General features: G+C 46.7%; 1 protein-coding gene across 4 annotated transcripts; it reads left to right on the top strand.

Annotated features, from left to right (window-relative positions):
* The first annotated feature begins 37,812 nt into the window (after positions 1 to 37,812).
* Positions 37,813 to 91,018, top strand: MFAP3L (microfibril associated protein 3 like). Of its 4 annotated transcripts, none has more exons than XR_010659523.1 (5): positions 37,813 to 37,993; positions 60,935 to 61,355; positions 83,760 to 84,782; positions 90,808 to 90,855; positions 90,946 to 91,018. XR_010659523.1 is itself a non-coding variant. In XM_065908214.1 (3 exons), the coding sequence occupies exons 2-3, from the start codon at positions 61,064 to 61,066 to the stop codon at positions 84,671 to 84,673; spliced, it is 1,206 nt and encodes a 401-aa protein (XP_065764286.1). In that variant the 5' UTR covers positions 37,813 to 37,993; positions 60,935 to 61,063; the 3' UTR covers positions 84,674 to 89,811. The 4 variants fall into 4 exon arrangements, 2 of the variants coding, with proteins under 2 accessions (XP_065764286.1, XP_065764288.1); XR_010659522.1 differs by having other exon boundaries at positions 83,760 to 87,168; positions 90,946 to 90,980; XM_065908214.1 differs by lacking the exons at positions 90,808 to 90,855; positions 90,946 to 91,018 and having other exon boundaries at positions 83,760 to 89,811.
* Positions 91,019 to 118,376: the final 27,358 nt, after the last annotated feature.

The following is a 118,376-nucleotide window of genomic DNA, read 5'->3' as shown; positions in this document are numbered from 1 at the left end:
CTGTAATAGGAATAACAGTAAATACAAAGTGTCTATTTCCTATTTCTATCAAATCTTGCTCCCTATGAAGTCTTAGTAAAAATAGAATTAGTACCTTTTTGATAAGAGTACTATTCTACCACTCAATATAATGAAGTTGAAAAAAGTTTTTAATCAACAGCAGGCTTTTTTTTCTTAAAGGGTAATAATTAAAATCAAAGTAATTATTCTTCCTTCTTGGTTTCTCTATCCTTACATTCAATGAAACATAAAGCCTATAAGTGCACCCAGAATTCCTTAATTTTAAGTATTCCTTTCATAAATGATTGTGCATGTTTCAGTCCTGTCTGACTCTGTGTGACCCTATAAACTGTAGTCTGCCAGGCTCCTCTGTCCATGGGATTCTCCAGGCAAGAATACTGGAGTGGGTGTCTGCACCCTTCCCCAGGGGACCTTCCTGACTCAGGGATTGAACCCACTTCTCCTTTGTCTCCTACATTGGCAGGTAGGTTCTTTACCGCTAGCGCCACTTTGGAAGCCCCAAAATTAATTACATTCTGATAAAAATTCAATTAATTAGACTTTTGAACAACTATATAAATGATAGGATTTATTGAAACACTAGAAGACTCTAGAAAGAGTTGAAGAATCCTCTCCTAAAATTGAAAGAGCCACCTGTGTCTGAGGGACAGTTCTAAGGATTGGAGGTGGGCATGATACAGGAGTTCCTGCACGGCCCTGAGGACCCACTAAAAGCCTAAATATACACAAGTCCCCCCTCTCTCTTTCAAACTGTCCCCTCACTTTTTTAAATAAAATGGATAACACCCATTTTCAGGACTCATAAAATTATGCTTTAAAACTGCTACCCCTGAAGGGACTTTTTTGGAAATGCTAATTATAGTTACTGTAATTTGTCAATAAAGCAATATAGTTGACATCATCAACAATAGCCCCAGGAAATAGTTCTTCTTTCCTTTGTAGGTTTGGCAGAATGGCATGTTCCTACTGCTGGAATATTTCTGTGGGTTAAAATTAAGGGCATTCATGATGTAAGAAAACTGATTGAAGAAAACACTTTTAAGAAAGAGGTAAGACAGGAACAGAAGCTATACTTTTTCTTTAATATCTTAATAAAACTGGTGAGAAGTGTTTATCATTGCCCACCAACACAAGGCATAATGTTTCTTATCAGATACGTTATCTCATTATTAAGATCACAATAGATTTTGGGTTACAGAATTAGTCTTCTGGTCTAAAGTAGATGAAATACAGTCCATTCAGTTCAGTTACTGATTAGCAGCTTAGTGGCTAAGAGCACAGCCTCTGGAGCCAGTCCTTGGGAGTGAGCCCCAGCTCCAGCCCTGCCCTGATATGTGGTGTTGGGTGAGGGGTTCTTGCCAAGTCTCATCTGGAAAATGCAGATAATAGGAATCTCTCCCTCTTAGGGTTACTATGATGATGAAAAGAGTCAATATGGATAAAGCACCTAGATTAATCGCTGGCACATAGTGAATGCTTGATAAGAATTAACCATTAGTTTTTATCATTTTTTAAAATTTTAATTGTAGTATCATTGATTTACACTGTTACATCAGTTTCTGCTATACAGCAAAGTGAATCATATATATATATGTGTGTGTAAAATTGCCAGTCGCTCAGTCGTGTCCGACTCTGTGACCCCATGGACTGAGGAACCCACCAGGCTCCTCAGTCCATGGGATTTTCCAGGCAAGAATACTGCAGTGAAGTCTAGGGGTCCCCAAGGAGAGAGGTCTGGAATACTCAAGAAGGAAAAAAGGACAAACTTTTTACTTTTTTTCCCTCTACATTCCTTAGGATTGTATAACAATAATGTATCCTGCCTGAGGACAGTCTGTGGATTAAACCCTCTGGCTAATTCTGTTATCTTAAAACATAAATTACGGGAGTGGGTCTGGTGAGGCCTTTACAACCCCCAGACATTCTTTGGATTCATTGGAGAATCTATAACTCCATCACTAATACTAGCAAGCGAGTACTCTTTCTACCCCCTTCTGATGTCTATGTCAGAAGCTTTCTCTATCTCCTTTACACTTTAATAAAACTTTATTACACACACACACAAAAAAAAGAATATTGGAGTGGGTTGCTATTCCCTCCTCCAGAGGATCTTCCCAGACCCAGGGATCAAACCTGGATCTCCCACACTGCAGGCAGACTCTTTACTGTTTGAGACACCATTACCTGCATATATTTATACATATGCACTCTTTTAGACCCTTTTCCCATACAGGCCATTACAGAGTATTGAGTAGAGTTCCCTGTGAATACAGTAGGTCCTTATTAGTTATCTATTTTATACAGTGTATATTTGTCAATCCAAACCTCCCAATTTATCCCTACCCACCTTACCCCCTGGTAAGCATAAGCTGTTAGTATTTAAAAGAGAAGGATTTTTTTTTCCTGAATAGAAACTAAAACATACTATTTAAGTCTACAGATGGTGACTATAGCCATGAAATTAAAAGACCTTACTCCTTGGAAGGAAAGTGATGACCAACCTACATAGCATATTAAAAAGCAAAGACATTACTTTGCCAACAAAGGTCCGTCTAATCAAGGCTATGGTTTTTCCAGTGGTCATGTATGGATGTTAGAGTTGGACTGTGAAGAAAGCTGAGCGCCGAAAAATTGATGCTTTTGGACTATAGTATCGGAGAAAACTCTTGAGAGTCCCTTGGACTGCAAGGAGATCCAACCAGTCCATCCTAAAGGCGATCAATCCTGGGTGTTCATTGGAAGGACTGATGCTGAAGCTGAAACTCCAATACTTGGGCCACCTCACACAAAGAGCTGACTCATTGGAAAAGACCCTGATGCTGGGACGGATTGGGGGCAGGAGGAGAAGGGGACGACAGAGGATGAGATGGTTGAATGGCATCACCGACTCGATGGACATGGGTTTGAGTAAACTCCAAGAGTTGGTGATGGACAAGGAGGCCTGGCGTGCGGCGATTCATGGGGTTGCAAAGAGTCGGACACAACTGAGCAACTAACACTTTCACTTTCAAATATGCTTTTCATAATTTATAAATGAGTAGAATTTGGGCCGGAGAAGGCAATGGCACCCCACTCCAGTACTCTTGGCTGGAAAATCCCATGGATGGAGGAGCCTGGTAGGCTGCAGTCCATGGGGTCACTAAGAATCGGACACAACTGAGCGACTTCCCTTTCACTTTTCACTTTCATGAATTGGAGAAGGAAATAGCAACCCACTCCAGTGTTCTTGCCTGGAGAATCCCAGGGACGGGCGAGCCTGGTGGGCTTCCGTCTAGGGGGTCACACAGAGTCAGACACAACTGAAGCGACTTAGCAGCAGCAGCAGAGTTTGGGCAGTTAAAACTATATATAAGGTGAGAGAGTATATGAAAAAAATAATTTGTGTTATGAGGGAAAATGATGATTTTGAGTGATTAATAATTTTTTTAAATTCCTGGGAGTCTGATATGCTTCCATCTACATATATTTGTGGACATAATGGTATCAGACCCAGATGAGGTTAATCCTGACATTTCATTGTCTGATCTGAACCTAAGATGAACTCTTTCTGTTAAAATTTTAAGTTATGACAAACTTTTCCTAAATGGCATCCTAATTTTATTAATTCTTCTCTCTGTTCTATTTTAGGCCTTCCAGGGATTTGCTCAAATTATAAAAGAATCTTTATGAAGAAATCAAACTCTGCATAGCATTCATGATTTTCAGATAAATTATTTCTGTGTTTTAACAGGAAGAAGAAGTGATCATTGATGTTAGACTTACAGATTGGGTTTCACCAAACATGTCATACCTGTAGTAATTTAGACAACTTTTAAAGCGCACTTGAACTCATCCAATTGCCAAAATACACTTTTGATCTACCTGTAACTTTTGATAAATTTTCAACCCACAAAAAAATTTATTTTTATCCTTGATTTTATTGTAAAGGACTCAGTAGTTGCTTTATAATTTTCCATAAATTTTCTTTGAAACTATAGTTTACTACAGTAAACTATAATTTACAGTAAATTATTTGAAAACAAACAGTCATAGCCAAAATGGTATATAATATGAACTTTTTCTATTTTTTTTTAACTTTTTCTATTTTTAAGAAAATGTAATAAAATCTCATTGCAAAATTCGTCAGAATTTGACCATTATACATAACCTTTAGTAAGACTATCACAGATACTGTATTATGCCATAGAAACTCATTTAAAATAAAAGTCTGAATCAAAACATACCTAAACATCTGTCTATTAATTCCAAGTAAGGAGGAGAGATTAAGGATTGAGAAAAATATACTAAATTGCATTTTTATGAAACTACACAACCTCCAAAAATGCATTCTTATCAGTTACATAATTTTAATCTACTACACTACTTTGTGGCACTTAGGATATACTTTTTAATGATTTTCTTTCTTATCTTTTATAATCTTTATCTTCCCCAGCTGATTATTAAATAAATGTTGATTTAAATTTTTTCAAACAACCCAGGAAGCACAAGGAATTAAGTAAAAGCCACTGGCTATCTCACCTGCAGCATTTATCATCCATTCTTTTAGATTTTTTTCCATGTATATACATGTGATATGTACAAGAATGGGATGTCATTAGGACAGTATCACAAATTCCCTGTATCCATTTTCTATTGTTGTGGAACAGTTTACCAGTGCTCTAAGACCCAGTCCTTGTCAGGTTATCAAGTCCTTTGAGGAATTACGAAATTTACATCTTTCTCATTCCCACCATCCTTTGTTTGTATAAACATCTCCACCACAGTTATTATTTTCCTGGCATCCAAATGATGCCATCTAATACCTCTGGCAGCTAAAGTTCTTAAACAAAAATCTTACCTTAAAGCTCAAATCAAATCAGCTGGCTCCATGCTCAGATCCCATTTCTAGAGCAGGTGGTAGTGATTATTTAGAAGACATACAGGGTTGCAGGTACCAGAGGACAGCTGAGATGGAAAGTTGACAAGTCTGTGAAGTGGGACGAGAGAGGAAAATGCAAATGAAAATTAATTCATAAAAGTAAAACTGGCTTCCAGGTACTTTATTCACTTTGAAAGTGAAAGTGTTAGTCACTCAGTCATGTCTAACTCTTTGTGACCCATGGACTGTAGCCCATCCAGCTCCTCTGTCCACAGGATTTTCCAGGCAAGAATACTGGAGTGGACTGTCATTACCTTCTTCAGGGAATCTTCCCAACCCGGGAATCAAACCCAGGTCTCCACAGTAAAGAGAGATTCTTTACTGTCTGAGTCACCAGAGAAGCCCATTTAATCACTAGTTTCCAACAACAGCCAAACTGCTCAGCCTGGGCTATATATTCAATACATGAGGGCCTAATTTTTCTTTTCATGTCCCCCATTTCATTTCAGTTCGGTTCAATTCAGTTCACTCAGTCGTGACCAACTCTTTGCAACCCCATGGACTGCAGCACGCCAGGCTTCCTTATCCATCACCAACTCTCAGAACTTGATCAAATTCAAGTCCGTTGAGTCAGTGACGCCATCCAACCATCTCATCCTCTTTGTCCCCTTTTCCTCCTGCCTTCAATGTTTCCCAGCATCAGGGTCTTTTCTAATGAGTCACTTCTTCACATCAGGTGACCAAATTAATAGAGCTTCAGCTTCAGCATAGGTCCTTCCAAAGAATATTCAGGACTGATTTCCTTTAGGATTGACTAGTTGGATCTCCTTGCAGTCCAAGGGACTCTCAAGAGTTTTCTCCAACACCACAGTTCAAAAGCATCCATTCTTCACTGCTCAGCTTTCTTCATAGTCCAACTCTCACGTCCATACATGACTACTGGAAAAATCATAGCTTTGACTAGACGGTGTTGGCAAAGTAATGTCTCTGCTTTTTAACATGCCGTCTAGGTTTGTCACAGCTTTTCTTCCAAGGAGTAAGCGTCTTTTAATTTTGCGGCTGCAGTCATGATCTGCAGTGATTTTGGAGCCCAAGAAAATAAAGTCTCTCAGTGTTTCCATTGTTTCCCCATCTATCTGCCATGAAGTGATGCGACCAGATGCCATGATCTTCGTTTTTTGAATGTTGAGTTTTAAGCCAGCTTTTTCACTCTCCTCTTTCACTTTCAGTGAAAGTAAAATTTGCTCAGTCACATCCAACTCTTTGTGACCCCATGGGCCAGAATACTAGAGTGGGTAGCCTTTCCCTTCTCCAGGGGATCTTCCCAACCCAGGGATCGAACCCAGGTCTTCCACATTACAGGTGGATTCTTTACCAGCTGAGCCACAAGGGAAGCCCTCACTTTGATTAGAAAGTTCTTAGTTCCTCTTCAGTCTCCGCCATAAGGGTGGTGTCATCTGCATATCTGAGATAATTGATATTTCTCCTGGCAATCTTGATTCCAGCTTGTGCTTCAACCAGTCTGGCATTTCGCATGATGTACTCTGCACAGAGGTTAAAAAGCAGGGTGACAATATACAGCCTTCACGTACTCCTTTCCCAATTTGGAACCAGTTCGTTGTTCCATGTCCAGTTCTAACTGTTGCTTCCTGACAAGCATACAGGTTTCACAGGAGGCATGTAAGGCAGTCTGGTATCCCCATATCTTTAAGAATTTTCCACAGTTTGTTGTGATCCACACAGTCCAAGGCTTTGGCATAGTCAATAAAGCAGAAGATGCTTTTCTGGAACTCTTCTGTGTTTTCTATGATCCAACAGACATTGGCAATTTGGTCTCTGGTTCCTCTGCCTTTTCTAAATCCAGCTTGATCAACTGAAAGTTTTCAGTTCACCTACTGTTCAAGCCTAGCTTGAGGGATTTTGAGCATTACTTTGCTAGCGTATGAGATCAGTGCAATTGTGCAGTAGTTTGAACATTCTTTGGCATTGCCTTTCTTAGGGATTGGAATGAAAACTGACCTTTTCCAGTCCTGTGGCCACTACTGAATTTTCCATATTTGTTGGCATACTGAGTGCAGAACTTTCACAGCATCATCTTTTAGGATTTGAAATAGCTCACCTGGAATTTCATCACTTTCACTAGCTCTATTCATAGCGACGCTTCCTAAGGCCCACTTGACTTCACACTCCAGGATGTCTCACTCTGGGTGAGTGATCATACCATCATGGTTATCTGGGTCATGAAGATCTTTTTTGGATAGCTCTTCTGTGTATTCTTGCCACCTCTTCTTAATATCTTCTGCTTCTGTTAGGTCCATACCATTTCTGTCCTTTATTGTGCCCATCTTTGCATGAAATGTTCCCTTGGTATCTCTAATTTTCTTGAAGAGATCTCCAGTCTTTCCCATTCTATTGTTTTTCTCTATTTCTTTGCATTGATTTCTGAGGAAGGCTTTCTTATCTCTCCGTGCTAGTCTTTGAAACTCTGCATTCAGATGTGTATATCTTTTCTTTTCTCCTTTGACTTTAGCTTCTCTTCTTTTCTCAGCTATTTGTATGGCCTCTTCAGACCACCATTTTGCCTTTTTGCATTTGTTTTTTTGGGGGGAGATGGTCTTGATCACTGCCTCCTGTACAATGTCACAAACCTCTGTCCATAGTTCTTTAGGAACTCTGTCTATTGGATCTAATCCCTTGAAACTATTTGTCACTTCCACTATATAATTGTAAAGGATCTGATTTAGGTCATACCTGAATGGTCTAGTGGTTTCCTGGAGTTAGAGGAATTGATTTACATTAATAGCCCCCTTGTCAAGCTGGGATATATGCAGTCTAACCACAGTCTATGGGAATCTGCTTCTTCAAAGAAAAACAGAAAGGCAGAGAGAGGACACACAGGAGATGGGCAGACTGCCCCTTATCATTCAGGGTTCACTTTCATTTCCAGAGATTTCTTTCCCCTCAGTCAAAGCATCTGTTTTAGGAGCCTTGTTCAATTCTTCACCCTTGTGAGTCTTTCTGAGCTTATGGGAAAGTTGTCTGGCAGGATCAAGAAACATTAGATGTTTGTAGTCTTTGAGCAGTGCTCAAAGATGCTACGGCTTTGCTCCCTGGGCTCAGTGAACTCCTTCCTGTGTACTCAAGCCCTGGAAGATAACATGCCACATTTCCAGATGACCCTGCAGCCACAGTCCCAGGTGTGCGTTCTGCCCCTCAGATGCCTGGGTGCCAGGGTCCAGCCCCAGCAGGATCCAGGGGAACCCTCAGGATGAAGAGCGTCGGCAAATGAGAAAGAGAGAAGGAGAGAGAGAACCAGACCAGGATATGTGGCAGAGTCTGGCAGTTGCTTTATTTTTCACCATAGCCTTTATACCCTAAGTTGGTACATTTCTAAGGGGCAGATAAGCATACAGACTTAGTTTAACATTATATCAGCTTGTCCTTCAGGAAACCAGGTGTGCTCTGTATATTTTTTGTTTATGAGAGTCTTTTCCCATAGATTTTTTGTACATTATCTTCTGGTCTTGAGGTTAGCAGAAAACAGAAAATTGGCAGTCTCATGGTACAGCAAGTTGTAACATAATAGAAATACAATCTTGTTAACATAAAAGTCAGTCTTTTTGCAGAAGTTCTCAGCTAAATTTATCTAAAAAGTTTAATATACAAAGACTGTGAGGCAGCCCCTGTTTAGCACTCCTGGTTAAAATTAACAATTATCTTATTGTTTTTACACTAGGGCTAAACTCTTATTTTACTATATCTTTAACTATATTAACAATAGTGTCCACTGCACAACCTCAGCACATTAACATCAATCAAACGTTGATCTAATAACCACTTTTAAAACAATATTTTTTGTATTTTCTAATAGGGCTTCCTCACCCCCCAAAGGGCTCTGTGCCAATTAGGGCCTTTTTAATGGTTAATCTCTATGTATAATATCTTTTGGCTTTCAGGCCTGTTGACAATTTATGGTTTGCACCTGGTGCAACTTTAAGCAACTTCAGTAGCCGACCCTGTCTTTTTTGTGGTTAATCTATTTTCTTTCTATTAGGTGTCATCTCCAAGGGAACTAGATAGGATTACATTTTTACAGAACAGAAATGCAAAGGATTGCAAAAACAGCAGATATGGCACAAAACAGGCTCTTAGTCTAAAAGTTAACTACCTGCAAGAAGTCGCCAGCTAATTCTCTATCTAAACTATTTTCTATTAGGCACATATGTGGCTAAAATATTTGTGGAGCTTTTCTCACCCCACGAAGGGGCCTATGCTTAATAGTTTCTTACGGCCAGAAAGATAAAGAACATTACAGCATACTAACACATATATATGGAATTTAGAAAGAGGGTAACGATAACCCTATATGCAAAACAGAAAAAGAGACACAGAAGTACAGAACAGACTTTTGAACTCTGTGGGAGAAGGTGAGGGTGGGATGTTTCGAAAGAACAGCATGTATATTATCTATGGTGAAACAGATCACCAGCCCAGGTGGGATGTATGAGACAAGAGCTCGGGCCTGGTGCACTGGGAAGACCCAGAGGAATCGGGTGAAGAGGGAGGTGGGAGGGGGTATCGGGATGGGAAATACGTGTAATTCTATGGCTGATTCATATCAATGTATGACAAAACCCACTGAAATGTTGTGAAGTAATTAGCCTCCAACTAATTAAAAAATAAATAAATAAATAAATAAAAATTAAAAAAAATAGTTTCTTATGTTAGCATACTGTGCTTAGGATGTTTAGAACAATCATGAGCATTTTTTGCAATGGGAGCACACATTTATCAAACGAGCCAGAATGCCAGCAAAAGAGTTTGAATTGAAGCATTTCCTTCATCCCTGGCCCCTTCATAGGGTACCAGCATCCAGGAGATTTATTAATTAACTTTTAAGTTGGTCTTTATTCAGTGAAAGAGGAGCAGGAGAGCTCTCGGCAGGAAACACAAGAATCTGCAGCAGGGCAAACAAGAACAACAGCAGAAAAGGGGGGTAGGATACAGGGTAGGGTAAAGGCCGAGGCCAACCTGGAGGGTCCCTTATCCTAGACGGCCTTGCCTGTCAGGTTCTTTCCTCGTGACCTCGTCATGGATGGGGTCCCGGACGCCCTTGCCTGCCCGGTATTTTCTTCATGACCTCGTCACGGGCGGGAACCCCCATAACGGCTCCCGGCACCTGGGTTCAGAACTGAGTTGGAGGAAGCAGGCAGGATGTAGGGCCCCCGACTTCCAGCACAGCTAAGGAAGCAGGACCTTGGAGTAAGCTGCTGCTGGGTTGGGTGGATCCGCTTCTGGCAGAAATGGGGAAATGCAGGGCTAGAAATTGTTCCCAGCCCTGTGGAAATAATTCCATCCACATTTTCAGTTATTCCAACCATTTGAAAACCACAGAATATATGATAATAAAAATCTTTTGCTTATATCAGCCAGAGTGTTTCCATTATCAGCAACTGAATGCTCAACAGGCCAGGTACAGCTTATTTCAGCAAAGGATAGAGCAAAATCTCAAAGAGAAAGTCACATTGACAAAGTCTAGAGGAAACCAGGAACAAGCATCCTAGATCCCTGCCCAGCAGTTCCATGAGACTTGTTTAATTCCTTCACCAGTGATGGGTGACAATGTGGTTGTAAGACTGCCCCATCTGCCACAGAGGGGGAGCAGGTGTACAGCATAAATACACTGTCAACATGAACCACTTGGAGAAACCATGAGAGGAGGCCTCAGCCCCCAGACATGCTGGACATTCTTCCGATCCATATGTCCTGAGAGCTCGGTTCCCAAGAGCCAGCCAAGAGCAGGCAAGGAAGTAGCCCATTTCTAGGAATGTGCACAGTCCTGGGGGCCCAGAGCTGCTGCCTTCACCCTCTCTTGCCCACCAGCAACCCCACTTCTAGACAGGTAAAGACTTACCCAAAATATGCAAGACATTAAAAACTACAAAGACAGTAACTATAATTTAAAACAGCATAAAGCTAATAAATAAATAAATAAAACAAAAAATGCTGAGGGTGAGTATAGCAGTTTGATGACTAAAGGTCTCACAATAGGAAAATGTTCTGTCAATTACGGTTCACTCACTTAGCTAAGTTTTAGATACCATTATGGTAAAATATCACATGGGATGAAGTCAGGGTATATGAGTACAATACCAAAATGTCAGAGTTTGGAGCAGAGAAAGATTTATTACAGAGTCTTGTAACGTGATGGGTGGCTCATGCCTTAAAACCGCAATCTCCTCAGAAACTTTCAGCAAAGCTCTTTTCTAGGAAAGGTGAGGGAGGCATGCAGTAAGTTGTTGAAAACATCTTTTGGAGTCAGATTCTTTCTTGTTCAAGTCAGGTCACGGACAGGTCATGATCTCCACCAAGACAAATGTTATCTTCTGTTCTGATAAGAAAGGGCACAGGGCTTCCCTGGTGGCTCAATGGTAAAGAATTTGCCTGCCAATACAGGGGACACTGGCTCGATCCTGATCCAGGAAGATTCCACATGCCATGGGGCAACTAAGCCCCTGCAACACCACTACTGCGGCTGTGCTCTAGAGTCAGTGCTCTGCAACAAGAGAAGCCACCACAGTGAGAAGTCCAGGCGCACCGCACCTACAGTAGCCCCTCCTGCCACTAGATAACAGCTCACACAGCAACGAAGACCCAGCCCAGTCAAAAATAAATAAATAAACCTTTAAAAGGAAAGAAAGAAAGGGCACTGTCCCAAGGCTCGACTCTCGCCCTCCAAGTCCAGGTCCTGGCTAAGACAAGGTCACCCGGCCCGGGAGCATTTGCCCAGCACCCATCCTGGGTCCTCCCACCAGGCCTGGCCGAGGAGGTAGAGTTCTCTCAGGGCCAGACCCCCAGACCCAGCTGTCCTTGTGGAGGGAACCGGGTGCCCAGGACCCACCTGGCCCTCAGGCTTTTCATTAAAACTGGACAGAATCATTTGCACAGGATCCATAGGAATCCACGCTGCAGCAAGTACCGTCAGATTTGTTCCCAGCTAAGACAACGGCCCTTCTTTGAGGACAGCCTCAACCACCGAGGTGGACCCCAAGTAAAGATGTGGATGTCCTTGCAACTCAACCCTGACCTCCGGCTCCTCCTAGAACAGACGGTGGTCTAAGCTGGGCCAAGTTCCAAACCTGACTGGGAGAGACTGAAGCTATTACCTGACGGGCAGTCTCCTATCGTCCAGGTGCTGAGGCCTCTGTGGACGTGACCCATGGAGACGCCGCTGCCATCAGGCCACTGAAACGGGCATGGGGGAAAGCTTCCCTGTGCCTCAAAGCCTGGGCCCAGGGTGTGGGCAGCTGTGGGGAGAGCTCTGGACTCGGCGGGCGGGACGCAGCCCTCAGCCTGTCCCCCAGGCGCCAGCCTGAGGCCCGGGCGCCTGGAGCGCTCTGGGGAGAAGGACGCCATCTGCCCGTCCCTCGGCTTTCAGTCAGGGCGCGCTGCTTTCTGCCCCGCCTACCGAGGGCGGGGCGAGGCGAGGTGCGGCCTCGAACCTCTGCGCTAACAGCCGCCGCCAATCTTCACCTCAGGATCGCTAATGGCCGCCGCCAACCGTCACCTCCGGGTTCCGCGCTGCTGTGAGGGCTCTGTCACCAACGGTGTCCTCGCAGCAACGGTGGTGCAGGATCCGCTACCTAAGGGCCGTGCAGGATTTATCACTGAGGGTCTCGTGGTAACTGCCACGCGGGATCTGTCACTCAGGGTCTTGGGGTAACAGCCACAAGGAATCCGTTACCTAAGGGTCTCCCCACCCCGATTAGAAAACTTGAATTACAACTGTGTAAAAGCTAAGACATTTACCAAAAAAAGGAGGGGAGGCGGGGGCGCGGAGGGTAACAGTGGGGTCACTTTTTTTCTTCATTCACAAAATCTTCTCTAACATGGTTCTTTACTTTAATAGCTGAAAAAATGAATTTACTTTTATTCCGTAAGCAAGCCAATCACACGTCTGTCACTCAAACAGACGTTCTGAAAGGCAGTGGTACAAAGTACCTATGGAGCCAGCACATGGGGGCAACCACTACCGCAGGGAAAACCAAACATATGGTGGCACCTGTGGTCTGTGTGGATTTCCTGCTGTTGGTCCCCAGAGCTTCCATGGCAGCCCTGGGACCACCACCCTGGTCCACGACCAGCTAAAGAGCCAGAGATGTTTGGTCCTGGTGGGAATTAACAGGACTGATTCAAATTAGCCTAAAGTCAACAGTTGTCATTCTGCATGGTTTTCTTCTCATTTAAATATAAGCACTGAGGCTTCGCTGGTGGCTCAGATGGTAAAACACACCCATTGATTGGTGTGCCTTTCGAGTTACCTTACTTCGACGCTTCCCAATTTAACATTCCACTTACTCATTTTATTCATTCAGGCAGTAAATATTTATTGGGTGCCTACTGATAGGGTCTACACAGGGGCCCATGGTTGAAATGACTCATTATATTGACCTCAAAAACAAAGAATAAAGCCACAGTGACCCTTGAGACTGACCAAATTGCCCGAAGAACATTCTGTTTTCCCACTGGCACTTACCTTTTGAAGGCTATGAGACCACCGGATTCCAGACCTCTGGCTACATGACTGCAGGACTCAGCTACAGGCTAAAAATTCACCATCCCTTCAGAGAATTTTTCACTGGCGGGGTATGAAAAAGACCCCGTCAGAAAGGGAGGACGCGGGTTCTTCTCAAGGGGCAGTCATCCTCTCGTTTTCCCTCAAATAAATTCCCTTTTCTTGCCTGACTGCCCGGTTTACTCTCTTTCTCAGCACTCACCTCACACCAACTACTCTAGGCACTCAACCTAAAGCAGTGAACCAAACAAGAGAGATCCTTACATTTGGGGCAAGAAAAAGTTGGCAGAGGAAGATGGAGAGTAAAGAAATGTATTAGTGTTTCATGCAGTGCTAAGCACAACAAAGAAAACAATTCAAGATAAAGAGTGATATACATCTGGGGTGCTCCTGTAATGGGGGCTGCAGAAGGCAGGTGAGACTGGCAGAGAGCGGCCTGCAGACACCGTGTACGGTGGCCGTGGAGCCCAGGGGCCTGAGAATTAACTGTGAAGAGCCCAGAGAGGCTGCAGGGTCGGCAGAGGTGACTGGCTTCAGCCCCGCAGATGGCTGGCTTCAGCAACAGAAATGTATTTGCCCAGTCTGGAGACCGGAAGTCTGAGATCCAGGGCTGGCAGGGCCATTTCTTCTGAGGTCTCCCTCTTTGGTTTATGGCTGGAGAGCTGCCTCTCCCTTTGTGCTCAAGTGGTCATCCCTCTGAACATGACTGTGTCCTCACCTCTCCCTATAATGACCATGGTCACAGGTGTCCTAAGGGACCAGGACCCACCCTAATGACCTTAGTTTAAATTAATTACCTCCTTAGAGGCTTTCTGACCAAATACAGTCACATCCTAAGGTCCTGGGGGTTAGAACATCAATATATGAATGCCCTACCCCAACTCAGCCCATAAGAAAAGTGATGAGACAGAGAGCAGGTGAAGGGGTGCTCAACCAGGTAAGGCCTTACAGGCCATGCAAGATCTTGAATTAGCCCAAGAATGTGGGAGCTGAAGCTGAAGCTGAAGGTCCAATACTTTGGCCACCTGATGCGAAGAGCTGACTCATTGGAAAAGACCCTGATGCTGGGAAAGACTGAAGGCAGGAGAAGCAGACAACAGAGGATGAGATGGTTGGATGGCATCACTGACTCAATGGACATGAGATTGAGCAAGCTCCAGGAGACCGTGAAGGACAGAGAAGCCTGGTGTGTGGTCACAAAGAGTCGGACACAACTGAGTAACTGAACAACAATTAATTGAGGGTAAAACAAGTATTGCATGGTTCCCACTCTCATCTGCTTTGAATATGTAACTCATTTTCTCACTTACTAGCTTGGTTTGGCTCATTTGCTTTTCTTTTGTATTCCTGCTTTCACGGTTGTTGTTTCTCTTTTTTTTAATTTCCTTATTTCATACTTCTCATAAATGTTTCATGTCCTTTTTAAAACTTGAAATTTATAACTGACAATGAAAATTTAAGTACTAACTTGAAATACAGTCATAATTCCAGTAACACTGAGTATTTACAAGCTGGATTGCCCAGACACCACAGTCATATGTTTATTAGAGTCATTGAAAAAGCACTTAAGATGAGAACCTCACAGGGCTCTTCATGATTTTACATTCAAGGAAGAAACCAGGAGAAAATAAAAACAGGTCTGGCTATAATTCAGGAACACTGGAGCCTGACTGAGAGTCCAGGTCATATGCTGCCCCCAGGACAGCCTCCACCTGCAAAGACCTGCCTTGGGGCCCCTCCCCAGATGCCTTGAACCCCCTTTGAACAGTCCCAGGAAGGTGGCAATGAAGCCACAGGGACAACGAGGATTCCTTAGACACCCTTCCAGCAATTCTTCTTAAAATTTTCAGAAAGCAGAAAAAGAACAAAGGCAGGAAGGGCAGACCTGCATATGTCTTGTCGGAGCACCTGGAGCTCCGAGTTCATGGACGGAGACCACTGAAGGCCCCTCATCACAGCACCTTATCAGTGAGAGAAGGAAGCGGCCCAGGCGGCCGACCACAACAACTTCCTTCCAGGGCTCCCGTCCCACCACCCATCCTCACTCAGGTCCTGGGGCCCCATGCTCATGGAGGAGAGGCCCAGATCGCCATCACCCTGCACTGGCCAGCCAGGGCCTCCATCAGGCAGCACACTTTTCCCCTGTAGCTCTTCCCACAGTCAGTAATTCTCCGTGCTTCTGTTCAGTGTTCTCCTCCCAGGCCCCGAGGACAGGAGCCGAGCCACGCTCCTTTCTCATGGCTGCATCCTCAGCGCTCATCCTCAGCGCCTGGCCGGGGGGCAGGTCTTCAGTAAGTGCCTGCTGCCATTGGATTCTGCACTTTATTTGGATCATACACTTTAACCACTGGACCGCCAGGGAAGTCCCTTGGATCGTACACTTTAAATGGGGAAGTTTGTGTTGTGTGAATTACATCTCAACAAAGCTATTTTTAAATCGTTACCATTAAAACAAATTAATTAATTAAACAGTAAACTAATGGTGGCTCAGATGGTAAAGAATCTGCCTGCAATGCAGGAGTCCTGGGTACAGTCCCTGGGTATGGAAGATCCCCTGGAGGAGGGAATGGCTACCCACACCAGTTTTCTTGCCTGGAGAACCCCATGGACAGAGGAGTCTGGCGGGCTACAGTCCATGGGGTCACAAAAAGTCAGACATGACTGAGTGACTAACACAAAGTGAATTACCATACAGAGGCATTCAATGTAGTTAGAAAAAAATGAGGTGCATGTCTATTGACATGGGAAAATATTCAAGAAATACTATACAAAAGAGTTTTGATAAAGCAGTTTGTTTATACAATATAACCCTATATTTTGCTGTTGTTTTTGGTTGTTTTGTTTTGTTTGCTTAACAAAGGGATATATCCACATATTTAACTAGTATTTCTGAATGCCTATATTTGTGGGCACAGTTCTAAGTGTTTGTGACCCATCAGTAAATGAAGATCCTTGTTATCATGGAGCTTACTTTCTCACATGGGAGGCTAACCATAAGTAATAAGTGAAATACACAAGTGTATCATAGAACATCTTAGACGGGACAAAGGGCCACGTGGGTACTGCCTGGCAGAGAGAGCTGAGATGCAGGCAAGGAGCATGGTGCAGGGTGAACTTAGGACACTAGAACTGGGCCCAAGTGGGTATCTAGTGGAGCAGTAGGACCTCAGGTTTGAGCCTTTTCATTCAGGGGACAGCCAAAGGACCATGGTGACTGCAACAGAGAAAACAAGAGGGACCCACTGGGAGAGGAGGGTGGGGTGGCCAGACCATCTTGTTGCCCCGGTGAGGACTCTGGCTTTTACCCTGCAAGTGGGGGAACCATGGTGGGATTTTGACCACAAGAGAGAGGAGGCCTCCAGGCTGAGTGGGCAGCTCTGGCTGTTGAATTGAGGGGAACAGGAGAGGTAGGGAGGCCTGTTGAAGGGCTACTGCACTAACTCAGACTTGGGAGGACAGTGACCCAGATCCAGGAGAGGGCAGCCAAGTGGTTAGGAAAGGCTGGTGTCCAGATTTTTCAAAACAGAGCCAAAAGGGTCTCCTGTTAATGGAACGGGGGTTTCCCAGGTGGCTCTGAGGGGTGCAGCCCCACTGGGTCCTCCATGAAGGGACATGGTGACTCCACCTCTACGTGTGTGTGTGTGTGTGTGTGTGTGTGTGTGTGTGTGTGTGTGTGTGTATGTATGTGTGTAGTGGTCAGGAAAAAGAGGCAGAGGACTGCAATGCTGCAGGATGATTGGGAGCACTTACAGTTAGGTTCTTGGTACATAACTGCTCAAGAGAAAGAAGCATGAATTGTACTTGAACTCTGTATCAAAGACTCAGAAATATAGCCCTAGATTTATCATCAACGGTCATCAAGAAGGAAAAAATAAACATGAAAGGCTTATGGGAATGAAAATTGTTTGGATGTTCAAGCTTCAGTAATTCATTGCAGCTTTGTAGATCTCAAAAGTCCACATGTAGGATTGCTTCAAGTTGTATTATATTCTTTTGTTGTAATGAAAAATGCCCAGATTATTTGAAATGTAGACTGAAGTAACAAGTCTTGAGCAGCAGGTGGCAGGCTTGCCTCATGATTTCTTCAAAAGCTTGCAGCCAGATTAGTGAATTTTTGATTCTGTGTCAAAAATCCAAATGTATCTCATATTTAGCAGGAATTATGAATGCAACATTATTTAATCATAGTATGGCCTGGAGTTTCATGAATAATGTTTTTAAATTTGTTCATTCAATTAACTGCAAGAATATAAGATAATACATGTAGGTATTAAGAGAATTAATCAAGACACTTACGTGCATTTCACATGAAGCATTAACATCTAAGTCATTCTAAGTCATAGTAGGGGAAGTAATATATTTAAACATTGATTTTCCCATTAAGATATCTAATCTATTTTGTCTTCCTGTGTAAGGCCTGTCAGTAATTGTATGCTGCATACTCCTGTGTCTCATTTAATTTTTTAAAAGATGTGCATTTTCATTCACTGTAGATAAATAACAAAATTTACTTTTAATATTTCAGAAAGATTAATGTGGCTGTAATTTTTACAATATTTAAAAGTATATTTCACATTGTATTCAAAAATTCAAATGGCAAACCCCATAAGATATAATCATGGTAAATACATTTACCCTCAAAATATTGGTTGGGGAGGAGCCTGGTGGGCTGCAGTCCATGGGGTCGCTGAAAGTCAGACACGACTGAGCGACTTCACTTTCACTTTTCACTTTTGTGCACTGGAGAAGGAAATGGCAACCCACTCCAGTGTTCTTGCCTGGAGAATCCCAGGGACAAGGGAGCCTGGTGAGCTGCCGTCTATGGGGTCGCACAGAGTTGGACACGACTAAAGCCACTTAGCAGCAGCAGCAATCCAGTGAGACAACACATTTTCCTCCATTGACCTTCTTTACATTAAGATGACCTCTGGCTTCCCTAGCTACAGTGACAGGTCCCCAGGCACAGCCCTGACCCAGCAGGAAGTCATCACCAAGCAGGAAAAAGAGCACTTATGCCTTTGGGAAGCACACAGCCTTGTTACAGAGATAAGACCAACAGAGTCTGTGCCCCTGGGGACTCCCTAAGTTCCTAAATACGTGATTGCACATACAGTCCCAACGAAAGACCCGCCATTGTCAAAGTGCAAATGAGCAGCACATTTCATGTATTGGTGAGGAACGGCAAGCCAGACACTCACTACCATCCACTTCACACCCCAGCCACACACATCCACTCTTCAAAATCCAGGTGACTAACACTTGTTAGTCTGAAATAGCCCCTGAAATACACAGGGGACTTCCCTGGCTGTCCAGTGGTTGGACTGGGGCTTCCAATGCAGGGGCCTTGGGTTTGATCCCTGGTCCGGGAACTAAGATCCCACATGCTGCTCAATGCAGCTAAAAAAAAAAAAAAAAAAAAAAAACTTTCAGAAAAATTTCACATGCCTAAGTATCAGAGTTCCTTTTAATAACAGAACTAGAATCTTTTCCATGGACAAATGCAGAGCCTAAAAATGCACAACACGATTAAAACACAAGGTGGTATGTACAGTGAAAATTTCAGTGAATAAAAATCAGGAGACAGAATGGACCTAGTTACTACAGGCTGGTGGTGCAGGGTTGGGTGGGGAGAATAGCTGGGGAGTGTTTCCTGGGGGCAGTGGAGGTGGGCTGGAACCAGGAGGATGGTCAGTCAGAGAAAGAGAATGCCCACTGGGGCTGGAGAAGAGACATGGGCAAACAGCATGGAGCTTTCATTATTTTGGGGCATTTGAAGGACGGTTTACCTGATTGAGGAGTTCCCTGGTGGCTGAGAAGGTAAAGAACCCACCTGCCAATGCAGAAGATATAAGAGATGTGGATTCTATCCCTGGGTCGGGAAGATCCCTTAGAGGAGTACATGGCAACCCACTCCAGAATTCTTGCCTGGGAAATCTCATGGACAGAAGAGCCTGGCGGCCTGTAGTCCATGGGGTCACAAAGAGCCAGGCATGACTGAATGACTAAGCAATGACAAATTCCCTGATTTAATTTTTAATATAATAAGGTCTTTACTGCCGACTGAGCTCATGTGCAAAATATTAAGGTTGCATCCAATAATCTCCCAGGACCCCACTGGTTCTAAGCCTCCATAAGCAGACTGTCTTCATGCCAATCATAGTTATGTGTGGAATTGTGTCCCCCTAAATTCATACACTGAAGTCCTGATGGACCCCTCCCCGGAGGGACAATGGTCCTGCTGACTGACGCCTTGATCTTGGGTTTCTAGCCTCCAGAACTAACAGACAAGTTTCCCTTTAAGCCACTCAGTTTGTGAAACTTTGTTACCACAACCCTAGCAAACTGTTAACACTCATCACCTAAATATCACTACCTTTATATCAATATATTTGGTTATGTATAAATACACACAGTGAGACCCAGCAGAAGTAAGCAGATGGAGTCAGCCATTAGAACTGCAGATGGTGGGCGGGGGAGGGGGGTGACTGTTTCCGCAGTGGATAAATCAATTCAAAGACTCTGGGTGAAGCCTCTCCCGCTGTCTCAAAACCTAGCCTGGCTGCCGGCAGAGACCAGTCAAACAGTCGAGGGGTTGGATGAGTTCACAGGTGGGAATAACCTGGAAATTTTTTCTTTTTTAATTTTAACAAATTTTAAGGTTTTTTAAATTTAATAGTTTTAACAAATAATTTTGCAAGAAAATTTTAAAAGAAAAACTCAGAATCAAAAAGTTTCAGTGTGAACAAATAAATCATACACCTCTTCTGTAAGAGAGCTTTTGGATTATCCCAAAGGCTTCCCTGGTAGTTCAGAAGGTAAAGAACCCAATTGCCAATGCAGCAGACCTGGGTCCGATCCCTGGGTCGGGAAGATCTCCTGGAGAAGGGAGAGGCTACCCACTCCAGTATCCTTGCCTGAAGAATCCCATGGACAGAGCAGACTGGCAGGCTACAGCCAATGGGATGACAAACAGTTGGGCACGACTGAGTGATTAACAAAGTGTCTCAAAATGAGCAAAATCCAGAACCAGTTCTTCAAAAGCTGGATCTAAGGCCCCTGCACTGGAGTCACAGCCCATAAACGCCAAGTACAAACAACCCCACAGCAGTATCTGCGCTAAGGGGGACACGAACGCTGGCCCCCCCATAGCTGGCCTCCCAGCGGTCCTACTGTGAGCTGACGGAAAGACCATGTTCTAGACAAACGTCCCCTGGAAACACGCCATCCTACAGCCAAAGCTGCTGTCACAGTTCCCCGGGCTGGGGGCTTAAACAGCAGACATTGCTGTCACAGTCGGGAGGCTGGGAGGCCGCGACCAGGGTGAGCTTCTGGCAGGGCTGGGGGCCGTGTTCCCGGCCTGCACAGCCGCCTCTGCTGTGTCCCCATGTGAGGAGGGCCCTCTCTGCCTCTGCACACAGGAGCACCAGTCCAGCAGGAGAGCTCGCCCCCAGCACCCAGGTACTTGCCACCCTTCCTAAGACCAGCCCATTGGGAATGAGGCTCCCCCCTGAGAAACTCTGGGGGGGACAGGACTCCATCCATGGCACAGAGAAGCATGGACCCCGCCTGCGCGGACCAGCCCATGGACATCACCCCTAGGCGCACAGTGGGCTTGGGTCTGCCCCCCACCCCGGGTGTGGGGATGCGGGGACACAGGGCCATGCAGGCCCACCCTTGGACGCAATGTCACAGCACGTCAGGGAAGGCCCAGCTGCCCTGGTAAATGCAGGCAGCTCAGATGGCAGGACTGCGTGTGTTGGAGAGAGACACCCCATCTGCAGGCTGACCCTGGTCACGGCCTCCCAGCCTCCAGACTGGGACAGGCTGGACAGGCAGGACATGGAGCATCTGATGTCTAGGGAACTTACTACATGGACCCAAGCTGCTTGGCCTCCAAGGTACACCAGACTGCCGGGAAGTGTTCATTACTGGAAATATTAAGCACTGCTGTTGCGGTTTAGTCACTGAGTCAGGTCCTACTCTTTTGCAACCCCACAGACCGTAGCCTGCCAAGCTCCTCTGTCTATGGGATCCTCCAGACAAGAATACTGGAGGGGGTTGTCATTTCCTTCTCCAGGGGATCTTTCCAATCCAAGGATTGAACATGTATCTCCTGCTTAGCAGGCAGATTCTTTAGCCATCTGGGAAGGCTACAATTAGATGCGATTATTATTAAGTCAAATGTAATTACTAATAAAAATGAAATTTAATTGATAAAAACTAAATGTACTTATTCAAGATTAAATGTACTTTAATGAGAAGACACGCAAGTCACAGAGCTCCTGAGATGCACACCTCCGTGTGCAGTCCTTACTCGGCACGAGGGTGCCTTCAGCGCGGGGGCCCCAGGGAAGCTTCCTGCACGTGGTACCCTCACAGCACTGTCAGCAGGCATCTCACTGTCAGACAGGCCACCATGGCCCCTGGCCCTTGAGCACAACCTTAGGCGGCATCCCTGGCACTTAAACCACCAGTGTGTTTCAGGACGAATCTCACACTGGCTGTGTGATCTCCCAGGTTCCTTAGCAGATTACAAATAGGACTCTGATGGCAGTGAGATTAGCAAGGTCCTCCTTAAAGGAAAGGTCAAGAGACAAAGGGCAGATGCAGAAACACACTCACAGAGATAGAACAGAAACACTGTACCTTTGGTCCAAAGACAATATTGATGGTGAACTTCAGACCACCCATCAGATCTTACAGGTCATCTCTGCCTCAAGCAACCTCCTGTGATCCTCTTAAAACCAGAACAAAGTGAGACTAAATTCCAAACATAAACAATACCCTGGTTTTACTGTCACGTGTCCTCTGATAGGAGAGCAGTGGCCAGTCAAGCAGGCCTCCGTTGAAAAGTTCAAGCTAGATCAAAATCTCTGCACATGGCCAGGCTGCTGAATGGCTGCCCCTCAAATAACACACCTCAATCAAAGATCTGCTGTGATCTCCAGTCTCCTTCACATCACAGAAACCCTCCTTAGAGGACAAAAGGCAGTGTGGCCTCTGACTCCTGCATCTGACCCTTTTCTGCATAAGATGCAGAAAATGTGACTTCTTAAGTGTAATCCTCATAGTGAAATGCACTGAAGAATAAAGGTTTCTTTTTGCTTTTTTTGGCCGCTCCACATGGCATGTGGGATCCTAGTTCCCTGATCGAGGATTGATCCCGTGCCTCCTGCATTTGAAGCCTGGACTCCCAACCACTGGACCACCAGTGCAAGTTCCTGAAGGTTTAATACTAAGGCAGAACAGATTAGACCCTGTGGGGGAGCAGGGACCCTGGGGTGTCTCGCCAGCCACCTAGGAATTTGAGAGATTTCTTCAATACAGTGCTGTGGATCTTACTGTCCAGACATGAGAGGGTAACAGGCAGGAAGGCAGGGGGTCTCCAAACAGAGGAAATAGGCTGCAAGTGTCGTGTCAGACATCTTTTATCTCTCTCTTAAGCTGCAGAAGGAAACAAACTATAAGTGCTGGATTTTTCCTTTCTCTACACAAATTTAAAAAGAGGTTTCTTTTAAAGTTCTGTGTTGCCATGACAACACCTGGCTCCACCTGAACTTAACTCTTCTCAAACCTTGAGCTGATCAACCTGTTTCTCTTATGGAAATGTCTGTCTTAAGCTATGTTAATGAACTATATATTTACCAAAGACTCTCTTCAAGTCCATTCCTACCCAAGACTCTGAACCAACTTGACAAACCAGTACTTTATACTCATGCAAATATTCAGTCTCTCAGTAGAGTCCAACTCTTTGTGACCCCATGAACCGTAGCACGCCAGGGTACCTGGTCCACCACCAACTCCCAGAGCCTACTCAAACTCGTGTCCACTGAGTGGGTGATGCCACCCAACCATCTCATCCTCTGTCGTCCCCTTCTCCTCCTGCCCTCACTCTTTCCCAGCATCAGGGTCTTTTCAAATGAGTCAGTTCTTCATATCAGGTGGCCAAAGTACTGGAGTTTAAGCTTCAACATCAGTTCTTCCAATGAATCTTCAGGATTGATTTCCTTTAGGATGAACTGGTTGGATCTCCTTGCTGTCCACAGGACTCTCAAGAGTCTTTTCCAACATCAGAGTTCAAAAGCATCAATTCTTTGGTGCTCAGTTTTCTTTCCAACTCTCATATCCATACATGGCTACTGGGAAAACCAAAACCTTGACTAGATGGAACTTTGTTGGCAAAACAATGTCTCTGCTTTTCAATATGCTGTCTAGGTTGGTCATAACTTTTATTCCAAGGAGTAAGCATCTTTCAATTTCATGGCTGCAGTCACCATCTGCAGTGATTTTGGAGCCCAAAAAAATAAAGTCTGACACTGTTTCCACTGTTTCCCCATCTACTTGCCATGAAGTGATGGGACTGGATGCCATGATCTTAGTTTTCTGAAAGTTGAGCTTTAAGCCAACTTTTTCACTCTCCTTTTTCACTTTCATCAAGAGGCTCTTTAGTTCCTCTTTGCTTTCTGCCATAAGGGTGATGTCATCTGCATATCTGAGGTTATTGATATTTCTCCCAGCAATCTTGATTCCAGCTTGTGCTTCATCATCCAGCCCAGCATTTCTCATGATGTACACTGCATATAAGTTAAATAAGCAGGGTGACAATATACAGCCTTGACGTACGCCTTTCCTGATTTGGAACCAGTCTGTTTGTTCCATGTCCAGTTCTAACTGTTGCTTCTTGACCTGCATACAGGTTTCTCAGGAGGCAGGTGGGTGGTCTGGTATTTCCATCTCTTTCTGAATTTTCCACAGTTTGTGGTGATCCACACAGTCAAAGGCTTTGGCATAGTCAATAAAGCATAAATAGATGTTTTTCTGGAACTCTCTTGCTTTTTCAATGATCCAACAGATGTTGGCAATTGGATCTTTGGTTCCTCTGCCTTTTCTGAATCCAGCCTGAACATCTGGAAGTTCATGATTCATGTATTGTTGAGGCCTGGCTTGGACAATTTTGAGCATTACTTTGCCAGCGTGTGAAAGAAAGAAAGTGAAGTTGCTCAGTCATGTCCTACTCTTTGTGACCCCATGGACTGTAGCCTACCAGGCTCCTCCATCCATGGGATTCTCCAGGTAAGAATACTGGAGTGGGTTGCCATTTCCTTGCTAGTGTGTGAGATGAGTGCAATTGTGTGGTAGTTTGAGCATTCTTTGGCATTGCCTTTCTTGGGATTGGAATGAAAACTGACCTTTTCCAGTCCTGTGGCCACTACTGAGTTTTCCATATTTGCTGGCATACTGAGTGCAGCACTTTCACAGCATCATCTTTTAGGATTTGAAATAGCTCACCTGGAATTTCATCACCTCCACTAGTTTTGTTCATAGTGATGCTTCCTAAGACCCACTTCACTTTGCACTCCAGGATGTCTGGCTCTAGGTGAGTGATCACACCTAAATTGTGGTTATCTGGGTCATGAAGATCTTTTTTGTATACTTCTTCTGTGTATTCTTGCCACCTCTTCTTAATAGCTTCTGCTTCTGTTAGGTCCATATCATTGATGTCCTTTATTGTGCCCATCTTTGCATGAAATGTTCCTGTGGTATCTCTAATTTTCTTGAAGAGATCTCCAGGCTTTCCCATTCTATTGTTTTCCTCTATTTCTTTGCACTGATCACTAAGGAAGGCTTTCTTATCTCTTCTTGCTATTCTTTGGAACTCTCCTTTCAGATGGATATATCTTTCTTTTTCTCCTTTGCTTTTCACAGCTATTTGTAAGGCCTGCTGAGACAGCCAATTTGTTTTTTTGCATTTATTTCTCGTGGGGATGGTCTTGATCCCTGTCTCCTGTACAATGTCATGAACCTCAGTCCATAGTTCATCAGGCACTCTGTGTATCAGATCTAGTCTTTTAAATCTATTTCTCACTTCCACTGTATAATCATAAGGGATTTAATTTAGGTCATAGCTGAATGGACTAGTGGTTTTCCCTACTTTCTTCAATTTAAGTCTGAATTTGGCAATAAGAAGGTCATGATCTGAGCCACAATCAGCTCCCAGTCTTGTTTTTGCTGACTGTATAGAGCTTCTCCACCTTTGGTTACAAAGAATATAATCAATCTGATTTCAGTGTTGACCATCTAGTGATGTCCATGTGTAGCGTCTTCTCTTGTGTTGTTGGAAGAGGGTGTTTGCTATGACCAGTGAGTTCTCTTCGCAAAACTCTTATTAGCTTTTGCCCTGCTTCATTCTGTACTCCAAGGCCAAATTTGCCTGCTACTCCAGGTGTTTCTTGACTCCCTACTTTTGCATTCCAGTCCCCTATAATGAAAAGGACATCTTTTGGGGGGTGTTAGTTCTAAAAGGTTTTGTACCTTCATAGAACCTTTCAACTTCAGCTTCTTCAGCTTTACTGGTCAGGGCATAGATTGGATTACTGTGATATCGAATGGTTTGCCTTGGATATGAACAGAGATCACTCTGTTGTTTTTGAGATTGCATCCAAGTACTGCATTTTGGACTCTTTTGTTGACTATGATGGCTACACCATTTCTTCTAAGGGATTCTTGCCCACAGTAGTAGATATAGGTCATCTGAGTTAAATTCACCGATTCCAGTCCATTTTAGTTCACTGATTCCAAAAATGTCAACATTCACTCTTGCCATCTCCTGTTTGACCACTTCCAATTTGCCTTGCTTCATGGACCTAACATTCCAGGTTCCTATGCAATATTGCTCTTTACAACATCGGACCTTGCTTCCATCACCAGTCCCATCCAAAACTGGGTGTTGTTTTTGATTTGGCTCCATCCCTTCATTCCTTCTGGAGTTATTTCTCCACTGAGCTCCAGTAGTATATTGGGCACCTACCAACCTAGGAGTTCATCTTTCAATGTCCTATCTTTTTGCCTTTTCATACTGTTCATGGGGTTCTCAAGGCAAGAATACTGAAGTGGTTTGCCATGCCCTTCTCCAATGGACCACGTTTTGTCAGAACTCTCCACCATGACCCATCCATCATGGGTGGCCCTACCCGGCCTGGTTCATAGTTTCTTTGAGTTAGACAAGGCTGTGGTCCATGTGATTAGATAGGTTAGTTTTCTGTCATTGTGCTTTTCAGCCTGTCTTCCCTCTGATGGAGAAGGAGGCTTATGGAATCTTCCTGATGGGAGAGACTGAGTGAGGGGAAAACTGGGTCTTGTTCTGAAAGGCGGGGTCATGCTCACTAAATCTTTAATCCAATTTTCTGTTGATGGCTGGGGCCGTGTTCCCTCCCTGCTATTTACCTGGGGCCAAACTATGGTGGAGGTAATGAAGATAATGGCAGCCTCCTTCAAAAGATCCCATGCAGGCACTGCTACACTCAGTGCCCACAACCCTGCAGCAGGCCACCACCGCCCCATGCCTCTGCCAGAGACTCCTGGACACTTCCGGGCAAGTCTGGGTCAATCTCCTGTGTGGTCACTGCTCCTCTCTCCTGGGTCCTGGGGCACACAAGGTTTTGTTTGTGCCTCCAAGAGTCTATTTCTCAGTCCTGTGTAAGCTCTGGCAACTCTATGGTGGGGTTAATGTTCCCTTAAGCTCTGTTAAGAAGACTGTATTTGCTTGGAAACCTGCCTTTCTTCAAGATTCATGTCAATCATTTTATGGCCCAGGACACTCACTTTGTGCCAGTGTTATATCAAGCTGCATGTTGTGGGTGACGGGCGTGGTGCCAGTCTCTGAGTTTTGAGACATTTCCTTTCTCCAATTAACGGTCTGCTAGTAACTATATGGGATCCCTTGGTGGCTCAGATGGTAAAGTGTCTGCCCACAATGCGGGAGACCTGGGTTCAATCCCTGGGTCGGGAAGATCCCCTGGAGAAGGAAATGGCAACCCACTCCAGTACTCTTGCCTAGAAAATTTCATGGATGGAGGAGCCTGGTGGGCTACAGTCCATGGGGTTGTAAAGAGGTGGACATGACTAAGTGACTTCACTTCACTTTAGTAGCTATATCACATCCGGCTAAAGACTAGCAGGAGGGTACTCTTTCTGCCCCCCTTCTGATATCTATGTCAGAAGCTTTCTCTATCTCTTTTATACTTTAATAAAACTTTATTACACAAAAGCTCTGAGCAATCAAGCCTTGTCACTGGCCCCAGATTGAATTCCCCTCCTCTGGAGGTCAAGAAACCCAGCATCTTTCAAGGTTCAGCAACAACCTTTCAGACATTTGTACAAAGATGTTCCTTCCATGCTTCCATTGGAGAGAGACTATATAGTCAAATGGGTATGTTAAATTTTATGGTCAAGAGAAGGAGTTTTCTAGAGTAATTTTTACCTGCCTACCAGTCTTAGAGATTAATCATAAATGAAAAGCCACCTCCCCAAATACCAATCTTTGTTTCTATTGTTGTTTAGTCTCTAAGGCATTTCCAACTCTTTTCTCACTCCAAGCACTGTAACCCGCCAGGTTCCTCTGTCCATGGGATTTCCCAGGCAAGAATATTAGAGTGGGTTGCCATTTCTTACCCCAGCATATCTTCCCCACCCAGGGATCGAACCCTTGTCTCCTGCATCTCCTGCACTGGCAGGCAAGTTCTTCACCACTGAGCCACCAAGGAAGCCCGAATCCCAACCAGCTTTTAACCAAATCATTATTCAGGGTTTTTTGGTAAACAACTAGTCATAAGGTTGCCTTTCCTTCATGTACCTTTCCTCATAAGGATTAGCTTATTTAAATTTAAAACTACTGTACATAATAATAGACAACTAATAAGATAATAATAGACAACTAATAAGAATTATACAGTATAGGGAACTCTACTCAATACTCTAATGACCTATATGGGAATAGAATCTTAAAAAAGAGTGAATATATGTGTGTGTGTGTGTATATAGGGTTTCCCCCATGGCTCAGCAGGAAAGAAATATGCCTGCAATGCAAGAGACATGGGAGACGCAGTTTCAATCCCTAGGTTGGGAAGATCCCCTGGAGAAGTGCATGGCAACCAACTCCAGTATTCTTGCCTGGAGAATGCTATGAACAGAGGAGCCTGGACGGCTACAGTCCATGGGGTCACAGAGTCAGACACGACTGAGTACACATGAGCACATGTGTGTATTTACATATATATATATACACACATGATTCACTTTGCTAATATACATATATTAGCAGCAGACACTAATACACCGTTGTAAATCAACTATAGTTCAAAATTTTAAAAACCTGCCATTCAGGTTTGACCCAGCAGACACTGGTGAGCCAGTACCAATCATGCACAGAAGTAACACCCCGGACGCACAGGCTGCGTAAACCAGAGACAGGCCTCCGTCCCCAAGGAGTTTCAACTAGTTTGGGAGGATGGGCAATGTGTGTTCAATGCAGTATGCATGATAAAACAATTTTAATGTTGTGCCAGATAAACACAACATTACTGAATTTGCTGTGTAGTAAAATTCCTTAGCCTGATTAAAAATGTAAAATTTGTTGCCATTTATTGTGATATTTATTCCTGCTGTAATCCTGCCATTGCAAGTGCATTCATTACGTTCAATGTTTTTATTAATCTTCCACCATAAATAACTCATGGGATAAGAGTCACTCTCCGCTTTGTTTTATGACTTAAAAAAAGATACCCTAGTTCTTTCATAAATGAACTGTCACTATAAACTATGCAATGTCCCTAAACTGTTAGACAAATTTGGCATATTTACTTGGTAATAAATTAAAACGCATGCATTAGACTAGATTTACTTTCACTGTCCCAAAATATCACATCTAATGCTAAAAGTCACGAGCGCTGTGACTAATTTCTTGTACTGACATTAAGAGCAAACTGTTGTGATGCTCACAGAGCATTGCCCTCTTTGTGACCTCAGGACTGTAGCCTGCCAGGCTTCTCTGTCCACGGGATTCTCCAAGCAAGAAAACTGGAGTGGTTTGCCATTTCCTTCTCCAGGGGATCTTCCCAACTGAGGGATCGAACCTGCATCTTTCATGTCTCCTGCACTGCAGGTGGGTTATTTACCACTGAGCCACCAGGGAAGCCCAGGTGTTTAGGAGGATGCAGCTTGACTCCTGGTGCAACAAATGAAAAATATTCTCCCTCTAAAAGTATAAGCATGTGTTTATAAATATTAAACACACAGGCTCCATAGAACATCATACGCCACTGACAAGAGTTATGAGGTGCAGACACACATCCCCTCTTAAACTCCTGTCTCCTGTCTCTCCACCTCTAAACCCTCAAGAAGCCCGTGGTTCTTGCCATGACTCTAGGTCCAGCTGCAGCTCAGACAGGCTGTTGGCTCTGAGGGGCTAGAGGAAACCCCAGGGGGACTCAGAGGAGGCCGGAATCCTCCACAGGGCTGGGTCGGGGTTCCAAAGTCCAGTCCCAGAAAGCAGCAGGGGAGCAGCTGTGCTGGGGGAGGGGCGGGCAGAGGTGATGGGAGGGTATCGGGAAGGTCATCCAGCGCCAATGCTGGCCTCAAGCGGGTGCCACTGTAGGGGGTGGAACAGTGGGGGTGCTGAAGGCAAAGGACCACCCCTTTCCTCCATCACCCCCTACCCTGAGGAAGCAGGAACCAAGTAGCTGTGAGCCCCAGAAAGTGCCCATCACCCTGCACTTTCGGCCTTCAGCCTCCTGGACCCCCAGCCCTGCCGGCAGAAGCCCACGTAAACACAGGCTCCTCCAAGAGGAGGTGAGGCCCCGGCAGACCCAGCAATGGGAGGGCTTTCGGTGAAGCTGGGGCTGCAGTCCCGCAGTCCTAACCGATTCCTGACAATCCAACACAGCAGATCTCACATCCCCGCAGAGGTGTATTTCCAGGGGGTCTGAAAGTTGGCAGGGCTTGAATTGTGAATTACAATGCTCCTGACTGGCCTGTCAGGTCACATTCTGAATCCTCCAAGTTAGATAACAACTACTATTCAAGGGAAACCTGAGCCAGAATCTTGTTAGAAATAAACCAATTCAGCATGGCCCGCGTGTGGTCTTGCGAGCCGTCCTGGACAAGAGGCCAGGGAGACCACCATCAGGGGCTGCAGCCTGGCCTCCCCCCATCCCTGGGGTCTCAGCACCGATGCGGCTCCTCCTTTTCTGGAGGGTCCAGCAGCAGGTGAATTACACATCGGTAAGAGGCTAGCAGATGACGGGGCATCACCTCCTCTGTCCCTTATGGGGAATAAGCGACAGTGGACTTTTAACGTAATTAAATGTTATATTCATGTACCAGCCAGAGGTTCCTGAAGACCGCTGCTTAGCTCAGTCCATTTGCAGTCATTAGCACTACAGGCCAAGCACACACACATGGAATTATAAATCACTGAAGTCAGCCACGTGCACCCAGCCTTGCAGAGCACTCTCCTAACTCCACTCTGATGGCTCCCGACCTCACCAGCCAGTGTCACCGGGCATGTCAGCAATTTCTGACTGTCTTTCTCCCTGATCCTACAGCCCGTCATTTCCATTCAACATAAGCAAACTGGCGCATTCAGTTCATATGTACAATCACAACATTCCCCAAGGAAGGGCTGATTTCAAGACATTTTAGAATTCCTATTAAACCAAAAGGAAAGGCTCATTGAAATTAATAGCAGAAACACCAATCTATCACAACAGAGAGCCCTTGAACCATGGTGCTGAAGAAACCAGCCACTTAGTAGCCTTCTTCTGCAAAAATTTATATGAATTCAGTCCCACACTCATCCAGGATTTATTTGCAGCTCTGCCTTTTTGCCAGCTGCCCCAAATGAGGTAGAAACATGCTGGTAAGGGATCTAAAACACTTCACCAGAGAGAAAAGCCAAGTCAATGTGACACAGACGGAGTCCAGGGCCTGGACGGCATTTCCCACTAACCAACTGAATGGCAGAGTTTGTATTTACACACGCCTGCCTCCAAGACACTCCAACACGCAGCTCTAACACCAACTCCAACACGTTATTCAGCAAAATTTGTTGGCCTAGCTTACATGCCAGAACCTATATGTGATGAGATTGAAACGCCTGCTGAAGAGAAGCTGCAGTGTGTGTGTCTGCCTGAAACTCGGGTGTGGTCCAGCCAGGAGGAGACTCCTCTGCACTGGGTCGGATGGGTCGGCTGGATCAACCCCTGCGTGGCTGGAAGCAGTGAAGAACGATTCACGAGCACACTTGCCCACCGTGGAGAACACACCCCACAACCGTTCCTGTAGCAATGGTAGACACAGCACTTGTCAGGGAGACGGGGCAGGGATCAGAGGGAAGCCTGGCGCACTTGGGTGTGTCTCCTGTGATGGGGGAGGAGTTTCAATCTATCAGGAAACTTCATTTCCTTGACAGGGCTCAAGACACAGTGGTATCAGCATCAGAAGTAAGTTCAGCCCCATCCCATCACTGTGGTGATAATCCCTGTGTAGCTGTCCGATGCCCCCATGCTGCCCACTGCAGAAGCTGACCCCCCCAGCCCCCACCATGCCCCCTCGCCGCCCCGGGGCAAGGCCTGAACTGCCAGCTCCCTGGACCCTAACCTGGCAGAGGGGAAGGCCCAAGAGGAAGCCAGGACCCATGTAAAGCAGGGCCTCTGAGCCTCCCAGTCCTTCAGTTCTCCTATAAGACCAGCTCTTTTCACCTTTTGCAGGGCCAGCATCCCATTCTCCCCTCTTGCCTCTGAAATTTCCCTTTGCGCCTCCTCACCAGACTCCGACTCCCCTGTCATCCACCTTGGCCTCTGCCCACCAGGTTCGGCTGCGCCTTGGGGCTCCCCTCAGGCTTTGTCCCAGCTGGAGTCACAGGGTCCCCTTTTTATCATGTGCACCCACAAGATAAACAAAGGACAGAATTTCCTTTCCTTCCTCCTTGTGTGCATGCTAAGTCACTTCAGTCGCGTCCGACTCTCTGAGATCCCATGGACTGGAGCCCACCAGGCTCCTCTGTCTGTGGGATTCTCCAGGCAAGAATACTGGAGTGGGTTGCCATTCCCTCCTCCAGGGGATCTTCCCAAGTCAGGGATCTAATTGGTGTCTCTTATGTCTCCTGCAAGGGCAGGGGAGTTCTTCACCGCTAGCACCACCTGGGAAACTCCTTCCTTCTTAGTTCTAGCACATAATTGCTGAAAAATGAGTGGAGCGTGGGATCACCAGCACAGAAACCACACCTTGACTCTCTCGCTTCCCCTGGAGTTCTCTGGTGCAGGGTCCACGGTCCCCCCACCCAGGTCTGCAGGCGCCCCTCTGGGCAAAGTCCAGGGCAGAGTGGCACTCGATGCGGGCGCAGAGTCTCCCGACTGGAGTTCCTGGGGCATGTCTCTGCTTCTCACTTGCCGATCAGCGACATGGTTGTCAGTTTCATTACACGGGTCACTCAACTTTGACCCATGGTGGGGAAGGGGATGTCTGCCCTTCCTCCTTCCAGAGAAGGCTGTAAACTCAAAGACCAGAACAAAGGCTACACACAAGAGATCACTTTCTCAGAACCCACGGGAAACACAACTCTGAAGTCTGGTTTTAGAAAGCCCCCACCCCCTCCCCCAACCCCTTTCAGGGAGGCTCTCTGCAGACAGGTGCCTTCCCCCGACCTGCCGGCACCCCCACCTCTCCTCTGGGGAAGGCCCTGCACATGGAGCTCAGTCCTGGATTCATCCCTCTCCTGCCCATAAACCACGTCCCTAATCCAAGTCACAATCCAGAATGCCCGGGAGGCAGCAGGCTCAGCTGGAAGGTGACCAGCCTCAGAGGTCATGGCCTCAGAGGGCAGTCGGAGAGGGTGTGACCCCCAGCTGGGTCACCAGTCCCGCCGAGCTGCAGGCAGCCCTTTGCCCTGCCAGTGTCCGGCTGACTGGTCCGACCACACACGTGCACACACCCCTCAGAGGACCAGCATCAGTGCTCCGTCTGCATCCAGAACAAGGAAGGGAATGCTTCCTAACGCTGACTCAGGCTTCCCCCACCCGCCCCACGCCTGTTCAGGCTCCCAGGAACAAGGACACTGCCTAATGAGAGTCACGCTGCACCTCCCAGACTTCCGGGAAGGGGTCAGGTCAGAGCATCCACAGCCCCCTAACCCCCTTCAAGGGGGCTGCCCTGAGGACATGAGTGCCAGGGATGCACACGTGGCCTGACAGCCACCAGGTAAAGACACAGAGGAGCAAGCAGCTGGTGAGGACCCCGGGACTCCCCAACACAGGCACTGGCTGGTCAACAGGCACACACACGGGTAACACTCCTGAGACAGCTGACCTGATGTGCTTCCCGCCCACATGCAGCTCTCCATCTGAGAAAACCACGACAGGGGCAACTTGAAGTTCTGGACTAGTCAGTGTTTTTCTTTTATCTATATGACATACAACTGTGTTTCTCAAATGAATCCAGGTATCACCTGGACGGCTTGTTAAACTTGCCAGCCTCGGGTCTACTCTGCCCAGGAGGTCTGGGCGTGTTAACCAGCCCTAGCTAATCTGAAGCAGGTGGCCAGTCCCGCCACAGTCAGCTCCAAGCACTGGTCCTGCCAGGCAAACAAGGAGATCCAGAAGAGATGCAAAAAGTATGTTCCTTCTAAACAGTTAATCTGCCCTCCCTGGTGCCACACTCTCAACAGAAAAAAAACAAACACAATCTATTCTAAGAGTAACCTGTAATTAGAAGGTTATGACTACGCTGTAGAAGGAAACGAGGAGAGAGGACAAAGGAGTTTGTGGATTAATTAGCAATATCACGCGGAACTCTGTGCAGCCGCAGGCTGATAAACAAGGACCAGAGATCGGGTCAGCAAACACACCTCTGAAGTCAAAGAAAATCCACTGGGCCAAAGGTCAGATCTGAGGTCTCCCTTACATCACTTGGAGGAGAACAGCCGTTCAGCAAATTGCATATGATGTAACTTTGTTCTAATATTTTTCCTTACAATTCTCAGAAAGGATATTTTTTTGCAGCATTATTTTTTTTTACTGTCATTTTTTCAAATTATGAAAGTATGACAACACATTTCCAGGAGGCTAAGAAAATACAGAACAAAGTTACATATAATTCCACTATATATTACGATTATTTTTAAGTAGATAAATTAAGACTTTTAGTTTGAGTTTGAATATAAAAATCTCAAAAATTAACAGATTGAAAATATAGAATAGAAGGATACAGTAGACCTGAAAAGTACCATGAACCAATTCAATATAATTAAGATTTATACAATTTTCACACAGCAGTAGAATACAAATTCTATTCAAGTTCTCATAGACTGTAAACTAGGATATACTGTAACATATCCAGGGACGTAAAATCAGGTGCAAAAATTTCATGGGCTAAAGGTATTGAAATCATACAGAGTCTGTTCTATCAATGTGGAGTTATGTTAGAAATCAATGTCAAAAGATACTTGAAAATAACTCACATGTTTTCAAGTGAAATGTGACAGAGATCTTTGACTTAATCATCAAAAGCCTCAATAAAAATAGAAGACTGAAAAAACACAGAGACTGATTACAGAGAAGCATTTAAATGAGAAATATCAAAGATATTTAAAAACCCCATGTATTTGGAAATTAAATGTCCATTTTAAATGCTGGGTCTATTTAAAAAGCCATTGGCTTCCCAGGTGTCACAGTGATAGTCTGCCTGCCAATGCAGAAGATGCAGGAGATGCCGTTTCGATCCCTGGGTTGGGACGATCCCCTGGAGGAGGAAATAGCAACCCACTCCAGTATTCTTCCCTAGGAAATCCCATGAACAGAGGAGCCTGGTGGGCCACAGTCCATGGTGCCATAAACAGTCAGACACTACTGAGCACATACAAGACCAAAAAGCTGTAACAAGGAAAATTAGAAAATATTTGTAACAGAATAAAAATGAAAAGAGAATTCACCAGAATTTGTTGCATGCAGCTGAAGCTGCTCAATGCAACTAAACACAATATGAAATCTTGAAAAGAATTTTTTAAATTAATGAAATTGAAATATTATATGGGTGCATAAATCTATCATTCACTTATTAAGCATAGTCTTAATGAGGACAGAGAGCTTGTGCAGTCATGCTGCCTCGGTTCAGTGGAGATGAAGGAAAATAAATCAAGGTCAGGTGTGTTAGATGGAGACAAAGCATATGGAACAGGCGAGGTGCCCACAAGGAAGCCCTGGGAAAGTCAGAGAACATCCAACCTGTGCTGGGTGTTGAAGATGTAAGTCTGCAAAGGTGTGAGCAAGGCGAAAGGAGGCACAGGAAAGCTACAGGAACACAGAGGTGTGCCTTTGCTTGGCAAGTCACGGGGATGGGGGACATGCTAATTCAGAGAGGGAGCTGGGGGCCAGTTCATGCTTAAACTCGGACTTTATCCTGAAGGCACTGGGAATCCATGTAAGAATTCTTAGCAGACATATTGAAATACAATTTGCTTAGAAAGAAGACTGTGTGGAGACAGGATGTATTGAAGAGATCACTAAGGGAGCATCCTTCTGGAACGTGGTTACTCTGTGGTTGATGGTGAAGATCAGGCGACTGAAGAAGGTGGGGCAAGTGGTGGGGTTGCCCCCAGCGACTGTCTACCGGTAGGTGGGTGGGGCAGCAACTAGCTGGACAACGGGGGAAGTGGATGAGTGACTCTGGGACAACATCCATGAGGGTGTACAGCTGAGAAGTAGGGTACCGGTCACCGAGCTAGGACAGGTGGGTGAGGGGCAACCACAGCTCACCAGTTCCTCTGGGGACAGGCCGGGTGCAAGTTCTCACCCATCCTCTCCCAGGCTAGACTCTCTGCGCTGACGACAGCCAAGGGGCCTGGGCAAGCTCAAGAGCAGGGCTCAGAAGGCAGGGACAATGACGGGGGAGAGAGGCGGGGACCCCAGCACAAGGTAGGACTCTGAGGAAGTACCAGAGTAAGCGTCCCAGGAAGTTCTTTGCCTGCGTGATCTTCCACGACAGGTGGTGTCCCCAGCACGCTGGCGCTTCGCTGGAACCGGACGAGAGGAAAGTGATGCCGCCCCAGGTAGAGTACCCCACCATAGCGCAAAACCTGGTGGGCTAGTGCTCCCCGTTCCCCGCACCGCACCCCAGACGGGAAACAGGCCTCAGCCCACTGACCTGAAGGCATCTCTCTGGGGTCTTTAGTTGACGCCTCTCCAGCCTGCAGACTCTCCTCGCTGGAAGCTCTCCATTTCCGTCCTCTACTCGGTGACCATGACCTAAGAAGTTCCCACGCCCACCTCAAGTTCATCCAAGGTGGCCGAGCGCAGTCCTGCAGGGCCCTGCAGAGTGTGGGGTCTCAGAGAAGACCTGCCTGAAGACAAAGAGGACTATCGTATTGCAGAATGACCTAAGAGTGAGGACAAGGCCTTATGTTTGAAAAACCAGGTGACAATGTCGTGTCCTCGTGCGGTTGTCAAAGATGCTTCCTACCCTGGAGGCAGGAATGAAGGGTTCAGGCTTCCTGAAAGAAAAAACCAGCTGAAAGTTCCTGAGGTCATGAAACTAATGTTGAAACAGGGTTTCTAGGTTCACTCGCTCGTGAGCCAGACCACCTCCACTCCCCGCACGGCTGCTTCCGGCGCACCTGCGCCCGGACCGCGCACCTGCGCCGCCGGACCCGGAGGCCCGGCTGCGTCCAGACGCGGCGGCGAGCGGGCGAGCATGCTCAGTCGGGTGCTGACCCGCTTCTGCGGCCCGGCCGGCGGCGGGGGTCGGGGCGCTCGCCCGCGAAGCCCACAGGGGACGAGGAGAGAGCGGCGCGTGGAGAGCCGAACAGGGCCAGTCGGCCCTCGCGGGGCTCCAGCCCGGCGAACGTCCGCTCCCGCGGCGCCGCGAGCAGTCCGCCGCGCCGGGTCTTCGCCGCAGCCCGGGGGGCGGGACCCGGGAACCGGTGTGGGCGTGGCTGGGCGTGGCCGCCGCGTGGGGGCGGCCCTAGAAGGAGCCGGGTCCCGGCCCCCGCACCGCGCGGTCCCGCGGGTCTGCAAAGAGGCTCACTTGCCGAGCGAGGCCGGGCCGCTCAACTTCTGCAGGCGCCTTGGAAAACCTGTCTTTCTCACTGAAAAAGCCCCGCAGTGGTCACTATAGAAAACTTAGAAACTACAAGTAGTCTAGAAGGAGGTCTAGAAGCCGGCTCAGAAGCCTCCCGTTGACGTCCCGTTCCTGCGGCTCCTCGCGGCCGCACGGGGTCCCTGCAAGGGTAGGTGCGGGAGCGGTGCAGCGTCGCGGGTCCAGCGCGGGTCCCCAGCCTTGAGAGCAGGAGCCCGGGACTCCCCCGGGACTGCCGAGGCCGCACGGAGCAGGCGCTGGCCGGAGACAGCGGGCGCGGGGTACCGCCGCAGGGCCGCTTGGACCGAGGAGCTGGGTCCCGCCTCGCGGCCCTGGGCCCTCCCCCGCGGGCCGGCCCACCACCCCCAGCCCCTCCACTCGCCCCGCCCCTCCGCGCTGCAGCGAAGACCCGGCCGCGCCGCGGCGAGCGCACTGGGCATGCTCCGCCCGGCCGTTCGGCTCCGCTCTGGTCTGCTCCGGGAGGCCGGGCTCCGGGAGGCTCCGCAGCCCGCACCTCAGCGGGCGCGGGGGCAGGGACAGCCGCCGAGAGGCTGCGGGCGTCGGCGCTGCTCGGCTCTCGGGCTGGCCATGGCGAGGAGCGCGCGGCGGCCGCCGGAGTGGCGAGGCGGCGTCAGGTTAGCCGGGTTAGCTGGGCGCCGGCGGGCGGGGCGCCGGCGGTGGGGAGTCCTGCACCGCATGGTGACCGAGTCGCCCCGGTCGCGGCCGCGCAACTTTGGGGCGCTGGGGCTGGAGGAGCCCGCGGCCGGGGCTGCGCTCTGGGAGGCGCCCGGGCCCCCGCAGTGGGCTCCAGGGTCGCAAGATGCTGCAGGATCCGAGAGCAGCGGTTTGGGGACACTGCGTCCCAGGCTCGTGTCGTAGCCCTCCCACGGCGAGGAGCACGGTGTGCACCGCGCGCAGCCGAGGAGCCGGCAGGTCTCGGAGGAAAGGGGACGTCAAGCCACGGCGGGGCCTTCCCCGATTCCGGGCCGCCCGGGTCACCGGACCTTGGTGACCGGGATGGGGGTGTGCACTGTCCTGGGGCCCCGCAGGCCACGAGTGCTGGCGGCGCGTCCTGGTGCCGCAGGAGAGCGGGGAGCTGTGCGCGCAGCAAGCCGCCGCCTCCGCTGGAGCTCCCGGAGTTTGTCGCATTTGACTCCATAGCAAGTTGACATCGAATTGCTTCATGGCGTGGAATGGGAAAACGTGCTTCATCGGCTTAAAAAAACAGAGTAATTGCAAACCCGGTTTATTTTAAGCCCGACCATTAACCCACCTTCCCGTCCAAAAAAAAAAAAAAAAAGCTTGAGCTTGCAAGACTTATAAAGAAAACTAGCAAAAAGGAAAAAAAAATGTTTGTAGGTGCATTATCTGCTCACAGTGTAGAAAAGAATCTGTTATGGTTGAATTGTCATTGTTTTTCAGCATACTTGTTACAGAGAAGTTGGGTTACTGTAGCCATCTTTATTGAGCGGTATTTTAGATGTATAAGAACTTGGAAATACCGTGTGGCAGAAGCGCAGTGGTTTTTTTTTTTATATATATATATAAAGTTTTCTCACTTTTGTTTCTAAATGAAACATATTTTTTCTCAGTTGCTACTATGCTGAACATAGTAAAATTGTTCAGGATGAAATGGAAGATGGAAAAAGAATGTTTTCAGAAAGGAGTAAGTTAGAACAATGTAGTTCTACTGGGCTTGTAACTTTCGTGACAAATGCAATTTGTAGATCCCACCACAGTTTTTGCTGGTTCTTGAAACATTTGGCACCATTACCACCCTTATGATTACTGGATTTCTGAAGCAAGGAAAACAATCCTTGTTCCAGTGAGAAATAGTTCTGCCTCTAACTGAAGTTCTAATTCTTAAGCTGGTGTCCAGAAGCACCCCTTAGTGGATACAGTTGTTTTATTTATTAAGTGTGTTACAAAACATCTGCTCTGTGCTCTTTATAGATTCTAATAGACTTTTGAGGCGCATTTGCTTTTCGTTGTGTTGTGGATAGCTTTTAATGTTTGTTCGTGTGTGAGGTGGTGCCAGCTCTCATTCCAGATGCTCCAAACCATTTCCCCATGTGGGCTGTGTGTCCTGCCTGTAGGTGACTGAGATTTATTAACAAGAGTGTTTGACTCCATAGCAAGTTGACATCGAATTGCTTCATGGCATGGAATGGGAAAACAGGTTGCAAGTGTCCAGACAACAAGAACAGCACCATGCTGACTCTTTCTGCAAATTAGACCTGCAATTCTTCATTTTACTCAAAAAGCTTGGTTGGTGGTATTCATTGCTCCTAAACATTTTTCTTAATGTATTTATAGAAACTTTTGGAAGTTTGAGAAAGAGCCAAGTCAAATATTGAGAAAATGTGCTTCCCCTTTCTGTAGCAGTGCATCCAGTTCAAAACCTCCTCTGTATACTACATACATGTAAAGCTTATCTGTTATGGTGGGACTTGTTTTCTCAGGCTGCATCCTAATACCAAATAGTTATTGTGGTGAGGTTGCTTTTAACACACAACACAGTAGTCAGATTTGGTCATTTCTTAGAATTCAGAAATAGTGCATGTGCCCAGTCACTCACTTGTGTCCGACTCTGTGACCCTGAGGACTGAAGTTCACCATGCTCCTCCTCTGTCCATGGGATTTTTCAGGCAAGAATACTGGAGTTGGTTGCCATTTCCTTCTCCTGGGGCAGAAATAGTGCAGATAATAATTCCCCAATGCAACATCTAACCAAGCATTTGTTGTGTGGCTCGCCCTTTTCTAGCCAAGCCCAGGAGGACACTTGACAGCACTTTGTGATCTATGGCAAATCACAGAAAAGTTAGAAAAGGGCTTCCCTGGCAGCTCACTGGCAAAGAATCTGCTTGCCAATGCGGGAGACATGAGTTCGATCCCTGATCTGGGAGAATCACACGTGCTGTGCAGCAGCTGAGCCTGTGCTCCATAGCTGCTGAAGCCCATGTGCCCTAGAGCCCGTGCTTTGCAACACGAGAAACTTCTGCAAAGAGACGCCTGTTTGCTGCAACTAGAGAAAAGCTTGTGCAGCAATGAAGACCCACCACAGCCAATAAATAAATAAATAAAATTATAAAGTTAGAAATAGCCTTAGATGCAAATGGTTGATTTTTGAGTTTGCTGAAAAACCTCCCTGGAATGGTTAACGGATTAAAGGGCTTGGTTGATCATGTGATAAGGACCAGTGAAGAGCTGTCAGAACTAGTTTCTAAGTTATACTCAGCACAGAAGCCCTGTGTGTTTATAGGTCTTGCCTCTGCCTGAGGTCTTTACTCATTAAAACATCACATTTATTTTTCCTCCCCTCCATCTTTATAGCCAAGCCCCTAAAGCTGTAGAAATGAGTAAGACATGGTGATTCACAGTCTAGTCAGACAGACAGGCTTGAGCACAAATAACAAGGTAAGTGCTGCCCAAGAGGCATCTGTACCAGGAACCGAAAATGTGCAGGAAGGAGGCCTTTGGGTTGGGAGGGGAAGGGGCCTCATGATAATAGAGACAATGATAGGAATGCCTGAGGAGTTGGATAGGCGTCTTCTGGCTGGAAGTAGGCTCTCCAGACAGACGGACCACCATGATGGTAGTTAGGCTAATGCCCTCCCTCCCTGCCCAAGATGTGCACTTCCAGACTTTGCAGGTGGATTAGATGGAGGATCTGGAGATGGAGAGATTGTTCTGGGTTATCCAGTGTGCCCCATGTCATCACAAGCGTGCTTACTAGTGGAAGAGAGAAGCAGAGTGTGTATGCATGTGTGCTCAGTCACGTCCGACTCTTTGCGACCCCATGGGCTATAGCCCTCCAGGCTCCTCTGTCCATGGGATTTCCCAGGCAAAAATACTGGAGTGGGTTGCCATTCCCTTCTCCAGGGCATCTTCCCAACCCAGGGATCGAACCTGAGTCTCCTACATCTCCTGTATTTCAGGCAGATTCTTTACCGCTGAGCCACCAGGGAAGCCCAGTCAGTGTCAGATGCATGTGAGGAAGACTCGCTGGCCATTGCTGCCCTTGAAGATGGAAGGGCCAGGAAATGGGGAGGGAGGCGGGGGCGGGACAGCCTGTGGCAGCTGGTGAAGGTGAGGACGCGGATGAACCTCCCCCACCCTCCTGCCAATTCCTTGCTTAGCCCATCCTGACCCACGGGGAACTTTTCACCTGCAGAATCAAAAGATAACAGAGGTGTGTTCTAAGTCACTAAATTTGTGACTTGGTGCCTTAGGAGGGAGCCTGAGAAAGGTCATCTGACCATACACAAGGAAAGGTCTGGTGTGATGGGATCAGGGGCTGGGGCAGAGGAGTTTGGATTTCATCCTATTTTTGATAAATAATGGGACATCACCTAAGGACTTTTATTAAACAGGAGCACGTGATAGACAAACTGCTGCTGTTTTATCTGCCTAAACCCCAGGATTCACAGGGCAGTTCGACAAAGGGTGTGTAACCTGAGGTGGTCTGTGGCAGGTTGGAACCAGCGTGTCGTATATCTCAGTTCTCCTCTTTAATCTGAAATGACCTTAGTATGCATGTGTGAAGTTAACAGTTTAAGTCGGGACTTCACTGGTAGTCCAGTAACTGAGACTCCTTGCTGTCAGTGTGGGAGGGCCTTGGCTTCAATCTCTTGTCCAGGGATCTAGATCCCACGTGTCACAGCTGAGAGTTCACATGCTCCAGCTAAAGATCCCGAGTGCAGCAAGGAAGATGGAAGATGCCATGGGCTGCAGCTAAGACCCAGTGCAGCCAAACAATTAATTTTAAAAAAGAGCTTAGGAAAACTTGCATTCATAGTTCATTAGTACAGGAAGAATGGAGACAGTAAAGCAGTGGCGTGGTCACATTTTGACTATTTTGTTTCTGTTCATTGTCCTTTTTCTTTAGTACTTTTTTTTATTAAAGTATGGTTGTACACTGTTATATAAATTACAGGTGTCCAATACAGTGATTCACACTTTTTTAAAGGTTGTACTCCATCTGTAGTGATTATAAAATATTGATTGTGTTCCCATATTTTACAGTATATCCTTGTACCTTATTTTATTTGTTATTTAATTTTTACAGTGTTGTGTTTCTGCTTACAACAATGCAAATCAGTCATAATGATACATATTAATACATCCACTCCCTCTTGAGCCTCCCTCCCCTCCCCAGGCCACCCCTCTAGTTCGTCACAGAGCGCCAGACTGAGCTTCCTGTCACTGTCCTCTTAACAGACAGCTGCTCTGCTGAACACACACGGAGCACAGCAGACGGGGACACGGGGCAAGTCTGTGGGCAAGTCAGGTTGAACGTGCTACCTTGAGGCGATGCCAGGTCACCTGGGCCAGCTCTGACCAGTGGGTGGGAGCTGTCTGCCAGGTCATGGGCTCGTAGGGACTCAACTGAGAAACTGCTGCGCCCATCAGTCGTGTTTGCTGTAGGCACCGTATCTGCTGGGGGGCAAGTGACAGCTATCATACCAGGCACCCTAACTTACGGATTTAAATGTAAGAAATCCAGTCATCCTTTCCAGCCTCTCTTATGTACAGTCTCTTTCACGTACAAGGGCTTAATATCGGTCCTATAAAAACCTGTAGTTGGGGTAAATTGACATCTCTGTGTGTCTGGAAAACCAAATCTGAAGAAATCTTCTACCTTAGTGTGAGAGTAGCTCCAAGTCAAAATTGAACTACATGTAGAAAAATTAGTAAGGGAGAACAGATCTTTCCAACAGCATGGCAAAGGAAGCCCTGCACTGACAAAATCCAATCCTAGGAGCAACACTGAGACGTGATCAAAACTTGACTTAATGAAAACGTGGCTGTGAATCTGTAGTTTAGCTTCCATCTGCATAACTTTGTAAGGTTTATACCTAGACTTCCTTAACTGAGTATAAAGATGCAATAACTATTATTTTACACTGTTCAGGACAAACTCAGTGTAAGCTGCTCTGTCTTGAAGCTCCTCTCCCTTAGGCTCTGGGGTACAGGCTTCTCGTTCTCTAAGGGTTTATCTTTCCTTTCCTGGTTTCTAACCTTACTCCTCTCATCATGAGTTCCATTGTGTTCCTTCTGGGCGATCTGTTTTTCACCATGACCGTACCAGTCACCCACACACCAATGTCCCCAAATCTCTGCCTTCATATAAACTTCTCTCATCCATTCACTGATTCATTTCAGTACATATTGATAACTTGAGAGCTTATAATCTAGGGGAAGGACAGCTGTGCGCAAAGATGATTACAGTGAAAGTGTGAGGTTCTAGGTGAAGCTCAGTGAGTAGAGCAGTGTCTGGGGCTGTCTGGGGAGTCCTGGTTGGCTTTGGACCAAGACTTGAGGGCTGAGTAGGGGTTTCCAGGTGTGTGAGACTGGAAGGCAGCAGGTCTAGAGTACAGGGGTGCTGAGAAAGCTCTGGCAGACAGGAGTCTGAATGGAGGATCCCGTGTGTCCTGCCGTGGACTTGTTTTATACTGGTGGCAGGATGAGACCTGGAGGACGTCTGAATCAGATCTCTCAGAGTCAGCCCACTTCAGCAGCCCCTCGAAGTGTGGATTGCAGGCAGACAAGCAGGACGGGATCCTCAGGGCAATGCTAGTCAAGAGTGAGTACTGAAACCAGGCTCAGCGCTGCATGTGACAGCCGCAGGGGCAAGGAGGGCAGAGGCGCATCTGTCAGGGGTGTGAGGGGCTGTGGGCCAGAGACTGGTTTAGCCAGAGGGAGCTAAAGCTGATGGCAGCAGAGCAGGAAAGCCCAGGTTACTTAGTGCGAGTCGCTCAGTCGTGTCCCACTCTTCACAACTCCATGAACTGGGGCCTGCCAGGCTCCTCTGTCCCTGGGAATCTCCAGGCAAGAATACTGAAGCGGGTTGCCATTCCCTTCCTCAGGGGATCTTCACACCCAGGGATGGAACCCTGGTCACCTGCAGTGCAGGCAGATTCTTTACCATCTGGGCCACCAGGCGAGCCCCAGGGCTGTAGTCAGCACAGCACTGTTTCAGGGCACAGACTTCCTAAGCCAGGCAAGGGAGAAAGAAAGAAGGGATTAATTCTCTGGTGATTATCCATCTTGGTTAGTTTGCATTCCAATCCCAAAGAAAGGAAATGACAAAGAATGCTCAAACTCCTGCACAATTGCATTCATCTCACACGCTAGCAAAGTAATGCTCAAAATTATCCAAGCCAGGCTTCAACAGTACATGAACAGTTAACTTCCAGATGTTCAAACTGGACTTAGAAAAGGCAGAGGAACCATAGGTCAAATTGCCAACATCCGTTGGATCATCGAAAAAGTAAGAGAGTTCCAGAAACACATCTGCTTCACACAGGAGTTGTGATGCCTCTTCTGCCTTCTGCCCGCAAGGCTGCTCTATCCAGGGCTGTGCCTGATTTAAGTGTTTCTCCACTTTGATTAGCACCTTCCCCCAACTTTCCTGAATGTGCGGAGAGCTCTGTGACATTTGTGGCAGTGGGGACCATCCCAACTTGGCCCGCTGACTCCTTTGTCCACTCTAAACAGGTAGTTAGGTGTACAGCCCCTGTGTTTTCTTAAAAGTAAAGACACCCACTTTCTCTGGCCCTCGGCAGGAGAAGGCATTGGAGTGAAGACTGCCATAGGGTTTGCCTCCAAACTTCACCCAGGTCTTCACTCGGCCTGCACACCCCAGGATGGCCGTGGAATGGCTTAAACTTCAGCAGCTGTGGAGCTTGCTCGCTTGTCAGATGCTGTTGTTAGTTTCATCCTGTAGATTTCTGTTCCTGGACTGGATGGAAGGAAGGTTTTTGTCCTCCGGGGTTTGGACAGTCCTAGATGACTTGGTCTCTGAGTAAGTCTAGCTCCATTAGATGTCCCAAAGATAACCTGGCTTTTGAAATCCATTTTTAAATGCTTTTGAGAAACTTGAAATTAATTTCCAGAAAATGCTTGAATATTAGTAATCGTTTGCTTTCCTGGGGGCTGGACTTTTCCCCCTGCACGTCTGACCCCAGGACCTCTGGTAGGCTTGACCCTTCTGCCTTTATAGCGGGTCCATCTCTTCCTTTCTCTGGGTTCTGGCTGTCTCCTCTTCCTCCACTGAGGTAATGGATCTCTGTCCTGAAATCCTCTTTATCATTGCTCCTAAGAAGCCCTGGCCTGAAGGAGTGCCCTGATAAGCTGGCGTCTCACGATGAGCGCGCACAGCAGATGCATTGCCTGTTGTTGGTGCTGTTCAGTCGCTGAGTGGTGTCCGACTCTTTGTGACCCCATGGACTGCAGCTTGCCAGGATCCCTGTCCTTCACTATCTTGGGGAATGTGCTCAAACTCATGCCAGTTGAGTTGGTGATGCCATCCAACCATCTCATTCTCTGTGTCTGCTTCTCCTCCTGCCCTCAGTCTTTCCCAGTATCAGAGTCTTTTCCAGTGACTTGACTCTTGCTGCATGAGTCCTGCTAAAATGTACTGTAAGGAAGATTTTTGTTTTTAATGGTGGGCCACGCCCTACTGGCTAAACCAAGCCATTACTCCTCCTGGAAAACTGTCCTGTCTCCTTTTCTTGCCCTTCAAGTCCTGGCCAACTCCAGTGAACATTCTGGGACCTTTCCAGCTGGCCTTCCTCTGAATTTCTGCAGTATTTACTCAGGTTAGTGCTTAATTATGTATTGCTCTGTATACAGGTATAACCAAGAATATAAGCGCCTTGAGTGTAAAGATCTGGTCTTAAGAAATTTCTTAAGCCCCAGAGCAATATGAACTAAACTGATAATAGTGGGCTTCTTAAATACTTTGAGTTCCAGTTAATTGAGATGACTGAGTCCTGATTGTTTTTATCACTGAAAGGAGTCTGACTGCCCAGCTGAGAAATCATCGAGAACACCTGGAGAGTGTGTGTAGCCCAGCAGGGCCTTCTCCCGTTCGAGCCTGGAGAAAAGCAAAGCTTCCTTCAGAGAGTGCGCTGTTGCTGTTCAGTTGCTCAATTGTGTCTCACTCTGCAACACCAGGCCTCCCTGTCCTTCACCAACTCCCAGAGCTTGCTCACACTCATGTCCATTGAGTTGGTGATGCCATCCAACCATCTCATCCTCTCTCATCCCCTTCTCCTCCTGCCCTCAATCTTTTCCAGCATTGGGGTCTTTTCCAATGAGTCGACCCTTCACATCAGGTAGCCAAAGTATTGGAGCTCCAGCTTCAGCATCAGTCCTTCCAAAGAATATTCAGGACTAATTTCCTTTAGGATTGACCGGTTTGATATCCTTGCAGTCCAAGGGACTCTCAAGAGTCTTCTCCATCACCACAGTTCGAAAGCCTCAGCTCCTCGGTGCTCAGCTTGCTTTGTGGTCCAACTCTCACATCCATACATGACTACTGGAAAAACCATAGCTTTGACTAGATGAACCTTTGTTGGCAAAGTAATGTCTCTGCTTTTTATTTTTATTTATTTATTTTTTTTTTCAAGGTTCTATTAATTTACTACCTAATAATGCAAATTTCAACACCACATCCATGTGAATTCAGGGTGGCTGTTAGAAATGCTCATGGGAACTCTTTTTTTTTTTTAACCAAACAGAAGGTCTTTTCCCATCAAGGTAATTTTGTTTGAAACCATTATTTACTAAAATTCCATTTTTGAGTCCATCTACACTGTGTGTCCAAGACATAGTTTCCCATCCCCCACTGAAGTCTATAAACCAAAGATCTATGTTTACTGTAATGGCAGAAGGCCTTATGGCAACCTCAGCACCATCTCATGACCCCACTCTCGTTGCAGGTTCGTTTTTAATCTTCAGTGCTAGGTATTTTCTTACTTGCATCTTACTGCATCTCTAAAGTCTCCTGGCAGGCAGGTTCGATCCCTGGGTCAGGAAAATAGAAGAGTATTATGGATTTCCCAGAAAATAATGCTTGAAATGACAGTCGCAGTAGGTGAGTTAAACAATAGTTTAGAAATATATGCAGAGAGAATTAGTGAGCTGGAAGACATGTATGAAGAATTCCTTAGATATGGGGCAGTGTGACAAGGAAATGGAAACTATAAGGAAGTTAAGAAATGTGAAAGTTGGAATAGAATGCATAAAATTAGCATGTCAGAAAGAGAATGTTTTAGGAAACGATGACTGAGAAGTTTTGAGAATAGCCAAAAGATAAAAAATGTTTGGAAAGTACGAAGACTCTCAAGCAGAATAAATAAAAATTGTCCACAGTTAGAAATACCATTGTGAAAAAAGAAAAAAAAAAAACCTGAACAAAAGAAAACAGAAGATCATAAGAGCAGTCAGAGAGAAGGGAATGACAGATTCTGAAAAAGCAGCCTTCCTGACAGTAAAAATAAAACACTAGGTGAGCAGAACAAAGTCCTCAAAGTGTTGAGAGAAAATAATCACAGTCTAGAATTGTACATCCATGGATCAATTATACAAAGTGGGGCAAAAGCATCACCTACATTGTTTAAATGCCAGAAATATTTATCCTAAATGTAATCATGATTAAGCAACCTGAAAAAAAATCCAGATGATGGGAACTTCTCCAATTTTTTTTTTTTGGAAACGTAAAAAATGTCAATTTCATAAAATATAGACAAGAAGCAAAACTAAGAGCTGTTTCAGATTTTAAAAAGACTAGAAAGATATTATAACTATCGTAAACAATCCTTGAGTGGATCCTTACTCTAAGAATAAAACATCTACAAACGACATTTGGGGCAAAAGGGAAATGTAAATACATGTAAGTAATGGGTGCACAACAGATCATGTCATTTTGTGTGCTCAGTCTCTCAGTCATGTCCACTCTTTGTGACCCCATGGAGTGCAGCCCACTGTCCATGGGATTCTCCAGGCTAGAATACTGGAGTGGGTTGTCATTTCCTTCTCCATGCTTTTTAATATGCTATATAGATTGATTATAGCTTTTCTTCCAAGGAACAAACATATTTTAACTTCTTGGCTGCAATTGCCATCTGCAGTGATTTTGGAGCCCAAGAAAGTAGTCTGTCACTGCTTCCATTTTTTCCCCCATCTATTTGCCATGAAGTGATGGGACTAGATGCCATGATCTTAGTTTTTTGAATGTTAAATTTTAAGCCAGCTTTTTCACTCCCCTCTTTCACCTTCATGGAGAGGTTCTTTAGTTCCTCTTTGCTTTTTGCCATAAGGGTGGTGTCATCTGCATATCTGAGGCTATTGATATTTCTTGGGCAGTCTTGATTCCATGTTGTGCCTCATCAAGCCCGACATTTCACATGATGTACTCTGCATATAAGTTAAATAAGCAGGGTGACAACATATGGCCTTCACATACTCCTTTCCCAATTTGGAACCAGTCCGTTGTTCCATGTCTGATTCTAACTGTTGCTTCTTGACTGCCTACAGGTTTCTCAGTAGATAGGTAAGGTGGTCTGGTATTCCCATTTCTGTAAGAATTCTCCAGTTTGCTGCGATGGAAAACACTAAAGCCATGTTTTCAACTTTCTTCTGGTGTTTTTGTGAAGATAATTTTCTATAGTGTCACACTGAAACACACTTAAACTTTAGAGAAGATTGACCTTAAGATATATGCATTGAACTCAGCTAGAAGGTTATTCTGGTTCAACCACATTTTGAGAGTTATTGCTCTATATACAAAACTTTAAAACAATAACTTAAAAAATAATATCAAAATATTTAAAAATTACCATTTGAAAATGGCAGTTACGGCAGTTTGGTTGTTAGTGGCGTTTAGCCAGTTTGCCCTGGCCGTGACATCCGGCCAGGGTCACACGGTCCTGCGGGGTCTCCCCTGTGCGGGTGGGCAGCTTGGCCTTTGCCTCTTTCACTGTCAGTGTAGACAGATCTACACGGTCCTTCCCCGTGTCACAGGGCCGCGGCAAGGCTCCGAGAGGTAATATCCGAGGCTCTGTATTGTAAATCGTAACTGCCGGACGAGCATAAGGGGTGTTGTTTTCATGCTGTTAACAAGAATTGAGTCTAGTAGAGCTGGAGTTACAGAATCTTTTCTGTCCTTGTTAAGGTCTGGCTCTTAGAGAGAGCCTGCTAAGAACACTCATGCGACTCTGCTTGTGACAGTGGGGCTGGTAAAGGAGAACAAAAGCTTTTTAACTGCTCTCTGCAGTTATGAGCATATTTTCTCAAATAGATGAGATTTTATTCTGATGAAGAAAGAATCCCCAGGTGATCCAGTCCCTGTTCGGTGACTCTCAATGGCACTAATCAGACACCAGGGAGACCAGGAGTGAGGGGTGGTTTCAACTCTGTGAAATATAAATGCCATTTCTACAATCATAGGTATGTACCAGAGTCCCATCAACCTCACTCACCTCTCAGGCCTGAGTCCTTGGCCCTGCCCACGTCCTGGCCTCTGTGCCCAGGGACTCGTGGGCAGTGGACTGCCTCTCCCGCAAGGATATGTTGAAGGCTGAGCTCTAGGGAAACCGTGGTTTATGTTTTAAACTTAGATTTGTGGTAAAGAATGGACACAGTTACCTAGAATTCTTAAGAAATGGGTGGAATTTGGAGGAAAGCAGGGTCCACGAGGATGCCCAGTAAGGTGTGTGTGTGAGCATGTGTGTGTGTGTATATACTTGTGTATGACCCTTTGTGACCCTACCCCATGGACTGTAGCCCACCAGGCTCCTCTGTCCATGGGATTTCCCAGGCAAGAATACTGGAGTGGGTTGCCATTTTCTATTCCAGGGATCTTCCCAACCCAGGGATCGAACCCGCGTCTCCTGCATTGCAGGCGGATTCTTTACCACTGAGCCATTTGGGAAGCCCGTAAGGCAGTCTATCTAAAGGAAGAGCTCAGAAGCAGCTGGCGATCTGGTGTTCTGTCCCATTTCATTTCCTGCAGGAGGACCTTGGTCTGCAGACTGACACCTCCCAGCTCCTTCCTTCCACAGCACAGCCACACCCCTGCTTGTTGTGGTCACAGGATGGTGGATTTGGAGAAGAAATGACCAGCCATGCACCCCAGTCAGTGGCGGAACCCCCCTCCCCCACCCAGTCCACACGGGGCGTCACCCTTGGCCGGTGGGAGGTCGTCCATGTACAGGCAGATTGGGTTGAGAAAGGGACCTTAAGTTTTTACTGTGTGTGCCAGAATCTGAGAAAATCTAAACACAGAATCGCTTCAGGCCTGAACATCATGTTTAGGAAGCAGGTTAAGAATATTGGTCTCTGGTTTATGCAGTCTCGGGGGAGGAGGCTACCCCTCTACCCAGGCAGAGCACCGGCCTCGTGGGCAGGCACTCAGGATCAACCCATCCTTCACGCATCACTCCAGAATGTGGGCACCTCTGGCTGCTGTTCCAGGCAGGAAGGCAGTCCTGGCCTGTGGAAACGTCTAGGCTCCCAGATACGCCCCAGCTCCTGCCTGGTCTCACTTTGCATGGAGAGGCTTATTTACCAAATACATCCTGAGTGTCTTGGAAATGGACTTGCAGTGAAATTAAAGGAGGAAGGATGGAAGGTCAGCTGAAGCTATGCTGTAGATTAGCCAGTAAGAGAAAATTAATTTCTCTAGAATAAAAATTTGAATCTCCCTTTTGCAGCATGTGTTCGTGCTCAGTCGTGTCTGACTCTGTGCAACCCCTTGGACTGTTGCCCGCCAGACTCCTTTCTCAGTGGGATTCTCCAGGCAAGACTATTGGAGTGGGTTGCCATTTCCTACTCCAGGGATCTTCCCACCAAGGTATCAAACTGATATTTGACCGAATCTCCCTATATACACACTCCAAAGAATAGGGAGAATGTTTTGAAAGGACATAATTTAGTTTCAGGTTTTTTTTTTTTAATAAGTGAAAGGAGAATCTGGAAAAATACCTAGTGATAGAGACAGGAAGAGAAAGTGAGAAACAGCTCAAGGTGCTTCTGTACCAGCTTTAAGTCTGATACATGATCTGATCGTCACGGTGTCAGACGTGAGAGAAAAATGCTGACGCAGCGTCCTCAGCTCCTCTCTGCCTCCTCCCGTGCTTCAGGAACGTGTTTGGCAGCACAAAGGTACCCCCTCACCAGGGGTTGCATCCGCTTTGTATTCAGTCCCCAGGTTTGGTTTATTCCCTGGAATGTCAGATTTCTGAGGAAGTATCTCTCTGATCAAGTAAGGATTTTCTTTAATTGGGCCCCAAACTGTTTTAGACTGTTCATTTGAAATGAGAATTCAAAGATGTAAAATACAGGCCAAAACATCAATAAACTCTTCTGAAAGATACTCTTGTGATTAGAACAGCCCTCGGTGTCTGTCTCAGCTGCCAGAACAATGAAAAACTGCCTTTATGGAGCCCAGAGGTTTTAGTACAATACCAGATCTGAGATGGGCATGACGTTTTATTCTGGTTTGAAGCCACTGAACTGTGTGTCTCCAGGCAGTCTGTTGCCTTCTTTGGCCTCTCTGTCTTACCTTGTGTTAAAAAACCAAAACAAACAGAAAACCCCACCAAAAAAAAAAAAAAAGAAAGAAAAAAAACTTTGAGAAGAGATGCCCTGGGGTTTTCCAGACATAACATTCTTGTTTTGTGAACAGATACATGCAATAGACCTGTTTTTATCTTGCCTGACAGTAGTCATTAGGTGAAGATCCCATGAAGAAGGGAATGGCAACCCACTCCAGTATTCTTGCCTGGAGAATCCCATGGACAGAGAATTCTGGTGGGTTACAGTCCATGGGGTCACAAAGAGTCAGACACAACTGAGCACCTAACACTAGCAGAAAACCTTTAATACTGTTCTTTTTGTCTTTCTCCTTTTCTAAACATTATATTTATGAGAACTTTATTTTATGTGATTCCTGCTTTTTTCCTCTTTTAAAAATATTTATTTATTTTTAATTTATTTGTTTTTTAATTGAAGGATAATTGGTTTACAGAATTTTGATGTTTTCTGCATCACCATGAATCAGCCATAGGTATACATGTGTCCCCTCCGTCTGGTACCTCCCTCCCACGTCCCACTCTTTCCTACCCCCTAGGTGCAGTTTGAGTTCCCCAAGTCATAGAGCAGATTTCTGCTGGCTCTGTTTTACTTATGGTAGTGTATGCTTCCATGCCGCTCTCCATAGAAAAGGGGAAGAAGGTGGCAGAGGAGTAAGATGATTCTTACTTCTAATCAGAAAAGGCACAGCATGTGGGGAAAAATGAAGATCCAAGAAGGGTTTCTTATTATGCTGGATCCATTAAAACTAAGGATTACAGAGATGACATCTTGGGGTCTCTCATTCGTTGTTAGGTTTGAAAAACAGTGATTTAAAACATCCATTTTTGAACAGTTAGGTGCTTTTTGCGTATCAGAAAAATAACCAGGCGTACAATGCTGTAGAGGCCTGAACGTCGGTGTGGTTCATAGAGTAGAATGAGCCCCTTTGTTCTAGCTCCTTCTGAATTGTTCAGTGACCTTGCCAACCTCGTCTGGGGGTCACTCCCCATTACCTGTGTGCAGCTTATCCTTGACGTACAAATCTGTATAATATTGGGGCTTCCCTGGTGGCTCAGTGGTAAAAAAAAATCTCGCCTGCCAAGTGAGAGACACAGGCTCGATCCCTGGATGTGGAAGATCCCCTGGAGGAGGAAATGACAACGCTCTCCAGTACTCTTGCCTGGAGCATCCACTGGACAGAGGAGCCTGACAGGCTACACTCCATGGGGTCGCAAGAGTCGGACACGACTTAGTGACTCAGCCACCCACCACCGTCATATACATTTCCCCTCGTGTGCCAGGTCCTCTCCAATCACTGTTTTCTCTTTGGGTTCTGGCCACCTTGGCGAACTCCTTTGTCATTAGACCCCAGGGTCACTTCCTGGAGGAGGCTCTTCCTGGACCCTGCCTCACTGCAGTCTCCGTCTGGTACCACGTGGGTCTTTGAGCCCTGTCTGGTGCGGCGGTTGTCCCACTGTCCTGTGACGGTCGGTTCACTCTCCGTATCCTCCTCCTCGACTCGGGAGGACTGGGGTAGGGACCTGTCCTCCCCGTGAGCCCCACACCCCAGCAGTCTGCCTGACAGGGAAGTGCCACTGTTATTGCGCAGTGCTGTGGACGGATGCCGCGTGCTCCCAAAGATGCTCTTCCTCCTTTCATGTAACCTTCACATCTCCACCTGGGTTGGGAGCTGGCTTTGTGTGATGAGAGGCGTCAGGATCCCTGCACAGGCAGATTCCAGAGCATGTGTCAGGAAGAAAGGGGGACTGAGTGACCCTCTTTCTTTAACATGACTTTGGACACCGAGACAGAACTCAGCTGCTTGAGGACTTAAATGCTGCGGCTAGGCTGCAGTCACCTTGGCAGGAGCATGCTTGCTCCACAAAACTCTTCATCTTGGCTTTAGATGCCCTTAGCCTGTGCTCGGGCATCTCACTTGTAGCTCAGTTGATCAAGAATCTGCCTGATCTGCCTGCAGTGCAGAAGACTCAGGTTCGATTGCTGCGTGGGGAAGACCCCCTGGAGAAGGAAATGACAGCGCACTCCAGTACTCTTGCCTGGGAAATCCCATGCACAGAGACCCTGGCGGGCTACAGTCTGTGGGGTCGCACAGAGTCGGACACGACTGGGCGGCTGAGCACACACACAGCGCAGCCCGTGTTCAGATGTCACCACCACCACCTAAAGACTCAAGTGATCGGAGGAAGGGTGGGCTGGCAGGATTTTGTCATTTTTCTTTAAAATTGCAAAAGAAAATCATTTTTAAACCGTGTTTGTCAAAGAAGGTTTGTTCCTGTTTGGTCACTCCATCGTGTTCTACTGTAGTGACCCCATAGCCCGCCAGGCTCCTCTGTCCATGGGACTTCCCAGGCAAGGATGCTGGAAGTGGGTTGCCATTTCCTTCTCCAGGGGATCTTCCCAATCCAGGGATCGAACCTGCATCTCCTGCATTGGCAGGTGGGTTCTTTACCACTGAGCCACCAGGGAAGCCCAGGTTAAAAAGCTTAGTGTGGGTCTTTTTCACTGATTATAAGACACAGGAAAGGAAGTTCCAGAAAGATAGCCAAACTAGGGAGGTGGCAGCTGGCTATCAGTTCTTTTGTGTTTTTTTATTTTGTGGGGTTTTTAAAATTTGGACTACTCTTTTTTTTAAGTCTTTATTGAATTTGTTACAGTATTGCTTCTGTTTTATGGGTTTTTTTGCGGGGTGAGGGTTGGCTGTAAGGCATGTGGGATTCTTAGCTCCCCAGCCCGGGGCTGAACCTGCCCCGCCTGCCTTGGAAGGCAGTCTTCACCACCGGATTGCCAGGGAAGTCCCAAGGCTGTCAGTTTTGAATGTTAGCGTCTACGACATACTGCGTGTGTCAGGCCTCTCCATTCCATAGGAAGCTGAGATTTCCCACCACCCGAGGAGTAGGGACTGATCAAGAACGCGTCTTATCTAAAGGGTGGCCTCTGTGCTGCTTACATCACTTACGCACAAGTGAAAACCAGTGATAACTCTTTGTAGATGTTGTGACAAAACCCCGTTGTATGAAGTATAAAGTTATTCATCACGGTTGATGGGGAAATGCCAGCATGGACCCTGCCAAGAAAAAAACAATCATGCACATTCATGTAGTTCAGAACACCCTGACACAGGAGGCCCTTTCCCTTCCAACTCCAGAACTGCATGGTCAATAGTCATGTTTTACTGTAGGTGAAGAGATAGCAAGTAAGACTCCACAAAGCATCTTATTAAAATGCTTTTAGAGAAAATGCAGTTGTTTGGAAGTAGGGGAACGGCCAAGCTGAAGAAAGAACCTTTGATGCTTGCTGACTGTTTTCTCTTTTGTTTCATTTATTTTTAAAGTCAAGTATTCTGTGAAAGTTTTCCGAGCGCGCCCATGAACCTCAACAATTCGTCCATTGTGGCCGTGGGTAGGCCTGGTTTGGGGATCTGTGGCCTTCCTTGTTGTATTCTGAAGGACTGTGTTTTAAGCTGGTGGATTTCAGCCCTCGTGGTTTACCCTTCAGAGGCTGAAATGTCTTTCCGAGTGTGACGGTGATATTAACTGAACTTCTCGAAGTGCCACGTGTGAAGTCTGACAAGCTGAACAAAGTCCACTTGTGGAATGTTTTTCCAGTGTGCAAAGGGGCGTGATGTCTTTCTGTTCTCTTGGCGACTCCTGCCTCTTGAGCAGCTGCCTGGGGCTTCCATCCCAGTGTGGCTGCAGAGCAGATGTGGAAGGAAGGAGGCAGGACCTTGGAAGAGTCTGCTGAGCTGCCCTGAGTCCCTGGGAGGGCCAAGGTCTTGTGTGGGAGGGGTGTCAGGGAGTCTGGAACAAGCTGTACCTGCCCTGGGACAATTAGGACTCGGGTCTGCACCATGGGACTCCCGGGGATGTGGGAGAGCTGGAGTGGGGCTGGAACTGGGGAGGCCAGCAGCAAACACCCATCCCAGTGTCGCCAGCCTGCCCCCCCGCTCCTGGCACCGGCAGAACACGCTGACCTACATGCTGTCTCTCACCGCGGGCCACCATAAGTAGACACGGCCTGTAACTGCATTCTACGGCGTGTTGGCCCCGCAAGTCCCTGGCAGGGTGCCCGGCACATAATAGATACTTTTGTAAAAATCTGAACTTGAAAGGGCATGGCATGAAATAGGGTGAATTCTTAATTAAAAACTGTTCATTCATTCATGTGCATTAAATGCTTTCTTTTTAAAAATAAATGTTCACAGAGAGTTTTAGAGTAAAAACGCCTGGATTACAAACAGCCCATAAATGACACATTCTGTTCTCTAAGTGCCTCGGTGACTTTTCAGATGGGGAAGGAGGGGAGGGATGAGTCTGCTCCCTACTTGGCCTGCATGGGGGGTGGGCGGGGGGATGCCTCGGCTCCCTACCTGGTAAGCTCTCTGAGGGAACCAGGTGCCGGCCCGGAACAGTCACTGTTTCTAGCCCAGAACGGAAGATGATTGGACAGTAGTCTCCTCTTCTCTTTGTCCTGGCTGGCACTATGTGTTGGAAAGTAGAAACCACGTGGCCAGCCTTTGTTTGAAAGTACCTCTGATTTATGCATCTTAAAGCCTAGTGTGATCTCCCGTTTACCGTATTCTCCCTAATTGCGGGGGAGAAAAAATGTCATAATGTGTTTACTGCACATACGCATGAGACCCTCGCTCCTACTATGTCTTCTTTCTGTTTCTCTCTGAGGTCCTTGGTCAGCATCTATAGGCCTCCCCCCAGCCCAGGGAGTCAGAGTGACCCCAAGCTCTGTCCATGGCGCTCATGCATCTCAGACCCATGGCTGATCATCTGCTAAGTCGTGTCCAGCTCTTTGCGACCCCAGGGACTGCAGCATGCCAGGCTCCCCTGTCCTACACTGCCTGCCAGAGCTTGCTCAAACTGATGTCCATTGAGTCGGTGATGCCATCCAACCATCTCATCCTCTGCCGCCCCCCTCTCCTCCTGCCCTCAGTCTTTCCCAGCATCACGGTCTTTTCCAGTGAATCAGTGCTTCATGTCAAGTGACCAAATTATTGGAGCTTCAGCTTCAGCTCCACTCCTTCCAATGAATATTTAGGGTTAAATTCTTTTAGGATTGACTGGTTTAATTTTCTTGCAGTTCAAGAGACTCTGAAGAGTCTTCTCCTGCACTGCAATTTGAAAGCATCAATTCTTCAGTGCTCAGCATTCTTTATGGCCCGCTCTCACACCTGTACACAACTATTGGAAAAACCATAGCTTTAACTATGTTTAAAGTCTGCATTTACTGCATTCTCCCTAATTCCAAAAAAAAAGAAAAAGCCACCGTGTATTTATGGCACATGTTCATGAGAACTTGTCTCCTACTGAGACTTCTTTCTCCTTCTCCCTGAGCTCCTTGGTCAGCATCTGCCCTCGTCTCCCTCTGGGTAGTCGGAGGAACCCCAGGTGCTGTCCACTGTGCTCACGCTTCTCAGATCTGAGCCCCTTCAAAGGAACCGTGGCTGGAAATCATTTGTCATGATTTCCAGTGGTGGGACGGCAGTCACAATGTATTCAACAGAACTGAAAACAAGGTGTGATATAACTTAGAGTAAACTCAAGAAGCATTCATTTCAGGGAAGGATTCTTTGTATGTTGTATTAGTAATTTTTATTTATCAAGCCAAGCAGTGCATGTTTGACACACATGTGATCATAAATTCGTGTAACAGTCGTTACTGGTAAGTCCTGGGCCAGAAACACCCAGGCGGTCAGGGAGGTTAGGTCTGGGATCCTCGCCTAGTTGCTGTCAAACCTGAGCCCATGTCTTAACTGTTCTGTAAGGAGCAGGTCAGCTTGATAACTTCCTGCTGAAAGAAAACCACAAGATGAGGCACGTAAAGAAAACCATAGTCCCAGGGGGTAATGTGTCATGATCCTGGGCCCCCTGGTTCCTGCTGGGGGTCACGTGTGGGCTGTCCAGGATAGGAAGGCACCCAGCCCTGTGGGGAGTGTGCGTGTCTTTCCTGCTGAAGAAATCTGTGACCTGAAGTTGCTTTATCATCCCTGGTACCTCTTCAGTGTTTTTATCCACACAGTTGGAATGATAATTTCTGCTTTTGAAGACAGATGCATTCATTCAGCAGTTCACTGGGCATCTAAAGCGTCAGGGAACGTGAACTCCGCAGAGACAAGATGAGGTTGACAGTATGGTCCGGATGGTATATTAGCCTCGGGAAAGGCATCGGCACTAGTGGGACAGGAGGAGTCTAGGTGTAGACTCACTGTGTTTGACAAGGGGGCAAGGCCAGCCACGGGAAAAGGAGGGTGTTTTCTATAGCTGGTGCAGACAGGCTGGATGCCCCTGTGGGGAAGAAATGAACCTTGGTCCTTCCTCACACCGTATACAAAGTAACCAAAGTGGGTGCACGGAAAAGCTGAAACTGGAAGGGGCACGGGAGTGCTTCTCCTTGTGATGGAAGCATTCCACATCTTGTGTATTGTGGTGGTTACATGGGTGTGTAAGTTTGCCCAAACTTGTTAAAATGCATACCCAACATGGGCACTTTTTTTTAATTTGTAAATTACAGCACAGTAAAGTTGATTTCTGGCTTCCCCAGTGGCTCAGCAGTAAAGAATCTGCCTTCCAGTGCAGTATACGCAAGAGATGTGAGTTTGATCCCTGGGTTGGAAAGAGCCCCTGGAGCAGAAATAGCAACCCTCACCAGTGTTCTTGCCTAGAGAATCCCAAGGACAGAGGAGCCTGGCAGGTTACGGTCCAGGGCTTGCAGAGTCAGACACGACTGAGCACAAGCAAAGTTGATTTTAAAAGAGAAATCACATCCTCTCTCCCCTGCTTAACGCTTTTCGATGAATGATAAAATCCAGGTTCCCTCCTGTGTCCTCTAGAGCCCTAGGAGGTCTGGACCCGTCCGCGTCTGTGACACGTGTGGCAGCTCCCCGTTTGCTTTAGTTGTTGGCTCTTCCTGGAAGGCCCTTTTCTGGGCTCTGGGTGATTCCCAAAGAGCTCCGAGGCCACCTCCTCAGGGAAGTTCTCCCGGAGTGCCTCATTTGGCACTCAGGTGCATCATGGTGTGTTTGTCAAAGCATGTGTGGTTATCCAAAGTTCTTATACACATGGTATTTATTCTGCTTTTCCCCATGAGGATATAATCTCCACAGGAAAGATCTATATTGTCTGTTCATCTGTCTCTGGGACCTAGAATAATGTCTGCCCAGAGCAGATGTTTCCTCGTGGCTCAGAAGGTAGAGAATCTGCCTGCAGTGCAGGAGACGTGAGTGCAACCCCGTGGAGAAGGAAATGGCAACCCACTGCAGTGCTCTTGCCTGGGAAATTGAGGGCCCTCAGTCCACAAGAGTCGCAACGAGTCGGAGACGACTGAGCAGCCGACACTGTGGCTTCCACAGTAGATGTTCAGGAATTCTTTTTGAACAGAAGGGATAAGGAATCCAGATTGTGTAGCACCGCACTGCAGAGACGCAGATGCTTGCTACATAAAGTAGGGGCGCGGTGTGGCTCGTGTTTAGAGTGGCTGGAGGGGTCGGCCTGGAATCCGGGCCAAGACTGAAGACGGGTGGTCAGCCCAGAAGGCTCCCTCGGCACTCCTAGGAGGGGGACACGGAGGCCCCCAGGGAGGGCCCTCCGAGGACACAGACGTGGGGGCCCGCCCACGCAGTATTCAGCGGGTGGAGCTCACAGTGTGGTGTTAGGGACGTTCAGAGGGGAAGAGGGTGGTGCAGTTGAGGACTGTCCCCGCGCCTTCCCGCACAGACGGTGCCGTGGCCTGGTTGGCAGACTGACCCCTTAGTCTGAGGGCACTGATATGACTCCCCGCAGGGCATCCTGGTGGGGAAGTGCGTGGGCTGTGGGTGGTACCGTCCGCAGGGAGGGGGTTAGGACCAGGAATGTGGCCCGGGGGGTGCTCAGGTGGGAGGTGGCAGGAGCGGCTGCAGGGGAAGGAGAGGGGCTGGGGAAGAACCGGGAGCACCGTCAGTGGGGGCGTGGAGCCCAAGGCCCCAGAGAAGGAGAGGATGGGGAGAGCAGCCGTCACAGCGACAGCTCCACAGGGCTGGCAAGGAAGAGGCTGGCGATGTGAGCAGGATCCGCAGGGAACTCAGCCCTGCACCGCGTGGGGGTCAGGCTGTACCGCCGCGGGCCTCAATGTTGGTTCTGAAGCTGGAGAGACCATGGAGGGAAGAGAACAGCGGACCTGCAAGCGCAGCTGCCCTCAGGCCCCGCCGCCTCCGCGGGCCTGGCTGGGCTGGCGGCGTGCCTTGGTTTCTGTGAGCACGTCGTGGGTGTCGTTCGTCCCCAGTTCTGCGCGGGCCTCTGGGGTGGCAGCCAGGACGTCCCGGGGCGGGTTGCATCCCGCTGGACACTGGCGGGAGGACGCGGTCTCGGGGGTTGTCTGTGTGCCTGGGTGCTGGCCGGGGCAGCCTAAGAGGAGTCGGGAGACCTGGAAACCCAGCGAGGCCACTGGGAGGTGGGGTGCAGGGCAGGATGGCTACTGAGAACCTCAGAGTGACCTGGAACTTCAGAATTTAGAATGTGGAGAGAAGAAAGGCCCTGGGGTGTGGCCATGTCTTAGTGGGTGAGATGGAGCGGGGGGCAGCAGGTGGGGGTTAGATCTCGGGTGAGCAAGCGCAGCCACCCACCATGTGACACCCTACATCCCCGGAGGCAGGTGAAGATGGAGGCCGAGGAGTTCAGTGAGTGAGGCGGGCGGGAGGGGAGGGTCGCGGGGGCAGAGGGCGCTGGAGCAGTTGCCTGAAACGGGAAGGGCGTCCCAGTCTGGGGAGGGCCACGCCAGCTGATGCTGGGGGAGCCCTTCCGCCGTGGCAGACCCCGGGGTGCACTGCAGGAGGCGGAGGGCATGTCCACCGGCAGAGAGAGATTCTGAGTATCCAGTGCACCCCCGGGGTCCCCAAGGGGACAGGCGGGGCGTGAGAGGAGGCCTCGCGGTGCTGACTGAGGAAAGCCAGGGTCAGCCTTTGAGCCTTGCAAGGTCGTGTGATATAAAGTTACGCCGTTCCTGCCAGGAGTCTTATGTTTCAGTAGCAAAAATAACAAACTCATATATCATGATTTTCCATGAACATTTGGAACAACTACATAATTGGTGTGCTATTTAAAAATTAGCCAGATGTGTGTCTTAGCTGGGTTTCTAACATATCATAAATAATCATTTTAAAGTATGAATGCTAGTATTTATGCATTTCTTTTTTTTTTTCTTCTAAACAGGTTTTTCATCAGGAGCCAACTCCATGGAGCCAGGCCAGGTTTGGCCCCTGGCCTGCTGTGAACAGAGTGTCACCCACTAGAGGACCCCCGGCCGGCCGGCTCTGCCGCCTCACGGGGCGAGCGAAGAAGATGGGTGGAGTGAAGAGCCACCTGCCCGAGTGCTTCCTGCCTCCCGTGCCCTTGCTGATCCTCGTGTCCACGCTGGCGACCGCCAGGAGTGTGGCCAACAGCACTTTAAATGCCACCGATGTGGCGGTGGGCTCAGCGCCCGTGGTCGTCGCCAGAACCGACCATATCATTGTCAAGGAAGGGAACAGTGCCTTGATCAACTGCAGTGTTTACGGCCTCCCCGAACCCCAGTTCAAGTGGTACAATTCGGCGGGCAAGCTGCTGAGCGAGAACGAGGAGGATCGAGGGGGAGGTAGGCCATCCCGCTCCTCCAGGGTCAGAGAAACAAGGAGGGGTTGGGCCAGTGCCCCGGACGTCTCTGGTTCTTACTCACATTGTTTCAGGATCTTCTTGAGTCTGGTTTTTCTAAAAACCAGACTCAAGAAGATCCTGGAGAAATAGATATCCTTAAGGATTCACAGCAGCAATGAATTCATTTTTTTCACTCTTGACTCAGAAAACAAAAGGCAAGCATCAGTGTCTTTTAAAAAGCCTCTTGAAATGTTACAGTATAATGCATGCTAATTGCTGTAGGGGTGGATGTAAAGTGGGTTTTCCTTATGTGTCTCATTCATAAGGGAGTTTTCCTTTGTTTCGTGAAATATAGTGGTTGTCTATCATTTAAAAGCCTTGCTTTTTTAAAAAATGTTATTTATTTCTTTGGGCTGTGCTGGGTCTTCGATGCTGTGCAGCCTTTCTCTGGTTGCACAAGCAAGGGCTGCTCTGGTTGCAGTGCACGGGCTTCTCACTGTGGTCACTTCTCTTGTTCTGGAGCACAGGCTCTAGGGCCCACGGGCGTCAGTAGTTGAGGCACGTGGACTCTAGAGCTCAGGCTCAGTAGTTGAGATGCACAGGCCTAGATGCCCTGATGCATGTGGGATCTTCCTGGACCGGCGATCGAACCCATATCCTCTGCGTCGGCAGGTGGATTCCTAACCACTGGACCACCAGGGAAGTCCCTTGAGGTCACACTTTTTGAAAGCAGTCTCTGTGCAGCTTCTCACCTGCAGCCAGAGATCACCTGTGTTTCCTGGCGACCTGGCTGAAGTTTCTAGACTGTTGGCCAGGAGGGAGGGAGGAGGCTGCAAGAGAGAGAAGTAATGATGGGACCACAGAACTTGCCTACTAGAAGGAACCCTGGAGACCGCACAGTCGAAGCCCCTCTCTTATGCGACTTTTCCCTGGTCCTGTGGTCGTTAGCTGGGACAAGAATCTTCCATGCTGATACTACTCTGGTCACAGAGCTGGTCCATGCTGATGGGGGGCAGACGGAACAACCCAGCCCCTTCCTTTCACTGCAGGTCAGGAGGAAGTGATGTCACACCTGTGAGGGGCGGTAGCCATGGCAATGTGCACATATTCAGGTCCCTGGACCCCAAGGGTCTTTCTGCAGGGCTAGGGATTCCAAGGACACGGCCACTGAAGTGACCAGGGTCTCCAGACTGAGTCTGCTGCCTGCTTGGGCCTGGAGCAGAGGTGGTCCCAGGTATAGAGGGCCATGGCAGGGACTCTGAGCCCTGTGTCCTGGCGAGAGGAGCGTACGGGCACAGTGTGGGCCTGGGCTTCAGCAGTGACGTTTCGAGGTCTGTCTTGGAGTCGTACTGACCACTCCAAGGAGATCTCGATGGTTGGTGTCCAGTTGGTCTCAGCAGGCGGACGTGTGCTTCATGTCTCTGTCCGTGCTTTGGGTGGTTGAATGCCCTGGAGTCGCCTGGGGTCACTTCTCTTCCATCCGTGGGCACCGGGGGTGGAGGGAGCAGACACCAGGGGCCTGGAGATAGAGCCTAGGTTCAGGGCTTGTCTGACAGAACCCTCCAGTCCTGTTTGTAGCTGCGTCCACGCTGACAAATCCCTTGGCTGTTCTAAAGCCTCATGAGGAAAGACACACTAGATTTTTTCAAAGAACTTGTGATATTGGTACTTAACGTGCCAGCTCAGCTCTAGTGATTACCGCACATAATCAGAGTCATTTCAGGACACAGGTAACACGGGGTAATATTCAGAACTGCCAAGCAAGACAAAGGAAATGGAACATTTATCCTCAGCATAAAATATGACCATGAGTGTGCCTCTTGAGGAGCCGAAGTCTTCAAGTCTTCATTTATGGCAGGAAGATGTCCACCTTCTAACCAGGATATAGATTTCAGTTTCTGGGCTGATCAGCTGGGAGTTTACATGGAGTGGTGTTTCATTAATAACTCAACAAAGAAGTGGTTGCTACAGCATGGAAACAGCTCTAACATCCTAGAATGTCAGTTACACGCACATACTGCAGTGGGAACGGCGCTGACACCCTAGAATGTCAGTGACACGCGCACGCTGCAGTGGGAACAGCTTGACACCCTAGAATGTCAGTTACAAGCGCACGCTGCAGTGGGAACAGCGCTGACGTCCTAGAATGTCAGTTACACACACACACTGCAGTGGGAACAGCGCTAACACCCTAGAATGTCAGTTACACACACACTGCAGTGGGAACAGTGCTGACGTCCTAGAATGTCAGTTACACGCGCACACTGCAGTGGGAATGTTGCTGACGTCCTAGAATGTCAGTTACACACACACTGCAGTGGGAACGGCGCTGACACCCTAGAATGTCAGTGACACGCGCACGCTGCAGTGGGAACAGCGCTGACGTCCTAGAATGTCAGTTACACACACACACTGCAGTGGAGACGGCTCTGACACCCTAGAATGTCAGTTACACACACACTGCAGTGGGAACGGCGCTGACACCCTAGAATGTCAGTGACACGCGCACGCTGCAGTGGGAACAGCGCTGACGTCCTAGAATGTCAGTTACACACACACACTGCAGTGGAGACGGCTCTGACACCCTAGAATGTCAGTTACACACACACTGCAGTGGGAACAGTGCTGACGTCCTAGAATGTCAGTGACACGCGCACGCTGCAGTGCTGCCTGGTACTTGCTCAGTCGCTCAGTCATGTCCAACTGTTGGTGACCCCAAGGACCCTGTAGCTCACCAGGCTCCTCTGTCCATGGGATTCTCCAGGCAAGATTACTGGAGTGGTTTGCCATTCCCTTCTCCAGGGAATCTTCCCAACCCAGGGATTGAACCCTCATCTCTTGCATCTCTTGCAGGCAGGTTCTGTACCACTGAGCCACAGACCACTGCTGAAATCAAACAAGATGAGCATAAGTCCCATTAACAACCACCCCTGTTGACTAAGCCCCTGTACTGTGTTGCCCAGTTTGTTTCTGGTCCTCACAGTGGGCATGAGGGTTTTGTGGCCTTGATCCTCACAGGTCTGGATTGAGAAGCAGGGGGATGGAGAAAACAGTACTCAGCAGGGTATGGCTGGGTTGGGCTTCATTCTCCCTCTGTGCCTACCAGCACCTGCTCCTCCTCCAGGTCTCAGCAGACAAGGGGTGGTGAAAGCCCCTGGCCAGATAGAACAGATGAGAGGCTGGATGGTCAGTGCACCAGCCCCATCACCATCACCAAGAGGCAGTGCTAGGACCCCACCGTAATGCACATACGAAGCATGCATACACCCAGGCATGTTCAGAACCATTTGGTGAGTTGCCCTCGTGTGTGCTTTGCAATTCCAGGAGTACTTAATAGTATTTCATTTCTTGTTGGTGCTGAGAAAGTGACACAACTGTTCCTGGTGCCTCTCTGCGGGTCCTAGAAGGAATGGGTTGTTGCCTATCGCTGGTGGGAGCAGCAGCTGACTTGCTTTGTGTCCCTCGTGTTGTCTCTTCAATCCCACAGATCAGGAGAGGCCACTGTATGATCTGTTTCTGGAGGACTTTTGTTTTTTTTGGAACTCACCAAAGGACACATTGGGGCTTCCCAGGTGGAACTAGTACTAAAGAACCCACCTGCCAACACAGGAGACGTAAAAGAGACCCGGGTTCAATCAGGACAATTCCCTGAAGGAGGAAATGGCAACCCACTCCAGTATTCTTGCTTGGAGAATCCCATGGACTGAGGAGCCTGGTGGGCTACAGTCCATGGGGTCACAAAGAGTCAGACAACTGAAGCGACTTAGCACGCATGCAAAGGACATGTTGGAGGTGGTCCACCATTTTACAGAAATAACCCAGAGCTCCAATAACATGAGTAACCACAAACGGCCACAAAATGTCCTGTTTTCAGCTTTTCTTTTGCTACAGGTGAGTAGCCATATATAAGTGCCAGAAAGTGTTATAAAAATGCCTCTCTTATTTCAGGTATGAATTATCCAGTGTATTTTTGCTGTAGTTTCTTACTCTGACTTTAAACCATGAAAATGCACATTGGCACCTTTATCAGATGATAAATAACAAGCATCTCAAGAAAGTCTGCTCTGGAAAAGGTATAGGCCTTGGCAATCATGCCTGGCTCAGTTATGTTGGAAATTCTTACTTCAAGTGAGGTTTTAGGTTTCCCCATGGATTTGTTCTCCATTCTCTTGTAGTGTTCTGTCATCAAAAATAATTACGAATTATCTCTGAAAATACACCCAGAGTTATCTGAGCTGAGTTATATGAAGTTCGCGATTCTTTCATGGCTGCTCCACCTTTGTAGAGTTCATTGTTGTGAATTTTGGTTTAGTTTACATTGCTCTGGTGTTTTTATCCTCTGTTCCTGCAGACGTTTTTAGTAGCCTGTGAGATGCTTTTACCTCCTCCTGCCAAGGGACCACAGAAAACTGTACTGGTCACGTCTTCAGACCTGAGTGAATCTCCCCCAACCCCAACATATCCAGGAGGGAGTCAGTGCCCACAGCATGAAGTGGACATCATTGTTTGCCTCTCTGATATAGCATGGAATAGTGTGTGAACCTATAAAAGTGCTACACTAAATTCTTCTTTTAGTAAATTAAATGTTTGAGATTTAAAAAGTTGATTCCTCAAAATTTGTGTAATTGTAAATATACCACTGGAAATTCAGCAGAACAGAACAATGATGGCTCTTTGAGCAAGTTCTTTAACTTTTCAGAGCTAGTTTTCCCATCTGTAAAGCAGAGATAATCCTCTTTTACCTCCAGGCAGGGTTGTGAGCCTTCCATGATGCATTAAACGTTCAGTATGGTACCTGGAGAGGCTTCCCAGGTGCCTGCAATGCTGGAGATACAGATTAGATACCTGGGTTGGGAAGATCTCCTGGAGAAGGAAATGGCAACCCACCAGTATTCTTGCATGGAAAATTCCATGGACCGGGGAGCCTGGCGGGCTACAGTCCATGGGGTTGCAAAGAGGACTTAGCATGACTTAACGACTGAACAACAGCAGTACCTAGAGCACACCAATGCATCCGTAAATGGCAGCTGCGTCACTGTTACCGGCCACTCCACCCTTGTTCTGTGATGTCACAGTCAAGATCCCAAGTGCTTCTGTCTCTGCTTCATAGGACGGTGTGTTTTGTAAAGAAAGGAAATAATTTTCTGAGCAATTTCTTATTCACTCTCTCAAGTTCTCAACCTTAAAAAAGAAAAAATAAAAAGCATGTCTATCCCTGAAGTGTTATTTAAAATCTTGAGATGACACTGTGATGGCAAGGGAGGCACCTTCTCTTCCATCGGCTGCCTCCCCCTTCCTGGTGCGTTCCCTCCATGTGCAGAGGCCTGCTGACCCCCGCGTGCTCCGGCTGTGCAGAAAGCAGTGCGTGTGGATGCTGTGGGGGATGTGATGCACACGGCGTATTTTACTTTTGCCAGAGTCAGTGGCTCTCTCACCCAGAGGACACTAGCCAAGCCTGGAGGCGTTTTTGGTAGTCGTGGTCGGGGCAGGAGAGGAAGGAGTGGGAGATGGTGCTGCTGGTATCCGGTGGGTGGACACCAGGAATATTCTCAGCACCCCACAACACACAGGACAGAGAAGTATCGTTGTTGCTCAGTCACCCGGTTGTGTCTGACTCTTTGAAACCCCAAGAACTGTAGCCCTAGGCTCCTCTGTCCATGGCATTTCCCAGGCAAGAATACTGGAGTGGGTTGCCATTTCCTTCTCCAGGGGATCTTCCTGATCCAGGGATCGAACCCATGTCTCCTGCATTGGCAGGCAGGTTCTTTACCCCTGAGTCACCAGTGAAGCCCTCCAAAGAATTATCTGATGCAAAATGTCAGCCCAAGGGGAAAAACCCTTAGTTCAGTTCAGTTCATTTCAGTTGCTCAGTCTTGTCCAACTCTTTGCAACCCCATGTACACCAGGCTTCTCTGTCCATCATCAACTGGAGAAACCCTGGTCCCACCTAAAGAAGCATTTTAGCCAGCTAAAGAATCATTCCACAGTCAGTTTAGTCACCTGTGAGAACCGGTAATGTAGTTTTCTGTAAAAGTGGTACTTTGGTTCATTTTCCAGAAGGAATCATGTCAGAGGCCAACCTGCTAACCTGCTAACGGGCCACCACCGTTTGTAGTGTTTCTTCAATGCTTTTCAGCTGTCCCTTTGGGATGCGATCCCAGACAGCTTTTAGTCTGAGCAGTGGGAAGACCCTTCCCTGTCACTCTCAGATGAGGATGAGAGACGAGATGCCAAAACAGGAAGTTATTTCTCTCCACCCAGTGCTGGGCGCGCTCAGAAGAGACTCTTACCAGCCTCCATGGAGTGTGCTTGGCACTTTTTTAAAAATGAAGATTATCAGGTTGAATTAACTGGAGAGTCAGATGTTTCCCTTGCCAGGAAATTAAAAGACAGCTTCTTTTCAGGTTTTCGTGATTCTTTAAAGCAGAGCACAACCGCAGGCTGCGTACGCCCTGAGCCTTCCCCCGTCCCCTACCTTCCTGAGCAGAGAGCTGAACTAAGCCGGGATGATCCCAGGCTCCTCGGCCCCACGTGATGTAGGAAGCAGCTTGTTAGCAGCCCCAGGACTGCCTGAAGAGCCACCCAGGAGGATGGGACCCTGGGGCCCGGGCGCCTGGCTGCTGCGGTACGGCTGCAGCAGGTCTGTGGCCTGGGTCTCTGCAGTGGCTGGGGTCTGGGGAGGCGGGAAGGGTGGCTCGCACCTCTTGCAGAAGCCCCGTGACAGCCACGTGGGGCTCCGCTTGTGTTCAGTTCCGTTTTGTAAAGACTGGATGCCTTCCCTGAGTCTCCTCTCTTTCATATACCGGAGAGCAGGCTCCACACTTAGAGACAGAAAAGTGTGGACTCGGTGCAGCATCATTCAACTGAGTGTATGCACTGCCTTTCTGTCTGTGTAAGCATTATCGGGACTCTCACCTCCTGGAAAGTCTTCAGTTGGTTTCATGAAAATAACCTCCTTGTTTGAACGGATCCTCCTTGAGAGGCTGAAGAGCCTCCATGTCTAAATGAGGTTGTGAGCGGAGACTTAATCTTCTCGTACCACCTATCAGGGTTTCCGAGGTGGCTCAGTGGTAAAGAATCTACCTGCGATGCAGGAGACACAGGTGATGTAGGTTCAGTCCCCAGGTCAGGAAGATTCCTTGGAGCAGGAAATGGCAACCCACTCCAGTATTCTTGCCTGGAGAATCCCATGGACAGGGGGGCCTGGCGGGCTACAGTCCATGGAGTCATTAAAGAGTCGGACATGACTTAAGGACTAAACAACATCTACTCCTATCCATGAGTAGACAAACCATACATTAGTGGTTTACCCTTTACAGAAAAACCTCTCCAAGGAAAAAGAGAAATCCTTTCCTTCTAAGAAATAATTTAAGGGAAATTCTAAGAGCTTTGTATTTGGTCATAATTTTATTTTTTAAATTTATTTTTAATTGAAAGATAATTGCTTAACAATATTGCTTTGCTTTCTGCCATGCATCATGAATTAACCATAGGGGTACATCTCTCCCCTCCCTCTTGAACTTCCCTCCCTCCCCTGCTCTTTCCCACCCCTGTAGGTTGTTACAGAGCCCTACTTTGAGTGCCCAGAGTCATAACAGCAAATTTCCATTGGCTCTCTATTTTACATATGCTAGTGTTAATGCATTGGAGAAGGAAATGGCAACCCACTCCAGTGTTCTTGCCTGGAGAACCCCACGGACAGGGGAGCCTGGTGGGCTGCCGTCTATGGGGTCGCACAGAGTCGGACACGACTGAAGCGACTTAGCAGCAGCAACAGCAGCAGTGTGTATGCTTTTCATGTCAGTATACATCAAGGCTGTATACTGTCACCCTGCCTATTTAACTTATATGCAGAGCACATCATGAGAAATGCTGGGCTGGATGAAGCACAAACTGGAATCAAGATTGCAGGGAGAAATTTCAATAACCTCAGATATGCAGATGACACCACCCTTACGGCAGAGAGTGAAGAGGAACTAAAAAGCCTCTTGATGAAAGTGAAACAGGAGAGTGAAAAAGTTGGCTTAAAACTCAACATTCAGAAAACTAAGATCATGGCATCTGGCCCCATCACTTTATGGCAAATAGATGGGGAAACAGTGGAAACAGTGAGAGATTTGGCTCCAAAATCACTGCAGATGGTGACTGCAACCATGAAATTAAAAGACACTTGCTCCTTGGAAGAAAAGTTATGACCAACCTAGACAGCATATTAAAAAGTAGAGACATTACTTTGCCTAAGAAGGTCCATCTAGTCAAAGCTATGGTTTTTCCAGTAGTCATATATAGATGTGACAGTTGGACTATAAAGAAAGCTGAGTGCTGAAGAATTGATGCTTTTGAACTGTGGTGTTGGAGAAGACTCTTGAGATCCAACCAGTCCATCCTAAAGGAGATCAGTCCTGAATATTCATTGGAAGGACTGATGCTGAAGCTGAAACTCCGATACTTTGGCCACCTGATGCGAAGAACTAGACCCTGATGCTGGGAGGGATTGGGAGCAGGAGGAGAAGGAGACAACAGAGGATGAGATGGTTGGATGGCATCACCAACTCAATGGACATGGGTTTGAGTAAACTCTGGGAGCTGGTGAAGGACAGGGAGGCCTGGCATGCTGCAGTCCATGGGGTCGCAAAGAGTTGGACACGACTGAGCAACTGAACTGAACTGAATGCTTTCATGGGCATGATGTTAATTTTTGATGCTGAGTGGTCCTCAGGATGGCTGGGTGGATGGAGGTTTTGGCAGACGTGAGTTTGGAGGAGAACTGTGCTTACAGCATCTCCATGGCTGTACCGTCACCTTTCTCAAGCTGCTTCACCTCCGGGAGAGACTGGTGCTCTGGTTCTGTCCAGCGGTCATTTGATTGGAAGGTGTTGACCTGGGTGTTATTCCTGATCTGTCATGTCGAATCACGGTAACCTGCGTACCGTGGCATTTCTCGGGGTCATAGGTTTAGCTGTCACTGCACGATGCTGTCGACCTGTTTCTCTAGTTGCTGGGCTGGTCCCCTGACCCAGTTCTGTGGACGTGAGCTTGTGCCACCCTGAGTGACTCGCCTTCTGTGTGCCCAGGCCCCGAGGTGACAAGCGATACAAGTCAGCCACTTTCCCGGCCTGGGGACCCAGATGTTGGCTTCTCCCAGAGGGTGTTAGCTGGGAGGAAGGTCTGTCCTTCCTCTGTCCCCAAGGAGACAGATGCTGAAAAGGTGTTTCCACGCCCTTGACTTTCTTCCATTCAGTAATATTTTCCCGATCAGATTAAGGCCTGCCTGATTTGAAGCATTGCAGGAATCCTGGAAGTAGGTAACAGGTACGCCCATCTTGAACTTTGGTAGATTCCAGAAACCAGCCTTGCAGCAGTGTCCCCACGGCAGCCCCATCCACGGGCACTGTGCCTTTCTCATCCTCCCATGACCCCCGCCCAACCCTCCTCTGGCACTCTGCAAGGTGGAAAAGCTACCTGTTTTAAAAGTTGCTTGAATTTCTTTAAATTTTACTATGATTTAACCACAAGTGATTTTGTGTACTTAGGCACTACCTGCGTTCCATTTTTCTGTGACTTATTCGTCCAAATCCTTCCCCATTTTTTTTCCTTTTGGGTTATTTGTCTTGATTTTTAGGCATTCTTTGGGCTTCCCAGGTGGTTCAGTGGTTACGAACTCACCTGCAGTGCCGGAGGCATAGGAGATGTGTTTGATCCCTGGATTGGGAAGACCTCCAGGAGGAGGAAATGGCTACCCACTCCAGTGTTCTTGCCTGGAGAATCCCATGGACAGAGGAGCCTGATGATCTGCAGTTCATGGGGTCACAGAGTCAGACACAGCTGAAGCGACTGCACACACGTAGGAGTATCTAGTTACTAAGCATCTGTCAGATATTCTAGAATTTTCTCCCACTCTATCATTTGCTCATAACTTTAGTATAACATATAGCATAGTGTGGAACTTTTAACTGGGGAGAAGTCTAATCTTTCAGGGTTCTCTGTGGGCAGTTGCTGGGATTCTGGAAATGCTGAAAAAGGCTTACCTGTCCCAAGGCCATAGAAATGTTTTCATGTCTTCTATTGATGTTATACTTTTAGTTTTACATTTGGATCTTCAGAGTACTTGGGATTTATTTTTATGTGTCACTAAACTAGGAATTTATTTTCTTTCAAAAAAGCCATCAGTTGTCCCACTGTTCTTTGCCCCCTGATTTGAAATGACATCTTCCTTAATTTAAAATCCCCCCGCTCGCCGGCATCTGCGTCTGGACCTTGAGGTTTTCTCTGCTGATTGAACCAGGGCTCAGAGCAGGGGAAGAGGTGGGGTGGCCAGGCCTCTCGCCGCAGTTCTCTGCCCCTGCAGCACACAGGCTCCCCTCTTTTTTCACATGTCCCATCATCCCCTCTGGCCTTGGAGTGCTCTCTCTTCCTCCTGTTCCTCTCCCCACAACCCCAGGCCCCCTCAGGACTGCACCGTCCCATCCAGCAGCATCCTTGGTGCCCTGCTCACTCAGGGCACATGCCATGCACCCCAGGTTGGCAGGGAGTCTGCGTCCCTCTCCACATGACTGGTCTCTGCAGCCAGGGGTCATGTCTGACTTATCTTTGCATCTGCATTGTCTGTCAGGGAGCCTGGTGACAGACAATTTGTAAACTAAGGTTTGTTAACGGAATGCATGAACAAGATAAAGAAGACCGCTGTCCTTCTAAAGACATCAACTTTATCACACAGCGAGACTTCAACCTTCAAGAATAAACAACATTCATTATTGGATAAAGTCTACAATAGGTGTTAGTCTAAGGACCCATTGTTCTGGGCTAAGAAGCAGAATATGCACGAAACTAACAATTTATGCCCTGACTATCCCACTGGTTCCCCTAAACGAACCACAAGTGTCACCTCATTGTGTTTATTCCAGACTGGGCCTGTTTTGACCTGTGACTAGGAACTTCTGATGTGTTTGAGTCTGTATCTGCATTGAATTGCTTGGGCCCAGGCCAGATAAATACACGTCTGTAGACAGTTTCTAGTCAAAGCTGTGGTTTTTCCAGTAGTCATGTATGGATGTGAGAGTGGACTATAAAGAAAGCTGAGCACTGAAGAATTGATACTTTTGAACTGTGGTGTTGGAGAAGACTTTTGAGAGTCCCTTGGACTGTAAGGAGATCCAACCAGTCCATCCTAAAGAAGATCAGTCCTGAATATTCATTAGAAGGACTAATGCTGAAGCTGAAACTCCAATAGTTTGGCCACCTGATGTGAAGAACTGACTCATTTGAAAAGACCCTGATGCTGGGAAAGATTGAAGGTGGGAGAAGGGGACGACAGACGATGAGATGGTTGGATGGCCTCACCGACTCGATGGACATGAGTTTGAGTAAGCTCCGGGAGTTAATGATGAATAGGGAGGCCTGGCGTGCCTCAGTCCATGGGGTTGCAAAGAGTCGGACATGACTGAGCGACTGAACTGAACTGAGACATTTTAACACATCCCTGAAGATAACTATAAAATCTAACTTCAGAAACCCTCTGAATAGTCAGTAAAGCGTTGGTATTGTGTAACTATATGCATTTCTGCATTTCACTTTTCTATGACAGAATACAGCCGTCACTAAAAGTATAGCTGAGATATTTGGAGAAAGCCATTTATGTTCCCGTCAGGTGCCTGCCTCCTGACTTCAGCACTCTTTTCTGCTCTTCCTCTTCTCCACCCAGGTTCCTCCTTCTCTGACCTTGAATGTGTAGATAATTCCTCCACAGAGGGAGTGGGGATGAAAGGGTAAGGGGTGAACAGATTTATCCCAAGTGTTCCCCATGCAAATAACCTCACCTTCTCCTGCCCTGTCGCTGCTATATTTCCCACCCAAGTGAGGAAGGTCAGTGTGAGAAGCTCCCAGAGGTTCTGCAGTTCTGTTGAGCTCAGCACCTTCCCGGTCTGTCATAAACTTTCAGTCGACCAGACACGTTCTTTTTTTCCTGTGCCTGCTGTAGCCTGGTTTGATCCCAGGCGGTGCAGTTCGTAAATAATCCACCTGCCAATGCAGGGGGACACAAGAGATGTGGGTTTGATCCCTGGGTTAGGAAGATCAAATTGGTCATTTCCCTTGCTCAGATGATTTTTTTTTTAGAGTAATTTTATTTATTTTATTTTTTATCAGTTGGAGGCTAATTACTTCACAACATTTCAGTGGGTTTTGTCATACATTGACATGAATCAGCCATGGAGTTACATGTATTCCCCATACCGATCCCCCCTCCCACCTCCCTCTCCACCCGATTCCTCTGGGTCTTCCCAGTGCACCAGGCCTGAGCACTTGTCTCATGCATCCCACCTGGGCTGGTGATCTGTTTCACTATAGATAATATACATGCTGTTCTTTCGAAACATCCCACCTTCACCTTCTCCCACAGAGTTCAAAAGTCTGTTCTGTACTTCTGCGTCTCTTTTTCTGTTTTGCATATAGGGTTATCGTTACCATCTTTCTAAATTCCATATATATGTGTTAGTATGCTGTAATGTTCTTTATCTTTCTGGCTTACTTCACTCTGTATAATGGGCTCCAGTTTCATCCATCTCATTAGAACTGATTCAAATGAATTCTTTTTAACGGTTGAGTAATATTCCATGGTGTATATGTACCACAGCTTTCTTATCCATTCGTCTGCTGATGGGCATCTAGGTTGTTTCCATGTCCTGGCTATAATAAACAGTGCTGCGATGAACATTGGGGTGCACGTGTCTCTTTCAGATCTGGTTTCCTCAGTGTGTATGCCCAGAAGTGGTATCGCTGGGTCATATGGCAGTTCTATATCCAGTTTTTTAAGAAATCTCCACACTGTTCTCCATAGTGGCTGTACTAGTTTGCATTCCCACCAACAGTGTAAAAGGGTTCCCTTTTCTCCACACCCTCTCCAGCATGTATTGCTTGTAGACTTTTGGATAGCAGCCATCCTGACTGGCGTGTAATGGTACCTCATTGTGGTTTTGATTTGCATTTCTCTGATAATGAGTGATGTTGAGCATCTTTTCATGTGTTTGTTAGCCATCTGTATGTCTTCTTTGGAGAAATGTCTGTTTAGTTCTTTGGCCCATTTTTTGATTGGGTCATTTATTTTTCTGGAATTGAGCTTCAGGAGTTGCTTGTATATTTTTGAGATTAATCCTTTGTCTGTTGCTTCACTTCCTATTATTTTCTCCCAATCTTAGGGCTGTCTTTTCATCTTACTTATAGTTTCCTTTGTTGTGCAAAAGCTTTTAAGTTTCATTAGGTCCCATTTGTTTATTTTTGCTTTTATTTCCAATATTCTGGGAGGTGGGTCATAGAGGACCCTGCTGTGATTTATGTCGGAGAGTGTTTTGCCTATGTTCTCCTCTAAGATTTTTATAGTTTCTGGTCTTACATTTAGATCTTTAATCCATTTTGAGTTTATTTTTGTGTATGGTGTTAGAAAGTGTTCTAGTTTCATTCTTTTACAAGTGGTTGACCACTTTTCACAGCACCACTTGTTAAAGAGGTTGTCTTTTTTCCATTGTATATCCTTGCCTCCTTTGTTGAAGATAGGTGTCCATAGGTTCATGGATTTATCTCTGGGCTTTCTATTCTGTTCCATTGATCTATATTTCTGTCTTTGTGCCAGTACCATACTGTCTTGATGACTGTGGCTCTGTAGTAGAATCTGAAGTCAGGCAGGTTGATTCCTCCAGTTCCATTCTTCTTTCTCAAGATTACTTTGGCTACTCAAGGTTTTTTGTATTTCCATACAAATTGTGAAATTATTTGTTCTAGTTCTGTGAAAAATGCCGTTGGTAGCTTGATGGGGATTGCGTTGAATCTATAGATTGCTTTGAGTAGAATAGCCATTTTGACAATATTGATTCTTCCAGTCCATGAACACGGTATGTTTCTCCGTTTGTGTCCTCTTTGATTTCTTTCATCAGTGTTTTATAGTTTTCTATGTATAGGTCTTTTGTTTCTTTAGGTAGATATACTCCTAAGTATTTTATTCTTTTTGTTGCAATGTTGAATGGTATTGTTTCCTTAATTTCTCTTTCTGCTTTTTCATTGTTAGTATATAGGAATGCAAGGGATTTCTGTGTGTTAATTTTATACCCTGCAACTTTACTATATTCATTGAATAGCTCTAGTAATTTTCTATAAGAGTCTTTAGGGTTTTCTATGTAGAGGATCATGTCATCTGCAAACAGCGAGAGTTTCACTTTTTCTTTTCTTACCTGGATTCCTTTTACTTCTTTTTCTGCTCTGATTGCTGTGGCCACAACTTCCAACCCTATGTTGAATAGTAGTGGTGAGAGTGGGCACCCGTGTCTTGTTCCTGATTTCAGGGGAAATGCTTTCAATTTTTCCCCATTGAGGGTGACGCTTGCTGTGGGTTTGTCATATGTAACTTTTATTATGTTGAGGTATGTTCCTTCTATTCCTGCTTTCTGGAGAGTTTTGATCATAAATGAGTGTTGAATTTTGTCAAAGGCTTTCTCTGTATCTATTGAGATAATCATATGGGTTTTATCTTTCAATTTGTTAATGTGGTGTATTACGTTGATTGATCTGCAGATATTAAAGAATCCTTGCATTCCTGGGATAAAGCCCACTTGGTCATGGTGTATGATTTTTTAAATTTGTTGTTGGATTCTGTTTGCTAGAATTTTGTTAAGGATTTTTGCATCTATGTTCATCAGTGATATTAGCTTGTAGTTTTCTTTTTTTGTGGCATCTTTGTCTGGTTTTGGAATTAGGGTGATGGTGGCCTCATAGAATGAGTTTAGAAGTTAACCTTCTTCTGCAATTTTTTGGAAGAGTTTGAGTAAGATAGGTGTTAGCTCTTCTCTAAATTTTTGGTAGAATTCAGCTGTGAAGCCATCTGGTCCTGGGCTTTTGTTTCCTGGAAGATTTCTGATTACAGTTTCGATTTCCTTGCTTGTGATGGGTCTGTTAAGATCTTCTATTTCTTCCTGGTTCAGTTTTGGAAAGTTATACTTTTCTAAGAATTTGTCCATTTCATCCAAGTTGTCCATTTTATTGGCATAGAGCTGCTGATAGTAGTCTCTTATGATCCTTTGTATTTCAGTGTTGTCTTTTGTGATCTCTCCATTTTCATTTCTAATTTTGTTAATTTGGTTTTTCTCTCTTTGTTTCTTAATGAGTCTTGCTAATGGTTTGTCAATTTTGTTTATTTTTTCAAAAAAAACACAGCTTTTCGCTTTGTTGATTTTTGCTATGGTCTCTTTAGTTTCTTTTGCATTTATTTCTGCCCTAATTTTTAAGATTTTTTTCCTTCTCCTAACCCTGGGGTTCTTCATTTCTTCCTTCTCTAATTGCTTTAGGTGTAGAGTTAGGTTATTTATTTGGCTTTTTTCTTGTTTCTTGATGTAAGCTTGTAATGGTATGAACCTTCCCCTTAGGATTGCTTTTACAGTGTCCCATAGGTTTTGGGTTGTTGTGTTTTCATTTTCATTCGTTTCTATACATATTTTGATTTCTTTTTTGATTTCTTCTATGATTTGTTGGTTATTCAGAAGCGTGTTATTTAGCCTCCATATGTTTGAATTTTTAACAATTTTTTTCCTTTAATTGAGATCTAATCTTACTGCACTGTGATCAGAAAAGATGACTGGAATGATTTCAATTTTTTTGAATTTTCCAAGACCAGATTTATGGCCCAGGATGTGATCTATTCTGGAGAAGGTTCCGTGTGCACTTGAGAAAAAGGTGAAGTTGATTGGGGTGAAATGTCCTATAGATATCAATTAGGTCGAGCTGGTCCATTGTGTCATTTAAGGTTTGTGTTTCCTTGTTAATTTTCTGTTTAGTTGATCTATCCATAGTTGTGAGTGGGGTATTAAAGTCTCCCACTATTATTGTGCTACTATTAATTTCCTCTTTCATACTCGTTAGCATTTGCCGTACATATTGCGGTGCTCCTATGTTGGGTGCATATATATTTATAATTGTTATATCTTCTTCTTGGATTGATCCTTTGATCATTATGTAGTGTCCTTCTTTGTCTCTTTTCACATCCTTTATTTGAAAGTCTATTTTATCTGATATGAGTATTGCGACTCCTGCTTTCTTTTGGTCTCCGTTTGCATGAAATATTTTTTTCCAGCCCTTCACTTTTAGTCTGTATGTTTCTCTTGTTTTGAGGTGGGTCTCTTGTAGACAGCATATATAGGGGTCTTGTTTTTGTATCCATTCAGCCAATCTTTGTCTTTTGGTTGGGACATTCAACCCATTTACATTTAAGGTAATTATTGATAGGTGTGGTCCCGTTGCCATTTACTTTGTTGTTTTGGGTTCACGTTTATACAACCTTTCTGCATTTCCTGTCTAGAGAAGATCCTTTAGCATTTGTTGAAGAGCTGGTTTGGTGGTGCTGAATTCTCTCAGCTTTTGCTTGTCTGTAAAGCTTTTGAATTCTCATTCATATCTGAATGAGATTTTTGCTGGGTACAGTAATCTAGGTTGTAGGTTATTCTCTTTCATTACTTTAAGTATGTCCTGCCATTCCCTTCTGGCCTGGAGGGTTTCTATTGATAGATCAGCTGTTATCCTTATGGGAATCCCTTTGTGTGTTATTTGTTGTTTCTCCCTTGCTGCTTTTAATATTTGTTCTTTGTGTTTGATCTTTGTTAATTTGATTAATATATGTCTTGGTGTGTTTCACCTTGGGTTTATCCTGTTTGGGACTCTCTAGGTTTCTTGGACTTGGGTGGCTATTTCCTTCCCCATTTTAGGAAAGTTTTCAGCTATTATCTCCTCGAGTATTTTCTCATGGCCTTTCTTTTTGTCTTCTTCTTCTGGGACTCCTATGATTCAAATGTTGGGGCGTTTCACATTGTCCCAGAGGTCCCTGAGGTTGTCCTCATTTCTTTTGATTCTTTTTTCTTTTTTCCTCTCTGCTTCATTTATTTCCACCATTTTATCTTCTACCTCACTTATCCTATCTTCTGTCTCCATTATTCTACTCTTGGTTCCCTCCAGAGTGTTTTTTATTTCATTCATTGCATTATTCATTTTTAATTGACTCTTTTTTATTTCTTCTAGGTCTTTATTAAACATTTCTTGCATCTTTTCAATCTTTGTCTCCAGGCTATTTATCTGTAACTCCATTTTGTTTTCAAGATTTTGGATCATTTTTATTATCATTATTCTAAATTCTTTTTCAGGTAGATTCCCTATCTCCTCCTCTTTTGTTTGACTTGGTGGGCATTTTTCTTGTTCCTTTACCTGTTGGGTATTTCTCTGCCTTTTCATCTTGTTTAGATTGCTGTGTCTGGAATGGACTTTCTGTATTCTGGAGGTCTGTGGTTCCTTTTTATTGTGGAGGTTTTACCCAGTGGGTGGGATTGGACGATTGGCTTATCAAGGTTTCCTGGTTAGGGAAGCTTTTGTAGGTGTTCTGGTTCGTGAAACTTGATTTCTTCTCTCTGGAGAGCAATGGAATGCCCAGTAATGGGTTTTGAGATGGGTCTATGTGTTAGGTGTGACCTTGGGCAGTCTGTATGTTGACGTTCAGGGCTATGTTCCTGTGTTGCAGGAGAATTTGCGTGGTATGTCTTGCTCTAAAACTTATTGGCTCTTGGGGGGTGGTTGGTTTCAGTGTAGATATGGAGGCTTTTGGACGGTCTCTTATTACTTAAAGTTCCATGTAGTCATGAGTTTTCTGGTGTTCTTAGGTTTTGGGCTTAAGTCTCCTGCCTCTGGATTTCAGTTTTATTCTTCCAGTAGTCTCAGGACTTCTCCAACTATACAGCACTGATAATAAAACTTCTAGGTTAATGGCAAACAGATTCTCCCCTGTTAGGGGCACCCAGAGAGGTTCACAGAGTTACATGAAGAAGAGGAGAGGGAGGAGGGAGATAGAGATGATCAGGAGGAGAAAAAGGGGGACTCAAGAGGAGAGAGACAGAACTACGCAGTTGTCTGTTCCCAGAGTGTTCTCCGTAGCCCAGACACCCACAAAGATTCACAGAATTGGATTGGGAAGAGAAGGGGAAAGGAGGAAATAGGGGTGTTTTGAGGTAAAAAACAGAGAGTTAAGATTGGGAGAGAATAATCAACACACTCCTGAATAAAAATGGGAACTGAATATTGGATTCTTAAATGTCCACAGTTTATATCATATACTGAAAAACAAAGATTAAAAATCTAGAGTAGAGGTTAGACTCTTAAAAATACTGTATTAAAAACAAAAACCAAAACACACAAAAAAAATTTTAGAAATATATATGAAGTTTGGTTTAAAAATAGGGCTTCTCTTCTTTTTTTTTTTTTTTTTTTTTGGTAAGGTTATAGTATAATGAAAATGAAAATTAAGGAGTAGTAGAGGAGTAATAGAGGACTTTAAAAGGAAATAAGAGAAAAAGAAAAATAGAAAATAGAAGAGAAAAGGGGGGAAAAAGAAGAAAAAAAAAAGACAAAAAAATTTTTTTCCTAATTAAAAAAATCGTAAAAATCTATGAAAATGAAAGCTAAGGAGTAATGGGGGAGTAATAGGGAATTTTAAAAGAAAATAAAAGTGAAAAAAGAAAAAAAAAATTTTTTTTTCTTACTTAAAAAAAAAAAAGTAAAAATATATCTAGGAATTTCTCTGGAGCTGTTGCGGTCAATGTGAGTTCAGTTCAGTTTCAGATAGCTCCTCGTTCCAGCTTACACTTCTCGATATCTACAGGCCCCTTCTTGTGTAGTTGATGTTATCTACAGGATTTTGATCTGTTGCACCGGTCCCTTCTGAAGCGGTTCCCTTTGTTTATTTGGCTTCTGTCTGCCGGTCTCTTCAGTGCCCAATTTCCGCCCTGGCACAGGCAGGCGGAGGTGGACTCTTATTCTGGTTGCTAGTTCCCTCGCGCTGCCGGGAGGGGCTGGCGCTGCTTTTCCCTCTACGCTGCTCAGGCTCCCAGCTGCTCTATATGGAGCGTGCCCTGCGCTGCACGTGCGTGGTTCTAGCCCTTGGGTGTTCCACAAAAGCGCGGAATAAAAAGCTGCGCCAGCGTTTTGTGCCTTCCCCGTCCTAGCGGCTCAGGCAGCCGGAAGCTTGACGGGCGCGCTCTCCCCGGGTGCGGCGCGCCTTCTCCCCTGCGCGATCCCAGCCTCAGTTTCCGCCCGCGCCAGTCGGGTGCGTGCGCCTTCTGCCCTCCGCGTCCCCAGCCCCAGTCCCTGCCCGCGCCGGTCAGGTGCCTGCGCCCTGTGTCTCGCCACGACCCTCCCGGCAGATGTCGACCATCCAGAATCTCAGGAGGTCTTTGATTAGAAACTGGAGGCCTGTTTGCAGTGCGGTAGGGGATGCGGTCCTTGGGGCGGAGCCTGCCCCCTTCCCCTCCCCCCTGCCTCCTGCCTCCTGCCTCCTGCCTCCGGCGGGGCTGGGCCAGTCCAAAGCTTGCGAGCTCTTCTCTGGACTTGCTTGGTCCTTTTGTTTTGCGAACGGCCAGCAGTGTGTTCGGGCTGGTTAATTTTTTCTCTTTCTGTTTTGCTATCCCACAGTTTAAGTTGGTAACTCACAAAAGTTCCCTCCGATTGTCCTCAGGGCACTCAGGCCCGGTCCTTACCCTAAGCAATGCCGCCCGCTCCTCTCCGTTCTGCCCCCACTTGCTGATGGCGGATGTGGGTGTCTGGGGTACTTTTCTGCTGGGAGTTGCTTTTAGGCACGTAATCTGTGGGTTTTATTTGTTGTTCCCCTCCCAGTCAGGTTGCCCTCCGAGATTCAAACACTTCCCCCAGACCTGCCAGTGCAAGGGTTTCCTGGTGTCTGGAAACTTCCTCTATTAAGACTCCCTCTCCCAGGACAGATCTCCGTCCTTAGCTCTTTTGTCTCTCTTTTTATCTTTTATATTTTGTCCTACCTCCTTTCGAAGACAATGGGTTGCTTTTCTGGGCGCCTGATGACCTCAGCTAGCGATCAGAAGTTGTATTGTGAAGTTTGCTCTGCGTTCAGTTATTCTTTTGATGAATTTGTAGGAGAGAAAGTGGTCTCCCCGTCCTACTCCTCTGACATCTTGGCTCCTCCCTTTGCTCAGATGATTTTATATTTGGACAAGTCTGCTGTATCACATCTGAAGCCTGATATTCAAGGAGTGAATAGACAGGGTAGGAGGCTGGCCCTTGCCCATGTGGAGAAGGGGAGGTTTCACAGAGTGGGTACAGCTTGGTCTGTCCACGCACACTCCCAGGAGACTGAAATTCACTAGATTTCCCACGTCTTCTACTCTAAGAGAGAGAACACTGGCTAAGTTGTTAGAAGCTGGGTGCTCAGGCATACCAGGAACTGCTCTCCACAGATGTTCCTCCAGAAAATGTCACAGTGCCTTCTATGGGAGGCTTCCCGCCAGGTTCCCCTGGCCGGCGAGGGGGCGGGCTGCAGGCCCCCATGGCTCCAGCCAGCTTCCTTGAGGACGGTCCCTGAGACAGAGGACCAGGAGTGATGCAGGCTGTCTCCTGTCTCACACTCCCTGGGGACCCTCGTCACTTTAATGCTTACATATTGGTTTTGTTTTTTTTTTAACAGGTGCTAGTTGCTTTGGGGACTTTTCATTAGGCTTAAGTTTATGCCAGCGGGGGATGAAACAAACAAAAATGCAATGTGATAACAGACACTTGGAAGGAAACTATAGTTAAGTTGCCCGACCTCTCAGGAGAGCCTGTCTGGCTCACTTGGGGACATGACTGCTTTTGCGGAAATATCTGCCCGCTCAGAACTGCCCCAGAGCCGGGCCAGGACCCTTCTGTCTCTGAGGGCCCCTCTGGGGAGATGGAGGGGCTTCAGAAGGCTCAGACCCAAAACTGAAAGGCAGACCTAGGGTCATGTTTCCCGGGGCTCTGGGGTCAGGTCTTTTGACTGGCGGGGAACACAGGCAGATTAAGGATGAATCCCTAGCAAAGATTAATTCACATTAAGAACCTGATTCCCCTATGGTGAAACAGACCACCAGCCCAGGTGGGATGCATGAGTCAAGTGCTCGGGCCTGGTCCACTGGGAGGACCCTGAGGAGTCGGGTGGAGAGGGAGGTGGGAGGGGGGATCGAGATGGGGAATACATGTAACTCTATGGCTGATTCATGTTAATGTATGACAAAACCCACTGAAAAAAAATAAAATAAAATAAAATTTTAAAAAAAAAAAAAAAGAACCTGATTCCCAGGGCAGTGCTGGATCCTTTCCAGGCCAGACAGGGAAGAGTTCGTCTCTGTTTCAATGCTTTGTTCATCATGTGTTCTCCATAGTGTGAGACCTGCTTTCAACCTGATTTGTTGCTCAGTTGCTCAGTCATGCCTGACTCTGTGACCCCATGGACTATAACCCATCGGGCTCCTCTGTCCATGGGATGCTCCAGGCAAGAATACTGGAGTGGGTTGCCATTTCCTTCTCCATTCAACCTGATGGGTCTGTTATTTATTTGCAAAGCAAAACCAAATTGATATTTATTCACACCCAGCCTCTGAATCTCCACAGTGTAAGTGACGTAGTTCATTGTAGAGTCTCTGAATGAACGATGTAAGTCGTGTTTCCGTCAACTGAGGATAACTTCAACCTCAAACATGAGAAACCCAGGCAAACGGTTATAATTTAACTGATTTACTTCCCTGGTGACTCAGATGGTAAAGAGTCTGCCTGCAATACAGGAGACCTGGGTTCAATCCCTGGGTTGGGAAGATCCCCTGAAGGAAGGCATGGCAACTCAAGTAATCTTACCTGGAGAATTTCATGGACAGAGGAGCCGGGGAGGCCACCGTCCATGGGGTCACAAAGAGTCAGACAGGACTGAGTGACTAACACTTTCTCTTTCACTCCAGTTCTTAGGTTGATCCCAAAGTGCTTTATATTCTTTATGCTTTATATACAGAAACTTCCCAGTGAACATATATTCTGCAGTGCCATGCTCACAGGCAGGTGAGGAAATCAGACGCCACATTAAGGAATTCCCTAGTAACAGCACAGTGCTTTCCAGACTCTGTGTTTCTAATTTTTCTCTAGAGTGTGGAACTACACAGTATGATTTGGTGTTGAGTCCAACTTGTTGGGCTTGAACTCAATTCTAGCTCGACTGATTCCTAACGGGTGCCCTTGAGAGGGGACTTAGAGGGCCCCTCCCTCAGTTTTTCCATCCTGTAAAATGGGCTGGTGTTCATGACTCTTCCCTGAGTTCTGCGGATCAAGTGGGCTGTTCCTCTGCCCATCTGTCGAGGTCACTGTTCGCTGTCCCCGTCGTCAGCAGCAGTGGACCTGGTGGTGGGAGGTGTGCTCAGAGCTCCCCGTGCCAACGTCCCTAGTGCTGGAGCTGGTGGTGGGAGGTGTGCCCTGTTCACCGCCCTGTCCGTCGGGAGTGGTGTGAGGCACACAAGGCCAGCTGGAGCGGTCACTGCGGGGCGCAGAGGGCCCAGCTGACCCTGTCCTCTTTCTCCTGCAGGAAAGTGGAAGATGCATGACGGCCTCCTGAACATCACCAAGGTGTCCTTCTCCGACCGGGGGAGATACACGTGCGCGGCCTCCAACGTGCACGGCTCGGTGAACAACAGCGTGACGCTGCGCGTGGTCTTCACGTCGGGCGACATGGGCGTGTACTACATGGTGGTGTGCCTGGCGGCCTTCGCCGTGGTGCTGGTGCTCAACGTCACCCGCCTCTGCATGATGAGCAGCCACCTGAAGAAGACCGAGAAGGCCATCAACGAGTTCTTCCGCACGGAGGGCGCGGAGAAGCTGCAGAAGGCCTTCGAGATCGCCAAGCGCATCCCGATCATCACGTCAGCCAAGACGCTGGAGCTGGCCAAGGTCACGCAGTTCAAGACCATGGAGTTCGCCCGCTACATCGAGGAGCTGGCACGCAGCGTGCCGCTGCCCCCACTCATCATGAACTGCAGGACCATCGTGGAGGAGCTCATGGAGGTGGTGGGCCTGGATGAGCATGGCCACCAGAACTTCGTGCGCCACACGCCCGAGGGCCAGGAGGCCGCAGCCGCCGACGGGGAGGAGGTCTACACCATCCCCGACGCCGACTCTGATGCCTCCTCGCTGCACGAGCAGCCCCAGCAGATCGCCATCGAGGTGTCTGTGCACCCGCCAGCCCACCGGGAGCCCTCGGATGACCAGGCCACCGGGCCCCTGGGGGCCGGAGACGAGGAGGAGGACACCGAGCCGTCGGCCGAGCGCTCCCCGGAGTCCGCGGCGCCCTCCACCGAGGTCACGTCGGCGGCGCTGACCTCCGAGGAACCAACGCCCGTGGAGGTGCCGGACCACGCCCTGCCGCCTGGTCTGCTGGAGGCCGCGGAGTCAGCCAGGCCGCAGGACGGGAGCACCCACGTTGTCTATGAAAGCCATGTCTAACAGTGTACCCCCACCCCGAAGCTATGCACACCCCGAGACTCAGGGCCACCCCTCGGGACTGATGCAGGCCGCCCTCGCCGCTAAGCCTTACCGGAGACGCCGGTCGTAGGTAGGAGCCCCGCCCCCGCACGCACGCTGTGCGCCCCGCCGGCCCCCAGCCAAGGGGGATGCGAGCACCATCGGGGAGCGGGGGTGGTGACCTTGGGCAGGTGTCTGCCCACGTGACACGAACCTCAGAGGCTCTTCTCCGCCAGATAACCTTAACCGCTGCTGCCCTTTCGGCAGAGATCATTGACTGTCAGAGACTCTGAGTTCACAGCCCTGTCCCGGGCACAGGGCGCCGCTCTTCCTTTGAAAAATGGGTCTGCTAAGGGAGCAGCTGCAGTCCATCCCTCCGCGGCTCTGTTGCACTTTCTTCTCAGTTTTGCCCCATCATTGTCGCTTTATAACCCAGGCGTTGTGACGTGAATGCTGACGGTTCCTTCTGGTCCGTTCCCTTGGCCACTCTGTCCTTATTTCCTACCCCCCTCCCCCAACCCCAGACTTTTACCTCGCAGGCTTTGGTGTCAGGGCCCACGAGTCATCTTAACATTCCAAAGCAGCTAGCTCCCAGCCTCCTGACGTTTGTCGTTTGCCAGGCCTGTCTCCATCGGTTGCTTTTTTTGTTCGTTTATTTCCAATGAAGCTGCTGCTGTGAAACAGAGAGGGGAAAAAAAAAAAAACACAACCTTGCCCAGGAAAAGCACTTTAATAGCCAAATAAAAATAGGTTTACCCGTCCCATTCTGAGAGCCTTTGGGTGAGCTCAGCTGAGCTTGGAGGGAGACCATGAACTTGAATCTGCCCACACTGCCCGTGGAAAGCCTTGTCCTTACGTCTAAGCAGTGTCCCCCTCCAAACTGGCTGCTACTTCACCTGGAAGGCGTGTCACCTCCAGAGACAGAGGTGCCTAAGAAATCCGCTTAGGTGGGTCACGTGGTGCTCCCACCACGGCTGCTGTGGGCCATGGACGTCAGGGGACCCCAATGCTTGGTTTAGGGCAGCAAGAGTGAGGGTCCTGGGGGTCACCCCTCCAGGCCCACTCCTGTTAACTGCATGGCTGATTTGTCTATCCTTGGTGGTGGTGACAGGTTAGGATAATGGCATCATCATGCCAGCATTCTCGAATTCATTTTTAGCCCCCACGAGAAGGTGGCTGTATGTGAGGCTAGAGTGATGTTATAGAGAGAAGCTGAAGCTAGTCACCTCAGGCCCGCACCTCGCTGGCCTGTGCTGGTAACCACTGTGGGCTTCGGGCAAGTGGGGGCACCCGCGCACTCCCCAGCTCCATCTAGGTGCTTCCCTTGCCCACAGAACCAAACCAGTATCGTCACCCTGCCCTTCTCCACAATAACTTTCAGGTTTTCACTGTCCTCTCTGGTTCCTCTAACATATTTTATGCTGAAAATCAGTACTGTTGCAAATTTAAGGAGCCAGCTTACAAAACTCAAAGCTTTTTAAGACAGTTGTGGATCTTCTGCCCCCAAAAGCATTAGAGCAATGTCCACAGTTTAGATGTAACAATGAAAAGGAGAGGTATAATTTCCTTGCCATTTATGAGCAGGGGTGCCGCAACCTTGAGGTTGTCAATCGTCATGAGCGTCACGGCCACGTCATGGGTCCACGAAGGTCCCTTGGGCCGCGCAGTTGTTGAACAGACCCAAGGCTTAGTCTTCACGTCCTCACTGTCTGGATGAGGCAGACTTCCCTGCATCCCTGGGTTGAATCTTTCTTGTCTGCCAAACCCGGAGGTGGTACTTGGGTCCCCAGATCCCACCTGGTTCTGACATTTAGAGTTTTGTGGAAAGTTTGTCATCTCCCATGATGGCCCCCCTTACACGAGACAGGGAGTCTTGGGAGCAGAATGGGCCCGTGATGTTATTAGATGCTTTTGCTGCCAACTTTTTCAGAAAATTCATCTGGGTCTGGAGTTGAGAGCAGAGGGCTTGGCTTCAGTGGTTTCTCTGTGTAGAGATAACTAATGTGAAAGGTGGTCTGACAGGACACACAGTTGGGTCAGATTCCTCTTGGCCTCAGATGACCCGTTGCCATCAGTTTGGTGGTCACATAAAACATGAGAAGTGAATAATCCAGAGAAACCTTGACCCCCGCCTGGGATCCCTGGACAAAGGTTTTCTGTAGTTGGCCTGCGGAGAAGTTTCATCACCACGTCTTAGAATGTAAACATTTTTCCACTTGTTGTGGAGGTCAGCGGATCCTTACCATGAATCTGTGCACCCAAAGCCACAGCAGGGGCCCTGGCTCATTTTGGGGTCCCCAAATGGACTTTTTCCCATTCTGTCGCATTCTCCCTCCACCGAAACCCACATACAGGTTTCCACGTGGAAATGACAGGAGAAGGCATCTCCCACCTGGATGTTGGATACAGATAGTTAAACACAGGCAGACTTTTTATGAAAGCAGGAGCAGAACTGAGTGACCAAAGAATGTTTTCAGGTTGGTTTTAGCTTCTTTAGACTGGGGAGATTATGTAGATTTTTTAAATGTTCCCCTTTAAGGCATCAGAAAGCTCTTAATAGAATAATATTAATAGCCAACCAGAGATGAGGCTGGCTTACTACAAAGATGTCTCTGTCTCTTCCTATTTATGCTATAGCTTCTTTACAAAATAGAAATGCTCTCCCACTAGAATAGGGGACAGAGATAGTCTCATGACTTTCGCCTGGTTTTTCAAAGATAAATTGTTCAGCGTCTAGAAATTTATAGAAGTATGGCTACATATGGCTCTTTGGGGCAGTTTTACAACTTAACACTGAATCCCAAGCCATGTCCTTTGGGTCTTAGGTCATTCTTCTCAAAAGCAAGCAGTTTCTGTTTTCCAAGTCATCTGGTCATATCTATAACAATTTTTTTTCTTGAAGTTCCGAAAAGGATTCAGATATGTGTGCATATTTAATTCACTGCAATGACCTGTAAACTTGGATGGTATTTATTCTAAATAGGGGGAAAACAATTTTATATTGCAAATCTATGTAATTTATAATGGTTTTGTTTTATATATATTTTCATATCTTTAGGGCACATCTACTATTCTCATCTTTTTGTATATCATACTTGACAAAAAGAGATACTAATACTTGACTAAATCTCTAGGAACCAAATGTGACATCTGTAACGTATGGAAATTGCTCTAGAAACACCTGAATGTCCTCGCTTGTCCTGAATATTACTGTACTGTCTTTACACCCAGAATGATTGCTGTTGGGCATCTGTGTTTTTTCCCCCAAAGCCAAGGCCAAAAGTCCTGAACTCCCACACAGTGGAGTCTGGAATCCTTCGCTTCTCTGTTGTGTGTTTCATTTTTAACTGTAGACATCTGTGTTGTTCAGACTTCCTTTGAAGGGCACGTGTGGTGAGATAGCAATTTGGTGGAGACTGGGCTTGAACGGTGGCCGCATAGCTTATTCACTGGACTGACAACATTTCAAATATAATACATGGATTGTAAAAAAAAAAAAAAATACATGGATTGTTACTTATTGGTAACCTCGGATCTGCTCAGCTCTTTAGCCCATGAAGAAAATGTAAGGCAGAAAGAATGTTTGCATGTTTTGAACAGATAGCCTCTAAATGTAGTGCCACCAACACAAACCAGCTCAACCCTAGAGACCCCAATCCCTGCTGACTGAGGAGCTGTTTCAGAAAGGCAAGCCAGCCCCCCTTATGTGCAGGTTGAATTTCGGTCTTATACCAGGGCTTCCCTGGTGGCTCAGACAGTTAAGAATCTGCCTGCAACACGGGAGACCTGGCTTCAATCCCTAGGTTGGGAAAATCCCCTGGAGAAGGGAATGGCAACCCACTCCAGTATTCTTGCCTGGAGAATCCCATGGACAGAGGTGCCTGGCGGGCTTCAGTCCACAGGGTCACAAAGAGTCGGACATGAATGTGTGACTGCCACTTTGACTTTTTCAGCAGTGCTGAAACTCCGTTCTGTGAACAGGGGTTTCCTCTCGGTGTTTCATTGGGTGAGAAAACAGAGCATTTAGCTTATCTTTCAGATACTATGTTTTATACTCAGCACAGTTCAATGACTGCCCAGTATCCATCTTCACACACCCTTTTTGCATTCCCTTTACATCATAATCCCTGTTTCTGTTCTTGCTTTTTAGACTAATTCATTGGTACCCTTTAAATAGCCACCAAGTCTTATTGTATAGTCACCCACATATTTTGATCTCTGTTGCTTCCAAGGTAGGGTGTCTCTGGTGGCTCAGCAGTAAAGAATCCACCTGCAATGCAGGAAATGCGAGTTTGACCCCTGGGTGGGGAAGATCCCCTGGAGAAGGGAATGGCAACCCACTCCAGTATTCTTGCCTGGAGAATCCCATGGACGGAGGATCCTGGCGGGCTACAGTGGCAAAGAGTTGGATACAACTTAGCAACTAAACCACCATCATCTTCAAGGTATTAGTCATTTTTACATTCACCTATTCATTGTAAAATCCTCTAGTAGATAACAAAGTTCATCTTCCTAATGACTTATAGGGTTTCTACAGTGATTAACAAGATTTGGATTAAACAAATCCATGGTGGGGTGAAAAATCAAATAAAACAGAATTGCTTATTTTGCTTTCTGAAAGACTGTCTGTTATACAAGAAAATATCATATGACAGTGATAATGACCTTTAATTAAGACTTTTTTAGAGATGTCATTTGTAAGGGGTCTAATGCTCAGAATGCCACCACCGAACTTAAAGCTCATAGAGAATGTAAAAACAAAGCAAATAGGTCTAAGAATATTCCTGCATAAATTATTTAATGAAGAATGTAAACCTTCAGTGTATCTCTCAGACACCCTAGCGCTGCTCACAGAAGGTGCTGCCACTTACGTTTGATGTGCTATCCCTCTGGTTCTGAATGTTCGTTGTTAAAACTGGGAAATAAGATGGAGAAATGTATCTGGGTGGAAATGTCACTGTTGATTTGTGAGCTATAAATGTTCACCTTTTAAAAATAATTTAAATGTATACACAAATGATTAATATTTAAGTTGATATAGCAGCAAAAAAAAAAAAAAATGTGAGCCATCCTGTACTTTGGTTGTTGCTTTAATAAAGGATTTGCACAGGTGTGCCAAGCGTGCCATGTCCCTGGTCAAGGCTGTATTCATGTGGCCTGATTTACTCTTTACCTGTAAGAAGTATGTGGCCAGTGCTCGTCCCTGCCTTTTGCATCTGCAGCATATCTCAGGGGAAAGGGGGAAAAGGAAGTAATTTTTATGTGAATCTACAAACTTTATCCAAAGTCAAAAATCTTAACTCTGTCCTAACGAACTTGATGGACATTTATTTATATCAAGAAGGAATTTTAACATGTAACATCAAGCTTATTGCAGAAAATCCACAAAGACCAGGAAACTCACCCAAGAGAAGGCATTAGTTGTAGACCTCGTGCAGAAACCTGAGGCAGCACCCAGTTCAGGCCAAATTGCTCTGAATGTGCCCACTGAAAGTTCTCAGAGCTTATTCCTCTCAGATAAGATGAGATTGTTGTCCAGTCACTAATGGTGTCCAACTCTGTGACCCCATGGACTGCAGCACACCAGACTTCCTTGTCCTTCACTATCTCCTGGATTTTGCTCAAATTGATGTCCATTGGCTTGGTGTTGCCATCCAGCCATCTCATCCTCTGTCACCTGCTTCTTTTCCTGCCCTCAGTCTTTCCCAGCATCAGGGTCTTTTCTAATGAGTCAACTCTTCACATTAGGTGGCCAGAGTATTCGAGCTTCAGCATCAGTCCTTCTAGTGAATATTCAGGGTTGAGATAAGGCTGTGTATATGAGACAAAACTGGACAACACCAGATGGGAAAGAAACTAAATTTTGCTGCAGTCTGAAGAGGCAAGCAAAATTATTGAGTGGGTTACCCAAGAAACTGAACATAACTAAGATCTGTAAGTTCTTCAAACAAAAAAGGCTTTAAGAGAACTGCAGTGGCATTAATGGAAACTTTAACAAATGTGCCATCAGGGAAGAGAAAATAGGAAAGTTTTGTCCTAAGTGTGTAATGCTGACTGGTAGATATTTCAGACTCAGGACAAACAGCTGCTAATTTTTGTGCTTTTATTTTTAACAGGTTTTGGAATAGTTCATTCTTCCAGGGGCCTTAATCAAAAGAGCCTAGGTAAGGCTTCATCTGAGGGATTTTCAAGTGTGTAGTCACAGAGTTGGAAATTAAGTGTCAGGTTTTCTGATTTCCCTATCTTTTTGGCAGAGTTGCTAACACACATGGTTCTGCTCTGCTTGAACATCTCTGGTGAAGCGGAGCCTGTGACCGCATGGAGGAGATACTCCGGTGTTGGTAGGTTTTAAGTGCCAAGTCAAAAATCTTAAAGTGGTTCTACACTGGTCCTTGTCCTGTCATTTGGAACAGAAAGCATGAGTTTGTCCTGCCGCAATAAAGTCGTCCTTTTGCCATCAACCTAAAAAGACAGTTATAAATGGATTTGTGTTGAAGAGAGGATTACCAAAGAGTGTGGGTGCTCCTGACACCACTAGGGCTTCCCAGCTGGCTCAGATGGTAAAGAATCTGCTGGCAATGCAGGAGACACAGGTTCGACCCCTGGGTCTGAAAGATCCCCTGGAGAAGGGAATGGCTACCCACTCCAGTATGCTTGCCTGGGAAATCCCATGGACAGAGGAGCCTGGTGGGCTAGAGTCCATGGGGTTGCAAGGAGTCCGACACGACTGAGCCACTTCACTTCAGTTCACTGGCACCCCTATCTTAATTACAGATCACGTGACTCACACTCTTTTGAGTTTGGATGGTTTCTGCCAACGGGGTGTTGGAGGCAGAAGTCAGGCGATTCTGGCGCTCCTTCGACCCCTGAGATACCCTGAGGCTACAGTTCATTAAATAAAAAGACAGTTCAGTGGTTAGAAAAATGAAAGAATCATCAGATTAAGTGGCTCATAGATGAGTATGTTTTGGAAAGATGATTAGAACTGATGTACTGAAAGAAATGTGGGCTTCCCAGGTGGCTCCGTGGTAAAGAATCTGCCTGCAATCCAGGAGACACAGGTTCAATCCCTGGGTGGGGGAAGATCCCCTGGAGGAGGGAATGGCAACCCACTCCAGTAGAGGAGCTGGTGGGCTACAGTCCGTGTGGTCACAAAGGAGTTGGACATGACTTAGCAACTAAACAACAAACAAAAATTGAATGAAGTATATGTATGTGTTTGTGGTTTATTGAGGTATTTTTAAATAACAGGTGAAGTAAAGCCTGTACCAACTGCATTTATCTATTAAGTAACATGAAGATGCCAAGAGTAAGAATTTTCCCAAGATATTAACTCATATTAAATAAGCTAAAAGATAAGCACAAAGGTTGATAGCATATGAATTTTTCAAAGTGTTACAACCTCAGAAATTAAATTTGTAGGAGAAAAGAAAGATAACAGCTGATGTGAGGAATCTGGGATTACATTTTTTTTTATGTGCAGAATATAACTTTCCTAGCTTTTTGTCATTACAATAATTATTGAGATACATTAGTGATATTTATGAAACTGCTGGGCAGGTCCTGAAAAAAAAACAAATTTAACATGTCTTTAAAAAATACTTATAGGTGGATAATTCTTACATCATGGTATTTTATGTTACTTTCTCCCATCCCATAATGGATTAGAGGTGATTGAGTTAAATATGTTTTAATTTCTGTGCATCCTTTGAAGTTTGGAACTGCTGTGTCTGACACAGGCTCACTAACTCAATAACCAGATTACTATATTAATCAAAGATTTTACTCCCAATCATTTTGAATCAGTAAGAGACTTTAAGAAAGACTCTAGATGCAGGACAGCTGGCGTAATCATCTTATTATCTAGAAATGCTCTTGTCTGTAGCTGAAAATGAAAGGTTGTGTGCTACAACACAAGCAGAAGACAATGATGCCATGCTCACAGACGGGATGTTTGGATCCCCTCGGAAACTGGGGAAATCCCAAACCCCAGGGTGATGTATTTGGCGATGTGGCCTCTGGAGGGTAGTGAGGTTGTGAGAGTGGAGCCCTCAGGAATGGGGTTCGTGTCCTTGGAAAAGAGCCCAGAGGACTCCAAGCACACAGTGAGAAGACAGCCGTCTCTGAACCAGAAAGCCGGCCTCAGCAAACAGTGCTTCTTCAGAGGCTTGGTTACAAACTGTGCAGCCTCCAGAACCGTGAGCAATGAATGTTTTCTGTTTAAGATGCCAGTGTGTGATAATCAGACTTTCTATGCTGAGAATTCTGGGTGCCCGTGGGGTTGTAAGAAATAGCACAGAGAGATGTCATGCACACTTGACCGGCTCCCCCAGGGGTCACCTCTTAGCAGAAGCATCGTGCACCATCACAGTCAGGGCAGCGACACTGGATCAGCATCTCCAGGGTCAACCCGGTTGCCCCGGTTTTACACACTGTGTGTGCATGTGGTTCTGTGACATTTCACCACATGTGTACGTCTGCACATCCACCACCACCACCTCCAAGACGCAGAACATTCCAGGAGGTCAAGGATCCCTCAGTTACCCTTCTATAACCACACCTTCCTCCTTCCCCACCCCCAGAACACATGTGTTTTTTATAGCAGTAAACTAATTAGATAACTGAAGTTTCTCTGGAACCAACTGTAATCAGTGTGTTTTTCCAATAGTAGTTGGTCAGTTACTCAGTCGTGTCCGACTCTCTGTGACCCCGTGGACACCAAGCTTCGCTGTCTTTCCCTATCTCCCTGAGTTTGCTCAAACTCATGTCTATTGAGTCAGTGATGCCATCCAACCATCTCATCCTCTGTCACCTCCTGCCCTCAATCTTTTCCCAGCATCCAGGTTTTTTCCAATGAGTCCACTCTTCCCATAACGGGGCCAAGATGTTGAAGCTTCAGCTTTAGCATCATATTTTCCAGGAGAAATAAGTGTGCAGATTTCTGTTTCTTGGTATCTGAGTTCCTGTTGCTTTAGAAGTACTAGGACAATGCAGGCAGACAAGTGTGGTTTCTGAAACCAAGGAAAGAGCACCAGACACTTGAGTCCCTAGAAAGCCCTGGAGAAGGAGGGACTCGAGGCAGGTGCCTTGTTGGAGGGGTCCTTGGACTCCCAAATCACAGCCTGCACCCGAGTGCAGCCAGAAGATGCAGAGCACCGAACAGAGGCGTGGGGGCTCCATGCCTTGAAAAGCCTCAGAGACAATGTCCTCCCTCCACAGTGTCGAGATACACTCCGAAGTTCCAAAGCTAAGGCACAGAGCGGTAACAGTCAGCGGTAAAGCCTCGGATACCCTCCGATACTACTGGTCTCATTCACCTCACCTGCGTCTCCCCGGGGTAAGACAGGAGCCGGAGAGGAGTGCCAGTCCTGAGCCTGTCACTTCTGATGTCATGTTAGGAAAGCATGAACGCCAGTTACCGTCTCAGGGGCTGAGGCCAAGACAGCTGGCCACAGTAAAAGGTCCTCTGCCCAACCCAGGAAAGTGTAGGAGACAGCTTCCAGCATCTGATGAGCCTTGAAGAGTCCACATTCAAAGTCACTGAAATGGTATCAGGAAAGATTCCTTCCTTCCAGATAACATTGTTCTACTGTGCAAGTACCTGGACTTGTAATCACATTTGGCCTCTGTCAGGCGCTATGGATAGGTGGTCTGGATTGGTTTACTCCAGTGATTCTGCCTTCCATGCAGCTGAAATCTGAGTGCCCAGGACTCAGGAGCATGGAGGAGAGTGTGGGGGAGGGATGAAGCTCCCAAGGGGACTTCTGGGAGGCCAGCCACAGCCAGAGGCCCTGAGCAGCCTGATCTGGATGCCGACCTCTTGGAAGCATCAAAGGAGCTGCCTAAGGGAAGCAGAGGGAAACTGAGAAACCGCTGTCTGTACTGTTAGCCAGGGGCTGCTGTGCCAGCCTGGATAAAAGTGAATTTTTAAAATATGCCAGCTGATAAATGCATTAGCTTGTGTGAATCCATTATTAAAATTACAGAAAATTACACTCCTTGGGCTTCCCTGGTGGTTCAGATGGTAAAGAAACTGCCTGCAATGCAGGAAGCCTGTGTTCGATCCCTGGGCTGGGGAGATCCCCTGGAGAAGGGAATGGTTACCCACTTAATTTCTAGCCAAGAAATTTTCCCTCCAGTTTAGGTCCTGCTTGTCTCCTCGGTGACACGCACCTCATTGCCCAAAGCGTTTTATGCTAAGCTAATCAGTAGGCTATTACAGAACTCAGGTTATTAAACCATTTCTAAGAAATGATGTCCTGTGGTACTGGGGAGGGAGACTTCCCTTTAAGCAGCAACACTGAAGCCTCTTTCAAATATTTGTTTATTTTGACTGTGATACATTAATTAGAATACTTTGTCTCCATCAAGATCCAAAGTGTCTTTTTCATAACTGCCTCAGCAGTAACCTTGCTGTTGTGTTTTCCCCTCCAAACTCAGGGCAAAAGGCCAAGTCTGCACACCCCAGTCTAACCGATGTTCAGATGTGTTCAGGGCTACCTAAGTTTAGCTGTGTTTCCTATGCACAGGCTGTTACGTCACAGCCTTACGAAATTATTTATGCTCATTCATCAACAGTGAGATGGAACATTTCCTGTCAATTTCCACATCAGACTATTTAGATAAAGCTGGAAAGAAAGTGAAAGTGTTAGTCGCTGAGTCCTGTCTGACCCTCGACGACGCCATAGACTGTAGCCCGCCAGTCTCCTCTGCCCTCAGGATTTCCCAGGCAGGAATACTGGAATGGGCTACCATTCCCTTCTCCAGGAGATCTTCCCCACCCAGGGGTCAAACTCCAGTCTCCTGTGTTGCGGGCAGATTCTTTACCGTCTGAGCCACCAGATAAACCTGGGTAAGCCCTTAAGTCTTTTCTTTGGTTTCCCCTTTATAACAGGACACACCCCTCTTATTCCCTGTCCTATAGACAGTGTAGCCCAAAAGACGGTCCCATGCTCTGAAGAACGAAATAGTTGAGTAATTTTCTCTGAGACCATAAGAGATTCTCCAGCTACCAGACAGAGCTCTGTGCAGATAACAACCACATCTGAGCCCCCACAGTGCTCCCAGCAGAAGCAGAAACATGCCAAGCCTCTAGTCAACATTAATTAAATGAAAACAAATACATCTTGCAGCTAATTAGGATCGATTGGTATTGGATTAAATGTCTTCATTCACAGGGCCCAGTGAAGGGTAAAATGTACATTTTGAAGAATCTCTTTGAAGCTAAAACCATGCTTGTAGAGTCTTCCCCCATTCTCAGGATGGGGTAGATTTCTTTCTTCTCTTTCTTTCAACTTTAACCTAATATATATATATACTTAAAGGGACATTTAAACGTCTTTTGTCCACTCTGGGGCTGTCTTGGTGAGACCGCTTTCCACAATTAGAAACCTGTGGTGAATTCAAGAAAAAGGAGCAGTCACACTGAAATCACCTCTGTGTTTTCCTGCCGTGTTCTCTGCGGGCACTTTTCAGATCCGGGAGGGTCAAGTAAAATAAAAGCGCAGCCTTTCTGCAGCTCGGGGATTGGCGGGGACAGGCCACTCGCCCTGGGGAGAGGTTAGAGCTTAATGCCCCAGGCTGCCGTGACTGCCTCCTGGGTTTCTTTTAATCTCAAACAAAATTCTTATGGAGAATCCCATTCCAGAAGCCCATCCTGCATTCTCCTTCAACCTTGGGCAGGACAGACCGCCCCGGAGGAAAAGGAACCACACACAACTGAAGGCTGTAAATGCTCCTGAACAGCCAAAGGTGCATCCCCACCCCCACCCCGATACACTGTCAGGGCACAAACAGGGCAGCCTGGCCTCATTGGAGGAGCAGGAAAACAAGCCTTATTAGGTGAGGACATTGTTTCAGGGCTGAGGCGGCCCTGGACAGGGCACAGCAGGCACGTCACCCCAGGGCCTTAATCCCTGCTGATCTCTCTCAGAAACAGCAACTATGGGGCCTCCCTACTGCTTCAGTGGTTGAGAATCCGCCTGCCCATGCAGGAGACACAGGTTCAATCCCTGGTCCGGGAAGATCCCACATGCCTCAGGGCAACTAAGCCAGTGCACTGCAAGTACTGAGCCTGTGCTCTGGTGTCTGGGAGCCGAGTCACAGTTACTGAGCCCACGGGCCCTGGGCCCCCTGCTCTGCAACAAGGGAAGCCACTGCATTGAGAAGCCAGAGCACCGCAATGAAGAGTAGCCCCCAGTAGCCACAACGAGAGAAAAGTCCCGTGAACAGTGAAGACCTAGCACAGTTCAGTTCAGTTCAGTCACTCAGTCGTGTCCGACTCTTTGCAACCCCATGAACCGCAGCATGCCAGGCCTCCCTGTCCATCACCAACTCCCAGAGTTTACTCAAACTCATGTCCATTGAGTCAATGATGCCATCCAACCATCTCACCCTCTGTCATCCCCTTCTTCTCCTGCCTTCAATCTTTCCCAGCATCAGGGTCTTTTCAAATGAGTCAGTTCTTTGCATCAGGTGGCCAAAGTATTGGAGTTTCAGCTTCAGCATCAGTCCTTCCAGTGAACACCCAGGACTGATCTCCTTTAGGATGGACTGGTTGGATCTCCTTGCAGTCCAGGGGACTCTCAAGAGTCTTCTCCAACACCACAGTTCAAAAGCATCAATTCTTCTGCACTCAGCTTTCTTCACAGTCCAACACTCACATCCATACATGACTGCTGGAAAAACCATAGCCTTGACCAGATGGACCTTTGTTGGCAAAGTAATGTCTCTGCTTTTTAATATGCTGTCTAGGTTGGTCATAACTTTCCTTCCAAGGAGTAACCGTCTTTTAATTTCATGGCTGCAATCACCATCTGCACTGATTTTGGAGCCCAAAAAAATAAAGTTTGACACTGTTTCCACTGTTTCCCCATCTATTTCCCATGAAGTAATGGGACCAGATGCCATGATCTTAGTTTTCTGAATGTTGAGCTTTAAGCCAACTTTTTCACTGTCCTCTTTCATTTTCAAGAGGTTCTTTAGTTCTTCACTTTCTCCCATAAGGGTGCTGTCATCTGCATATCTGAGGTTATTGATGTTTCTCCCGTCAATCTTGATTCCATCTTGTGCTTCTTCCAGCCCAGCATTTCTCATGATGTACTCTGCATAGAAGTTAAATAAGCAGAGTGACAATATACAGCCTTGTCATACTCCTGTTCCTATTTGGAACCAGTCTGTTGTTCCATGTCCAGTTCTAACTGTTGCTTCCTGACCTGCATACAGGTTTCTCAAGAGGCAGGTCAGATGGTCTGGTGTTCCCATGTCTTTCAGAATTTTCCACAATTTATTGTGATCCACACAGTCAAAGGCTTTGGCATAGTCAATAAAGTAGAAATAGATGTTTTTCTGGAACTCTCTTGCTTTTTCAATGATTCAGCGGATGTTGGCAATTTGATCTCTTGTTCCTCTGCCTTTTCTAAAACCAGCTTGAACATCTGGAAGTTCATGGTTCATATATTGCTGAAGCCTGGCTTGGAGAATTTTGAGCATTCTATTTATTACTGTGTATTAAATTTAAGCTCTCTGACTCTTGCAACCCTATGGAATGTAGCCCACCAGACTCCTCTGTAAATGGGGATTCCCCAGACAAGAATTCTGGATCTCCTCCAGGGGATCTTCCTGACCCAGGGATCAAACACACATCTCCTGAATTTCAGGTGGATTCTTTTACTGCTGCGCCACCAGAGAGGCCCCAGATTGAAGTTGAACAGCAGGGGAAAAAATGAGAGAAAGAAGAAGTGGAGGGTAGTCCTAGATGTGTCTCAGAGTCTCCCCAGCATGAGTCTAGGGTGCATTTTTTCTGCAGGTCAGCTGAGCAGAGGTTCCTGCGGTCCAGTTGAACCTCCTGGTGTTAACTGGTAACTAGATAACATGCATCTCATCCTGCAGATGAATAGCAGAGTATCACCTTCACCAGTAGAGAAGTCCACCCAGCAAAGAAATAGGCATTTGTTTAAAAGGATCCTTCATTTTGATATGGGTACATATGACCTCTTGACTCACTGAAAAGTGGTATATTTCACTAAATCAAAATAGTCATTTTTTGGTAAAGTTCCCGTGATAATCATCAAATGAAAGGCCAAAAGTACTTATAAATTTGGAGAATCATCCTGAAGTATGGGTGTTATTCAAGCTCACTTTCAGATTAAGAATGTCTCTGAAATAGAAAACAAAGGTATCTCTCCTCATTTGCAGTTAACAAGATGCTGAATTCATCTCCCCTTAAAGAATTTTTCCCGGGACTTTCCTGGTGGCCCAGTGGCTAAGACTCTATACTCCTAATGCAGGGGGCCTGGATTTGATCCCTGGTCAGGGAACTAGATCTCACTTGTTGCAACTGAGATCTGGTACAGTCAAATAAATAAATGAATAAATAAATATTAAAAAATAATTCTGTCTCATTTAGTTGATTAATGACCAGCTGAACCTACTAATGTTCCTTTTTTTTTCAAAATTTTATTTCATTTTAATCAGATAATACAAGATTTTGGACCCACAAAGCAGAATTCAACAGAAAGCCAACCCCTCCTTAGTAATTTAGCTTTCTTTATCGGCTGTTAGTAATGGTCAAAGAAATACTAGCCTGCAAGAACATAAAAATGAGCAAGACCTGGTTTCTGTCCTCAGCACTTCACCTGTTTAGAAAGTGAATAAGATGCAGAGTAAATATCTACAATAGACTGTGTTTCAAAAAGTCATAAATGCCTTCATTGCTAGAGAAATGAAATCCTAGTAAAAGCCAGGGGAGGAGTGGCATAGTTTTGACTGGGAGAGATCGGGAGGACTTTCTGAAAAAAATACGGTTTCGGGTACTCTGTGAAGAGCATTTGGGTTCTGAGCAGATGGAGATGGACTCACGTGAGCTGAGAGGTGGAGGCCATAAAGGGGTCCCGGGGCCTCCTGCTGGCTGGAGACGAGAAGGGGAGGCACAGCGGGGAGGAGTGGAGGGGGGCTGGGGTCTCCTGAAGGCCAGTGAGCAGGGTGGGCAGGACGGACTTCTGCTTTGGAAAGATGCTCAGGAGGGGGTAAAGCTCCTCGTGGGAACTTCAGAAGGCTGTAGATGAGGGTCCGAACCAGGGGAGTGGCAGGAATGGCAGGGTGATCGGAAGGGATATGAGGTGTTTCTGAAGGTGCCATCAGAGACTTGGCCACAGCTGTTTCTGGAGTAAGAGGGTGGGAGGGGGGACGAAACAAATTGGGGGGTTTAAAAGTAAAGCCTGATGACTAAAAGAATCACATTGGCATTAGAGAAATGTGGAGGAGAAAGTGAGGGATACAGAACATGGGCAACGATTAGCACCAGGACTGCTGTGGTTTTTACAAGTTGTTTTCAGCAACTTGAGACTGGCAGATGTGTCTGTAAGCATGGAGGCAGAACTGCTTCCTCCCGGTGCCTCAGAGTTAGGGAGCCTTGCTCACAGGGCAGGACTTGAGAGTGTACAGTGGAGCTTTGGGAACTGAAAATAGAACACAAACAACACTGAAAAATAGAATCAATCATTTATCTTCAGTTGAAAAGAGAGGCTCATCTATTTGATATACTGACATTAATTACTATAAAATCCTTTGTCGTGATGGTTGTCATACAGTCACTAAGTCATGTCCAGCCCTTTGTGACCCCGCAGACTGCAGCACGCCAGGCTTCCCTGCCCTACACCATCTCCTGGAGCATGCTCAAACTCATGTCCATTGAGTCAGTGATGCATCCAACCATCTCATCCTCTGTCGTCCCCTTCTCCTGCCTTCAATCTTTCCCAGAATCAGGGTCTTTTCAGATGAATCAGTTCTTCGCATCAGGTGGCCAAAGTATTGGATTTTCAGCTTCAGCCTCACTCCTTCCAATGAATATTCAGGGTTGATTTCCTTTAGGATTGACTGGTTTGAATTCCTTGCAGTCCAGAGGACTCTTGAGAGTCTTCTCTAGCACCATAGTTCGAAAGCCTCAACTCTTCAACGCTCAGCCTTCTTTACGGTTCAACGAAGTAGAAAATTCTACTGTTGTTCAAAAGTCCCCAAACCAGGGGATTTTTAGGACATGTTGAACAAACAGCTGGAATCCAACAGCTTAGTTAGGGCCTCCAGAAGGTAGAAAACCCAGCTCAAAGTGACAAGCAACATTAGGATTCTTTTTAACTCTCACATGACAAGCGCTTTGTCAGTGGAGAGTTTCTCAGGATGATTAAGCCATCAGGTTTCCTCCAGGCTTCAGCAGCCCTGTTTCTCCTGGTCCTTCACTGGGTTCCCTGGTGATGTCCAGGTGGAAAAGCAAGTGTGGACATTGCTTTTCACACTGGTCATTTGGAAACAGAAACCATGAAAGGGCAATTATTATTCTTGTTTGTTTTTCTTGTTTTAAGGAAGGGAACTCTTTCTCCTCAGTGTACCCAGCAGATTGATCTCACATCTCTTTGTCCTGGACTTAATGACAGGCCTGTCCCTGAATCAGTCCCTGGCCTGTATCAGCTGTGATGTTCACCCTGTGGACAGGGCCAGTCTCCTGTGAGTTCTAACCACACCAACTATGAAGTGGGGCAAAGAGGGCTGAGCAAAATCCGGGTGATACTAGAGAGGAGGCAGTGGAGGCAGATGGAGGCTGGGAGACCACGTGCTCTGATCCCAGTGGTAGGTATGTAGGGGATGACAGAGATGACATGGATGGCATCACCAACTGAATGGGGGGAGATAGTGAAGGATGGGGGAGCCTGGCGTGCTGCCGTCCACAGGGTCACAAAGAGTTGGACACAACTTAGTGACTGAACAACAACAGTGGTAGGAGGGAAAGAGGGAGAGCATGAGCAACTGGAGGGTGGATTTTTTAAAAAGCATTTTATATCAATGCATTTAGAAAATGGGAGCAATCTGCCCGTATTTTCTGTCACTCGGGGAACTCTTGTAGCCATAGAAATGAGGACTGATTGGAATCTAGCTCAGTCATGGTTTGGGAGGAACGGGTACACCTGCAGCGATCTGGTGCTGTTCTTAGGTGGGTGTAGGACCCGGGCTTCTGGGCTGGATGAGCAGTTTGGCAAGGAGCACGCTCACCCAGCCCAGGGAGAGGGCTTCTGGCTCCAAACACCCTGTGGGAACAGAGAGGAGACAGCCAGCGGGAACCATGGACAGGTGCTGTCAGGAAAGGAGAATTGTTGGTTCTGTCCTGAATACCTAATGGTCATGGTGCTGTCAGACAGAAGCTCTTCGGCCTCTGATGTTCCACCTCCACTCGCTTGACAAAAGCATCGCAACACGTCAGACTTTCTCAGGTTTGTGTAAGCACATGTCTCTCAGGTTCCTGAGGGTGTTTGCCTGTGAATCCAGCTTCCCTTTCTGTTTGTCCTGCCTCCGGGACTTTTCTCACAAGATCGGGGATGGCTGATACGTGTGTGAGGTGTGGGTAAGATGAAGAGGGCGTGCGCAGCTGAGCTGTCAGCAGCTTCATGTCAGTCTGACAGATGTGTGCACTGGCCATCACTGGTCAGTAGGAAAGCCTGGAAAAACGCATGCCCAGCTGGCCAAACCCTACTGCCTAGACACCTGTCTTTCCCGTCAGGGTCACAGCCCACCCTGTCTACACTTGCTGGGTCACAGACACACTCCCACTGCCAGGTCATCCAGGGCACCCTCGCTGGCTGGGTGTCCCGCCACTCTCATAAATCAATGTGAAGAATGTCTGTCACTATATCTATCCATTGGCATCTATCTATACCGACAATGAAATATGATAGAGCAGCAAAGAACAACAATGGTGGTGATGACCACTGTTATTCATCTAACAAATGCTGCTACCTGCCTACCTGTGTGTCTACCAGCTGCTGTTCTGGCTGTTGGAAACCCGCAGTGAACAGGAAAGGTCCCCATTCTTAGTTTTGTTTTCTTGTGTTTTTTTCAGATATTGCATCCAGGAGTGGGATTGCTGGGTCATACAGTAGCTCCATTTTTAGTTTTTTGAGGAGCCTCCCTACTGCTCTCCATAGTGGCTGCAGCAGTTGACATTGCCACCATCAGTGTGGGAGGGTTCCCTGTTCTCCGCACCCTCTCCTGCATTTATCACTATAGACTTTTTGATGATGGCCATTCTGCCAGTACAATGGTAGCTCATTGTAGTTTTGATAGGCATTTCCCTGATGATCAGTGATGTTGAGCATCTTTTCATGTGCCTGTTGACCATCTCTGTGTCTTCTCTGGAGAAATGTCTATTCGGGTCCTCTGCCCATTTTTTAATCAGGTTGCTTTTTTTTTTTTTTTTTTTGATGTTGAGTTGGAGGAGCTGCTTATGAATGTTGGATACTAACCTCTTATCAGTCAAATCATTTACAAATATTTTCTCCCATGCAGTAGGTTGTGTTTTCGTTTTGTCATTGGTTTCCTTTGCTGTGCAAAAACCTTTAATTAGGTCCCATTTCTTTGTTTTTGCTTTTATTTCCTTTGCTTTAAGATGCAGATCCAAAAGAATATTGCTGTTGTTTATATCAAAGAGTTTTATGGTTTCAGATCTTACATTCAAGTCTTTACTTCAGTTTGAGTTGAGCTGTAGTCTAAGACAGTGATCCAGTTTCATTCCTTTGTGTGTAGCTATCCAGTTTCCCCAGCATTTTATATTCTTGGGTCCTTTATCATTAATTAGTTGACCAGATAGACATCGAAATGACTTGCAGTCTCTAAATCTAAAACTTCACTATTACTGTTATCATCCCTAAAATCGGTCCATGGACTTTGTAAGCATAGAACCTTGTGTCTATAAAAATTATATTCATTTCTTTTTCTTTTCTCTGACCTGGCAATTTGCTGCAAAAGGGAAAGATGTTCCCAGCAGTCCCAGTCAGATCTGAAACCTCCATGAATCTTCAGAGTGTCAGCACACTGAGTGAGCAAGCTGCCTCCCTAGAGCCGTCACAGTGAAAGTGAAAGTGTGAGTCGCTTAGTCATGTCTGAGTCTTTGCAACCCCATGGTCTGTTCATGGAATTCTCCAGGCAAGAATACTGGGGTGGGTTGCCTTTCCCTTCTCCAGGGAATCTTCCCAACCCAGGGATCGAACCAGGGTCTCCTTCACTGCAGGCAAATTTTTTACCATCTGTGCTACCAGGGAAGCCCCAGAGTCATCAAAAGACAATTCTTTTTCAGACTAGTAGGTCTAGGGGACTGGAACTGGCCATTAGTTGAAACAACAGAAAACAAAGAAGAAGAAAGGAAATCAAGCATACATGCTGTACATTTTGACTAGTCGTGAAATTTAAAACTTGAAGTTCTCACATACGAAAGAGAACATTTTATGGGTGGGCTCTGGATTTTGAATCCTACCTTTGTGTGTGTGTGTTAGTCACTCAGTGGTGTCCAACTCTTTGTGGCCCCATGGACTGTGGCCCCCCAGGCTCCTCTGTCCATGGAATTCTTCAGGCAAGAATACTGCAGTGGGTTGCCTTTCCCTTCTCCAGGGGTTCTTCCCTACACAGGGCTCCAACCCGGGTCTCCTGCAGGCAGATTATTTACCATCTGAGCCATCAGGGAAACCCATCACATACAGAAGAGAACATTTTATAGGTGGCCTCAGGTTTTTGAATCCTACCTTTATACAGATGTATTATTTATGAATAGCTGATAAGAGAGCCCAAGTTTTGCCTGGAAATAGAATCTTGCCTCTACCTTGTACTTCCCAGCAGTCTTAAGGATCAGTGAGCAAACACATCACAAGCTCCACAGAGTATTCAAGGTGCATAATATCATCAGCCATGATTTTGGCCATTAATACAAAATTCTAGAAAACATGCATTTTTTTTTGTTTTTTTCTTTTTGTGTTTGCCAATGAAAAAGGGCGGCTTCCCTTGTAGCTCAGTTGGTAAAGAATCTGCCTGCAGTGCAGGAGACCGGGTTCGATTCCTGGGTTGGAACGATCCCCTGGAGAAGGAAATGGCAACCCACTCCAGTATTCTTGCCTGGAGAATCCCATGGACAGAGGAACCTGGAGGGCTATAGTCCATGAAAAATAAACACCAAATATCAGGGGAAAATGGACTGATTCACCCATGGAAATCTCTCAGAAGTTGAAATCCCTTTCCAGTGGTTTCCCACGTAACTATTTTCAACCGAAGTATTTCTGCAGGTTGGACTTATGCCAAATCATACAATCAGACTGCTTCAACCACCCAGATGCTTATGGGCAAAAATAATAACTCCATATGAAGTTATTATTAGCTTTTTCTGCCTGAATCATGGCTAAGATCTATTTGTCTTTAGAAGATAATCAAATTACAATCCGTTTGAGTATTTTCTTCCTAGCTTGTGCCCCTATTAGCAGCTCTTGGTCAGAAAGCCTCTCATAAATGAACAAAGGTCCTTCCTTACGCTGAGTCAGTTTACCCATAAAACTTCAAACTCTAAGGAAGCCTGACCTACTGTGTATGTTATGGTAGCAAGCTTTTTTTTTCCCCCAATTATTTTTATTAGTTGGAGGCTAATTACAATATTGTAGTGGTTTTTGCCATACATTGACATGAATCAGCCATGGGTGTACATGTGTTCCCCATCCTGAACCCCCTTCCCACCTCCCTCCCCATCCCATCCCTCTGGGTCACCCCAGTGCACCAGACCTGATCACTTGTCTCATGCATCCAACCTGGACTGGTGATCTGTTTCACACTTGGTAATATACATGTTTCAGTGCTGTTCTCTCAGATCATCCCACCCTCACCTTCTCCTATAGAGTCCAAAAGTCTGGCTTTTTACTTATAAAATACTAGTATTGGATGTAGTAGTCATGTACATATATGAGAGTTGGACCATAAAGGAGGCTGAGCACTGAGGAATTGATGCTTTCTATTTATAGTGCTGGAGAAGACTCTTGAGAGTTCCTTGGACAGCAAGGAGATCAAGCCAGTCAATCCTAAAGGAAATCAACCCTGAATATTCATTGAAAGGACTGATGCTGAAGGGGAAGCTGAAGTTTCAATACTTTGGCCACCTGATGCAAAGAGCCAAGTTATTAGAAAACACCCTGATGCTGGGAAAGAATGAGGGCAGGAGGAGAAGGGGGAGGCAGAGGATGAGTTGGTTACATAGCATCAGTGACTCAATGGACATGAATTTGAGTAAACTCCAGGAGATGGTAAAGAACAGGGAAGCCTGGCATGCTGCAGTCCATGGGGTCACAAAGAGTCAGACACGACTAAGCAACTGAACAACAACAAATTAGATGCGTCTACTATTCTTTTAGGTTTAGGGCTGCAAGACAAGCTAGTCACCCTGAAGGAGAAAGGATTCTGAAACAATGAGAATTACTTGTAACATAAGGTATTACAATCAGGATGGTCAATCAAGTCATTGGTGTAAGTTGGCAACACCCTTTATCTAACAGGGAGCTTGAAGTACAGGGACCATAGTGTAAGTATGATATGTGTGTATGTGTGCTTAACTGGAATGATCATTTGAGAAGTTTTATTTCACTTGGTTTTCAATAACCTTCAAGTCTTAAGGGAACAATTCTAAGCCATCTAAAGTCCTCTCTATTAGTGGACATAATATAAATACATTCATTTGAAATATAGTTGTTTCATAATTCAGATTGTATGAATCAAGTATCACTTTTTTCTCTTTTAGTTTTTGACTGCACTGTGAGGCATATGGGATCTTAGTTCCTTGACCAGGGATCGAACAAACAGCCCCCTGCAGTGGTACAGATTCCTAACCACTGGACCCCCAGGCAAGTCCTAGGTTTTGCTTTTAAAGATAGAATTTGGTGGTTTTCTAGGCTAGCAGTTCAAGTTTAACATGAGATACAGGCCTGATTAACTCTTTTGTGAAGTAGCTCTTTGAGGAATTAGGGTCAAATTATACATGACCTGGGCAGGGGTGGGGTGGGGTCCACGATGTTGATTTTGTCAGTTCTTCCCCATCTGCTCTCCCACTGTCTTCCCCTGCTTTCACCCAGTGCTGTCTCAGCCCACGCTTCTTTCAGACTTTATTCTCATCCAGCTATTCAACAAATCTCCAGGGAAGTTTGAATCTGGTAACTGTTAAAACAACATCAGAGAAATGTCACCAGTGGTGGGATTTCAGGGGTCAATGATAGGCAATTGGGCCCAGGAGGGGTGCTCAGAAGAAATATGAAATGGGGATTGTGAATCTCTTCTTCTTCTTGGGTTCTAAGAGTCAGAGCGGAAGGCTGTTAAGGATAGCCCAGCACACCTGTCTGCCCACCTCAGCCTTTTCCAGACCAACCCCCAGCCAGTGCCCTTAAAATAGAAGGGCCAGAACCATTAGCTCACCCTGACCTACCACTCTTGTGTCAATAAAATATTAGCAACTATAAATAACTTGGGTATTACTGGGGAAAATGACAAAGCAAAAAGCTCATTGTACAGTGAAAGAGAAAAGTAACATTTTAAATCATATCAGATTGATGCACTGACAGTATTTAATGAAATGTTTCTAAGCAACGAGGTAGGAGAATCAAAGAGCTTCAATAGAGCTAACATTCATAGAATCAGAAGGAATCCAAAAATAGCCTCACTTTCTTGTAAGCAATTCAGGTTGGAAGGTAAAACAAACTCCTTCCCCAAACTCAGCCAACTGGACAATTATCTCTTCCCAAATATCCCATGTATGGTTTGTTTCATCATGGAATAACCACATACATAACCAAGTAATGGGCTTCCCTCATAGTTCAGTTGGTAAAGAACCTGCCTACAATGCAGGAGACCCCGGTTCGATTCCTGGCTTGAGAAGTCCCCTGGAGAAGGGATAGGCTACCCACTCCAGCATTGTTGGGCTTCCCTTGTAGCTCAGCTGATAAAGAATCCGCCTGCAGTGCAGGAGACCTGGATTCAACCCCTGGGTTGGGAAGATTCCCTGGAGAAGGTAAAGGCTGCCCACTCCAGTATTCTGGCCTGGAGAATACCATGGACTGTATAGTCCATGGGGTCGCAAAGGGTCTCACATGACTAAGCGACTTTCAGTTTCAACCAAGCAATAATATGTATAAAAACCTTGGAGAAGAAGTACTGGGGAATGATTTAAATCCCCTGGGTATGAGATACACCCTCTTCAACCCTTGTCATCAAGATAAATAACAAATAAGAAGATCTCCTGGAGTAGGAAATGGCAACCCACTCCAGTATTCTTGCCTAGAGAATCCCATTGACAGAGGAGCCTGATGGGCTACAGTCCATGGGGTTGCAAAGAGTCAGACACAACTGAGCGACTGAACACACACACACAAAAAGAATACTCAGTACTCCCTCTTATGTGCATTTTAGGTCCATAAGTGAAAGTTTTGCTATTCCATCATTGATGACACCCTAGCTTTGTCAGCAGGAAAGATTTTCTAAAGAGAAATTTAAGTGTCTCTATAGACCCAAAGAAGTACTCAGTGGATTCCAGTTAGAAGAGAATATGAGATCTTTTCATGTCACCTTAATGCACAAAACCAAGAATGCCTTAATACTTGTAGATTAATTTCCCCACCACTGTGCGTTTGAAACGACAGCTTAGAAATCCACAAATATTTTCATAGCTTCCCCAAGAGACAGCTACAGTGTGTGTGAATGTCCTTTTAAAATAACAGTCTGTGCAGAAGGCTTGTGGCATACAAATGGGTGTTCTTGGCTCACTTTTACTCTGCACCAGAAAACATGTATAATGGGCTCAAGAAAGAGAAAAAGGAGGCCCTTTTCTGGCTGTTGGTCGGTTGACAAGCCAGTGCTGGTTGCTTTGACTTCTCTGTTTTCTGCTGCTGCTGGAGTTCAGTCCAGAAAGTCAGGTAGGGCACCAACCAGATTGCTTCACTAGAGAGAAAGATACTTAGTGAAATCCATTCGTACATCCATTCACGCAGGAAGCACAATTTTCAGAATGGCTTACTTATTTAACCAGTTTTTAGAAAGTTCACCAGAAATGCATATGTGGGGGGTTTTGTTTTGTTTCTTCCTTTTGTCACTGGTTTATTTCACCTAGTATGTGTCTTCAAGCTTGATCCTTGTTTTAGCATGTATCAGAATTTTCTTTTTAAGTCTGAATAATTATGTAGATTTTTTTAATTGAAGTATAATTTATTTACATTGTTTCAAATGTACCACAAGAAGTTATTCAGTTATGTGTATACACAGAAACACACACACACACATACACACGTGGGTGTATGCAGTTGTGTCTGACTCTTTGTGACTCCATGGACTGTAGACCTCCAGGCTCCTCTGTCCATAGAATTTTCCAGGCAAGAACACTGGACTGGGTTGCCACGCCCTCCTCCAGGGGATCTTCCCAACCCAGGGGCTGAACCTGACTCTCACATATCCTGCTTTGGCAGGTGGATTCCTTACCACTGCACCGCCTGGGAAACTGGGCCCTAAAAGGTGACATGGCCTCCATGCTGTTGGCTGGAATACATCCCCTTGGAGCCATGAGGAAGCCTGGCTGCATGCAGAAGCCATGTGACACAGCTGGTGGGCAGACCTGGTCGCCCTGTTTCCAGGTGGGGCCCCTGACATGGTAGCACACACACAGCCGCCGCCTCCATGCTCTGCGCCCCCTCCAAATCTGTGAGAATACAAATACGACAGTCCCTTCGTGCCCTTACGTCCTGGGCTAGTTTATTACCATCCAGCAAAAGGGACTGGGGCACCTTCCTACAAGCCGCAGTGACTGCGTGTGTGCCCGTTACAGCACTCAGCTGCCCCCCAGAATCCTGTTTGTCGTGCTCACCGGACTGCAGGCTCCCTGAGGTTTGACCTCTGTTCCTACCTCAGTGCGCCCGGGGGCCAGCACGGTGCCTGGAACATGGGCGAGTCTCAACATGCGTGCTGAATAAACCACTACTTAGAGGGCTACTGTTTGTCGTCGTTCTGTCGCTCAGTTGTGCCTGATTCTTTTGCAGCCTCTTGGCCTGTAGCCCGCCAGGCTCCTTTTTCCATGGGATTTCCCAGGCAAGAATCCTGGAGTGGGTTGCCATTTCCTCCTCCAGGGGATCTTCCTGACCCAGGGATCAAACTCCCATCTCCTGTATTGATGGCGGATTCTCTGCCACTGCGCCCCCTGGGAAGCCCTTCCCTGAGCTCAGCACCCTCCCTGCAGCCGTCACATTGAACGTGACTGAGGGCTGGGCCAGGCGTGTGACTGTCAGCTTCTCAGCAGCCTCCTTCACTGTAGGCTGAGCACACAGCCCCTCAAGCAGGGCTCACACACTGTTCTTTCTGTGCGGTTAAGTAAGCCAGCAAAGTACCGAGCTTGTGTTGTCACTGCCAGCCTCAGCAGACTATTTATAGACATGTGTTCCACGCGCTGTGTGACATACACATGTATAGTCACACTGAGTTTTTGTCGGGTTAGCAGCTGAGTTGGCTCAGAGCTCCCGGTGATGCTTCTGGGGCCGTTGTTCACTTGCTCCTCCATGTACTTCCCCGGGGGGCTCCCCACCAGCCTACTCCGTGCCAAGCAGGAGACTCATGCTGGCTTCCGTTATTTTGTTGGGTTTGAGGTAAATCTTTGACACAGCATCTGCACGCAAACCAATTTTGCCACTTCTCCAGGGTCTATTTCTATGACTAGAGTGGCGAGAAGCAACATGCGTCAACAAGCCTGTAAGGGGCTGGGATTAGAGTGTGCTTGAAATTGACAGCAGAGACTCGGAGACGGGGGTTGACGGAGGGAGGCCAGCCTGTGAGCCATGAAGACGGCATGACAGGGTTTCTGGCGTGGATAGCACCTGCGCGACCACAGATGGAAAGTAGTGACCTCAGAGAGACGACACCGTGGCCTGTAAAGTGTCCATATTCAAGGAACCTGGTAAATTACATAAAGGAAAACAAAAGAGAGATCAGACATTTCCCGAGCACCAGTGAACCGTGTGCCTGAAAGGCGTCTAGGTACTGTCCTTGCTGGTCCATGTACTTCGCGCCATCCTGGTGGCAAGTCCTGTGATGTCTCTGAGGCTGTTCTCCCCTCTACAGCCACACCCCTCCCTCAGCCAGGCTATTCCATCCACTCCCACCCCTCACCTTCCACAACCTCCCCCCTTCACCACAATCAGGGCTGTCTGGTTAACTCACTCGACCTCCAAAGTGCTCACTCTCGGTTTGCTGTTTTTCTCTACCAGCTTCAGAAAAGCTTTCCAATGCCCCATCTGTGATCCCTGTTTCCCTCTCTTATATCTTCCAGTATTATCTCTCTTTGGCGCACTTCCTTCAGCCCATTGCTGTTGTTGTTGTTGAGTTGCTAACTTGTGTCCATCTCTTTTGTGACCTCATGGACTGTAGCCCTCTAGGCTCTTCTGTCTATGGGATTCTCCTGGCAAGAATACTGGAATGGGTTGCCATTTCCTTCTCCAGGGGATCTTCCCGACCCAGAGACCAAACCTACATCTCCTGCATTGGCAGGTGGCTTCTTTACCACTGAGCCGCCAGGGAAGCCCTTCCTTCAGTCCATAAATGTCCCTAAATCTCAGACCATCTCCATTAACTGTTTGCTCCTCCAGAGATGGCCTTAAGATTTAACCAGACATAGAGATGAATTCAGCATTGCTGTATGAAGTCCAGGGTCGTGCTGAGACATATAACATAGGTGGTACGTGTGTGCTAAGTCACTTCAGTCATGTCTGATCCTATGTGAACCTGTGGACTTCAGCCCACCAGGTTCCTCTGTCCATGGGATTTTCCAGGCAAGAATACTGGGGTGGGTTGCCATGCCCTCCTCCAGGGGATCTTTCCAACCCAGGGATTAAACCTGTGTCTCTTATGCCTGCTGCATTGGCAAGTGGGTTCTTTACCACTAGTGCCACCTGAGAAGCCCCCTATAAAGGTGGTAATCAATGTCATTCATTAAATTGCAGTACTGCCAGGACTGTGTAGGAACTTGGACTAATTTTTGAGACTGAAATAGGACTCTGAAAATAGCCCTGCTTTAATCAGGGCTGGAGAGCCCTGCGTACATCAGGGCTGGAGAGAGGGTGGAAGACAAGCAGATAAAGGGAGACAGGAAGGCAGGAGACTGAGCATCAGCTGAGACCCATGACAACCTCCATCTGCTCCCAGAAGGGGTCATGTTGAGTCTCATTCCACTGCAAGGGAACAGAATTCTATGTGGGAAGGTATGGGATTTCTAGGGCTTCCCAGGTAGCTCAATGTTAAAGCATCTGATGACTCCCAATGCTTGGAACTGTTTTAACTCCAAGATCCATCCATCCATTTAACAAATATTAATTGAGCAACGACAATGAACCAGGCCCTGTGAAAGACACGCAGGTATGAAAGCAAGTAGGACAGGGGAGTGGTGGAGATGAACCAGAAGGTGAATCGTGTAGAATGTGCTGGGAACGTGTCTCATAATAGACTGAACCCAGGACATCGCAGGGTTCCTAGAGGTGGTTTCAACCTGTGCCCTGATTCATAAAGGGTGAGCTGGCATGAGCCAGGTGAAGAAGGAGGTGGAGACAAAGAAGAGGCTGGAAGATTACACTGGGGCCAGGTAAGGAAGATCTGGAGTCATCCTGCTGAGGGATTTGTGGTTTAACACATGTCATGTGCGTCCTCATGCTCAGCACAAAGAAGTCCCTGATATATCTTATCCTTTATTATTTATTCTATGGGCCACAGGAAGTCAGAGGACTTTAACTGGTGTAAGTCAGTCAAGAAGGGGGGTATTGACATATTAAGATTTGCATTTTTCAAGCTCCCTTTGGTGATAGGGAAGAGAACAGATGGTAGGGGATCACTATTAGGAGTGAGGCATGGAGGAGCCTGAAGGGGTGATCTGACAAAACGTGATGGTAGCTGGGGTGGGAGGTGGCCATAGGGAAAGGAGGAAAGTGGTGAAGTGTTGCAGATGGGAGGGGAGTGGGTGAAGAAAGCGGCGTGTCAACAATGACCCTGGGTTCCCTCGTCAAGCAAAGAAGCTGTGTTGGTGCCCTCCCCCAACACAGGAGATAGCAGAGCAAGGAGAGTGGGAAAAAGGATGCACTCTGTGTGTGCAAGTCCAGCTTCAGTGCCTGTGGGACATGCCGGCAGCTGGGCATGGGCTGGAACTAATGAGAAAATCTGGACTAGACATCTAACTTTGGGAAGCTGGCAGCCCTTAGAGAGGAATTAAATCCACAGCCATGGATGAAATGGTCCTGAGAGAAAGGAAGCAGAGTGGACCCTGGGAGCAACCCTGAGGAGGAAGGGATCAGGGATCTGGGCACAAAAATTATATATATATTTTTTTTTAAGAGACACTCTAACGTTGTTTGTTAATTAGCAACAGATAACTAAAACACTGGCAATGCTAATCTTTTTCTCTGGTGAAGCTGTTCCTTTAAGGATCAACAATGACCTCAGTTGAAACTTCAGGGGCCTTCTCTAAGTCTTTTCCTTTCTGGACAGCTCCAAGGCACGTGATGATTCTGAAACTCCTTCTGTCGGTGCCCCTGTCTCCTTTCAGGTCCGCGGCCTCCTCTGGGGCTCAGTATTTCTCCCTCATTCATTAATGTCAGGGCCCCACAAATGATGCACCCCGACGTTCTCTATAAACTCTGGTCTCGGTGTTTTTATCCAATCTTACTGCTTTAAATATCGCCTCCACCCAGATAATGTCCAATTCCTGGCTGAGTCACAGTGAGTAGAGGCTCACAGTCTGGAAATGGGCCAGACAGGGCTTTAATCCTGCATCTGCCCGTTCCTAACCAACCGTGTGACATGATGTGAGCCATTAAAGTGGTTTAGCCCCTCTAAACCGCCACTTTCTCCTCTTAAATCTGAATAACAATAGCATATAGCTCACGTGGACATTGGTTTAGCTGCCCCAGAATGAAGACTTAATAAATCACAGTTTTCTCATGTCTTAGTTTTTCGTACCACTGCTTACGTAAGGAAAAAATGGTAATATTGAATGTTTGTATGCATGTGGGGTAAATGGAGATGGCTGTGATCAGAAAGAATTGGCCAGAGGACTCTGGCCTCTCCAGCCCCTGCCCAGCCCCCACCCTTAGGGGTGAGGGCCTGGATAGTGACCATCCCAGATCAGACACGGCACCCCCACACCCCATCACACACACATCCCACAAGCCCCGGGGAGGGCCAGGGGGAGAAGGGGGGCAGCTGAGAGACCAACATTTCCCGAAGAGAAGTTGTTGTCTGGAAAAGGCCATTTAAACCTGCAGACGCAGAGCGGGCCTGACTGCCCATCACCACCTGGAGGGTGAGGGTGGAAAAAGAGGAGGAAAAAGAACTGTGTCTCTCAAGATCTCTATCCAATCACCCCGCTCAGCAGGAACACCTACAAGACTTAAGTGCCTGTCACAGCCAGGATGCCAGCACGGACACATCCACTGGTCCTACTCAGGTCACGTGTTCTCGTGTGTGTGTGTGTGTGTGTGTGTGCGCGCGCGCGCGCGCGCGCGCACGTGCACGCACATGCACGTACGCAAACACATTTAGTTCTGTGCAGTTTTATCACACGTAGGTTTGTATATCCACCACCACAGGGAAACAAGGATCCAGAACGTTCTTCCCACCACAGGGATCCCTGGTGTTGCGGGATACAAACACACCCACTGACCTCCCACCCCACCCCTCACCCTGACAGCTGAGCATCCATTATTCATTTCTACAGTTCAAGAATGCCCTAGATGGAATCATTCAGCCTGCAACCTTTTGGAATTCGCTTTTATCATTCAGCACGATACCCCTGAGATCCACCCTGATTCTTGCCTGGGTCACAGGTTTTAGGAGATCTGGGTTATCTCCAGTCTGGGGTATTATGGATTCTATTGCTGTTGTATTGACATACAAGCTTTGGTGTTAACTGTTACTATACTTTTAAGATTAATTTCCCAGAAAACTCCAGTTAAATATCTTCTCCTTTCTTTACAGCCTATTTAAGTTTTCCTGTCTCTGAAATGTTTTTTTTTTTTTTTTTACCATTGCTCTTTCTAGTTATTTATCTTTCTCATTTTGATTCTTAGGGATTTTTTATAGATTCTGAATGCTAATCTTTTGTCAATAACATATGTTATAAATATCTCCCAAACTCTGGTGTCCTTAGATAAACATAAATTTTTAATATTAATGTGGTCAGACTTACAAGTCACTCTTTGTGCTTTTTTGTGTTCTGTTTAAGAAATTATTCCCTACCCCAAGATCACAAAGATAGCCAGCATGGTCTCCTAAAATTTTAGGGTTTTGCCTTCCACATTTAAGTCCTTCATCCACCTGGAATTTGGTTTGTGTTACATATTTACATAGGGCTGCAATATCAGTTTTTGAACACGAATCTCCAGTTGTCCTATGACCATTTCTTTGAAAGTCTGTTCTGTCCCCAGTGACCCCAAAACTCATCTCTTTTGCATATTAAGTGTCTATATATTCTCAGCTGCGTTTCTGGGTTCTCTACATTCAGCGGCAGAAAATGAGAATGTTCCCCTTGGGGGGAGCAGGGGAGATGGGACAGGCTTACTCCTGTCTGTGCCCTTTGGGGGTCTTAGCCTGTGCAGGTGGTCAGCATCTTTTAAGAAGTCATGCCCTTCAAAGACCTGGGCTGTGTCTGGTCTCTGACCCCTCAAGGAGCTCTCTAAGTTCAGAGAATGCCAGCTTTAGGGTCCACTTCCCCTCTTAGGAACCTGGCCACTCATTAGTCGACCTTCTTGCAAGTTCAAGTTTTTATCGATTTTTTTTCTTCCTTATCGGCTCTTTTCACGAAGGCATCACTCAGTATCTTCTGAGGCCAGGAAGTGAAATAGGAAATTCACATCAAGACAAACTGGCAGCTTAATTGACTTCAGGAGAACTGGTGTTTGGGCGTATGGCCTTCCAGCCCTTCTTCACTTCCTCATGGTGCTCACTTTGGGTATTTGAAAGTTTCCAAGCTCATCCCCATGCTCCAATCTCTCACCAGACCAACACACCTCCCCACGGCTGCCAGAGCCTCCTCCTCGGAGCAGATGTCTGACCAGGACAAAACCCTCTCTGCCACCCTGTCCTCCCTCTTGGTTGTTCAGCAGCCAAAGAGCTCGAATAGCTCTCACAACCTCTGAAGAAGGGTCAAGGACCCCACCCTAGTCCTGGAGCTCAGGCGGTCCGGCTCCACTTTCCTGGCCTAAGCCCCACCCTGTGCACGTGTCACTAGCATGGGGGAGTTTTCCTGTGATTGGAGGGACGAGCCTCGGCGTGGAGAGAGGTCCCCGGGTGATCAGGTGGGCCCTTGCTGCACGCATGCGCATTGAGAAGCAGGGCAAGTCCTCACGCTCGAGAAGGGCCGGCTTGGAGCTGGTGAGGACCAGGAGCCGAGGGGAGCGGGCAGCTCCAGAAGCCGGCAGTGACCCTCAGCTGACCGCAGCAGCCCGGAGGCAGGGTCCAGAAGCCCGTCTCCCCAGAGCTCTCGGCAGCGCCCCACTGGCCGCAACTGGATTTTGGCCTTGGGCAACCCGGATCTGAACACCAGCCTGGTACACCAGCTCTCCTGTGTTTCGTTGTGGGACTCTGAGAGCAGGGGTGAGGTGCCTCCCCAGGCCCAAGAACCAGCCCTCTAAGGGGTCTCTGAGTCCCACCCACTGCCCCTCAGGACCAACTATATATTAGGACTGGGAAGTGTGACTGACCAAACTGTGTTCCCCCAAACTCCAAATGTTGAAGCCCTGACGTCCAGGGCCTCAGAATGGGCCTGTATTTGAAGCTAGGGCCTTTGAAGTGGTGATTAAATAAAATGAGGCTGTTAGGTGGATCCTGATCCAACCTGTATCCTTATAAGAAAGGGAAATTTGGAGACAGAGAGAGAGACACTAGGGGTGGGAACATTGAGGAAGAGCCATGCCCCCACAGTGAGAGGACAGCCATGGGCTTAGGAGAAACCAAACTTGCTGACACCTGAATCTTGGAATTCTGGCCTCCAGACCTGTGAGAAATAATTTGTTGTTCAAGCTGGCAGCCCTAGTCAATAAATACAGGCAGAACAGAATTGTGGAGGAGAACATGATAACAGTTGATTGTTCAGTAATCCACACGGTGTACCAGTCTGTGCTTAGAGCTAACTTTGCATTTAAGAATTTACTTTTTTGAATGTACCAGTATATTATGAAAATAGGTGTTCAAGGGTCACCATAACATAGTTTAGGGCAATGCTCCGGGAAAAAATAAGAATCAAAATAACCAGGGAGTGTTGGAATCTACATCTCTTGATAGAATTAACAGCTGTTGAATTCTGGTCCGAGGTGCAAGGGAGAGGACCAGCTTGAAGCCAGAACATTCCACATTTCTCTAAGAAATCTCTTGTCAGAACCAGGTCACTGACCAGTCAGTGATTGCCTGTGGCTGGCAGTGTCTGAGAGGAGGCAGTGACCACTCCTCTGTGAATTGCTCGGTTCTTCTTGTCATGAAAGTTGCCAAGTAGCCACTCTCTAAGTCTGTAGTCAGTGAGTCAACAGCTCACACCTGGTGTTGGCCTCCAAGCTGTTGGCAGTCATGCTCACAGTTCCATCCCAATTGCAGACACTGCTGCCAGATACAGGTTGATCAGGCCTTGTCCATACCATATGTGTTTTTACATGGCTGTGATTAAACTGGCAGAAATGTCTGAAGGCAGGAGGGAGAAAAAGGAGCAGGGGCTTCAAATGGACCCCTCACAGCTGCTCTGTGGATGTTTCAAAATAAGTTAGCTTGTTGCCGAACTCAAGTTCAGCTGTTTGTGGCTCAAGAATTCAGTATTGAGAGACATGTGTTGGGTGAGAGGAGATAGCTTCCTTGAGGAAGCCAGCAATCCTGGGGAGAAGGTGGACTCGTGTCCCAAAGGACCAGCTTCCCCTTGCTGACTGGGGGCACGAACTCTTATAGCGGAGGGTCAGGGTGCACAGGAGGGGTGGAGGGCTCTCTGTAGAAGAGCAGTCAGCTCTTGACGTCATCTTGAAATTGGTCATCGGTGGTCTGACTAGTGTCATCTTGATTGTTTTGTTGTTCAGTCGCTAAGTCGTGTGTGACTCTTTGCAGTCCCATGGACTGCAGCACACCAGGCTTCCCTAACTGTTTTAAGTGCAGTTAATCTTCAGTTCCAAGACTGATTTGTTCCCATTTGTTTGAGGACAGCTCTTGCAGTTGTGGCAGCTTATGTCCCTGCTGCAGCCTGGTCATCGTGTAGTTAACTTCTCCTGCTCGTGGGGGTTTCAGCATCTATAAGAAGCTCACAGGACATGGCTCAGAATATTATCTATAGCCCTTGAGGAGGAACTCAAGGTCTTTGACTTTGCTTAATGGCTAAACTGTTATTATTTGATGTTGTTTGACTATTTTCCTTCTCTTCTGCATTATCTCAACTCTCTGATTAAATTTGTTCTTTGGCTAAAGTTTTTCTACAAACAAGAGGCAGGAGGAGGACTTGGGAGATGGGGGATGGTCCTGCTTGGTTTCAGCCTCACTGTCCTTTTATTTTTTTCCAATTATGTGTGTCCTGATCACTTGGGCCTTGTATGTTCATACTGTTTTGTTTTTTTTTTTTATTGAAGTATAGTTGCTGGACTCCATGGCTGATTCATGTCAATGTATGGCAGAAACCACTACAATATTGTAAAGTAATTAGCTTCCAACAAATAAAAATAAATGAAAAAAAAAAGAAACAACAACAACAAAAGAAATCCATTAGCAGTAACAACAACTTAATGACAGACAAGTACATGGCATGATTTTAACTACTGTGTGTTTAATAGTCCAGTACTGGCGAATAGTCCAATAGGCCAGTAGG

This window comes from Muntiacus reevesi, chromosome 17, assembly GCF_963930625.1.
Source record: "Muntiacus reevesi chromosome 17, mMunRee1.1, whole genome shotgun sequence".
NCBI classification, from domain to species: Eukaryota; Metazoa; Chordata; class Mammalia; order Artiodactyla; family Cervidae; genus Muntiacus; species Muntiacus reevesi.
This window is presented reverse-complemented; position numbering and strand designations above follow the sequence as displayed.

Excerpts from the sequence above, each read along its gene's own strand:
- MFAP3L (XM_065908214.1), top strand. The coding sequence starts at position 61,064 with ATGGGTGGAGTGAAGAGCCACCTGCCCGAGTGCTTCCTGCCTCCCGTG. Across the intron at positions 61,356-83,759 it reads CGAGGAGGATCGAGGGGGAG|GAAAGTGGAAGATGCATGAC; the intron begins GTAGGCCATCCC and ends TTTCTCCTGCAG.